This window comes from Lepidochelys kempii, chromosome 9 (genome assembly GCF_965140285.1).
Source record: "Lepidochelys kempii isolate rLepKem1 chromosome 9, rLepKem1.hap1, whole genome shotgun sequence".
In the NCBI taxonomy this organism is placed as follows: domain Eukaryota; kingdom Metazoa; phylum Chordata; order Testudines; family Cheloniidae; genus Lepidochelys; species Lepidochelys kempii.
The window spans coordinates 89422529-89563743 of record NC_136388.1 but is presented as its reverse complement, the minus strand read 5'-3'; the positions used below and the strand labels follow the sequence as shown (position 1 = coordinate 89563743).

Below are 141215 nucleotides of genomic sequence, written 5' to 3'. Positions count from 1 at the left end.
TATTTCACAACAAGTGCCTTCCCCCTGAGCACAGAAACTAAATGCTGGTTCCTCTTTGCAACATTTCTAAGGCAGACTCAGGAAGCTCTGCAGCCGGAAAGCTCTAGAGGGGAGCCTGGAGTCAGAGTCTCAACGGGACAGGGAACCACTTCTCCACACCCCAACAGCACAGAGAGCCTCAACCATGCCTTAAAGGGAGACGGATGTCTCGGGGGGAGCAGATCTTGGGGATGGTGAAGCCTGCAGGAGACCTCATGGCCAGGATGCAGAGGGAAGAGAGTCTGGAGGTACCAAAGGACACTGAGCCACATGTGTTGCCAGAGGCCTCCCTGTCTCAAGCAGAAGCACTTATTGACAGCCAGGCACCCAACCCCACAGTCCTGGCATTATCATCCTCCTCAGCAGCAGCAGGGAACGTGAATCTCCGCCCATCACACAAGAAGGACCTGATCAGGAACCTGGGCCGGAGTAATAGAGGTTCTGGTAACTGGGATGTGAGCTCTGATGCGGCCAGGCTCTCCATAGGCCGGGGCAGCATGCGGCGGAGAGGCCTGAAGGAGGTCCTGCTGCAGAGCAGTGGAGCCGAGGGAGCCATGTGGCTTGCAGCTGCTCAGAAGATAGCCAGCAGCAGCAGCCCTGCTGTGGGGATGCACCAAGAGCTGGAGCAGAGGTTGGAACAGAGCCCTGAGGACTTGTCCTTAGCCCTAGACCCCCTCGAGCATGAGTGGATGCTGACTGTGGCCCAGGGGGACCCTGAGAGCATCATGAGGTTGCTCGACGTGGATCCCAGCTTGCTGAACAGGAGAGATTTTGTGACAGGGTTCACTGCCCTCCACTGGCTGGCCAAGCATGGCCGCCATGAGGCCCTGATCGAGGTGATCACCTGTGCAGAGAAGAACGGCTACCATGCAGATGTCAACATTCCCACGGCCAGTGGTGGGCTGACCCCCCTGCATCTGGCTGCCCTGCAGGGACACGAGATGGTCATCAAGGTGTTGGTGGGAGCCTACGGTGCCAACACGAGCCTGCGGGACCACAGCGGCCACAAAGCCTGGCAGTACCTGAAAGCAGGTGCCTCCAGGGAGCTGAAGGAGCTGTCAGGGGCTTTAGAGGAAGACCTGGCCCAGCTTGGGGTGTGGAACACCAACAACAACTGCAAGTTGTCCAGAGGGGCTGGTGGCTCTGGTGCTGAACAGAGGACCCAGGTGTTCACCAGACTGCCATCCTTCAGGAGCATGTACAGACAGGCACTTTCATTCTTCCAAAACCTTTAAATTGTCCTTTGTGGCTAAGACTCAGCTTGATGTTGTCTGTGAACTAGTTTTAAAGAGCAGCTTGGTTGGGGCTGGGGAGCGGGGAAGGAGAGCAGGGGGCTGCAGTTGGGTGGCAAGGGTTGGTACAGGAGACTTGCTGAGCCCGGACTAACCAATGGCCGCTGGTGCACTGAGATTACTCAAGAGCCATTGGCTAAGGCTTCTGAAAACCTGCGCAGGCTTGGGTCTTGCCCATAGATATTTGTGCGCCACTCTCCTGGCAGGCCACTGTTTAGCAATTGTGCACGCATAGCTGGGGGGCAGGATTTGCCCTGCAGTAACTATTCTGCTTGTACAAGGGAAGTCTCTTACTGAAACATTTCTCCTGCTGCTGAACCTCTCCAGCATGGAGACCCAGAAGTGCAGCCTGCCAACCCCAGCCCTCACGCAAGTGCCCCGCACAGGCCCCTTTACTCAGGTTTTGCGTAGTTGGCCAGGGCACGGTCCTAGAAGCAGAGCATCGGGATAAGCAGGTTCCTCTGCTTCGTTTACATTGTTTCCCTGCCTGCTCCAGTGCTGTAACTGAGAACAGCAGTATGGCGAGAGGTGCTAGTTTACCTTTAGTTCTTCTGCTCTCGCTGCTTAGTGTCTCTCTACCCAAAGGCACAAGTCACAGGATGTAGTGACAGAGGAAGTGGAGCCTTGTGGTTAAAGCACAGGACTGGATGGAGAACTTGGAGTCTATTTCTGGCTATGCAAAAGGCTTTTCACATGACTTTGGTCAAGGCACTTCATCTCTCCGTGCCTGTTTTTTCTTTTCCAAATGAGGATAATGCCCCGTCCCTACCTCACAGTGAGGGTGTAAGATTAGAGTGATTGTTGTCTGCAGGGTTCTCGGAGGGCCTCGGACAGACAGCTAGCAGCGTGTCATTCCACATTCCACAGTGAGATGTCACAGAGGATTTGGACTTCAGGTGGGGAATAAGCAGCCGCTGAAACTCCAAAAACAAAAATCCTCTTTTCATTAAATGTCTCTGCTAAGGAAGAACACGGAGGAAAAAATACAGAAAACAGGTAATGCCACTAAACTACATGTGCCTTCAAAATGCCCTGGAAAGTATCATGCGCATTTCTTTTCCTAGAAGCTATTTGCTGGGTCAAATAAAAGCTTAAGTTCCCAATTTGACGTGGGTGGTGGAGCACGGAGAAAATGGTGGAGTGAGGAGGAGCAGCTTGTTTAAGCAGCTCTGGCACTTCCAAAGGACGGACAGAACGTGGAGAAAAGGTCAGGCGCTAGACATCTTCTCTGCACCTGGGTTAGAAGATTTTAAACTAATAAACGGAGCCCTGGATGGGAGGGAAAGGGGGCCAGATTAGGCGGAAGTTAGTGTAGGTGGGTTCCATGCAGAGGAAAGGAACTTAGATCAGATTCCTAAAGGAAGGAGGAGCTGGTGACACATTGTTCTGAGAAATGGAAAGAGTACATAGATAAGAACAACAAACAAACTAACGTACAGCGGCATGCGGTGAAGTCACACTCCAGAGAGACAAAGAAGGGAGTGGTTACTAATCCCTCTTTCTAATGTATCACTGCTCAGATTTGTAAGTATTAAAAAGGTAAATCCGATTCTACTCACCCGTCTGAAGTGTATGTTATTTATCAGAAAAATGGAACTTTGCCCAACTTGTTTTAAGTTTTGGGGTGGCCTCAGAGTGTCCTGAAATGAACAGCTGCCCCAGCCTCGGTTTCACACAGAATCAGATCTTTTTTAACTGTCCCATTTATTTATTGTGTGGGTCTGCTTTGAGAAATGACTGTAAAATGGCCTTCTGGAGTTTCATGCTCATCTTCTCTAGACTCCATTTATAAGGGAAAATGATGTTTTCCCTCTAACTACCAGCCCTGGAAATATAAGAGGGGCTCTGAGACTCAAGCTAGTTTCTTTCCTTGCTGCGCATCATCACCAGTAATAAAGATGCTGCAGGCCAAATGAGGCCCCCGGTGATACCTGGGCAATAGACTTCAGTGAGATTGCACCACTGTAACTGACCAGGACTATGTAAACAACAACTGATGATGTGAGATAGAATCCAGCTGACTCCTAGTTGACTTGGGACTGCAGGGTTAATAAACATAAAGACATAGTTCAGCAGTTAGGATACGTAACTGACACTGAAAATGGATTTATTTAAGTAAGGCCTGATCTATTCAGTGTTTTTTGTACTGCTTTAACTCCATTGGTTTAGAAACAAAGATATAGTACAGGGGAATAAATTATACCAGGAGAAAATGCCTTTATAGCAATATAACTGTGTCCACGCTGGGGGGCTGCACGGATCTAACTAGAACTGCTTCTAAACTGATCTAGTTAAATCAGTATGAATACTCTGTATACACCAGCCCTAAGAAGGCGCCACTTTTCCATAATCCCTTTTCACAGCAGAACTAGATTTTATTTATATTAAATCAGGGATCTCAAACTCAAATCCCCGCGAGGGCCACACGAGGACCAGTACATTGGCCCGAGGGCCGCATCACTGAAACCTTTTCATACAACGATACAAAAGTATAGTCAAAAACGAAAAAAATGAAGAGTAATATAGTATGCTACTAAAAGTCTCTGCTAAGGAAGACTTTAATTAATTAATATTAAAATGTATTAACTTTTTAAAAACTATAATGTGAAGAGGGGTTTTAATAAAATATAAACACCTGTAACTATTCCTTATGTGGTCAGAAAGGAGCTTGGCTCCTATGGTGGGCCACAGGACAGCCAGCGTGTTTGTGACCCCTGTATTAAATACTGAAACGCAAATGACAATGGAAAAAGTTAGTCCAAAACTGACTGAAAATCAAATTAAATGATTTCTAGCACAGGGTCTCTCTCCTGCAGCTAACAGAAAAACCTGAAGGCATGGGGTTTTCCCATTTTTTCATTGGTCTGAGCCTCGATTCTGCTCCCAGAGAGCTAGCCATTGACTTCAAAGGGAGCAAGAACATGGACCCATTTACTATCAGTGATATTACTACATGCCACCACAGTTGAGCCTTTAAACTGATGCTATAATTACAAGTTCCTGAGAAGAAGAAACTCGTTCAACTTACAAATACCCCCATTCCCATTGTTTACAGTGCAGAATCCCACGTCACAGCTAGCAATCCCATGCCCTCTCGCCTCAGCTGCACGTTTTTATACCTACAGAGGAAGAGTCACATTAAAAAATATTTATAAAACAAAATATCCCCATGTATTTTATCAACAGTGCCTTTGACTACTAAACCCGACTAGTCTAATTTACTCTGCATTTCACTCGGCACAGATAATGGGAACAGAGTGCTCAGTTCCTACTCCACTTAGGCAAAGACTTCCAAAGTTGCCTAGGGGACTTGGACACCTGATTTCCATTACAATTAGTGGGACTTAGGCATCCAAATTCCTTGAGCATCCTTGAAAACCTCAGCCCTGATTTCCTGGTTCTTGTGCATTAGCACATTTTTGCAAAGTCTGGGTTCCCAGGGCTGCGGAGGGACACTTATTTAACTGAGCTATGATTTATGTTGCTATATGCAGAAGAGCCTCAGTCCTGGACCAGAACCCCATTGGGTTAGAATCATAGAATATCAGGGTTGGAAGGGACCCCTGAAGGTCATCTAGTCCAACCCCCTGCTCGAAGCAGGACCAATTCCTAGTTAAATCATCCTTTGGTTAGGCTTGGTATAAACTGGCAGTCCCTGTCCCTAAGAGCTTTCAATCTAACTGAAAAGAGAAAAAAGCAAGCGGCCACTGAAATAATAATAATTTAAAATACAGAAATAGCCCTGTTAGCCAAGATTCTGTGCAAGCTTGTTTTCACCAAACCCCAGTTTGGACCTAAATATGTCTGGACATTGTCCCTTTAAGGTAGGGTTTGAATCAAAAGGAAGATTCGGTGGGGAAATGTTTTAAAAACAATTATAAGAGTTATTTTCCCAAGGAAAAAGCAGCTCCCTGCTGGAAGTTGCCACTGTCTGAATAAAATAGCACAATAACAGTAGTAGAATCATAGAATTGGAAGGGACCAGTCCAGTCCAGTCCCCCCACTGAGGGCAGGACTAAGTATTATCTAGACAATTATCTAATAATAGCTGTACAACAAAGCATCAGTTTAACCGATTGCCTGGACCAGCATTGCCACGAATACATTCTGAAAGGATTGACTAGTGACTGGTTTCATCCCAGCCCTGACCCTCATGATGGGGAGCAACTTTGTCAGCAGCCTATCCTGGTAGGTATAATTGCTTTGATCCCTCCTGACCAGGTTAAGGAAAGGAAGCAAACAAGAAAGGAGAGGGGTGAAACTGATGGATCTAACAGGGTTGGTTTTCAGCCTTCCTCAGTGCTGTATCTTCTAAACGCCTGCAGCCTCAAACAGCAGGTCTCTTCCTCAGTGGTTGTACTTGTGGAGAGAGAAAAAATTCAAGATTCACAAAAACTTTTGGATTAAAAAAACAAAACAAAACACAAGGAAAACTTATAAGAGATTCCGGTGGATCAAGCTTTCAGACACAGGGCTCCTGGAGGAGCATGAGAAAGCATGAGCATGAGAAAGCTCCTTTTAAAAAAATTGGAGTGAGACTACTTGCAGCATGTGGTCTCCAGTTAGATTTGAAGCATTTAAATCATCTTTATTAATGCTTTGTGCTCATCTTCTGTTGCAGACTTATCCTCCCCGCTCAATGATGCAGAAATTAGACTTCTATTACACATCCCCAGGAAGGGCTGCTGGAAGATCAGATATTACTGATGTGTCCTAACCCTGTTACTGAACACTTGCCCAAGGGGTCTCACTAGACATTTTTTGGTGGCCTCAGAGTGCAGCCACCAACTCTTGCCGGTGGCCACCCTGACAATTTTTCCTAAAATACTTAATTAACTTTAGGCAAAACAAATCAATATGTACACAGACACGTCCAAATCACTGTAATTTTTTATGTAGGCTTGTATTGCACTCAATACAAATAATGTACAATTTTGTCTCTATTTGTTACTAAATAATGCTCTTTGTATGTTGTGACAGGGTCGGGCCAGAGGGCTACAGGAGAGTAATAGAAGGCAGATATATTAGCCCCAGGTTAAGTAGGTCCCCTTTCCCTGGGTAAGGTAACAGGGAAGGTTCCAGAACCTTCTGGAGACAATTAAGATGACAGGCTGATTAGAACACCTGCAGCCGATCAAGAAGCTGCTAGAATCAATTAAGGCAGGCTAATCGGGCACCTGGGTTTAAAAAGGAGCTCATTTCAGTTTGTGGTGCATGTGTAAGGAGTTGGGAGCAAGAGGTGCTAGGAGCTGAGAGCGAGAACACGGACTGTTGGAGGACTGAGGAGTACAAGCATTATCAGACACAAGGAGGAAGGTCCTATGGTGAGTATAAAGAAGGTGTTGGGAGGAGGCCATGGGGAAGTAACCCAGGGAATTGTTAGTGTTGCACAGCTGCTCCAGGAGGCACTCTAAACAGCTGCATTCCACAAGGCCCTGGGCTGGAACCCGGAGTAGAGGGCAGGCCCGGGTTCCCCCCAAACCTCCCAACTCTTGGTCAGACACAGGAGGAGTTGACCTGGACTGTGCGTTCATGAAAACAGCCAAACTGAGGGCTGCTGTGAAGCTCCAAGGCGAGCAAATTCGCCAATAAGCGCAAGGTAGAGTAGGAACTTTGTCACAACGTTCTTGTCTTTTTTGTTGTTTCTTTGGCTTTTTTATTTTTTTAAAAAAAGATTTGCTAGCTAGTAAGTCTGTTTCTGTGAAAAGTGCTATTTGTATGTTTAACACTGCTTTGCCCCCCCAGTCACGGCCCAGGAGGCTGTGGCCACACAAAAAGCCCCAGGTGGCTGCATGCAACCATGGTGGCCACAATTGAGAAATGCTGCACTAGCCTCACTTGCCTTTGGTAACTAGGATTTCCAAAATGCCTTTGGAGAGAGAGGTAATTGTGCAAGGACCAACAAGCTGCCGTAAGTAAAGTATGTGATCTAGCTCAGCACATGCTGCACCTTCACTGCCTTACTATGAACGCCAGTAAAAAGATCAGCTCCACCTATTTATCTTCTTAAAAATTGACAGTCTCTCTGCTGGTCCCGCAGGGCCTGGTGATAAAGGCTTAGAGCTTCCCCAGGATGTGGTGTGCTGCCACCAGGGAACTGAGTTTCAACTAAACTCCCTTAGAAGGGACAGCAATTGCAGCTCACTCCTCTGCTCCATTCAGCACCAAGCTAGCTTGGTCTCCGCCACATCTGTGCACAGAAGTAAAACGAGTTATTTTCAGGTAACCAGAATGTATACACCAGACCCACCATGGTGGAGAGCAGGGGATCAAGACAGGGCTCAGTTCCCCCTGACACCCACTCAGTGTGATCTTGAGCAAATCACCTTGCTTTGGAACCGTGTTTCAGTCCCTCCCAGAAAGATCTTTGTACATCTTCCCTCTCTGCATGCAAGGTGCCATGTAATTGCATCATCATCTAGTTAAGGGTCACTACTGCAGAATGCATGTATTACTGATGACTCAACCAATTATATTCCCAAACTCTATTCCTCCCCACCTCCACAGAGCAATCTTTTTTTTACTATGTTGTAACTAGAAGCATTAATCATTCAATTGTGCTGATAACTGATCAGAAGTGGGAAGAGGAGATAGTCTTCAGTGTTTAGATGTCACTTAAAACCCTAGCTGGAAAGATTTTCACCTCCAGTCATCCCCAACATCTCTGACTTTTTATACCCCTTCAAAATCTTGTGTGGCTATCCAAATGCAAGTTTCCAAAATTAAATCTGGCTATTTGAGAATAATAAATTGACTGGGCAAGGTTTTCCTAATGCATCACTTTTGGATCTGCAACATAAAACGATTTGTGCACCACAGCTGAATGTGAAGAAGTGGCCAGTGCATGTGGATTGCGCTACACTTCATTTTCCCAATATACATTGCTTGTGATTTTGGAGAATATACAACATCCCAGTCACTGCAAAAGAACTTGAGGCCAGATTTTTAAAGATACTTAGGAATCTGAAGATGCAGACAGGTGCTTAAATATCTCTGAAAAATCTGGCCCTTGGTGTACAAAAGGGTTATCAGAATAAAGCAAACCGACTGGGCAGACTGTTAAATAGTAGCAAGATGTCATAGATAAGATGAATACAGCAATTTATGAGCACTAAGACAATACAGGATGGCATGTCCTGGTAACTTGGGATTTTCCAGGTTGCTTTAGAAGGGTTTGATTATTTTACTTATTCATGTAGAGTCCTTTGCACATTCTACATGAGTGTGACCCTCACTAGTTCAGCCACCTCTCTTTCTCAGTAGAGATTGACATTTTCTTTTAAGTAAGGGCAAGTTCATATTTCTAAATTGCATCCCAACTTCGGTTGTTAATGTGTAATTATGGCAAAAGGGTACAAAAGGGAGATACTAGTTTGGTCTACTTGTTTCAAATAGTACAGATAAGAGACTGGGATGGCAGGATCTTTTCTCACACACTGGTAAATGCTCACATTAATTTCAGTCTTTATTCTCCAGATTACCCACCCGTCTCAAGCAATGCATGTAATAAATTCAGCCAGAATCATTCATTCAAAGGATCAATAATGCTCATATTTATTAACAAACCTGCAAACTGGCAATACAAATTAAGTCAATATATTTGAGCACAGAAATAAAGAACACTAATTGAACAGAGTCTTCATTTTTCAGTTATAATATTCCAAAGAGTCTATTAAAGTTATCTTTCAAGACTACAGTTTGGTATGGTTTTGTTTTTAGGGGTGTGGGGCAAGAGAGGGAAGAACAACAAGATTCAACACTCCAAAATGGGTCAGTGATGGTTTTTGTAGCAATGTGTATTGCAGGACTTGGGGCAGGAGAGACGCATGTGTCATTAGAGTTCCCATGAGAGCAGCTCTTTACAAGCCCAGCTTGGTCCTTCTCCAATGTCTCCTTTTGGAGTTGTACCTAAAACAAAAGCAGCACCACTTAATAAGCAAGGCACACTTGACAGTCTGTAACACAGACCACAATAACAGTCAGAATGAACCCACTAGTAAGGAGCTGGAATCTCTTGTAAAGGTTTAGTTGGGAATTTGTCAATTAATTATGGTAAAAGAAAATTACTTCATATTCTTTTTTAAACTATTTTCCATAGGTACTTGCTTTCCTTTTTCACTAGGTATATGAACCCGTATTGGTGTAATAATATCAGCAGCTTTAAAAAAAGGTAAGTTCCCAGAAGCAAACTTACCTAGAGACAGCAGCACTGAGCATGGACATACACTGTGCCACTTTTAGAAGAGAAGACAGTCACCGATAGCCTAGAATTCATGAGTTCAAGTGCTGGCAGTAAAGAACTGGCTAGCTCTTAAAACATCACCACAAGTACCATTTTTACCAGAAGAAAACATTCACATTCCCAACAGAAGTGGAATCCGAGAACACAAGAGCAGTGCATTGCAGCATGGAAAAGCACTTTCCCAGGGAAATCCACTAAAGCATTCATTCAAAACCTGCATAATTGAAGATTATAAATGTCATACTTGTACGTGTTAATGATTAGTGGTTTCACCAATGCATAGGTGAAATCAAAGGCAATATTAACAGAGTTACTCTCAGCAGGAAAATGGCAGTACTCCCACAGAATGAAGCACTGTAATTGCAGCCTGCTTTATCAAATACTTTGGGCAGAAAACTCTTGCTTTTGGTGCATTAAGTGTTGGAAGACAAAAATAATTAAATTATGCACATTAGTAATACTAATGCTCAATATGCCTAGAACACAGCTAGATAGGTATCATCCCCCTTTTACAAATGGGTAAACCGAGGCACAGAGCAAAATGACTTTCCTAAAAACAGAGAGCAAATTAGCTGTAGTGACCACAATAGAACCTAGCAATCCTGACTCCCAGCCTCCTACTTTAACCACTAGCTACACTCACTCAGAGAAAAAAGGAGATCCAGCAGTGGAAAAAATAAAAGTACAATAATGAAATATACAAATGAACTGAAGGGAGTTTTTCCTGTAAGAGCTCTGTACTTCACCTGCAGCAGTTGACAATATAAATAAACCTAAGGCACTTTAAGAAATGCCCACCAAGTGTTGTTGTAGTTTAAGTTTTATTTATAATAAAGGTTAAGATTTTGTCACAGTTATTTTTAGTAAAAGTCATGGCGAGGTTATGGGCAATTTTAGGGGGGCCGCCCTTAATTCTGCGCTGCCTTCAGAGCTGGGTGGCCAGAGAGCGGCAGCGGGTGGCCAGGCGCCCAGCTCTGAAGGCAGCGCCCAGCCAGCAGCAGCGCAGAAGTAACGGTGGCAACACCATGCCATGCCACCCATCGGCACGGCTGCCTTCAGAGATGGGCGGCCAGAGAGTGGCGGTTGCTGACTGAGGCCCCAGGTCTGCAAGCAGCAGTACAGAAGTAAGGGTGGCAATGCCATGCCATACCACGCCATCCTTACTTCTGCATTGCTGCTGGCGCTGCTCTGCCTTCAACTGCCGCTCTCCAGCTGCCCAGCTCTGAAGACAGTGCCGCTACCAGCAACAGCGCAGAAGTAAGGGTAGCAGAACCGCAACCTCCCTTCCCCACAACTCCTTTTTGGATCAGGACCCCTACAATTACAACACTGTCAAATTTCAGATTTAAATAGCTGAAATCATGAAATTTATGATTTTTTAAATCCTATGACCGTGAATTTGAACAAAAATTCACAGGAGCCCATGACCTGTGACTTTACTAAAAAATAACTGGACGGGGGGGCTCCCCACAGGGCTGGGGGGCTCACAAACCTGGCTCCAGTGGCCACAGCCATTGGGGGAATCGGGGCAGCACACAGCCCCAGCTCCAGCTGCAGGGGGTGGTGGAGTGCGCATGGCCCCAGCCGAAGCTGCGGGGTGTGCACGTGCACACGCGTTCGCACAGTCCTGACTCCAACAGCAGCCATAGGAGAGGGACACACAATCCCGGCTCCAGCTGAAGAAGTCACAGATGTCTGGTGAAACTGGTAAATGTCATGGAATCTGTGACTGACGTGACCTCCATGACTAAACTGTATCCTTATTTATAATCTAGCACAAGCAAGTACCAACATGCAATAAACGTGGACAAAATCAAGTACAGTATTTCAGTCTACATATGCATTCTGGTAATGATTTGTGGTTACAAATCCTCCAAATGTTATGTATTAGCCCATCACCATACGCAGACCTTCAATGAAGGAAATTCTTTAGTAGTAAGATTCCCCAGACACTGTATTCCAGGATCAGGGGATGGATGCCGAGGGTAATCACAGATGGTTTTTCCTCACAACACATCCATGAGTACAAGACTCTTCGATCCACCTGCCACTACTCATAACGTAAATGGAGCTTGTATAACTAGGGGCTTTGGTCAGTACATCTGTGTCAGTAACGGATCTTCCCATTCCCAAGCAACACACAGCTATCTGTGCCAGCAGAAGTGTGTAATGCAGATATGGTCTATATATATTTTTTGATCAGGTGTGGCAGCAAGCTGTGAACTCTCAGAAAGCAATAGCTGTTTCTACCTGATCTTATTGCCAGTTTTCATGCGTATCCACTGTGGGATGGGCCGGTTCTGCTTTTGCTTCTTGGCAAGGAATCGCTTGATCTTGAAGGTCTTGTGGGACGACTGAGGGTGAAAAGATAAAGGGAAGACATTGGAGACACTCTCCTCTATCAGAAGTTGCATTCAGAGACCTCCCTACAGATGCCGCCTGAGCCTGTGAGTACTTGCCTACACACAGAAGTATCAGTGGTAACAAAACTAAAGGGGCAAGGTTAAACAGATTGAGATAAACTGGTGCAACTGTGTGCATAGGGGGACACTCTGCACCAGTTTCTCCCTATTCAAAGCTGCACCAGTTTAGTTAAACAGATTTAATCTCACACTTAAACTAGTGCAACCAAGCCTGACAAATATGGAGCTGACTGTGACCTCAGAGAGAGGGAGCAGCAGTACTTAAAGGGCTAAGTGGGACACAACAACCTGCATCCATTCCAGAGTTCAGTGGGCATCACAAACAGTAAAGACCACAAATCCTGTCTCCAACGCCAACGCTACCAAATGTCCCGGGGGGGGGGCCTCTGTACAGCACAGGGAGCGCTCAACCCCCCCTGCCTCCCAGGGATCAAGGCCACGCGTGTTAGCCTAGTGCTCCTCCACCAGCCAGCCTCCTTCCCCTACTGAGCTGGGGAGGGGGGGGGGCTCCGCATGGCCCAGCCCTGGGCCCCAATCCCCAGGCCCTATCCCCGCAGCAGCGGGTGCAGGAGGGCGCCCAGGACACGGTGTGACAGCTCCGGGCCCTGGGGCGCTGCGGGCGGGACAGTCCCTCCCCACGCCCACCGGGGGGGCCTCGCTCGCCGGCCTCAGCCTCCCGCCAGGAACCCGCTCGGGCGATCCGCGGCTGGCCCGGCTAGGAGCTGAGCCGGGAAGGGGGCGGCTCCTGTCCCAGACGCCCCCCCGCCCTCTGCGCCTGTCCCACCCCCCGATTCCACGCGGGGAGAGCCGCGGGGGGGGAGCCGGCAGACCCGGGCCCCGGGGCCGGGCGCGCAGCAGCCCGCGCAGCAGCGGATGGGGCTGGATTGTCTCACCATGGTGCGGAGCGACGAGCCGGTCACCACAATGGCGGCGCAGGGAAGGAACGGGCGGGGCGAGAGAGCAAGGGGTGATGGGGGGGGCGGCCGCAGGAACAGCGACACCCAGCGCCTCCCCGGCGCCGCTGCAGCCTCGGGCCTCGCCCTCTCGCTCACTCACGCCCCGCGCCTGCTGCGTGTTAAAGAGACAGCGCCTCAGGTGGAGGATGCCGAGCTCTCCGAGCGGCCAAAGCTGCTGGCCCGCCCGCTGTAACCCGCCCCAAAGACCGGGCCCATCAGACCGCCCCCCCCAAGCTGAGTACTCTCAGTGTTGTTGTGGTAGGACCTCCCAAACCCAAGGGGACAGGGCCTTAATGTATTCTGGTTGAGTAAATCTTTTGTTTTCTTAACATACAAGAGAATTCACCATCAAAAACCTGCCTTTTTGTGGAAATGAAAAAAGCGAGACATCCGCAGTTTTTAGAAAGTTCGCCTTACACAGTTGTCATTCCACTGTGAGCTTCTCAGGGCAGGGCCTGCGTCTTTGCTGCTGGCACAGGACTTGTGTGGGATCAGCGCTTCCCAGCTAGGCAAAGTCGGTCACACCAGTATTTGGATGGGCAGACTGAGGCCTTGTCTACACGAGCAAGTTGCAGCGCAGGGAAGCAGCTTTCTGCGCCGTAACTCCCGAGGCGTGCCCACTGCCAAGCCACGTAGTGCGCGGAAACTGCACACTTGCTGCGCTGCAGAGCTTTCTGCGCCGGGGCTACAGGGCCGCTGTGCCGGTGGAAAGAAAAGGAGGACTTGTGGCACCTTAGAGACTAACCAATTTATTTGAGCACCCGGGTCGATTACAGCGCTGCAATTGGCCCCTGGCAGGTGTCCCACAATGCCTGTTCTCGCCTCTCTGGTCATCGGTTTGAACTCTACTGCCCAGCCCTCAGGTGACCAAGCGTGAGCCCCACCCCTTAAATACCTTGGGAATTTTGAAAGTCCCCTTCCTGTTTGCTCGGTGACGGGTGCAATGGTCTCAGCGCATCTTTCCAGGTGACCAGGTCTGCTCCACGCACCAGGCGGTCCCCCGCTTGGAGCAATGCCGAGGTGCTGGACTTCAGCAGCATTTGGGGAGAGGAGGCTGTCCCGTGCCAGCTGCACTCCAGACGTAGAAATTATGATACCTACGGAGAGATTTTATGATGCATGACAGAAAGGGGCCATGACTGGGACACACTGTAGTGCAGGTCAAAGTGAAGGAGCTGCGGCAACGCCTACCACAAGGCGTGGGAGGCAAACCGCCGCTCCGGTGCTGCGCCCATGAGCTCCTGGTTCTATGAAGAGCTGAACTCGATACTCGATGGCGACCCCACCTCCACTGTGATACTAAGTGGCTTGCGTGCCAGTCGAGAGTGAACTGAGCCAGGAGGAAATCTTGGACAAGGATGGGGAGTAGGACCTAGAGGCAGAGAATGACTAGGAGGTCAGAGATGCATGCAGCCAGGAGCTTTTCTTTGTGCTGGAGGAGGCTAGCCCGTCACAGCTATCGGAGCTTGGCGAAGCACAAATAGGGGAGGAGGCCCCTGGTAAGTGGCTTTGATTTTGTGAATCGCTGAAGCGAATTGATGGGGGCAGGAGGGTTGCAGAAAGCAGGCTTGTGTCTGTATGATGCACGTACCACCCACATGCCTAGTCTGAGTGGCAGAACAGGGTGTTGATTGATTCCCTCACTTCTTGGGAATCTGCCTCAGAGGTCTCCACAGAACTCTCATGGAAATATTGGGGAATCTGAGACCACAGGTTCTTTGGCAGAGCTGCTTTGTTTCTTGCGCCATTAAGGATAACTTTCCTGCGCCACTCTGCTGTCACTGGGGTGTGTGTGTGAGTGGGGGGGAAATTCTGCACACAGGTGAGCTGCATAAGGGACAGGGCAGAAGCCCTTGGAGAAGACCCTCCCTTGATTCCCTGCTCACCCTCAGCAGCGAGGTATCTTCCCTAATGAACACAGCCTATGGAAAATGTGGGGACAGTAATGATTATAAGGCCCCCTACAGTGCTGGCTCTCCCCCAAGAGCCACGTGCCCAGTGTACAGTATGGTCCTGGAACACTGATTTCCCCTGCCCCTGTGGTTACTCTCCATTTTGGGGGGTCTTGTGGCTCATGTGTGCTTGCCTGGGGTCAGCCAGTTAGTGACAGGTATGTGAATAGTGGCTGTGTTTTAAATTACTGGATCAGTGGTCTGTGTGTTGCACACAATACTGCTTCCGTAAAATGTTGCATTTTGGCTTCACAGATATGACCTTGGGAGCCCAGCCTCCCTCTTTGTTATTGCTGGCTGAACGGCTGCGCAGAATTAGAAAGCGGCCACGAAGAACTAAAGAGGACGTTCTGTGTGATGTCACAATGCACTCTGCGGCCGAAAAACAAGAATTGAAGGAGTGGCAGGACAGCAAGAAGAGGGACCGAAAGGAGAACATGGCGCGCCAGAAGCCACGGAACAACTCTTAAATGTTACGGAGCTCCAGGCAGACACACTCCAAGCACTGCAAACCCAGCAGCTCCGCGCCCGTCCACCCCTGCAGCCACCCTCACAAAACTCTTTCCCATGCGCCCCCCAGACACCGCCAGCACACCCTGATCAACCTCCTGGCTCCAGTCTGTGCCCGTCGCATTCCACTCCTGTCCCATCACAGTCCAGCCCTGTGGATTCCCGGTACCCACTGCACTCAACACTGCAGTTTAGCCTTGCTGAAGTACAGTACCCACTGCACTGGACTCCAAAGGACAAGGTTGCATATGATACCTGGACATACACAAATCTTTAACCGTCCCGGGACCACACCTCCTCCTGGGACCCTCCCTTCCCCTATCCGCCACAGTGCTGGGCAGCGGTGTAACTGCCAGCGATGTAACTCTGCCAGTGTAGACAGACCCCTAAAGGAGCACAAGGGGCATGAGCAGAAAAGCTATAATAGAGTCAGTAGCTCACACTCCCCCTCCTCTGAATCTGACTTAAACCATTTCCTACCACAAGAGTGGGGGGCAGTTTGCTGCTAGAAATGTCACCTTTATCTCAGCAGACATATAAAGCATATAAAGATCTGCAGTAATGAAATACCCCCCTACTACTTTTTGTAGGGGATTGCTGCAGCTAACCTTCCTGTTGGAGCCCAATCGCAACTCCAATAGTTAACTTTCTGCTTTCCTAACCTCCTGAACTTTTTTTTCCAAACAAACTACTGTGGAGTGTTGCTCTGAGCTTTGAAATAAGCTGATGTTGCACCCTTGAGCTAACTTCTTTGCAAGAAGTGATCTCTGTGTATTCAGTAATTTGGAGATCAGTTTGTAGAGTACATGAAGTGCTTTAGGATCATAGTGGACCAAAGGAGCTATGTAAATGTAAGATATACTTTGCTGCTGTCTTGGGTAACCTGTGCATTGCTATGTGTCATATATAATTTACTGAGAAATATCACCATCCTAATTGTGATTATGGAAAGGTGAACTTGTTACTACAACCTGTTTACAGCAGTAATCAAGTTACCGTCTACCGTTGTAGGGAACAGATCACTAATTACAACCTTAGCATGCCTATCGACATAGCATGTCTATTCGACATTGGTGAGGCCTCATCTGGAGTACTGTGTCCAGTTTTGGGCCCCACACTTCAAGAAGGATGTGGATAAATTGGAGAGAGTCCAGCGAAGGGCAACAAAAATGATTAGGGGACTGGAACACATGAGTTATGAGGAGAGGCTGAGGGAGCTGGGATTGTTTAGCCTGCAGAAGAGAAGAATGAGGGGGGATTTGATAGCTGCTTTCAACTACCTGAAAGGGGGTTTCAAAGAGGATGGCTCTAGACTGTTCTCAATGGTAGCAGATGACAGAACAAGGAGTAATGGTCTCAAGTTGCAGTGGGGGAGGTTTAGATTGGATATTAGGAAAAACTTTTTCACTAAGAGGGTGGTGAAACACTGGAATGCGTTACCTAGGGCGGTGGTAGAATCTCCTTCCTTAGAGGTTTTTAAGGTCAGGCTTGACAAAGCCCTGGCTGGGATGATTTAACTGGGAATTGGTCCTGCTTTGAGCAGGGGGTTGGACTAGATGACCTTCTGGGGTCCCTTCCAACCCTGATATTCTATGATTCATGCAAGGAGTCAAAAGGAATGGGATATATTTCAAGATGAACATTTAAAAGCTTAAAGGCAAACAACATCCCCCCGCCCCCCAAATCAGAATTTGGGGCCCATTCCAATCTTTTACCAATTATATAGCCACTCTGAAGTCAATGTTAAGAATATCAAAATCACAACAATCTATTTTGTTTAACAAAGAGAAGGTTAAGGGGTGACTTGATTACAGGCTATATGTATCTACATAGGGAACAAATATTTAACAGGGGTCTTCTGTCTAGCAGAAAGAGTTATAATATGATCCAATGGCTGGAAGCAGAAACTAGACAGACTAGAAATAAGGTATAATTTTCTGACAGTAATTAATCACTGGAACAGTTTACCAAGGGTCATGGAGGATTCTCCATCACATCCAATCTTGATTTGAAAATTGTGTACTTTTTCTAAAAGTTCTATGTCCTGGTATACAGGAGGTCATACTACATTATCACAATGTTCACTTTTTGCCTTGGAATCTAAGAAACCAGACCAGGTCAGATTAGTGGTCTAGCCAGTCCAGTTTCCTGTCTGCCAGTAACTGTACCAGATAGGAAGCTGAAAGGAAGTATGTAATGATCAATTATAGGATAGCCTGTTGAGTGGCTCTGCTAAAACATCTGGCTCTGGTAAAATGAGATTGAGCACAGCTAGTACAAGCAAGGAAAGGAAGTGTTACTAGTTACAGACATTTTATCTTCAATGGTTAAAAAATAATTCAAATACAATTTGCGATGAAACTTGGTTACCTTGAAAGATTCCAATTCTGACTGCATTATATGGTACCTCAGAAATAGAGAGCACTGCTTTTTCAAAGGGTTTTGGTAGGTAGTATTTAATTCAAAGATCTGTATATAACGGTCTGAAAGGAAATACCTACATTCAGTTTAAGAGAATAGCGTTTGGTTATTTGTGATTACAGAGGTGCAGCAAATGGAATTTGGAGATCAGACTTCTTCCAACCTTCTTATTCTCATGAACTAATGATTATGACAAATTACTCTGGACTCCGAGAAGAAAATATCATTAGGCCCACCTCTCTTGCTGTGTCATCTTTGAATAAGATCAGCCAGCCACCAAGGAAAGAGAGAAGACCATTGTGGCTATTCCCTTGCTGCTAACCGATGTGGAGTTTTGGTTTTTTTTAAATGTTAGATTGGCCTTTTAGGAGAAAAGTAGGGGAAAGGTGGAGTTTTTAATAGTAGTAAAGGAAAGACTCATTTCTGCATTTGGAAGGTTTCTCTCCACTAACAGTTTTATTTTTACAGGTTTGGGTTTTTTTTGTAAAGTAACATTATGCACTGTAATTTAGCTACAGTGATATATATTAGTTTAGTATTCTCGGTTGTTCTCCGCAGAGTACAGGGATTTTTTGTTATTGAGTTTGAAGCCATTTGACAATCTTAACTAATGTACAATATTAGTGTGAAAAGCTTTGATAAAGGATAAATACAGTTCATGAGATAAGGCTAGCTCTGTGTCATGCCCCTAAACAGAAAAGTCTCACTGAAGACAAATAAGTTAAAGTATCTTTGATTTTTGAGATATTTTATTGGTTTTAGTACAAAACAGCTAAGGCTAAAACTTGCTAGCTTCAAGAGGATCGTTATTGGTGAAGTTTCTTCTGGGCAGTGAAATAACACTCCAATGGATCAGGAAATATGAAGCAGAGATTGAAATGACACGTTTCCTACTTTTAAGACACTGAAAACAAGAGGGAATGCTTGAAAAGAATCAAACGCTTTACACAGCTATACTGAATTAAAAAAAAAATTGTTTCAGTGTAGGTAGACAGACATTACATGACAATTTATCGAAAAAAGAAATACCCAGTAATAAAATTATTCCTACACTGCAATCTTTTAGTTCAACTATTTCATTCAGTAACCCACTTCCTACATGGAAGATTCTTTATAAGGCCTCTCCCCACTTTCCAAACTTCCTACTGCTTCTATCTTGAAAAGGTTTGTTCTGCAGAAAACCAGGAAAGGCTTCTCCAGATCACTGATGACCCAGCTACCACAGTCTGAGAACTCTGTTTTAGTGCTAGGATTACAGTGTTTATTTGTAACTATTGTAGTCTCAGACCAAACACCTCGCAGCATAGCAATATAGGATGTTAGCTTTTGAGCAAAACTGCAGCTTTAACTTTGCTCCTCTTTTTAAGTGTAACACACACTGGTTCAGGACCACTTTACAAAAGAGCTCTGGTTTTAGATCCAGGTGTCATTCCTCCTGACCACATGACTCACATTTCTCATACTTAAGGCCACAAAAAGCTTTTCTACTTTGCAAACTGCAAACATTTTTTCTCCATTGTAGTCTGATGCTATGAAAATAAATTCCAATAACAATGAGAACACATTTCAAATTCTGAGGTTCTTTAACCAGAAACATCCAACAGCACAATATCCCCTTTTCTTCCTTTGTTCCTTCTCTTTGAAGGCACTTCTGGATTGCGTAGTACATGCTCTTTGGCTGCTTAGATAATCAGAACACATAAGGCCTGTGTGCTAATCACTCCTCTTCTTTTGTATTACTGGTCTCACTTTCCTGTTTTTTATCTGCTCCTTGGTCTGCAGACTTTGTAGCAATGTCTTCATAAGGACACAGTCTACTTCGACTTCGAACTCCTGGCTGGTATAGCTGCATTGCTGGACGATCCTGAAATAAATCAGAAGGTAGCAGACTGTCTTATAGCCAAAGCATCATACTAATTCCTATAATTTCTAAAGGGATGATACAAAAAAAAAAAAAAAACACACACACCACACAGACCACTTCAGACTTTCCCAAAATACTATTAATTATTCAGTGACACCCAACATTACAAGTTCAATGACAAAGAGTAACTGCCGAAATAGCACCGATGAGAATGCTGCTTTAGATTATGTACCCAAGTATTTTAAAGCATTCACAATGATAATATTTTAAGTAACAATTCAGTTTGTCCTCTTCAAGCACATGAGCAAATTTCAAAGCTTCTCCCAAGGAAAATTTTTTAACTAAACCATGAAAAGCATACACCGTAGGTGCTGCAAATGTAGAATTAATGCACATCTAAACTGGATGTATTCCTATCAATGGAAGGAATACATATTTTGGGGGTATTCTGCATACAGAACTATATGTACATTAACATGGGGTCTGTGCTATGACACTACATAGCAGTGTGCCTCTCTTATACCTGACGCAGCAGCCTCTGCAGTGTTTTGGAGAAGGTATAATACGGGTGGCTGCCTGCTATATCATTTTCTCTCGCTTACAGAGATGTACTTTCTGGCATTAACCCACACGCAGCATCTGCAAGAATCTGGTCCTACCATATCAGTTCTCTGGTGACACAAAAGTTAAAAAGCCAATGTTTATCTGCTGGCAAAACCAGGACAGACATTTATTCACTTTTGTTCAGAACTTGCCAGTAACAGCTGGATTTGTGCATAATTCCTATAAAGGCAATAAGAAATTTGCCAAGACTAAGTTTATCTTAGCAGCAGCAAAGCTTACAAGATCGGTCTATTTTTCCCTCATACATGACAGCAAAGTTTACAGCTGAATTATTATATGAGGGAGAAAAAAAATTCCAAAAGGTAAGAAATAGCATGACCCTCCCCTTAATTAACATTTACCATAAAACCAAAAACGAGGCCTTATAGAGCGGGTGTGAATTTAAAGAGAGCCAGCAGCACCTTGTTTCTGATGCGATCTCTCTTAGCTGCATCCTCTTTTTTGTCATCTTTGGTTATTTTCTCAGCTTTTTCTGTGTTGCCTGTAAAGTCTGGAAGATCACTTTTCCTTCCTCTCTCTCTGAGTGAGTTTATCTCCTTTTTCACCTCTTCCTCTTTTCTTCTAAAAACTTTTTCTTTCTCAAAGCGTTCCTTCTGCCTACGACGCTCTTCGTCTTGGCGTCTCTGTTTTTCCCGCTGCAGTCTCTCATATTCTCTCTCTCTTTCAAAGTCTCTCTCCCGGTCCCTGTAATCTTTTCCATATTCATCTTCAGATCTGTATGAAACACACAGCGAGAAATTAAGCTTAAAAGATTGGATAATCAAAATCACAGATCTGTGTAATCAATACCACAGCTCCAAATTTGCGTCAATGTTATGAGACACGGATTTGTAGATTTTAGACAAGAGTTAAAATATCCTAGAAGCCTTTATCCTAGAAGCCAGTCATATTTTACTACAAATACAGAAATAACTGCAGTGAGGATGTAATCCTACCTGTAGTGTTCTCGCTCATTATCAAGGAAGTTTCACAGTTCTAGCCACATAGCTGACTAAGTCCCTCTGTGGCCTTGGAAATTACTTAAATCTCTTTCTCATTCCTCTGACACATGGGGGAAACCCACACCTGTATACATCACATGGATGTTGTGAGGATTAGTAATTGCAGCACATGGTTGTCATTCTGGGCTGCATTCTGGCATAAGAACAGCCATATTTTTCCTTCCTGCCAAGGCCTCTAAAGAGATATGCATTATGAGTATTGTGGACTTAAAGTGGCCCCTGTGCTCCCAGAAGCTGCTATAAGTGCAATCTATGGAGCTGTTCTCATTTATGCTAGAGACTGTGGAACCCCAAAGCCAGCCCCAGAATTTGGAGAGCACAGAGGTGGCTTAAAGCCATCTTTGCCAAAGGGCTGTGCCTCCTGAATTGGGCTCCAGCTCCTGAGCTGGGCTCCATTTGTAAATATCTTCAATTGAAAGGCCAAGTATTATTGATAAAACACTAAAATTTGTTTATTAAATGAACAGATATGAAATAGTTCAAGTCCAGACGGACCTCCCCCCACCCCTGATCATGAGTACACTCTCCTAGACAATTCAGATCAGAGACATTACTTCATTTGAATTTAAAAGCTGTTCCAGAACAGCGCACCGTAAGTTTTAAATTACTAGTCTAGAAGGGTTGGGTTTTTCTGGTAAGTCATATATACAGTACAGACCTGTTTACGCGCAAACCCGCTTAACACGTGGTTGCGCCATGCCTCCCAGTGCTACCTATTTAACATGGGAGACTCGTTAACACACAGTACAGGAACTTGCTATGTAGCACTACAGATTTGCTCACTAACTCGCTGACATAGAAACTGACAGGAAGTGCGGAGCGGAAACATGTTGTACATCTTTACCGATATTGGTAAAGATGTATCATGCACACTTAGTCATGCTAGAGAGTTATATAGTAATATGTATACTACATTACAAAATTTTAACCGTAGGCCTAATATAATAGCAGAGGGCAAGTGTCAGCATTCCTACACTGTAGAAGAAAAGCTAGTGGCAATAGATCGAGTAAATAGTGGAGAAACCCAGGCCAACGTATCGAAAGATATTGGACTTGCCGAATCTACTCTCTGAGGACGGCTAAAAAATGAACCTAAACTGAATGGCTTTGTACAAAATATTGATTCTGCCGTGAGGCCCAAGTGAAAACGTGTGCGCTAGTCAGCAAACCCCACAACAGACAAAGCCATGCCCACGGGGTTTGCTCAGGAAAGGCTGAAAGGAATGCCGCTAAGTGGGTCAATTCTTCATGCCCAAGCAACAACATTTGGAAATTTAACGGGGGATGAATCATTCCAAGCCAGCAAGGGGCTTATAAGTAGTTTTAAAAAGCGTCATGGCATAGCGCAGGTATCAATTTTTGGAGAAAGCCGATCAGCCGATGAATTGGCCACCAACGCGTTTCATCTGCGGCAAATGACAGACTTCATAAGAAAAAAAATGTGAGCCAGAAAGAGCAAAAAACAACAGCGTTTTTTTCTAAGTGAATCATAGACACTTTTTTCAGCATGGCCCTCTTAACCCACGGTCTGTTAACATGCCGTCATACGGTTGGACTCCCGACATCCGCATGTAAAAGGGGTCCATATTGTACTAAGTACTGGAATACTAACTAACTTTTTTCCCTTCTCTTCTTTAGTCTCTCCATCGGATCGTTTGGCTGACACACTGCTTAGTGTGCCAGCAGCTTTTTCCTCCCTCACATTTTCTTTTTCCAGTTTCTTGAACTTTTCCTTTTTCTCCAAGTCTCTTTCATCTTTCTCTGGTTTCTTAAGTAGCTGTGAAGAAAACACATGTTCTTTTTAATCAAAGGCTCATTCTAATTCTACTCTGTAGCACAGTATAATTCAGCTACTCGGTTGAAGTGACTTCTGCTTAACATGAGAAATATTCAAATATGTAACTAGTTAATTCCATACTCACTATGCTCAGAGGTAATAACGTCTACAACTAAAATAATGATCCCAATCCCAGAATAGGATTCATTTCCCCCGTACAATATGAGAACAAGATCAAATATATCCAGTTACCCAGATTATATTAAATTCATATGTTCTGAGGAACAAAAGCATAGACACACGTATTCAAATGAAAATTTCTTATTAGAGATAAAGAAATTAACAACATACAAATCCTTACTGTACTTTAACAAAAGCATGAACATTATGAAATAACTAATCTACACCTACAAGATCATGAATTACTCTTGGTTACGTATTCAGTGAACACATTTTGTATGCAACTTTTACAGGGAAGGGGGAGGAAAAGTCTATAACAATGACATGTTCTGTACTTTAATCTTTGGTTCATCCTTTGATTTATCCCTTTCTTTCTCTGGGCATTTGTCAACTTTCTTCAGTTTTTCTGCTTCCTTTCTCTTCCTTCTTTCTTCTTCTTTCCATTTCCTCCTTTCTTCTTCTCTTTGTCTTTTTCTTTCCAGTTCCCTTCTTCTCCTCTCCTCTCTTTTTTCTTCTCTCAGTCTCTGGAAGGGGGAGGGGGGGGAAATTACATTTCCCACATTAGAAAAAGTTACTCTTAAAAGTTCCATAAGATACCATGTCCTGAAATGACACAAAATTCTCTAAAATATACTGCTTTATAAAACATTGCGTCTCCCTTTGTACCCTTCTTTTAAGCAACTTATTGAAAGCTTCAAAATTCACTGGAGCAGCATTACTATGTATATTTCAGAAATCATTAACTCCATATTTTAATGGAAGTTCAAATGAAAACACCCACACATCAGAACCCACCCTAAAAAGTTACACACACCTGGAAGAAAAATAGGTTCATAAGAGAGAAATCACCAAGAGGGCATTAATTTGAGTCCTGGTAGCTACAAACAGTATTTTAAACAGAATATGGCTTGCCAATCACACAGCTGCAGCTCACATGACTCAGTGTTCCACTGAGACAAGGACTGTTATTAAGCCACCATATTAACCAAAATATAGCTTGATATCAATACTCTGGGAGCCAGTATCAATCCCCCGCTAAACAGTTTGTTAAGCATGAACCCAGGTTATACCAAGTATTTGGGATAAAGAGTACAAGAAAACCCCATCCCATTTTAAACATGATTATAATCATTAGACTAAGGCCCTGTACACACTACATTTTTCCTCTGCAAGCATGTCCAGCTTCCCTGCTGGATCTGCTCCACTACACTTACCTACGCTGAGCAACATGGATTCAGTCCTGTAGCATAAAAAACAGTTGTAGGACATTTCCTCCCCCTCCCACTCTTTTTAAAAAAATGTTTCACAACTTTCTTCTGAGGAGAAAAGGAAGCGCTCCCACCTACCTGAACAATTCTGTAGCTCTGGGAGAATTATTTAAAACAAGGTCTTTAGATCCATTTATCACAAAAAAAAAAAAATCTTGCTATACAGACATCACTGTACATACACAAAGTTTTAAGAGCAAATTATCAAAAACTGTAACCAAAAAAGACTCTACATAGATTCTACATAGATTACACAGAGAAATCATACCTGTTTGTTTTTCAAGAAGTTCAGAAGGGGAGTTGTCTTTTTAGCTAAATAAACATTAAGAATATAAATATTTTTGCCTTTACAAATATCAAGATATGTTTTCATAAGTTAGATGGGAAAGACTTATCTCAGTCTATATTAGGTTTTGCTCAGTTTCAGTCTTATTGTACCGCAACTTCTCTCTCTCTCTTCTTGAAATGTATACCCCTCATTTGCTTATAAATGGCTACGTCTCCTCGTGTAATATTTTAGCTAAACTAAATGAGTCGTAACTTACATTCATGTATCACTTCCCATCCCACAGTACTAATATTAAAGGAGCCAATGCACCCCTTACTGGAATTTAACAGCACATAACACAAGTGTTTAGTATACATAGCGGAGAAGATTACAATATCCAATTTAAACTAAAAAGAGGGACTGGAGCAAAGATGAATAAAAGTAGATCTTCACTTGTAGTATTACTCTAAGGACTTAATGATACTAAATGATCTAAAAAGGAATGTCCCCAAAGTTCAAAAGTCGTAAACCTACAAAAGATTGTACGTCATATGTTTTCCTATATTGCGAGAAGAGGTTCACATTTAAGATATCAGTTTTCATACCTATTAACTCTTTGTTTCTTGCCTCTATTTCCTCTAGTAGTGTTTCAGGAGTTGATGTTAACTTTTCATCATCTGCACTGTAACTTTCCAAAAACTTCTTATACTCTGGGTCTGGAGAGAAAGATCGGTTTGTGCTACAAAATACACATACTAACCCCTCTTCTGGGAGTTTCAATAGTCACTCTGCATTTTCAAACTTATGAACAAACAAGAATGGGTCATATAGTCTTATGAGCTGCTGCTCGATATTTGTCTTTAGCCAAGTTAAATCAAACTCTGAGGCAGGGACTATGTCGGGTTACGTTTTGTAAAGTACATAATTAATAGTAATAATGCAAGATTTTAACAACGTTATTCCATAGTGTGCTTATTAAGACATTTTACTGGTTTTGCAGTTGTCTGTTTTTCTTTTAGTGTACCAAGCCTGCAAAAGCTAACTGAGACAGGGACCATCTTTTCATTACATGTGTGGGCGTTACCTAGTACAACAGGACCCTATACCTTGCCGGGGGCCCACTAGGTACTATCATAATATCAATAATACCATAAGTACTTTTGTTATAGTACAATAGACAAGTTATTTTGAAAAAAAAAAAAGAAATGTAATTGTTGCATGTTAAGTGTTTAGTATCAAACATTATTTTGTTACACTAGGACACCACACAGTCAAAATAAATTCAAATTTCTGTTATCAGATACCATGCACCACATAAATCTCCACATATTCATGCATGCAACAAACAATTCTAGTAGTTGTACCATCATCAATAGTCCCAGTTTTGGCATCCTTTTTCTTATTCTTCTTTTTTGCAGATTTTTGGAAAGGTGCAAATTCGACTATGGCAGCATACTCCTGACCTGTTAATAGTAAAATGTTAAAACTGTTTAATCACCAAGGTAAAAAAACAAAAACAAAACAAAAACACTAAAATCTTGACAGTGTATTATATTGGAGGAGGGACACTGGGGCATGTTTATAAGAAACAATACTAGAACAGATAAATTGATAGTAGCTATGAAATTTGTCATGTGATTAGATATATAAACACATTATTTATAACCCTTTCATCGCAAGAGGGTCTCAAAGCACTTTCCAGACTATACACAAAATACATACAAAATTACATTAAAAGAAAGTTAAAGTTGCAAAATGTAATACTCAAAAGTTAAGAAATGCCAGAGGTAAGGTTGCTCAGGTAGCCTTAATTCAACATCCTGATATTTATGCATTATGATGACATACTGTTCCCTCCTCCCCCCACAATTCCTGCTTCATTCACTGGGCGGGGGGAGAACACTGTGTGTTCAACTGGGAACATGGAGAAAGGGGAAATGTCTGTTCTTGACAAAATCCAATATGATTGACAAAACGTCCATGCAGAACAGAGAAGAACTTGATTTTCAAGGGTGTCTTTCAGAAGAAAGATAATAAAAGTTGCATGGATTCAATGTATCTACCACGTAAGGTATATATATAGTGAATTACCATGTCTAAGGGGGGGGGGGGGGAGTAGTTTCAGAGAATCTAGGTAATTTAAATGCCTTCTGAATAACTGAGGCTTCAATTGTCATAGCTCCATTTCACAAAAAGCAACTGGTTGGTGGAAGATGAAAAATAAAAAAATTAAAAGTAAAATCTCTCTTAAAAAAATACACCTATAAAAATATCCAAATAAAACAAGAGTTTAAGGGTGAAATTCTGGCCCCACGGAAGTCAATTGGAAACAGTGGCAAGACTCCCGTGGAGCCAGAATTTCACCCAGAATATACATGTTAGAGGATATCAGCAAAAACACCAATAAGCTTTAGTATTAGATGCTGAATGCTCCCAACAAACCACATAAGTGTCAGTTCAGTATATTGTTAACTAAACTTAGATTATATACATGTAAATTACTAATGGGCTAGAATTCCCCTTAAGCAGTTTGTTTAAAAAATTTAGCACTAATACTGCTTTAAAAAGGGGGATTTATTGTTATTATTTTAAGCTATATTTAAAATCTACTACACAAAGCGTGATGAAGTTTATCAAAAAGACTACATGCAGACACCATATATTTAATCACAATATATGGTGCCCAAGTATAATTATGGCACTAAAAGAAAGCATACAATAAGAAAAAATCTGGGAATAAACTACTTGACAATCGCCTAAATGTCATCTAATATATCTGATATACAAACATTTTAGTATATAACCAAGTTTTATGTTTACTTGCCTTTGTGATCAACAAAAACATAACCATCAAAACGATCCCTGAACAGTACTATGTCTTCTTGGTTTTTAAAGTTGATGTATGCTCTGGAAAACATGTGAGGATACAAACTGCAAAAGGACAAAAAATAGTAATGTGTAAAGAAATGAAGTTGGCTAGTTGCTCATGATTTTAACTATACACACTATAGACAAGTGTAAATTAATTGACATACTAGAGTTACATGAAAAAATTGAAACTTGAAGTGTTGTACCTGGAATCGTTCGCAAAGAATTCAAAATAGTCATGTTCAGGCAAAGGCTGAAGATGTTCTTCAAGTTGTTCCTTGGTCAAACTGGGAGGCAAGCGTCGAATTACCACCTTAACACAAGAATTTTAAGAGAGTGTAAATTAGTGTCTGCCCCTGACTTTATTTCAGATTTGTTATTTGAAAGATGCTGTAGGATAACAGAGCTAAGTCGACAACTGTGGCTCATGAGGAGATGGGTGAAATTTCACCCAGCATAACTTCAATGCCATTTTTATATCCAAAGTACTGAGTGACCTAGAAACATCACAATTCTTCAAGGAAGCACAGAAAGACTGGGGGCCTGATCCAGCTCCCACTTAAGTCAAAGAAAAGACTCCTACTCATTTCCCAAAGGGAGCAGTCTCAGGCCCCAAGTAAGGAAACGTGGTTCAGTGATTAGAGCAAGAAATTCAAAGGAAAGATTCCTGAGCTCCGTTCCCTAGTCTACCACTAACCGCCTGTGCTGCTCCGAGCAGGTGACTTGGGCCAAACAGTTCCCAAGTGGTGGCGAGTGGGTCCGGCTGCCACCCAGGCCCTGCTGACAACACTCACAACGCCACGCGAGCGCCAAGGGGGCTCAGACCTCGGTATCCCAGGCTGGGCCCCGGAAAACGAAACGCCGCCAGGCACCCGCCGCGTTTGTAAGGGGTTACCCCGGGCGCCCTGCCCCGGCATGGCCCCGTCCGGGCGCTGAGGCGCTGGGGTCCGCGGCGCTCGGCACGGGGCTCGACTGAAACCTCCGCGGGGCCCAGCCAGGGGCTGAAGCCGCTCCCCCAACGACGCGGGACGGCCCCGCCCCCAGCCTCACCTTGCTGAGCGTCTCCTTCTTGTCCTTGGGCCGCTCGGGCTCCCCGCCCCCCCGGAGATCCAGGGGGGCCCCGGGCGCCCGCTTCTCCTTAGGCCTAGTGTTCTCCTTATCCTCCTTCATCCCGTCCTCCGGCCCACCGAGCCACGCCCCCTCTCGCCCATTGGCCGCGGCGCCTCTCGCGGGATCACAGCCTTAAAGGGCCACGAACCACCACCTCGCTCCGGAGGCGCCTCCTCAAGGACACAGCCCCGGGGGGATGGGAGCTCCCGGCATGCACTGGGGCTAACGGGGGCGACCGCCCCCGGCTAGCTCCCAGCAGGCCGGTCATGGGGGCCATGGGAACTTCCCTGCGCCCGTAGCACGCCTAGTGGGACGCTGTCACTGAGGGGAACCTAGCCCCGCCCTATCGCTGTTGTGCTCGTGACACTTCCAGCGGTCTTTGCCTCGGCACAATGGCGGCGGCACGCCGCCGTGATGCATGCTGGGTAGGCGGCGCCGTGGGGCGGGGCTAATGCGCCTGCGAAGTGGTACTGCCTGCGCGTGCGCGTGCGCCGAGCTTGGGGAGCCTCGCTCTAGTGGCGCGGTCGGTGGCGGCGGAGCGGCTCGAGCGGGCGCCGGGATGTGGTACGAGATCCTGCCCGGCGCGGCCGTCATGTGCCTGTGCCTGACCATCCCCGGCGTGTCGCTCACCCACATCCACAGATACCTCAACGGGGGCAAGGTCAGGGCGGAGCCAGGAGGGGCTGGGCCGGCTCCGCACGGCAACGGGGGGTGTCGTTGGGAGGGGGGGAGCGGGCGCGGGGGGTGTCGTTGGGAGGGGGGGAGCGGGCGCGGGGGGTGTCGTTGGGAGGGGGGGAGCGGGCGCGGGGGGTGACGTTGGGAGGGGGGGAGCGGGCGCGGGGGGTGACGTTGGGAGGGGGGGGAGCGGGCGCGGGGGGTGACGTTGGGAGGGGGGGAGCGGGCGCGGGGGGTGACGTTGGGAGGGGGGGAGCGGGCGCGGGGGGTGACGTTGGGAGGGGGGGAGCGGGCGCGGGGGGTGACGTTGGGAGGGGGGGGAGCGGGCGCGGGGGGTGACGTTGGGAGGGGGGGAGCGGGCGCGGGGGGTGACGTTGGGAGGGGGGGAGCGGGCGCGGGGGGTGACGTTGGGAGGGGGGGAGCGGGCGCGGGGGGTGACGTTGGGAGGGGGGGAGCGGGCGCGGGGGGTGACGTTGGGAGGGGGGGAGCGGGCGCGGGGGGTGACGTTGGGAGGGGGGGGAGCGGGCGCGGGGGGTGACGTTGGGAGGGGGGGGAGCGGGCGCGGGGGGTGACGTTGGGAGGGGGGGGAGCGGGCGCGGGGGGTGACGTTGGGAGGGGGGGGAGCGGGCGCGGGGGGTGACGTTGGGAGGGGGGGGAGCGGGCGCGGGGGGTGACGTTGGGAGGGGGGGGAGCGGGCGCGGGGGGTGACGTTGGGAGGGGGGGAGCGGGCGCGGGGGGTGACGTTGGGAGGGGGGGAGCGGGCGCGGGGGGTGACGTTGGGGGGGGGAGCGGGCGCGGGGGGTGACGTTGGGAGGGGGGGAGCGGGCGGTGACGTTGGGAGGGGGGAGCGGGCGGTGACGTTGGGGGGGGAGCTGACGTGGGCGGGCGCTGGCGGGGGGGACACCCCTTGCCCGGTGCTTGTGCCGAGTGAGCCGCTGGAAACCAGCAGAGGGCGCCGCTCCCCTTCCCCCACCCCGGGAACTACTCGGGGCCGTGTCCGAGCCCGGGGTCGGTGGCCTGGCCTGGCCTGGCCCGGCGGCAGCCTCCTGCTCCCCGCGCCGTCTCCCAGTGCGGTGACACGTTGCTCTTCGTGCGCAGGAAAAGAGAATTGCTCGCCAGCCCTACCAGTGGCACCTGATGGAGAGAGACCGGCGACTGTCGGGGGTTAATGAATACCATCGGTCCAAGGTAAATCCCTTCCAACGGAAAAGGAAGCTGATCTGTAACTACAAGGCAGCTGAACTCTGCAAAATCCAAACGCCTCAAAATTCAACTAACCAGGAGTTGAAAACTCGAGTTGTAGGTCTCTGCAGTGAGCACTTGCTATTGTTTGAGTTGAGTTAGACCCTTGACTGGGTTCTGCTCTCTGATACTTCAGTATAAAGGCACCAGTCTTGACGGTACCCGAGGGTAGAACTTAGCCTGCTAACTGGAGCAGACAAGAAGTGCTTATTTTTAATATATTGTCTTACAGTTAATCAATGGACTTTGATGGGTTCAAATCTAGACCAATCTTTACAAACTGTAGGCCTGACTCTCTTAGCATTAGTGTCTTTTCATTCTCCCTTGATACCTTCAGTGCAGACTTGCTACTGCTAGTACTTAAAGGTGACCTGTAAAGAGCTTTTTTAAGTGCCCGTATTTGTTGCTTTATAACATACAAAGAAAGCCTGTAATATTTTATTAGAAATGGCCTGGTCAGTTTTTTCTAGGAGTCTGTGTGATGTTTTTAAGCATGTATATTATGAGCTGTCACATTAGTGGAAGGGGTTGGAATGTTAAATTTGTTACGTCCTTTTCCCAAGCCTTATTTAGTCATTGAAGTGAAATAGGGGTTAACAAAAACAAGTTTTAAACAGTGACAAAATTCCCTTCCTTTCCTGCTGAATTGCTCAACTTTTCACTCTCCCCTAAAGTGATGTAATTTCACTGGTTCTGCAGTTAGCATAGAATGTTCCTGAGCAGACAAGACCTAAATGTCTAATGTAAAGAACAAGGGGTGTGTCGTACATTCCTTTGAAAAACCTTTTCAGGGCACCTTTAGTCATACTAAGTAGGGATGGTATAATTTGCATGGGGTAGCCTTGATGGGGTGGGTCTCTTCCCTTCATAATTTCTGTGATGCTATCACTGTAGTTTGCCTAGTGCTACCACCCCACCCTTTTAATTGTACTTTAGTGATTCTCTTCCCCCCTATTTTTTAAAAAATTGTATCTTCCAAAAAACATGCAAACTTCTTATTCTGCTGAGGAATTTATGGTTAAAAAAAGAGTAGTAAGTTGATGTGTGTACGTTTCTGAGAAACGTAAACAAGGCAGTGAGATTGGTGTAAATTCTATATGGATAGTTAAGAGTGTTTCACTTTGTTTTTCAGGGATTGGAGAACATTGACTAAGAAGCAACTTGTTGAGTGAAGAGTCCTAATTCCTGTACAAAGCAGTTTAGCTCCAGTAAACATGCATTTATATTTGATGCAATGTGTTATATGGTGCACATAAATCTTGAAAATGAAAGTGGGTTTCTGAATTTTTTATTGGTATAACTTTAAAAGGTGTATATTGAAAATAATACAGCCAACAATAAACATTCTGTAGTCAAACATACAAAAAGGAATACACAGCAGAGGTAGACAATTACCCTAAAGTTATAGATGTGCTTCCAGCTAAGAAACTTGCAGCAAAAGTTAGTGGAGTGCCAGGGAGAGTTAAATCTATTTTATTTATATGCCTGTTACTTTCAGTAACCTTTAGAACTCTCTGCAGATACACTAATAGACTACTAAGTTGATGTAAATAGCAAAAATAACCATTTATTGAGGTTGTGTCCCCCCTCATGAAATGGGCATGCAATGAGCAATGCTAAGCCTTAACTTTGTATTCATTACAAAGCTGTTAAAGCATCAACTTCTGCTGTCACATGATCAATTGTAGGTTACCCTTCTCAAAAAGGAGAGGTTGCCAAGAATAGTAGCAATACAGTCATTACTTAATGAAATGACCAGCCTTTTAAGAAATTAGTTCTGGAGTGTACAACTGCTGTTAATGTGCCATTAGCGAATACAATGCCTATCTAGTTAGGGTAAAATAACAGGTTTAATTATATTATTGCAGCAGGCTATTGTCTGTTAATTCTGAAAGATGTTTTGTACAATTGATGTATAATGAAAAGGTATACAGATATTGTCGTGATATCCTGATGTGTACCATTCCTTATACAAATCAAAGTTGCTGATCTTATATAGGTTCTAATTTAGAATGGAGTTGAAGTCATGGCATTAATTGTGTTTCTCAGGTCTGTTCTAGCTATGGCTTTGTACTACTCAACTTTAACCTTAGTCCTAGTCTACATACAGATAATTTAATATTAAAACGGCATTGGTTAGGGTTGAGAGGGCATTGTTATACTTGTCTAACATGCCTGTAGGGAATAAGCTGTACCAGTAATAACTGCACTGTAGAGGGTTGTATTACTTTAACGCTATTGGTACAGTTTAAAAACAGTATAACGTGTGTAGACGTAGGCCTGAGGCTTCCAGAATCCACTTCATGGCAGAAGCAAATGTAGTGATTGTATACAGGGTCTGTATTTGTTAGCCATTGAAGAGATCCTCTGAAACTCCAGCACTTACTGCTTTTTGCCTGGCTACTTATATTAAGTGGAAAGACATCATTGTCACAACAGTAACTGTCCATGTAAACTTCTCAGCACCACATGTAGCTTTAGACTCTGTAGTTTGGAAAACAAAATGGATGTTATCTTTAATTTAGAATTAGTTTTCATTACACAGTTGAGGCAACACTGATATTAGTGTGATCATCAGTTTTTCCCTCCTTCAACCCTGTTTTAACGACTGAGAAAAAGCAATGAATAGTTGTCACTTGTTCACTTCCCATTCACAATCAGTAGTAATACCTAGTACTCACTCTGGTTTCTCAGGCAACCAACATCTATGGATTAACACAGTCTAAACACAGCTATTGTGGGAGCAATGAACAGGGCATTAATTAACTTCTAAGAAACTTTTCAAACTACTTTGCGTTTACCGTATGTTTTATACAGAGATTGAGATGTATGTATTGCACCTAGATTAGATGGGAAAACCAAAGCACAGAGAGGTTGTGTGACGTGCCCCAACTCCCACAGTAAGTCAGTTGCAAAGTGGGAAATGGAGCACAGTGTAACAAGTGCCTAGTCTCCTGCTCTAGCCATTTTATACTACTACCCTGATGTGTTTAAGCATTAATAACCTGATTATTAATCTGACAACCATATAAAATGACTTGCTTCCTCATGCCTTGTCTGTTCTGTGTAGTTGCAGGTTTTCAAAGGGTGTACAGTTAACTTGTGTCCTTACTTGTCTCTTGCTTTTGAATATCTTTCTGACTGATAGGATTGGCTCTATCATTTATTATGTTGGTTTTAACATATAATGTTCCTGTCTCAGGGAAGTCATTCCATCAGTCAGACTAAAATGGATTAATTACATTTCAAAAGTGTTCTTGCCATTAAAACAAGCATCTACAGAAGAAATGAATACCAATAAAGACAGCTGATTTTTGGATGAGACACACTCAGTGTAAAATTTAGATTCTACCTATGATGTTTGTGTCAAAGCACATCAACTAGATAGTGCTTTTCTGGTGAATTACCTAGGCTTAATGCTTAGCTAGCTCAGCGGAGATAGTCCCAAATCCCCTTCACTCTAGGCATTTGAATTAAAGTATGATTTGTGGTTTCAGAGCTTAAGTCTTTTCCAATTAAAATGAGACCTCATACCATCCCTCAGAATCTTATGGAATTTCCCCATACAGTCAGCATTTAAGACCTGAAGGAACCATTAGATCATCTAGTGTGACCTCCTCTATATCACAGGCTAGCACCTGTAGGTTAAACCCAAATTAATGAACTATGCAGAGTTTTTTAATCATGGATTTTTTCCTAAAATAAGCCCATTATTATGTTAAGCTCACACAATAGACTTAGTATTGTATAGCAAACCAGACAAGATGCTGTGTGTGCCCCTACAACGTGACTTGCATAGGGGACCCCAAAGGAAGGTTCTGTCTTAATGCATTTTCTTTCTCCTTGTTTTGAATAATGGCTGGTTGATGGCATTTTCACTATACTGTGTTAATACTTGTGGGCCTCATGGCAGATATATATTAGGAAGAGAAGTGGAGAAGGAATTACAGGGCTAGAGAGCAATATTGACAAAACCAATGATGATGGGAGCGAGAAGGTAGGTAAGATTCATTGTGGGACCAACCAAGGAAGAGATGAGAAATGAGGGCTGGGCAGATAAGTAATTATTACTGTTTCTCTTACATAAGACAAGAACAATACTTAACTGCACACTAAAGCCCAGGAATAATGATCCATAAGCAAAGGGTAGTGACAATCTCTTAAATAATTGCCTTTAAATTGTTCTAACGAGCAATCAGCTTAAATATGATCTTTTGTTTTAGTATTGAAGAGGAGGTGACAGTATCTTACTTCCTTTTATTATTTACTCAGTAACTCAGAGCACATTACAAACAATGAATTAAGCCCCAGTATCTGTGTGAGGGGGGCATTGCCTATCCTTGTTTTACTGATGGTGAAACTGAGGCACAGTTTACATGAATTATCCATGATCACAGAATATAGGAGGCCTGACTTCCACTCCCTGCCTCAAATGTGTTATAAGTAGCTACATAATTTACAAAGTTGGAGCTGCCTAATAACTACATTGGAGCCACTTTAGCAGACAACCGTTTCTGCATAGTTTGGATCACTACTGCTAGTAACTGAACAGTCTTTGAGACTAGCATGCTATATGCCAGGGTTGGCCAAATTTACTGAGCCACCTACAACAACCTTCAGAAGTTCAAGACCCAGGATGCACCTGCTAGGGCTCGGGGCTTCAGCCCCACTGCAGCTGAAGTCCTGAGCCCCTGCAAGTGCACCCCGAGATTTGAGCAACTGTAGATAGTAAGTCTTCATATAATTAACACTGAAAGAGATATAGTGGCTCAGTTTTTTTTTCAATAGGCTGTGCAACAGCATGCATGACAACCTTTACAGTAGGGTTACATTGGTATGCATCATTTGGCACTCAGCATAAAGGTTTTCTTTATTAGCTGAACTGAGAGGAAAATAGTCATTCCCTAGAAGAACCAGAAACAAAACCAGCTCTCTACCCTTCTGATGACTTGGATATTTGCATACACAAATTCCTGTTGGTGCAAGTTACTCTTCTACCCCGTTCCAGATGGAGGAGAGAGTCAGCTCTTACAGTAACTAGTCTATTTTTTCTTCTCTGTGCAAGACTCCCATTAGCTTAGCAGCAGTGGCTGACAGTTTAATCCATAACATGAATCATATCTTCATAGGAGACCTGGAATATTTCATTTAGTTACATGCACCATGTTCACAGAACTATATTATCAGACTGGAAGGAGTTCAGAGAAGATTATTAGGGGGCTGGAGTGAATGATTTAGGAGGAGAGACTAAGAGCTATATATGTAAATTCCAGCTTAGTGAACTGAACTCTTGTATGGTGAAGAAAAATAATTTCAAAGCAAACTGCACACAGACTAGCATCTTCTGCATTTCTGATACACCAGTGGCTTTTCTTCTGATGCATCTTTAACTCCTATTTGCATTAATGGCGGTTAGATACACAATCCACTGCCTTAAATTGGAATGATACATTCACTAAATTACTCACCTCTCCAGATTACTTTGGATTGGACACCGAGCCAATAAATTTCACGAGACTGTGCTACAGTTGCCCTGTACAAGAGGAAAAAGAATAGTGTAACATGGTTATAAAATAGGAAGAATTCCCCCTACCTCCCGCCAGCGATATTCCAGTAACTCATTGTAGCCGTTCTGTGATGGTGTTGCTGCTTTGCTCATAAATTCATTAGCAAATGGTAATGTAAGCCTAACCTCATGGGAAAGTGAATCCACCCTTTCTTGCACGCAGGAAAGTGAGCTGCGGCTGACCGTTTCAGATGGCTTCCCAACTGAAGATCCTTCCATTCCCAGAAAGGATCAAAATACTATTCCTGCAGTATAGCAACATTCTTCTGCTTTAATATCTTTTGTAATCCGAATGGTGTGAATCAGCGCTCATTAGTTATGTGCAGCTTTCGCTTGTTTGGGGAGACCCTGCTGCTGATTGAGCCCCTAAATTTTCAAAAGCACCTAAGTGGCTAAGGAGCACAAGACCTGAAAGTCAATGGGGCTTATGCTCTAGAATCACTCTGGTGCGTTTGAAAATCCTGCCCTATATGAAACAACAGAACGTTTTATGACTGTATTAACGTATAGGGAGAGAAAAGAGAAGAAAACATGTTTGAGATGTCCGTTGGAGAGGGAGGGGATTTCATTTAAAAGGGAACTCTGTCATGAAGCTGCTTACATGAATGTAATAATGGCAGGGCAGCCAGAGGTTGGGGGCAGCCAGGTATAAGTGGTCAGGCTTGTTTTTAACTCGGTGTTAGAATGAGTAATCGCACCTTTTGGGTTTCCAGAGCACTGCAAAGAAAAGAATATCAATCCATGTATTACTTGTTTAATTACAATGAATAGTGTACCTGTCACACACACTAGGTCAGTGGTCCCCAAACTGTGGAGAGCGCTCCCCTGAGGTGGCACGGAAGGAAAATTTTGGGGGGGAGGGCCCTGGGACCAGCCTCCTTTAGGGGTGGGGAGGGAACACCATCCAGCCCCATTCTGCCCCCAGCTGCAGCCCCAGCACTGCCATCTGCCAAGGTCCCAGCTTTGACTCCTGGCAGTGGCTCCCGCTTCCAGCCCCATGGGACAGATTGCATTACAGATGAGGGAGGGTCACAACAGGAAAAGTTTGGGGACGACTGCACTAGGTGCATGTACAATCAATTTGTAAACAAACAAACAAATCCTGTTTCCTTAGAAACGATAACATCCCCCTCCCCTCACCAAAAGCCTGGGTAATAGACATTGCATACAACCTGCCCTGATCAATCCAAATGCTCCCACCCAGCTGCCTTTGCTGTTATATGTTGTTTCTCTCGCTATATTTAATTTCACAGTATTTATTAAGCCACGATGCCCCATAAGGCTAGAAATGAGAAGCTCCCATCTTACCTGTAAGAACTTAGTGTTATTGGCAGGATTCTGCCAAGTGCCAAGTGCAGCCGTGGAGCCAAAGGTGCGAGCTTCCAGCAACAGGCCTCTGTATCCCGGCCCTACAATCTGAACTGGAAGATAGTATATGCATCTATCACATGTTAGTCACCCATAGCTGGGACTGGCTTCTCAAAATGGTCACCACCATTAATAATGCCAAAGATACATCTTTGCACATCAGCTGTGTCTGCAAAAATAGCCCAGTGATTAGCGTGCCAGCCTGGGACTTAGGAGACACTGGCTCAACTTCCTCTTTGCCACTGACTTCCTGTGGCACCCTGGGCTGGTCACTTAGTCTATCTGTGCCTTGATTTCCCCATCTGCAAAACAGGGATGATAGTAGCTCTCTGTCTCACAGGGGTTTGCAAGGAGGGTGAGGTGCTCCTTTACTATGGGCCTGGGGCAATATAAATACCACGGAGACGGACTGTGAAAAAGGCTTTAGATAAAATTCTGCCCTTGGGTAACTGGGTGCAGCTCCCATTGAGATTAGAAGCAGGACTAGGGACAAGGAGCAAGTTTTCCTCTTTAGCTTGTTCTCCCAGCTCCTAAATGCTGCTCCTGGGGCTTCTGAGAAGGCACCTAAGGCCTCCTCCTTTCCTGGCCTTGAACAGCAGCACATTCCACCTCCAGGAGGCAGCCAGGGTGTACGAGGAGACCGAAACTGAATGCTGCAGGTCGTTATGGTCACCCCTTCTCAAAAAAAGAAAAGGAGTACTTGTGGCACCTTAGAGACTAACCAATTTATTTGAGCATAAGCTTTTGTGAGCTACAGCTCACTTCATTGGATGCAAGCTCACGAAAGCTTATGCTCAAATAAATTGGTTAGTCTCTAAGGTGCCACAAGTACTCCTTTTCTTTTTGCGAATACAGACTAACACGGCTGTTACTCTGAAACCTTCTCAAAAAAGATACATTAGAATTGGAAATGGTACAGAGAAGGGCAATGAAAATTATTAAAGGTACAGAACAGCTTCCAGATGAGGAGCAACTAAAAAGACTGGGATTGTTCGGCTTAGAAAAGAGACAACTAAGGAGAACTGGGGGGATATGACAGAGGTCTATAAAATCATGACGGGTGCGGAGAAAGTGAATTGGGAAGTGTTATTTACCCCTTCACATGACACAAGAACCAGGGGTCACTCAGTGAAATTAATAGGCAGCAGGTTTAAAAAACAAACAAAAGGAAATATTTCTTCACACGGTCAACCTGTGGAACTCGTTGCCAGGGACTGTTGTGAAGGCTGAAAGTATAACTTGGTTCAGAAAAATAATTAGATAAGTTCCTGAAGGACAGGTCCATCAATGGCTAAGATGGTCAGGGACACTGTCACATGCTCTGGGTGTCCCTAAACCTCTGATTACCAGAAGCTGGGACTGAATGAAACTGCATAGATCACTCAAAATTGCCCTGTTCTGTTCATTCCCTCTGACACATCTGGCACTGGCCAGATACTGGGTTAGATGGACCATTGGTCTGACCCAGTATGGCTATTCTTTCGTTCTAGGACCAAGGGTTACAAAGAACCAGAAGAGGAATAGATTAGGGGGAGAAGTGAAGAGAGGGAGTCTGGGCCCTTGGAAAAGGAGGGCAGAGAGGGTCAGATGGTAGCCATAGAGAGAGGTGAAGAAGAAAGACATCAGAGACATATTGGGACAGAAAGGAAATGAAGAAGACACTGCACCCTAGGCTAAGCAAGTAACCGGGCATGAGTCAGCGGGGAGGAAGGATGACCTTGTTACTAGTATACAGGACAGGGAGTCAGGACTCCCAGCTTCCATTCACAACTCTGCCACTGACTCTCTATGGGACATGGGAAAGTCACATCTCTAGCCTCAGTTACGCATCTGATCACCAACTCATTTCACATGGGCTACCAAAGAGCTAGCAGATGTTAATTTCTCCTTACTGCGTTGGTACAGAAACAAATCACTGACCTATCGGTGATAGCCCTGCACCAGTTAAGAACTCCCTTAGCTATCTGGCACCAGGTAAAAATCATCCACTGATTTCATGGCATTGGCCCAATCCTGCCAGATCCTGGATTCATCCTATGAGGGGCTAACCTTTGTCTGATTCATCACTAGATTATCAGCATCACTATAATAGAATGCAGCCATATCATGATTACTTGCTTGGCACCCAGACCTGGCAGACTTTAAAATAACTTGCATAGTGTTTGTAATGTCAACGTCTCGTCTCCATGTAGTTCTCAGTTTGTTTCTCTTGGTCCTCTCCTGCTGATCTGCTCACAGTTGTTTTAATTCATTTCACTAAACAGAAGTTTACTAAACACATTTTAGGGAGAAAACATGATGAAGAAGAGAAGCTCCCTAATAATACTGATCCATTTACACAGAAAGCATGCCAAATGCAAACAACCATGAAGAAATCATGGATTTTAAGTAAATCTTACCCATCCAGTTAAGAAGTGGGAACTTAATTACCATTAATCGGCTGCCTGTTCACAAAGGAAGATGCATCAATCTGGATCTCATAGGGGGCTGGACTTGGCTGGGGCTGGACCCCCATATGCACAGGCATCATATTCTCACAGGCTGATGCTGGGGCTCCTGTTGGAAAAGCAACACATGGACAAATAATGTTCCAAAAGACGATGTAGCCAAGGTGAAGTGAAGGACTCCAGTGAGCCATGACTGAGGGACAAGAGGTTGCCTCTCCTTTGAATCAACAATAAATCCTCTCTGACTGCAGACTCGTTTAAGATAGAGGAAAGAGGAGCAGGGCTCTGCTGAGTCACTTACCCTCAACAAATTCATTTTCTAGCCTTGGGTTTTGAATGCTTTTTGTGCACATGACCTCTGAATGAGGGCTGTGTTCAGTGATTTCTAGCTATTAGCTATCTGCATAAGGGATCTTTCAGAATAACTAAGGATATTTTGCTTTCACTTCCCTCTAAGTAACCACTTCTTTCTCCTGCTTGCTTATGTTAATCGCCATGCCAAGAGGTCTCCAATCCTCCCTGTGCTGGAGTCCTTCCTGGTTTTCTATTGGTCTGAGTTAGACAGTAAGCAGCTCAGGGCAGGAACCTTGTCCTTCAAGTGTTGAGTAGAGACCAAGACGACTCATGATGCTGTAGGGATCAATAACAAGGCGAGCTTTCTGCTTTTTGCTGGAGATGGGTCTGAACCAAACTTCTAGATCTGAGCCCCCCGAATCCAAACTTCACACAGTTGGCCCCTCTCTATATACTGAGCATTAGTTGCAAAATGAGGGCAGTTCCCCTATTACAGTAGTACTGGTTCTCTACAGGAAGGCAAATTAAAAACATAACCCATCGTTCTCTGCTGCCTTTGTCCTCCCTACCCACTCCCTATTCATGCATTCAGGACTGCTGGGCTCTCAGACTAACCCCCATGTCGTTCCTCCAGTTCTTTGGTATTTTTGATGTAAAAGGTCACTAAGCAGCTATCAGAGTGTAGTAATTTTTGGCCACTACCAGCTTGGACTGTAAACAAATCTGTTTTAGGGATTAAAGACTCTATATCCTTATTGTCAATCCCCGAGCATCCATTCCCTGCATTCTGTGTCCTAACAGCTCGCTCTTTGGCATTAATCTTTCATGAGTAAGTGATGCCAGAACAAACCCATGACCTGGAGATGTGAAGGGTCCATGACTTTCTTTTTACATAATCACAATGAAATTACCTACAACTGAGAGAAAATGCACTGATCACAATTTACACCTTTAGAAGTGACATTTTCCACTGAATTGCTATTACTCTGGTTAGACTCACTTACCGAAAAAAAATTGCTTTCCAGCCAAATAGGAGTTAGTACGAGAAAAATGCAAGGGAGCTGCTGAAGAAGCATGAGTCAGAATTCCTGAACATTATCATAAGAAAGATTAAAGGGCTTTTCAACTTTCCCTTCAAAGCCTCTGCTTGTATGGCAAATGCCAAGGCTGGCCAGGTGCTCTCTGTACCCTGACAAGAACAAATGGACATTTGTTCACATTGCTGGTGAGAAATTTATAGCGGCCTTCACAAGACTAAGAGAGGAGAGATTAAAAGAAGATTAAAGAACCACAGAAAGGGAAGGGAGTTTGTTGTAGGCAGAGCCAAGCAGGGAAGGAAAGAGAAAAACAACCCTGACCCCTTTGTGGGGCATCAAGAGTGCAAAACAGGGAACAAAAGCCATTAAATAACAGAAGATTTGATCTACTCTGCTCACACTGGGGGAAATCAGGAGGAGCTCAACTGGGATAGAGCCAGTGTGAGTGGAGAATCAGGCCCTCCCTAGACACATTCTTCACGAAGGGACAGGACGGATTTTCTGAAATACTAACACTTCAAGACCCCACTGAAGTCAATGGTAGTTACGGGTGCTCAGCACTTCTGAAAATCAGGTTCTTTACGGTTAACATATGCATGCTGGGGAAGCTGCCTTGCCCTCTGACGTTATAGTGACTCTATTCCATCCTATTGATGGCTTGGTAATAAAACTGCCTCAAAATTCGGTTTCATGTAGATATTTTAAAAAAAGTACATGTACTAAAGTAAATGGAACTCCCCCGGCTCCACTGCAATATAAAAGGGAACTTTGGCCCAAATTAGACCCAACATTTAGATCTGAATTTCCCCACATTTGGAGGGGGCTCTGATTGGACCCATCCCTTGTCTTGAGTCTTAAAATATTGTTTGTATTGCTAAGCCCTGAGACCCCAATACTTTTCTAAGGACACCCGGAGCGGTAGCTATAAGGACACGGTGTTCTAGGTAAGCTGGCGTGGAGGCTAACTCAGATCACGTGGCTTTGTTTTCAGTCCATGACGAACTCATCATGCTTCCTGCCTCAGCCTATCTTTTGAAAGATGGAGGCAGCTTGGGAATCAATTAAACACAAAGCCCAAAGATCCTGTCACAAGCCAGTCAGCTACAACACTGGAGAGAGAGTGGGAAGGGAGGAGATAGGACAGATGATGAAAAAAAGGGACTGTGTGTGTGTGAAGATCAGGGAGAGAAAACTGAGTAGGAGGGCACAAGGGAGAGAAGGAAAGGATGCCAAGTCTTCTGCTGATGATGATGTGGAGCTCCTTGCCATCCCAGCTAAACCGTGCAGCTGGTGAAAGGCCAGACAAGGCCACTTTGGATCCTTTTACCCTTAGTCTTCCTGAAAATCAACATGCCAGCTGTTTGGCACCCATAGACTTCCCTCCTGCCCCCACCACAAGTATTGGGACTTTAGATGCTAGGAGATGGAGTGAAAAGAAATAGATAACAGGGTCTTACCAGAGAGAATTTCTCTGCTTGGACCATGCCTATCGCCAGGTGCCCTTGCACTCAGCACATTGGTGCTGCTCTGCTTTGCACTGGGAGAGAGACACTTCCACTCAGGTAGTGCTCTGTCCCTGAGTGTTTGCAAAGATCCTTTTAGTTCCCTGTCACAGATCTGACCTAGTACCCTCTCTTGGCCACGCACAAGATTGCTGAGAGAGGAATCCAAGCCTCTCGGAATCCCCGCTGTTATAAGCCTCCCTGGGGGCTCCGTTGGCTGTAGCATATTTCCTGGGCACCAGCTGTCACAGTCAGTTACCCCTTCACTGAAATGGAGCCCCTCAGCCCACCCACCCCAGGCCCCCAGCTCCATCACGGACCCCCAAGATACCTCAGTAGTTTAAACACACCCTCTCCCAGAAGCCCACTGAAGGTGCGAGGCTTCTGCGTTACAGTTTAACTCTCTCAGGAGGCACATGGGAAGGGTGGCCCATAACATGCACAGTCCCTTTGCACAGGGCTCTATGCTGCAGTTGCTCTTTACTTAATCACATAATAGCTCATCTTAACTAATTAGCCTCTCACAGTTTGTATGCTAATTTCCAACTTATCTGTACATATGATCCATTCTATGCAGCCGATGAAGTGAGCTGTAGCTCACGAAAGCTTATGCGCTAATAAATTTGTTAGTCTCTAAGGTGCCACAAGTACTCCTTTTCTTTTTGTGGATACAGACTAACACGGCTGCTATTCTGAAACCTGAAAAGAGATATATACAGATCCACACAAAAATAATAAAAACCTACATGATCTTCCCCTCACTGTAGCTCAGCCTTTCCTTGGGACTCCTTGGAAAACCATCCGTGTTGAGGTCGGCAGGGTTCCCTCTACCTCATCTAGCCCCTGCAGCAGCTTCCCCTACCTTAAACAGGTGAAAGATGGCTGGAGAGAGAATGACTGTGCGCAAACAGCAGCTTTGGCCCTTCATATTCTTCCAGCCCCTTAACAGGTGACCACAGAGTCCTACCAGAGGATTTCATTGTTAGGCAACTTCTCCCCAACAAACTAGGTCTCTTGGCTGGCAGCCAGTCTTTGGTCTAGAGCTATTACATTTCAATGGTCAAGCACTTAAGTTAATAACCCTCTTCTGTTATCCTTTTGCCAGCCACCTTTGGAATTCCAGTCTAACAGGGAGACAAAGAGATTGCAGACTGTTGCATGTTAAAAATGGAGTTTGCAGCTTGGTAAAGATATATACAGAGAGTTCATAATCTCACATCATTCATAAATTCGACAGACAGATTCCCCATGTCAACACAGCATGCCTGAGAGGGCAGATTTGGAACCAGTGTCCAGACTCTGCCCAGACCCATGAAGCTTGGAAGCATATGGGATCCAAAGGTTGGGTCCAATACAGCAGCTGGGTGACTGTTCACATGGGGGAACCCAGCCACACAGATAAGGTTGCCACCTCTGAAGTTTTAAAAAAAAAAAAAAAAAAAAAGGGACTTCTGAGATTATCCTGAGTCCATAAAACTGGGAGCTGGCAGTGTGTACTGAGCACTTGTACAGATTTTCCAGGACAGCTACCTCTTAAAAAAAGAAAAGAAAAAGGGATGATCATGGGAATAGCTGGACAGGTGGCAACGATATCCATGGACAATATTCTCACTTGGGCCCAGTGGGGCTCTTTATAATGGAAATCCAATGGCAGGACTCTTCTCACCTTATAGAACATGACTTGATGGAGAACTGGAAGAGATTCCCTCTCTGATGATTACCCTGGATATACTAGAGCATATGTCTGGACAGCCGGATCAACAAGGTCTGCCTCTTCCCAGAGGGACAGTAAGTTTTTTTGGGTTGTCTGTCACAAGCCCTATCCCCCCTCTTTGGGTCTGGTGTAATCGATCCTGCAGCTTTTGGGCAGTTCTGCAACATATGTCAACACAGCACCTTGCACCTGGTTCCATTTGTTCCTGCTTCTGCATTTCTTGCTCACAACACTTGTCTTTTCAGAATCTCTCTCCCCCGCTTTCTGTGAAGGACTCCCTGCTCTGGCACTCCCCCTGCCCAGTGTTTTGAAGGGGCTAGAATTCTCTTCATTGGTGACTCAAAAAAAAAAGTCACTCAAGCTTCACAAAGTCACACTCAAGCTTCACTGGCTGGGGTCTGGCCTGAATCAGGGTTCAGGGTCTGGTTCAGGGTCTCTAGTTGCCTCCAGAGGGCTGCCTAGCATCAAGCTTTGGGAAATCAGGGTCATCCACCTGGCCTTATAATCCAAGGAGCTCTAAAGAGGGTTAGATGATGTCATGGTAAAGCTGCTTAAATTCAATGGGCCCCTTATCTATGCTACAGATCTGCTGTTGCTAGTGCGGGAATTGGGGGTCCCATTTTTGCAGCCTTAGGAGAACTATTAGTCTGTTGGAATGGATCAATTTCTGCAGTTCAGCTGGGACCCTTAAATCCAATTTCCCACTAAAGAACACAGCCGGGGCTGTTACATTCCTGAACAATCTACACAAAGAAACAAGGATTATTGCAAAGTATTGGGTACAGACCTGTGTGATTAATCAGGTGTATTAAATGAGGGGCAGGAGGCAAAACACCTCTTAAGAACACAGAGGCAGAGATTGCTAATGATCAAAGCAGGGTTTCATTGACTGCTTTCTGGTGTTTAGCTTTCATTTAATTTTCTTGTCTCCCAGAAGTAAACTAGGCTCCACTGGGTCCCTCTTACTCACAACTCCAAGGAATAGTCTCTAGTGTATCTTGGCTTATGGACTGTACAATCTACAGGGCATGGTCTCTAGGTTTCCACATGCTTCCATTGCTGAGCTATACTTCCTGTTTTCCCACATCCCTGCCTACTTCCACACTGCTTTAGGGGCACCCTGCTTTCTCTGTGCCTCTGGCACGTTTCATTGTAATGATAATAGCATTTCCATAACACCTTCCGTCTGAAGAGAGCTGTGTCACAAGCATCAATCTATACACCCTGCAACATCCCTGTGCAACAGGTATTGTTATTATCCTCAGAGGATCTGGGACTGAGACACAAAAAGGAGTTAGGCTCACATTTTCAGAAGTGGCCTCTAATTTGGGTACCTCATTGCCGCCAACCCCAAGAGTTACAAAATCTGAATCAGTTCCTCCCCCCGGCTGAATCATAAGATCTTTTTTGTAAATCTATTGTGGAGTTTAGCTTCTCTTTTTGATTTTGAACCCTCTTCCTTTGCCAGGCACATGTACCAATTAGCATTGCCAACTCTCCCACACACAGTGGGTGAGGTGAGTCTCACACTCGTTGAAGGAGCTCTGGTTGCTGTCCGACTGATTGGATGGAGCTTCCAGGTTCTCCCCAAGCCCACAATTCTAATGAGTGAACTCTGGCTCTCCCCAGCCCCACACTCCCCAGCAATCAGTTTTGTCCCTTCAACTCCAAGTCAGTGTTGACTCCCAGCCTCACTGCTGTTCCCCCAGGGGTTCTTCATCCCCCTTACCTGGCCTGGTATTTCTAGGATGGAGGGGGGAGCAGACTGACCCATTTTTCACAGGAAAGGAGGGATTGGAGCCACATTGTGCAGCTGGGCTCTGCCTGCTCCCTCTTTCAGGAGGGCAAGTGGAGAAGGCAGCCAATCAAAGAGGGTTTTCCAGGCAGAGGGGGCAGCAGAGCTGAAATTTGTGAGAAGGCTGCAGCTTCTCATGTCACCATTGGCTCCAGCCCCCGCCAAACTGCATCACTGACAAGGAAATAGCACATTGGCAACACTGGTTTAGACACCAAGAGCCAGATCCACCAAGATATTCAGGCACCTAATCCTATTGATTTTAATGCGAGTTAGGTGCCTAAATGCTTTTGAGGATCTGGGCCCAAGAGGCTGATCTTCAGAGGTGCTGAGCACCTGAGATTCCAGGTGCTGAGATTCCAAGTGGAACGATGGGGCCTCCACACCTCTGAAGAGCAGGTCCTACGTATCTGAAGTTGGACATCCCACAAACTGCTCCACCCAAACACAAAGTGCATTTTTCAAAAGTTGGCCTTTGGTCCTTGTCCAAGGACACACACTGAATCAACGTCAGAGCCAGAACTGCAACACGCTCTCCTGGTGCCCAATCCCGTGGTCTGATCACTAAACCATGCTGTAGCCCACTTCATTATTACTTCTCTTTCTCTTCCCCTTCATACTTTCCGTCCCGAGCAACATTTCTCATTCAGACATACTTGCTAACTACTTTGGTTTGTCACACAGCCACAGTCCTTTCCCCCAGTGCCAGGTCTCGGAGGCAAGCCTTGACTTTTTCAAACTTATTTTGCTCGCACCATGGTGAATTCACAGGGAAACATGGACAAACCCAATAGGACTGTCATGTGTTTCCATGTGAAGCCAGCCAACCAGTGAAAACGGAACGAAGAGCAAAGTTTCTGGGCTTAGAAATTGTATGGGATGAAATTATGAATTTGTTTTGTAGTGAAAGTTTGCCAAAAAGCAAATTGCCAGTCCCCGCAAATTTGCCCAGTTTCCCCCACCCCACTGAGTTAGCACCACTAAGCACAGCTCAGGCCTAGCCTGAATGATGCAGAGGACACAGTACACACAGTCAGAGCAGCCTGTGCATAGGGCATTTTGTGGCTGGAGGCAGGTACAAGATAATGGAAACACGACTGCAGCGTTGTCCCACTGTGCCATCACCCTGGGATGCTCATGACAGGGCAGAGCATCGGAGCTAATAAGTGGTAAAGAATTCAAGCAAGTCCCTTTCCTGTCACCAGTGGACACCCATGCAAGATTTGACCCCCTGCAGTCTTCCTCCCCTGACTTCAGACTAAGGCTGTGCACAAGGAATCTAGGAAATCCTGCACAGGCTAACCAGGGATTGAACAATCTCTCCTTACCCATTGCAGGGGCTGTAAGTCACACAGCCATAGAAGGCAGTGATGACAAAAGCTTGCTGGATCCTGAAATCCATATCCCTGCTAATGCTGGCCACCTGTTCCCTAGCAGGACTCTTCCATGAAGATTGGCCAATGAACTGCTGCTAGTTAGGATTATTATTGCATACTCGCAGCACAAGCAGAAAGGAAGACAGAGTTTGCTCCATGGAGCTCCAGTCCAAGGGCCTGATCCTGCTCAGTGGGAGCAGAACGGGAACCCCCCCCTTGACACTGACAATATCTGCACAGCCATGATGCCGGTGCTGAATAGCTAAACTTTAAGCAATTATTTTTCTTGTTTTAAAACACAATGGAATGCCTGTACATCGACTCTGATTTTCTATTGGCTGCCAGCAGTGTTGCCTGGTGACGGCTGTGTGCAAACACTCTTTTAAGGAACCCAGAGAGCCAGCTGCTTAATGAGCCCTGGGAATCTGCAGGCTACAGGGGATAGAGCAGATCCCAGCACTAAGGAAAAAACCTGTAAGGTGCATTCAGACAGGTAGGCATGAGAGCAATTCCACTCTTTCCCCCTGAAATCTGAAGAATCTAGTGCCACATTTGAGGCTCAGGCCTGATGCCCCAGGAATATCACCACTCTCTTGTCAGTGGGACCTGCCAGCTAAATCCCTGAACTTCCCTCTGCATATTACTGCAGCAAAGAGCTCAGCCCAATGCACTAAACCTATCTGGTTTATGAGAGTAGGAGAGGCTGCTTTCTAATATTGGAAGGGAGATATTTTAGGACCAGACTTTGGTGTGGGTATATACAGGGAATGAGGGGTCAGAGGCTATAAGAGAATTAACCAATGAAAGCAGCTGCTGTTTTGCTATCTCTTTCCAGATCAGCTGAAGGTCTGTTGGGGGTAGACAAGGTAAGAAAGCCCAGCTCTACCCAAGTTTCATGTATTGACCTTCTCGTAGTGAACTTGTCCATTTCTCTCTCTCTAAAGCTGATGATAATGGGTGTGGGAGATGAAGATGCTGTCATCAAGGAAAAAGCACAGATTTTAATTGAGGATGTAATCAGGGATGCAAAAGAGCATCTTCGAGATTTGCAAGAAAAAGAGAGAGGTATTGAAATACAGAGCCTGCTCCATTGAAAGTCCTTTAGCGTGTCAGAGCCCCATCAAGCAGCTTAAGCAGTATATTGTCTGTTTGCAGAAGCTGAGTACATCATCCAAAACATTCAATGGACCTCATGCAAGGACTTTACAGTGGAGAGGGGACAGCAGCAAATTGAGGAATACATGTCAGTAAGTTACAGAGCCATTCTTTCATTCAGTATAGCTGTAAATGCACCGAGCCAACATGGCCTGCTCCCTCTGAAGTTGATGAGCGAAGTTACGATCTATTATTTATTGCTGGTAGTACTTACAGTCTACTTTCCAAATGGAGGCCCAGCACCCTTTGTCCAGATGTGTTTGTAGAGCAGTCTACCTTTACAGTGCCCCATAAGTGTGGGGGGGACGGGAGGGGGTTTGAACTTCTCCACCTGACTCAATGGTGGCAGCCTAACAACTTGAGAGCTTTGAACACCCACTGAGATGTCACTTGAGTCATGCAGAGAAGGTGCTTGGACATTTTCTGGAGCTTGGTTCTGTTCCCTGATCGCTCCGAATACTCCTTTTGTACTTCTGAAACCCTTCTCACTGTTTTGGGCATCCTGCCCCCAATTCGCTTCCTCAGCAGGCCTTTTAACTACTCAATGGCACCCTTGGGTGGCTTTCCAATTGGTCGGAATGCCCTCTCTCCTCATGTGCTTGGGTGCTCTCCATTTCCTTATTGTTCCTATCTGCAAAACTCAGTGTCCTAATGGCCTTTGGATGAGACTCAGGTACGCCCATGCAGTGAAATTGCCTTTGGAAGCTTAGGCTCAGCTCCTCACAGATATTTATTTGCAGTCAATGGGAGTTAGGCACCTAAGCCCTTCTGAGGACCTGGGTTTAGACTATCTAATAGGTTCTTTTTCACTGTCACCTTCACTAGACAGCTTTTCACAAATATTACATGAAAAATCCAAGAACCTTAATAGAGCTTAAAGTACAGCTGAGGGTCTAATGCCCTATGAATACAGGAAATGCCAAAGCAGAAGACAGCACTGTTTCCTCTGGTGTAGTGGATTGCTTGCCTCCAGTGAAAAGAAAAGGAGTACTTGTGGCACCTTAGAGCCTAACCAATTTATTTGAGCATAAGCTTTCGTGAGCTACGGCTCACTTCATTGGATGTATACTGTGGAAAGTGTAGAAGATCTTGTTATATACACACAAAAAGCATGAAAAAATACTTCCTCCCACCCCCCTCTCCTGCTGGTAATAGCTTATCTAAAGTGATCACTCTCCTTACAATGTGTATGATAATCAAGTTGGGCTATTTCCAGCACAAATCCAGGTTTTCTCCCCCCCCCCCCCAACTCACTCTCCTGCTGGTAATATATATCCAAAGTGACCACTCTCCTTACATTGTGTATGATAATCAAGGTGGGCCATTTCCAGCACAAATCCAGGGTTTAACAAGAACATCTGGGGGAGGGGGGTAGGAAAAAGCAAGGGGAAATTGGCGACCTTGCATAATGACTAAGCCACTCCCAGTCTCTATTCAAGCCTAAGTTAATTGTATCCAATTTGCAAATGAATTCCAATTCAGCAGTTTCTCACTGGAGTCTGGATTTGAAGGTTTTTTGTTGTAAAATAGCGACTTTCATGTCTGTAATCGCGTGACCAGAGAGATTGAAGTGTTCTCCGACTGGTTTATGAATGTTATAATTCTTGACATCTGATTTGTGTCCATTTATTCTTTTACGTAGAGACTGTCCAGTTTGACCAATGTACATGGCGGAGGGGCATTGCTGGCACATGATGGCATATATCACATTGGTGGATGTGCAGGTATACGAGCCTCTGATAGTGTGGCTGATGTGATTAGGCCCTGTGATGGTGTCCCCTGAATAGATATGTGGGCACAGTTGGCAACAGGCTTTGTTGCAAGGATAGGTTCCTGGGTTAGTGGTTCTGTTGTGTGGTATGTAGTTGCTGGTGAGTATTTGCTTCAGGTTGGGGGGGCTGTCTGTAGGCAAGGACTGGCCTGTCTCCCAAGATTTGTGAGAGTGTTGGGTCATCCTTCAGGATAGGTTGTAGATCCTTAATAATGCGTTGGAGGGGTTTTAGTTGGGGGCTGAAGGTGACGGCTAGTGGCGTTCTGTTATTTTCTTCGTTAGGCCTGTCCTGTTTTAGGTGACTTCTGGGAACTCTTCTGGCTCTATCAATCTGTTTCTTCACTTCCACAGGTGGGTATTGTAGTTGTAAAAATGCTTGATAGAGATCTTGTAGGTGTTTGTCTCTGTCTGAGGGGTTGGAGCAAATGCGGTTGTATTGCAGAGCTTGGCTGTAGACAATGGATCGTGTGGTGTGGTCAGGGTGAGAGCTGGAGGCATGTAGGTAGGAATAGCGGTCAGTAGGTTTCCGGTATAGGGTGGTGTTTATGTGACCATTGTTTATTAGCACTGTAGTGTCCAGGAAGTGGATCTCTTGTGTGGACTGGACCAGGCTGAGGTTGATGGTGGGATGGAAATTGTTGAAATCATGGTGGAATTCCTCAAGGGCTTCTTTTCCATGGGTCCAGATGATGATGTCATCAATATAGCGCAAGTAGAGTAGGGGCTTTAGGGGATGAGAGCTGAGGAAGCGTTGTTCTAAATCAGCCATAAAAATGTTGGCATACTGTGGGGCCATGCGGGTACCCATAGCAGTGCCGCTGATCTGAAGGTATACATTGTCCCCAAATGTAAGATAGTTATGGGTAAGGACAAAGTCACAAAATTCAGCCACCAGGTTAGCCGTGACATTATCGGGGATAGTGTTCTTGACGGCTTGTAGTCCATCTTTGTGTGGAATGTTGGTGTAGAGGGCTTCTACATCCATAGTAGCCAGGATGGTGTTATCAGGAAGATCACCGATGGATTGTAGTTTCCTCAGGAAGTCAGTGGTGTCTCGAAGGTAGCTGGGAGTGCTGGTAGCGTGGGGTCTGAGGAGTGCCACAAATTAGAAATGCACCAGATCAACTACGGTAGGCAAAATTGAATGAAGAAACATCCTTCTGAATTCTACAGCCTTTTTGCTTGGAAGCATTAGGATGACAACCCAGCTAACTTTAACTTGCCTTCTGTTATTACAAACGCTGCTCTGTGTACATTGAATCTTCTAGGAATCTTGTTAAACTATTTGCCTCAGTAATATGCTGTAGAAATAAGTTCTTGAGGTGACTGTGATTAGACAGTTTTTAAAAGTAGCATTTCCTTTTTACCATGTCCCCTCAATCTTGATGTGTGTGGCAGAGTTAAACAAGAGCAACTCAATCTCTTTTTTTCCCCACTTCCCTTAAGTCATCTGTACTAGAGAGTGGAAGACTTATAGTGTGGTGTATGTTCAGCAGACGTGGGAGTTTCATGGGAGCTGGCTTCACTGGTCAGACTACCTCCAGGAACAAGAATTGACGTACAGCAAGAGGTACCACTACCGGGTTCGCTGGAGCATCCCAACATGCAGGAAGCCCATCCCACGAACAACAGCATGCATCTATTTCATCATTGAGATCTCCAAAATTAAACCACCTGTACGTATTTAAAGTGTTACTCAACCATCTCATTTTCCCCTTTGAAATGTGAAAGTAAAAAAATTTCACTTTACTCCCTCTGTGGAATGAGAAAGCAGTAAATTAAATTATTACAGTATGTAAGGTGGGAGGGCTGTCAAAATTTGTCCGAGTAAGTGATACTGCACAAGTGATTAGATCAATACTTGATCCCTGTCAAGATTCTGGTTTGAATCGGTCTCTCTGCAAAATGAGAAAACATCCTATAATGTGCTGTGACTAATATTCCAGGAAGGGGCCTGTGATATGAATGCTACAACCTGAGAGACCCTCACTAAAACTGATAGTTCTTTGGCCTTCCCTCCCCTTCGCTGCTAAAATGTAACCTTAGAGTGCGTGCTACTGTGGTCCTTTCATTCATTTTATATTGTTTGCAAATGTGCTGTAATACTATGAAGAACTATCACAAAACTAAATGTCAAAATAATTGAAGTTTTCACTGACCCATCTGACTTCCTTTGATGGTTTTTGCTTACTCACTCAGTTGCAATTCTGTGGTTTGTCCAGTAGAGCTCCCACTCTGTAATACGACTTGGTAAAGTCTAGCTGTCTGGCTCGAGGAAGACTTAGATTTGTGTGTAAGCAAATACCTTCTGCTCTTAGAATAAGATAACGGATGACATTGTTCTAGCCACGCAACCTTTTACAAAAGAGAATTGTAATGGATAAAAACGCCTACTTTAACTGTACTCTCGGAAATGTCTGAACTGTACCCCCACTTTCATCTATTGCAGACCTTGCCAGTTGAGGTATTCTTCATTTTGGAATCAAATAGGTTCATTCACAGGTATATTTTTTTCTGTAGCTTTTTTTAAAGCAATGAACCAGTGTAGAAGGGCCCTAGCAACGGTGCATAAACCATGGTTAATTTCAGGTATGTCCAGCTATATTAGAAATGGGTACAGATAGGCCCCACCCCACCATAGCTGAGTGTGTCAGGGAATCAGCGCCAGCAGGCTGATGCTGTCTGGCCCTGCCCTGCTATTGGCTGCTCTAACTTACACCAGCTGAGGATCTTGTGTTTTGGCCATACTCTCCACCAGGGCTCAGTGGTTGTGACATAAGTCAACTATGGTGACACTACAAATTCTGGGGCCTCCCCCCAGGGAAAATTCCAGGCTGTTTCTGGCATTTGTGGCACCATACGGGTGAAGCGGGGCTAGGAGTCTAATCCATGAGGTGTATGTGGAATGCTAATAACAACTCACAGCCTTATACAAACTGGGAGCCCAACCTAGCTCCACTAGCATTCGAACAAGATCTACGTAAATTTATCTTTTTATATCCCAAGCAAGTTGTAGGACAGCGCTTCAGCAGAGGCAGGAAAGTGAGCTGGCTATAGCCGAGTTCTTAAAAAAAAATCCTGTCTATGCGACTCAGGGAAACCACACTAAAATCCCACCAGCAAAAAAACACTCAAACCCCACCGAGCTAGCATAGTTCTTTATCCCAGCATGTACATGTTCCATGGGTGTCTATTTCCTGCGTACTGAATTAGTGATGGATTTACACAGGCCTAAAAAGCCTCATTCTTCCAGGGGATAGGCTTGCCCACTTCAAAGGGCCTCCTTCCAGCTGCCAGAACTCTGATTTGCAGCTGACTGCTACCATTATTCTTACACTGGTTTGTTCTGTTTTTTCTAGACCAGGACAGTGTCGGTTTAGGGAAAAGTGGCTCAAAGACATCATTGAAAGCAAGAAAATTCTCATGGACAGCATAACTTTCTAAATAAACATTTGCTTCAGATTAAATCCAATTCAAAAGGGCACCTACAATATGTTGGTGTTATATGGAAATAAACTAAGGGCACTGGAACAGGCTTTTTTGTTTTGCCTTTCCTTCTCTTTTACTAGCTCTTCTGAATTAGATCGTACAAGAATGGTACCTGGCTACTAAATCATGAACACATGTTTTAAATTAGTGTGACAATAACATCGACAGCTTAAGGACCTGATCTTGCAACTGGCTCTGCACGGACACATAGGAAACACCAGCAGAAGAGAGTTCCAAGATCAGGATATACATAGTTTAAAATGATGAGAGGTAGGTTAAGCCTAATGTTATGTTAAAACAAGGTTTATAAATCGAACAGAAGTGGATAACAGGATTTCTAAAGTTTTTATGGAAACCTACTACAGGGTGTAAGTATTTCTACCCCTCAGAACTAGAAACCAGGGATTTTAAAAGTACATTCAGACGCTATTTTACTTTTTTTTTTTTTTTTTTTTAAAAAGTATATAAGAAAGAATAAGTCAAAGGATATACAGGATACTCATTTTGGAAATATGATGACCAGATGGCAATGGGGGAATACTGGATAAGAATTGATCAGGAGTAGGCCTCTAACCGCAAATCTTAAGAGATTAATACTACTGAAAAAAGAAAATTAAAATACAAGGAGTTAAAATCGTAAGGGTTTAATCTAGAAGATTTCCAAGAGGAAAGAAATTCAGAACTGGAATTAAAATCCATCTTCTGTTACTACTTATATATTTCCAGGACTTCTAAACACTGGTTACTACTGCCCCGCACCTGAGAGATATATCTATGTACAGCAGTTAAGCAGAGAAGGAGACAAGCTTTTAGTTCTTTCATTCAGTGTCCTGGGATTTTGGAGGTTCTAGGCCAGACCCTTAAAGTTACTACTTCTATAATATACACTGCTTGTGATCTTTTTTAAAATAGTTGAAACCAAGATCTATTAAATTACAAATATATTTCTATTTACAAATGGAATCTGAACCACAAGCCATGAAGTGAGTTTTCTTCCTCAAAACAACTAAAAGGAAACCATAAATGTACAGTGTGTAAAGAACTTTTCGCAATTGCATCATAAATGAACAATCATCAAATCTAAATGGCTATTTAGGAATTCCTTATTTTTTGCTACTAATAGTAGTCTGTTCATGGTGGTGAAGTCTAGTCTGATTTTGTCCATGATGATTAACCAAAATAAATGGAAGATAGTTATGTTTCATTTCACCAGCAGCAGCCCAGCTGATGATGGTATCCTGTTGTGTCCATATCCAGGTCTAATACAGTGCATTACCATCTTGTAGAATCATGAATCTCCCTGAGTACTCCTCAGTCTCATTCAGGATTCTGTACTTCCCCTAATGGCAGTTGCCTACAGCTGGTGAACGAGTTGTCCAAGAAAGCCTGCTAAGGGTGATTATTTCTTGATACAAATGATCCAGTCCTGAGAAATGCATCCCATCGGGTGGAAGGCACTGCAGTACTTTACAGCTGTTTCCAAGTCACAAGAAGGTGATAGCCACTGTTTACTACAATCCGTGCTGTACAATTGGGGGGAAAAAAAGTGGGGGTGGAGTTATTTGTCTTCTTTGCCCTTAGTCTTTCTGTAGACCATCTCCCGGAAGCTAGCCAGGATCTTGTTCTCTCGCTTCCGTCTCTCCTCCTGGTTGAAAGATGCCAGAGCTCTCTTCTCATCGGCACTGTAGATCTGGTTCTCTTTACGCAGACGCACAGCTTCCATTCGGCGATGCCTGAGGAGAACATTGCATTTGTCAGGAGGCAAAAAACCATTTATCCGTACCCTCTTTGGGAGACTATTTCCCCACCCCGCATTGCACAGCCTACACTGCCTGTCCTATTATCCAATATGCTATCTGGAACTCACCAACACTGCCGTCTCTATTATCTAACCATCAGGCTTCCAGTGATCTGAACTCAGACTATATTTACATTCTAGTGCGATTATAATACCTAGCTCTTATATCGTGATTTTTCATCTGTAGACCTCGAAGAAGTTTCCAAAGGAGGTCTGAATCAGTATTCCCATTTTACAGAGGGGAAACTACTGCAAAGTATATTTGTCCTTGGGAAAACATACCTGTAACAAACTTACTGTAGATCAGCAGAGATGAACAAGTATGTTTGTAGTCGCAGACTGTTTAACCTTTTTGATTGTTGCATAATATACACACGTAGCAACTTTTCTTTGGTGCTTTCAACTGGGTCTCCTACGCAGTCGTAAATCTCACCCTAAGTATCATCATCAAAAAAACCCCTACCTGCTACCACTCATCACATAACCAGAGCTCTCGAACGATGCGATCTCTTCACTGGTCAGGCCAATTTCACCTCTTCGAGGGATGCGTTTTCCAGCCTTTACGTACTCTGCCATAGCTGCACCTTCACCAGGCAGCAAAGCGTGGCCATAGCTTTAATTAAAAAAAAAAAAAGTCATCAGTTTCAAACTGAAGCAGTCACAAGAGTAATTAAATCCATGAGCGAACGCAGAGGAGCCCTGATAAATCTAGCACTGAGAACTCAACAAAGTGATATGTATTTCATGCAACCAGAGCAGCAACAGAATTAAGTTTGTTCAAACTCTTGGACATGACATACTGGAACACTTGCTCCCATGCTGGATTTCCAGACTCACTGAAGCAAGGAAGTTTGTAACAAAAGGTTCCATTTACTGCAGGACGGCCTTCCTCTGGGCGGACACGTTACTGAAACATTACTGGTGCTCTGGGACAGCTGAAGCGGAAGGGTCACTAAAAGTAACTCACTTGACATCTCGCTATTCATCACCCTATATAGCCATTTCTCCAGTTAATGTCTGTGCTTCCTTTATTCTGGCAGTTTCCATCAATGAGAGAGATTGTAAGTCATGAGCTGAATCAAAAATTAATTAATTATAATGGAGAATTTGATTTAATGGTAAACTGGAATAAAGTCACCACATTGCAGAAAGTATTTGAAAAAATAATACTGTAACATGGCCACTCTATTGAAAACAATGTAACAAACTGCCTAACAAAAGTTACCAGGTACACATACTGCAAGTTCTAGCTGATTTCAGTAGGTTTTCAGTTTAAGAATAAAACACAGATTTAGTGCCTCTAACAAATGAAAGTCTGCGAGAAAACATCACCTTCTCTCCTGGCTACAGGTACTATCTGGCATGGCAACCTTCATGTTTATTTTCCTTGATTTGATCTGTTTGTGTAAATCATATATGACTACTTACTTCAAAGGCCTATCATCTTGAGATGCATGCATTTTTGGAGCTTCTGGTCCAATTAAATTATCAGCGTCTGTATTTTCTGCAATACAAATAATCACAAATATTATTACTTTACCCTCTGCTTTGCACAAATCTGTCACACACCTGATTAAGTCAGGTCAGTTACACAGGACATCAACATATCATCAACTGATATGACTGAACACAATACCTAGGAGTTTAACACAAGTGTTAAATAGAAAGAACCTACTTGATCTCTCAATCCAGAGATCATCCCCTTGAAGAGCTTCATCATCAGAATCTTCACTACTTGAATCACTGGATTTTTTCCTACTCCTCTTACTCTTCTTTTTCTTAGACTTCTTTCTGTAACGAAGTTAAAGATGAGACAGACAGACATTTATATGCCTAACAGGGAAAAGGGAATAGTGCTAGAGGCCAGGCTTACTTGATCAATTTTTCAAGCAGCATCCCAGTGGAGGGTTCAATTGGTATCTATCTGTTCAGTAAGTCACAAAAAACATTTCATTCTACAGATCCAGCAAGTACCATTGTGGGTCTTCCACACACCATTCTTTGGCAGATTCGTCTTTAAAGTTTGGACTGGGTCCTTCATTAGCCAGAATTCAGTTGGTCTGAGGTAGAGTCATGAAGATTCTGAAGTGAGGCTATTACATGATACCATGGGCCTCTTAACTACAGGAGACACAGAAGTGTTGGCCCTTCCTTACTCATCAGCTAGGGAAACAGTATCATAATACCGCTGTTCTCTCATGGAAGACACATACAGATTTAAAAGCAATATTTTAAGAGACTGCTCTTACTTTCTATGTTTCTTTTTCTTCTTTGTTTTCTTTTTATCTTCATCTGAAAAATCAAACATACAATCACCAAAAAAGCCCACGGTAATAAAATGAAGAAAGTACCGCACTTTATTGGAAATATAACCCGCCCCACACAACAGCAGCTAAAGTAAGGTGGAGAGAACTGGTCTTGCAACATTGAGCTACTCACCTGGGATAAAAGTAGAAATGCCTCTGAATTCCTCAGTTCACCCTACACCAGAATGGCTTAGTGATTAGCTACTACTCATGGGGGAATTCTGCACCACTGTGCATATGCAGAATTCATATCCAGTGCAGAATTTTTTCGCCCATAGAAAATACATTCTGCTGAGAAGTGCTGCAGTTACGTCTTTCACCCATCATAGGCCGCTGTGGCGCCAGAACAGGCTGCTGCATTCATCGCAGCACCCTGTCAGTGGCGCCAGTTTAGGATAGAGTGGGGCACATCAAGCTGCTGGGGGGGGGGGTTGTGTCACAGACTGGGGTTCAAAAGGGCTAGTGTGGTATGTGCAGGGAATTGACTGGGCACAGGCTCAGGAACTACTGGGGTGACAGCACTGAGCCAGGGGCTGAATGTGAGAGGTGCTGCAGGGATACATGGGGACAGGGGCAAATGTGCCTGACTGAATGGGAGAGGCTTGGAGTGGGCCAGGGTCTGCATGGGGGAGACTCCCCAACTCTGTAACAATCCCCACCCTTGAAAGCCCCATGCCCATGTTTCATACTTCTCCCATCCACACCCAACCCTCCAGGTTCACTCCCAGGCTCCTCTCCCTGAGCTCCTCCATTACCCAACTCCCCCAAGGCTTTGCACTGCTTCTGAGGGGTGTGGGAAATATGTTTCTGTATTGTAGTTTAAATGAATTACTTGAAGTTCTGTATTAATATGCCTAGTAAGGAATCTATTTGTCAAAAAAACATTACCTGAATCTTTTTTTTTTGGTCTGTATTGTTACAGACATACTTACTGACAGGTATTTTGAAATAAATTACCAAAATAATTGAAACTGGCGTGATTGTATTGTGTTATTTTGACAAATAAAATACGGAGAATTTGCAGAATTCTAAAATATTGAGCACAGAATTCCCGCAGGAGTAACCGTGCATTAGAGGGGAGGGTCTCAATTCCAGGTCATTTACAATATCCAAACACAGTCAAAACAATATTATTCAATGTACTCATATACTATCACCACCTGAACGGAAATGCCTGATGGATTAAATTCAGGATACCATTCCCTGATGGCCAAACCCCATGTACAGGAACAAGAGACACTGCAAACTCAACAGAACAATGAAAGAATTTAAAATAAAGGATTAGTGATTAATTTCTATTGGAATGGCTACTGAAGTCAAGCAACAGAGGCTGTATGTTGCCTCTGGTCTAGAATGTTGTGACTTCACATCCTGCACAAAGTGGATTAGGGCTGAGAGACTTCACAGAGGATGTGTTTTGAGGAGACATTTGAGTAGAGAGGGTGGTTATTTGGTGCACAGGAACAGAGGCTATTCTAAATAAAAGAGGTAGCACTGAGATGAGAATGAGAAAAGGGCACAAAGGGAAACCGTTCAACCTTAGTCTTGAATAGAGCCAGAAAAAATTAGAGCTTAACACAGGTACAAGTAGAATTAAAAAAAGCTTCACTACAATTTATATGGATCTTGGGACAAGAGAAAAATTTGTCTTCAGAACGTATTCTGTAGGTCAACAGATTTTTTTTCCCATAATGAGCAACTAATGTATGAAATCCCAGAATGTCACGAGGATGCCAGCACAACAGATGCAATATTCCACATGATTATAAAGAACACATACAATAGGTTTCAGACCATATAGTTTAATAGAAGCCTTTTTTCTTACCACTGGTGTTTAGCTCAGACTCAGACTCGCTGTCACTGTCCCCAGAATGCTTTCTGTGTTTTCTTTTGGATCTCTTTCTTTTCTTTTCCTTTTTCTTCTTCTTCTTCTTCTTTCTCTCTTCTGTAAAGATTTAAAAAGAGAATGTTACCTGCAAGATGATTATAGTCTGGCACTCCATTAATATTTTTGGATCCTAGTATGCTAGCATCCCCCTCTCATAGAACTCTATCGTGCCGGCTTTGCTGAGTCCTACTGAAGTCAGTAGAGTTCTTTGTAAGTAAGGTGAATAGATTCTAACCCTCAATCTTCTGTTAGTGTGCAAACAACTTCTATGGTCAAAACGAAATACCTTCTGAACTGGAATCTGAAGAGCTACTCTTCTTAGATTTCGCCTCCTCATCTTCTACTGGGGTATGCTCATCAGAACTGAACAGAAACAAAAATATCTTAATTATGCAATATGATTTGAAGTGCAGATTATTTATCCAAAATCAAACACACATATAATTGTTTGAAGATTCAGAGCCTGTGTTAGTAATGAATGAAACCATTAAATAGCTAATATTTGAGTCACTCTCTGAACCACAAGACAACATTATTTGATCTACAACTGCTGAAACCTCATGTAATTGATCTGTTGGGATTATATGAAAAATCGTATCCAGCTATGACTGTTTAGTGATTTAACTTTGGAGACGCATAATATGAAATATAAAAAAAGCAGAACAAGAACATTTCTGTAAAGTAATAGTAACATTTAATAACAATACTATTTTAACATAAGACTCCAGACCAGAGTTCCTGAAGGAGAAAAACCCGCAAGAGAAATTACTTACTCTGGGTCAGGAACCTTTGGTGACAGTCCCCAGACTTCAGGTGCTCCCAGTTCACCAATCCTCTCTCTCTCATTTAGTCTCCTGTAAAGGCAGATACTGCATTAAAACCTAATGTGCTAATATTCGAAACCTGAGTAGTTTGTGTTTAGCAGCATTTCTAGTCTCTGAAATTAGATTTCGTGAAAGGATATTTTCTTCACTTTAGTATTTAAAATTTGTTTATTCCCTCCAAAACCAAGACTTAATTCAATGTTAGTTTTCTCAGTCACCAAGGAGACGGGAACCAATGCAGGTCTGAGAAATCTTAAAGTGGACCTCTGCAAGTTTCAGTTAACCCTCAGACTTTGTAGCCTAGTAAAACAGGATTTTTGGCCACATATGTAATGTTCCAAATGAATTGTCTTAGGAAGTGGATGTAATCATCACAGATAGACACATTATTTGTTATTATGAAAACTAAAAGGCAAATGTAACTAGTCTGTGGCAAATTATTGCACGAGACATCCCTCTGGCTGCCCTGATCTATAAAATGGAAAATATAATCTGTAGAGACAACAAATTCCAATATGTGATGGTTTGCTTTTGAGCAGAACCATCCATTGCATGTTCACACTTGTCATCGCTGTAGGCTGTATTATTTCCAAGCTTGTCACCGCTGCAGGCTATCCAAGATAGCTTAATGAGCTGGGCCCTATCATACCTGTGGGGCTACACCATTACATTAATACAGATGACTCAAATCTACTTCATTTCATGTCCTTTGGAGCTCCTAATTACCTCCCCCACAGTTTCTTTAATGGATAAAATTAAGGCAAAACTGACAAAGTCTCCCAAAAACGAAGGTGGAACAAGCAATGAATCTGGTCGCTAAGTGGTGAGCAGCCATGGGTCATTTAAAACAAGACTGGAGAAGGCACTTAAAAATATTCTGCAGGGAACACTCCTCCACTTGGAAAAAGGGAGGGTCTCTCATGTCTGTGGGACCAAGGATAGTGGACAGAGAGAGGAGGCTGCAGGGACCAGATAGCCAGAGCGTGGGTGGGATGGACCCTGGGTGCGTTGCCAGGGTTGGGGGTCTGGTTCTTGGCGTGGGGGCCAGGGCAGGGTGTCCGACGATCAGGGATGAGAGGACGGTGCTGTTTCGAGATGGCTGAGGCTGGTTCTTGCCCCTGCCTCTCCTCACAACACCCTGGCTCGGGTCGGGGGGCGACTCGGGGGCCCGGGGTTAGGGGCTCGCCTCAACCGCAGGATCTCCTCCTTCTCCTTCTCGTAGTAGTCCGGCCACTGCTTCCCGCCGCCGCCGTGGTGATGGTGCCCGTGGTGAGCGGAGGAGGAGCGCGGCCCGCCCGGCGTGCGCTCCCGGGAGCGGGACCAGCTGCGGCTCCGCCGGTGGCCCAAGTGCTTCACGCCGTTGCGCTCCCGGGACCGCGACCTCCTGCCCCGCTTCTCGGGAGACGCAGGTCGGTGGGGGCGGCTGGGTCTCGGGGGTGAGGGGCTCGCCGAGGAGCTGCTGCTGCTGCCGCCCTTCCGCCGGGAGCCTGGGGAGCCTTGGGGGCTTCGAGACCGGGACACCGGGGCCATCACGGCCTCCCCGGGCCGGGACCAGGAGAAGCCTCCCGGGTTGCTATCCTAGCGCCAGCAGCGACCGCGGGGTACTTCCGGGTGGCGCACTAGTGAACCACCCCGTGCACCACCACTTCCGGTCGCTGCACTCGTCCCTCGTAACTAAGAAAGTACTTCCGGGTACCTCCATTGACATCCGCCCCCAGGGAAACAACTTCCGAGTGCTACCGCCAAACCCTTCCGGTGCTCGTGCCAAGAGGAAAGGAACATCCGAGTGCACACACACTAGCTCACCGCACGGCAACGAGGCTGTGTGGTTTGGTTCCTAGGCCAGGTTTCGTTGCGGGATGCACGAGAAGGGGCAGGGGGCCGAAGGGCCCGGTAAGGAGACGGACGCGGTGCGGGGAACGAGGGGAGGAGCGCAGCCGGGGCAGCGCCCCGCGGGCCCCATCTGGCAGCCGGGCAGCCTGGCCCCCCACGCGCGGGAGCCGAGGTGGGAGGGCACAGGAGCGACCCCCCACGCGGGTGCAGGGGAAACAGCCCGCCCTGTGGCGAGGGGGCAGGACGGGAGCTCAACACCCCCACCCACCACACCCCGCCCCCTGCTGGGGATGGGGTCCCCCCCCCGGTTCCGGGGAGGGGGCGGGCCTGAGCCCCTGTGGAGGAGCAAGAGCCAGTGACCCTGCCCGCAGTGGGAGCCTGATTCGCCCCCAGGGAACCGGCCTGCGGCCAGTATCTGCACTGGCGCAGCTCACGGCCCAGCCATCAGATGGTAGCAGCTTTTAGTCCCTACTTGAGGCAGCCAAGCAGCAGCGAGAGGTCTCTGGATCCCATCCCAACCCCTAGTTCCCTCCGCTTCCATTGCTGCCGTGAGGTGTCACTGGGTCATGTAATCAGGGGCTCTACAAAGGTGCCAGTAAATAAGGAGGAGGCAGAAGCCTGCCGGAGATGGAAGTGCACAAAGAGAACAGGAGTAACTGCAGCCAAAACCGGTGTCGTGCAGCTGTGTTGGCATTGTCATCGGCACCCCGTCCTGTGCAAGCTCTGAGATGCACAGTGATAACCTGGCAAGCTGCTCACAGTGCTTCAGTCAAAGGGATGAATAGGTTTGAGTAGGTTTGAGTGAAATAAAAGTACTGTCATAAAAAGACTTTGCCTCACTGATCCATGCTCTATTGTGCCTACTCTTGATAATTACAGTGCCCTCTACATGGGAATGAGTATGCAAGTTCTGGAAAAGCCTCGCAATACAGCAGCCCATATTATTGGCCAACATCAAAAGGCAGATGTGCATCTCTGCAATCTCGTGCCGTCAGCAACTACACAGACTAAGCTTTGAATGCCAGATAGACACTTCAAAGTCACAGTACTAATCTCCAAAGTTCTCTCTTCAAATGGGATGTGTCTCATCTGCCTGAATTAACATCCATGACACTTGCACTTCTCAGGAATGATGCAGCCAGTTGCACTTCTCAGGAATGATGGAGCTGTCCACAACAAGGACAATATTTAGAATGAGTAGAAACAGCACTTTTTCAGTGGACAGCTCATGCTTATGGAATTCCCTTCCCCAAGAAATTAGAATGACAGACTCTTCCTGCTTTCATGTGTAAGTGCAAGATCCAACATTTCCCCCTTAGTTTTCCTGCAACAGTTAAACCCCCCCCCCCCCACATCAAACAATCCTCTCCCCCAACCAAAGAGCTGGTGCCACAAAACCCCTCTCTGTAAGTGTATATAGGGGAGAGAGAGAATCTGCAATTTGCTATCTGCTTCCATTTGCTTGCAATGGACTAAGATGCATTGTGGTTATTGTGGTAAAAATATATGGATAGAAGATTATTAAAAGTAGGTGGTTTTAAATAACAAATGTAATTTTTTAAAAGTGCTCATGTTTGAAAACTGACTTCAGGGGCTGGATGGCTGAGGGCATATATAAGTGGTATGGAGTCTTTCACATATAGGTCAACACTATGAGTCAAACCCTAGTTGGTAGAAACTAAAAACTATTTCCATCCGATGGTTGTTATGGTGGCTTTGATCCAGTTCTCAAGGGACAGGTCTACAAAAACAGTATCTCAGTTTACATTAATAATATTGTTGGCATTTACATCAGAAAGGCTTTACTCTTTTTGGTGAACAGTTACTTACAGTAGTAGTGCCATTAGCTTCAGTGTGATTATCACGTGAGTGACTGCTCACCAATGTGAATAAGGTCTCCACAATCTGTGACCAAGTTTTTAGTGGGTTGTGGAAACTGATTTTCACTGGCACTCTAAAACTGGTCTCTCCAGCACAGGGTTGAGAGCAGGGACACCTGCATTGCTGTTATCAGTGTTGTAAATATTATTTGGATAAATAGAGGGCGTCAGTCTGTCAATGTAGAACATTTCATCAGCACTGAAGGAATAAGCAAACATGAAAAACAAAGAAAAAAAAACATTATGTTTTCATTAGTCCTTAGAACATGAGACTTAGTGTTTGGATGGAAAACATGTTCTTTTTAACTTTCTTTTAAAAAATCCTTAAACAACAGGTGCACCTTAGAATCATAATAAGCAACACAGTAATAATCCAGAGAGTTATGAAAGTTATGTAATAAAAGTAAACAGCCCTTTGCTTTCTAGGATGGTGCCAGGGGAGGAAATCTTTATCAAGGATGTTTTCTTTAATTAAAAAAAAAAAAAAGCCCGTTTGGAGGTAACAGTTTTTCTTTTGCGTGGGGAAGTACAGTATAATATTGTCCTGACATCAAGTCAGCTTGCCATAAATACCCAAAGAAGCATTTCATAATATTATCACATACTGTAAGGCCTATGCCATCTTATGTAGGCCAAAATCAAATCAAATCAAATAGAAGGATATATCTGAATTTTGTTTATAGTTGGACAGCCATTTCAGTTACCAGGTCTATAATGTGTGGTATGAGCAGCATCTGGAAGCAGCAAGAAATCTGTTTAAATTGTATATTGAAATTGGTAAACATACAGCCTTACATGAGATGTGCTTGTACAAAGAGAGTTACTAGAGACCTGCACAATGCATTGTATTCTTATATTATGTCTCTATGCAGTTAGGTTGGGATACCTCTTCCATTGCCGTAAGTACTGTGGGGATCATGACAGTGACAACATCAGAGGACATCACTTGCCTTATGCTTTTGAGTAATCTCTAGTGAACTTAGATAAGGATACCTTTTTTTAAAAGGACACTACGTATGTTAGTGGTAGGGCTCACTGAATGAGTCCAGGGAAAATCTAACCCAGCTGCACTGTTGTCTGCTGAACCTGGACTTCATGAGGTAAGGCTCAGTGGTACCAGGAAGCTGAAGGCAGTCAGAGTGGAAGACCCTGAAATAATGTAGTGGAAGCACTGCCCAAGTTAGCACAGCAAGTGTGGAAGCAAACAACTTTCATTCTAATTCTGAGAGTGGGAGAAGAGAGGTGAATTGAGTACAGGTCAGCGAGCCTGAGTTCTAATCCCAGCTCTGACACAATCTGTCTGTGGAACTAGACTAACTTGAAGTCAGAATTTCAAATCAGTTGAGCACCTCCTGCCCCCAGTGAAGTCACTCAGCTTTCAGTTGCACTGAAGGCAGCTGTGGTTGCTCATCACCTCTAAAACTAAGACCATGAATCTCTCCTTTAGTTTTTCTGTTGGTAAAATAGTGATTAAAATACTCACCTACCTCTCAGGAGTCTTCTGTGCATTAATTAGTTAATAGTTGTAAAACAGCATGTGGGCCTGTTAACAGAAAGTCTTCCACAGACTTTCATGGGAATTGAATCAGGCTTTATAACCATATTAAAAGCCGACCAACACATAAAATACTGCAATGCAAAACAAAAAATAGACATGGAAATTAGTGTTTTACAGTCCTTCTGGCATCAGCAGTGTTTCCGGCATCAAAATATTGCCCTTTGTGTAGAATATCATTTCTGTCCCTGGAGGTAGTCCAGGCTAAAATGACTCATATTTTAATTGTTACTGAAAATTCAACCTAGATCTTCAGTGTAGGTATTTCTGGCTCCTGACATGTTCATGAAAGGTTGGTTCTGTTATTTAGTGCCTGTTTATCAAATTTTATTTATTCTATTAAAATAAATTAAGTATAAATCTTTATCATGACTGAAGATTTCCCCCCATCTCCCAGAATTAAGTCTTTAAAAAAAGCTCTCTGTCCCTAAGTATTTCTGCCTTGAACAGGTTTTTTTGAAAAAGAAAACTACTCTTAAGATGGTTTAATTTCAAACTTCCTGAGTATTGCTGAACTGTAACTATTATTTCTTTTTCCTGCAACAACTTATAAATTGATTCCTTGAATTTGTACTTTACAATCACACTTTCAGCCTCTCTTCCCAAGATGAAAAATACTTTCAGCAGGATCATTTATTTACATATAAACTAGCTGTTCCGGGGTATTTAACATTTTTCTTTTCAATTCCAACAATACCATCTGACTCCCAGGACTGTACTTTTGACCCAAGACTGTTCTTCCCCATCAAATACCCTAACAAAATTGTGCACAGGATCTAATACATATGGTTCATCTAATGCACTATAGAACTACATTCTTTTATACGGTTCTTCATATATGAACTACATCCCAAAATGCTTTTTAGATTTAAATAAAAAATAATGGTGGAAAAGCAAGATTAAGAGACGTAGGCAAGAAAAAAAGAGCGAGACCTTTCTAATTTGGAACTCTGCAAACAGATGGTGAATGGGTGAGGTGGATAGATATATTAAAGCTTTTCCAGATGGCAAGAGCTTCAGAGTCTCTGTCCCAACCATGGCAATTATAAATAGGGTCCTACCAAATTCACAGTCATGAAAAATGCATCATGGACCATGAAATCTGGTCTCTTCCATGAAATCTGGTCTTTTGTGTACTTTTGCCCTATACTATACAGATTTCACAGAGGAGACCAGCTTTTCTCAAACTGGGGGTCCTGGCCCAAAAGGGAGAGTCACAAGGTTATTGTAATATTGCCACCCTTAATTCTGCACTGCCTTCAGAACAGGGTGGCCAGAGAACAGCAACTGCTGGCCAGGTGCCCAGCTCTGAAGGCAGCGCCTTGCCAGCAGAAGCACAGAAGTAAGGGTGTGCTGCTGCCCTCCAAGCTGGATGGTCAGAGACTGGCAGTTGCCGGCCGAGGGCCCAGCTCCGCAGGCAGCAGCACAGAAGGAAGGGTAGCAACACCCTGCCATCCTTATGTCTGCGCTGCTTCTGGCACTGCTCTGCCTTCAGAGCTCAGCTCCCAACCAGCCGCCACCACTCTCTGGCTGCCCAGCTCTGAAGACGGCGCCGCTGCCAGCAGCAGTGCGGAAGTGAGGGCGGGGGGAGGGGGGGTGCAATACTGCAACCTCCCTACAATAACTTTGCAACCCCCACCAAACTCCCTTTTAGGTCAGGACCCCTAGAGTTACGACACTGAAATTTCAGATTTAAATATCTGAAATAATGAAAGGTATAGTTTTTAAAATCCTGTGACCGTTAAATTGACCAAAATGGATGATGAATTTGATAGGGCCCTAATTATAAAGGGGATCAGAGAGGCAGCTAGTGCTTCTGTGATGCAGACTTCATTGTGTGAAATCAGAAGGTATCACAACAAACCTTCTACACAACTTGAAAAAGGAGAAAATGATGCTGGCTTGGAAGAAAAAGTGACTTCAGAGCTAGACAATAGATTTAGATCTCCATTTTTTTTAGACTGGCCAGTGATTTTGGGTGCCTAACAACTGGAACCTGATTTTCAGGAGCTCTGGGTGCTCAGCACTTTTTGAAATTGAGGCCCAAAGGGGCAAGCTCCTCAAAGGTATTTAGTTGCCTAACTCCTACTGATTTCAGTGGGAGTTAGGTGTCTAATATCTTTGAGGATCTGGTCCAGGCAGCTCAAGTAGGGCTCCCAAAAACAGGCCCACCCAAATCAGTGACCATTTTATTTTTGAAATGTTGGCTGTTAAGGCTTACGACTGAAAACAGGTGCGAAAGAAAAGAGATTATCTCATTAAGGGAGAAAGCTGAAAGGCAGGAAAATGATTTGGTTTTGACCATCAGTAGTTCTTTTGACAAGAAAGCAATGGTGAGTATACTTAAAGTAATCCCGTCATGTAATAAGTAAATCAGAAGAATCTTTCACAGAGAGAAAACTGAATGAAAAGCACCATTTTAAGATACATGCTAAGAAGGAGGCTGTTTTTTCCCCACTTTATCATTAACTCTGTTAAGACATCAGGGTTACAGATAGGACAGGTTAATTGGGTCCAGTACAGTTCTTTGTTGATGTATATAGTTCCCATGTTGCTATCATTGACAATAAAAATGTGAACAACAAAAACATACATCTAAACTGACAACACATCAAGGATAATCCTAAAAGAACTCTTCCCCCCACACCCCCTGTAAGGGACTGTGGAAGACTTTGTTACGGCCTAGCTAGGGAACTTCCACTTTCTCGAGGCCGCCTGGTCGCTGTAGGACATGGAGAACCAACTCTAACCGGTTTCGGCCCGTTCTATCTGCCCTGCAGGGCCCTGTGCAGGTCGCGGAAAGCCCCTGTTGGGAAGTACCTTATTATATATTCATGAGCTAAGTTTGTGTACTGCTTATTAGGGCTCGCTGTTTACCCCTTTGTTGGACTCCGTCCCAGGCAAAGCTCCGGTGTGCTGGGTTCTCCGCCTCCGTGACAGCAACGCTTGGAGTCCCTGTTGCAGGTGTGTCACTAACCTTCAATAAAGCCAATAACTCGCTGCTTAGCTGCGTGTGGGTCTCGTTTTCCAGAGTACCTCTGCCGGCCTGCGGTGCTTCGAACACCTTGGCCCAGAACACCCCCAAATCAAGACCCTCCTCACTCAACCCACTCTCAGGAACTGCCTGAGTAAACAAATAACACAACTGCTCTGTCACACCAACCTGAGGAAGCAAATTTCTGAGTTGAGTGCCCTCCACACAGAACACTCTGTCATCAGATAAACAAACATAGGGGTTGTCAACACACGTATTCCGGACAATTTCACCAGCCGGGCAGGATCCAGTTTACCACTGGTGCATGCAGTGGTGGAGTTGCACTGATGTATGCCAGTGACTACCTTGGCCCACTGTGAATTTCATGGAACAACATTTGATTTTATATTGCATTTTTCAGTCTTTAGATAACAACAAAAGCCAGGATCTTTGTGGCAAAATCCACGTCTGAGAGGAAAAGGCACAGCCTCTTGGGCAACTGAAGATGAATAAAACATATTTAGCCCCTGCTACTTTCTGGATGTCTCTGAACAATGATGAGTCCAGAGGGACTCTGAGGTTGTGCCTCACTTAACTGGAGAGCAAGCATCCTGTACTGATGGCAAAATCATAATTCCTCCGGGATCCTCAAAATGCTTCTCTTGATCCCCCTCGTCACCTTCATTTTTCCTGGATTCAGCTTAAGCCAGCTAATTTTTATCCAGTTCTCTTTATCCCTTTTAGCCACTAAGCCCTGGTCTACACTAGGACTTTAGGTCGAATTTAGCAACGTTAAATCGATTTAAACCTGCACCCGTCCACACAGTGAAGCCCTTTATTTCGACTTAAAGGGCTCTTAAAATCGATTTCCTTACTCCACCCCTGACAAGTGGATTAGCGCTTAAATCGACGTTCCCAGCTCGAATTTGGGGTACTGTGGACACAATTCGATGGTATTGGCCTCCGGGAGCTATCCCAGAGTGCTCCATTCTGACCGCTCTGGACAGCACTCTCAACTCAGATGCACTGGCCAGGTAGACAGGAAAAGAACCGCGAACTTTTGAATCTCATTTCCTGTTTGGCCAGCGTGGCAAGCTGCAGGTGACCATGCAGAGCTCATCAGCACAGGTGACCATGATGGAGTCCCAGAATCGCAAAAGAGCTCCAGCATGGACCGAACGGGAGGTACGGGATCTGATCGCTGTTTGGGGAGAGGAATCCGTGCTATCAGAACTCCGTTCCAGTTTTCGAAATGCCAAAACCTTTGTGAAAATCTCCCAGGGCATGAAGGACAGAGGCCATAACAGGGACCCGAAGCAGTGCCGCGTGAAACTGAAGGAGCTGAGGCAAGCCTACCAGAAAACCAGAGAGGCGAACAGCCGCTCTGGGTCAGAGCCCCAAACATGCCGCTTCTATGATGAGCTGCATGCCATTTTAGGGGGTTCAGCCACCACTACCCCAGCCGTGTTGTTTGACTCCTTCAATGGAGATGGAGGCAATACGGAAGCAGGTTTTGGGGACGAAGAAGATGAGGAGGAGGTTGTAGATAGCTCACAGCAAGCAAGCGGAGAAACCGGTTTTCCCGACAGCCAGGAACTGTTTCTCACCCTAGACCTGGAGCCAGTACCCCCCGAACCCACCCAAGGCTGCCTCCTGGACCCAGCAGGCGGAGAAGGGACCTCCGGTGAGTGTACCTTTTAAAATGCTATACATGGTTTAAAAGCAAGCATGTGAAAGGATTACTTTGCCCTGGCATTTGCGGTTCTCCTAGATGTAGTCCTAAAGCCTTTGCAAAAGGTTTCTGGGGAGGGCAGCCTTATTTCGTCCTTCATGGTAGGACACTTTATCACTCCAGGCCAGTAACACATACTCGGGAATCACTGTAGAACAAAGCATTGCAGTGTATGTTTGCTGGCATTCAACCAAAATCCGTTCTTTCTCTCTCTGTGTTATCCTCAGGAGAGTGAGATATAATTCATGGTCACCTGGTTGAAATAGGGTGCTTTTCTTCAGGGACACTCAGTATAGCCCATTCCTGCTGGGCTGTTTGCCTGTGGCTGAACAGAAATGTTCCCCGCTGTTAGCCACAGGGAGGGGGGAAGGTTGAGGGGGTAGTCACGCGGTGGGAGGAGGCAAAATGCGACCTTGTAACGAAAGCACATGTGCTATGTATGTAATGTTAACAGCAAGGTTTACCCTGAAAGAGTGTAGCGACTGTTTTATAAAATGTGTCTTTTTAAATACCGCTGTCCCTTTTTTTTTCTCCACCAGCTGCATGTGTTTCAATGATCACAGGATCTTCTCCTTCCCAGAGGCTAGTGAAGCTTAGAAAGAAAAAAAAACGCACTCGCGATGAAATGTTCTCCGAGCTCATGCTGTCCTCCCACACTGACAGAGCACAGACGAATGCGTGGAGGCAAATAATGTCAGAGTGCAGGAAAGCACAAAATGACCGGGAGGAGAGGTGGAGGGCTGAAGAGAGTAAGTGGCGGGCTGAAGACAGGGCTGAAGCTCAAATGTGGCGGCAGCGTGATGAGAGGAGGCAGGATTCAATGCTGAGGCTGCTGCAGGACCAAACCAGAATGCTCCAGTGTATGGTTGAGCTGCAGCAAAGGCAGCTGGAGCACAGACTGCCACTGCTGCCCCTCTGTAACCAACCGCCCTCCTCCCCAAGTTCCATAGCCTCCACACCCAGACGCCCAAGAACGCGGTGGGGGGGCCTCCGGCCAACCAGCCACTCCACAACAGAGGATTGCCCCAAAAAAAGAAGGCTGTCATTCAATAAATTTTAAAGTTGTAAACTTTTAAAGTGCTGTGCTTAAAGTGCTGTGTGGCATTTTCCTTCCCTCCTCCACCACCCCTCCTGGGATACCTTGGTAGTCATCTCCCTATTTGTGTGATGAATGAATAACGAATGCATGACTGTGAAGCAGCAATGACTTTATTGCCTCTGCAAGCGGTGATTAAAGGGAGGAGGGGAGGGTGGTTAGCTTACAGGGAAGTAGAGTGAACCAAGGGGCGGGGGGTTTCATCAAGGAGAAACAAACAGAACTTTCACACTGTAGCCTGGCCAGTCATGAAACTGGTTTTCAAAGCTTCTCTGATGCGTACCGCGCCCTCCTGAGCTCTTCTAACCGCCCTGGTGTCTGGCTGCGCGTAACCAGTAGCTAGGCGATTTGCCTCAGCCTCCCACCCCGCCATAAACGTCTCCCCCTTACTCTCACAGATATTGTGGAGCACACAGCAAGCAGTAATAACAGTGGGAATATTGGTTTCGCTGAGGTCTAAGTGAGTCAGTAAACTGCGCCAGCGCGCCTTTAAACGTCCAAATGCACATTCTACCACCATTCTGCACTTGCTCAGCCTGTAGTTGAACAGCTCCTGACCACTGTCCAGGCTGCCTGTGTACGGCTTCATGAGCCATGGCATTAAGGAGTAGGCTGGGTCCCCAAGGATACATATAGGCATTTCAACATCCCCAACAGTTATTTTCTGGTCTGGGAAGAAAGTCCCTTCCTGCAGCTTTTGAAACAGACCAGAGTTCCTGAAGATGCGAGCATCATGCACCTTTCCCGGCCATCCCACGTTGATGTTGGTGAAACGTCTCTTGTGATCCACCAGAGCTTGCAGCACTATCGAAAAGTACCCCTTGCGGTTTATGTACTCGCCGGCTTGGTGCTCCGGTGCCAAGATAGGGATATGGGTTCCGTCTATAGCCCCACCACAGTTAGGGAATCCCATTGCAGCAAAGCCATCCACTATGACCTGCACATTTCCCAGGGTCACTACCCTTGATTTCAGCAGATCTTTGATTGCGTGAGCTACTTGCATCACAGCAGCCCCCACTGGTATGGGTCTATAGCCATTAGATCAGTGCAAACAGTAACATCTCTGGTCTGCAATCAGGACAGTAACTGAGAAGTTGTGGGAGATAAGCTGCTGCTGCTATAGCTGGTCTATGAGCACTTTCTCAGCAGGCTTACACAGGAAGATTAGAGACAATTTATTGGGGAAGTGGTTAGAATCAAATAGTTTCCATTTTCACTCTGTTTTAACATGCTTAGAACTTTCTGAAATCTCTGGGGCTATAATTGTCCTTGCTTGATTTCTGCCTGAAAGTATTAACAACTCCCCTCGCCTAGTTTTTGTGTTAGGAGTGTGCATACCAACTCCAGCAGGGTTTCCAGGATGCGGAAGAATGCGTAGAAGTGTAGGACAGGAAGGGCCCTCAATAGATCCTGTAGTCCAGTCCCCTGCTCTCAAGGCAGAACTAAGTAACAACTAGACCATTCCTGACAGGTGTTTGTCTAACCTGGTCTTAAAAACCTCCAATGATGGGGACGCCACAACCTCCCTCGGCAATTTGTTCCAGTGCTTAACTGCCTCGACAGTTAAGAAGTTTTTCCTAATGTCCAACCTAAACTTCCCGTGGTGCAATTTAAGCCCATTGCTTCTTTTCCTATCCTCAGAGGTTAAGAACAATTTTTCACCCTCCTCCTTGGAGCAATCTTTCATGTATTTGAAAACTGTTATCATGTCCGCCTCAGTCTTCTCTTCTCCAGACTAAACAAACCCAATTTTTTCAGTCTTTTCTCAAAGGTCATGTTTTGTAAACCTTTAATCATTTTTGTTACTTTCCTCTGGACTTTCTGCAATTTGTCCATATCTTTCCTGAAACGTGGCACTCAGAACTGGACACAATACTCCAGTTGAGGCCTTATCAGTGCAGAGTAGAATGGAAGAATTACTTCTCACGTCTTCAGTGTTCTAACACTGTGGCTCATCACTATCTGAGGTTTTAAAGTGTTAGTTCAAGCCTCTAGCAGGATTAGCTCACCACAAAATCACTGATTCTTCACAGGATAAGTTATAGTCTCTAAATAATGTAAACTGAGAACGCCCAGTTAACCATTGCACTGCATCTCTTGTAGTCATTCCCACACTGCAAAGCAGGTACGTGACCACACAAAGTACAGGGCAATGGTGAATCTCATCACTTGGTCCCATCCATCACTCTGTTCAGCCAAGACAAAATGTTTCTTCATCGCAAGAAGACATCTCCAGGTGCTCTAGCCTTTCCATTTGAAGATGGCCTGCAAAGGGAAAAAGCTGAGGCTATTGCCCCATTGCTTCTTTACGATGTATAAAGACCTGAAGTTATTTAAAAAGAAAATGGGCTTGTTGGGTTTTGACTTTAGCAGGTTCTGTTGAAGATGAAAGACTGTGATGGTTGAGGAGTTAGTAATGGTGATGTCACCAGAGATTACAAAGTGACAGTAGAGCTAAGAGGGGAATGGATTTTTATCAGACTGTTTAAAACTCCTTCATTTGTTGATAAAACCTATTTAGGTGACTAACATTTTCAGTAGAAAGAACAGGAGGACTCGTGGCACCTTAGAGACGAACACATTTATTTGAGCATGAGCTTTCCTGAGCTACAGCTCAATGCATCCGACGAAGTGAGCTGTAGCTCACGAAAGCTTACGCTCAAATAAATTGGTTAGTCTCTAAGGTGCCACAAGTCCTCCTGTTCTTTTTAATTAAAGATTAATCTTTAATTCTCAGAGATGCCAGGCCACTCCTGGAGGGTTGGCAACCTTAGGGTCACCCCAATCAATGAAATGAAGGACAGTCCCTTAAGATAAGGCCCCGGCGGCCACCCTATGCCTGATGGGGCTGTGGCTCCCAGAGGCAGAAAGCCCCATCCCAGGCCTCCTTACAGGGTTACCAGCAGCAGAGGTTACCAGACATCCCAATTAGGGGCTTTGTCTTATATAGGCAACTACCGCCCCCCCCGAAAAAAGTCCCGATTTCCCACTCCGGCGAGCTGGTCCCGCCAGGGCAGGGCCCGGCGCCAGCAGGCCCTGGCGGGCGCTGCCCCAGCGGGCAGGGCTGGGGGCGGCCCACGTGCGAGCGACGCCCTGGCACCCGCGCCGGGGCCCAGCCAGGCCGGGCACGCCAAGGCCCGGCCCGCCCCCGAGGCGCGGGCGCTCCGGGAGCAGCCGAGCGGGGCCGAGGGCGCTGGGGGCGCGCTCCGAAGGGAGCCGAGCGCGCTCGGGGCGGGCAGGGAGCGCGGCGGCCGGCGGGGCAGCGCCCCCTGGCGGCCGCGTGGCGGGGGTGGCGCGGCGGCGGGCGGGGCCGCGGCGGCTGCTGGCGAGCTGGTGCCCGTTGTCTGCTGGCGGAAGGAGCGCGGCTCTCGGAGCGCAGGTACCCGGGACCCTCCCCCACGCCGCGGCCTGGGCCCGCCGGCCCCCGGGGGGGGCCCCTCTCCCCGGCGGCTCCGGCTCCGGCTCCGCTCCCCTCGCAGGAAGCAGGAAGCGGCGGCGGCTCCCCGCTTTGTGTGGGCAGATTCTGCCCCTCCCCCCGGCCAGCGGCTCGCGCCCCCCCCCCCCGCTCGGCCGGCCCGGGCCCCCCCCCGCTGCCCCTTAGGCCGGGGGGGCGGGAGAGGAGCAGCCAGAGCCGCCCCCCCCGCCCCGGGCGGAAAGCGCCCCAGTCCCCCCCCCCCCCGCTTTCACCTACCCCAGCCCCCCCGATCCCATTTCACTGCTCTTCCCAGCCCCCCACGTGCCTGCCCCAGCCCCCTCATCCCATCTCACCCGGCCCCCCACGTGCCTGCCCCAGCCCCCTCATCCCATGTCACCCCTCTCACCCGGCCCCCCACGTGCCTGCCCCACAGATCCCCCCTCACTGCTCTTCCCAGCCCCCCACAGATCTCCCTTCACCCAGCCTCACATGTCCCTCAGCCCCCCACAGATCCCATCTCACCGCTCTTCCCAGCCCCCCACGTGCCTGCCCCAGCCCCCTCATCCCATCTCACCCGGCCCCCCACGTGCCTGCCCCAGCCCCCTCATCCCATGTCACCCCTCTCACCCGGCCCCCCACGTGCCTGCCCCACAGATCCCCCCCTCACTGCTCTTCCCAGCCCCCCACAGATCCCCCTTCACCCAGCCTCACATGTCCCCCAGCCCTCCACAGATCCCCCCTCACTGCTCTTCCCAGCCCCCCACAAATCCCCCTTCACCCAGCCTCACATGTCCCTCAGCCCCCCACAGATCCCATCTCACTGCTCTTCCCAGCCCCCCACAGATCCCATCTCACCCTTCTTGTCCGGCCCCCCACGTGTCTGACCTAGCCCCCCCATCTTCCACCTACCCCAGCGCCCCACAGATCCCATCTCACCCAACTTACCCAGCCCCCCGCATGCCAGCCCCAGCCCCCCCCAGCTTTACATGTCCCCTAGCCCCCCACAGATCACCCCCTCACTGCTCTTCCCAGTGCCCCACAGATCCCACCTCACCCCCCCTTACCCAGCCTCCCAGCTTCCACTGACCACAGCCCCTCACAGATCCCGCCTCACCGCTCTTACCCAGCCCCCCACACCCGCCTAGATCCCTGCCCTTCCCCCCCACAGATGCCCCCCTGCTCTTACCCAGCCCCCCATGCCTGCCTAGATCCCACACCCCTGCCCTCCCCCATATCGCCCCTCACATGTTCCCTAGCGCCTCACAGATCCCATCTAACGGCTCTTTCCAGCCTCCCCCTCCCCCCCGGCCTAGAGCCCACCTCCCTGTCCTCCCCTCCCACAGATCCCCCCTCACCACTCTTACTCAGCCTCATGTGCCTGCCCCAGTCCCCCACAGATCCCACCTCGCATGTCCCCCAGCCCCCACAGTTCCCACCTCATTGCTCTTACCCAGCCTCCCACAGATCCCCACTCATTGCTCTTACCCAGCCTCATGTGCCTGCTCCAGCCCCCCATGCCCTACCTAGATCTCACCTCCCTGCCCTCCCCTCCTCTCCCCCAGTCTCCAGCTCCCCAGGCCCCATCTAGATCCCCCTCCCTGTCCTCACCCGCCCCCCCCCATTTCCTTTCCCCAGCCCCCACCTAAAGCCCATCTGTCTGCCCTCACCCATATGCCACCTTACTGTTCTCACATGCCCCACCCCCAGCCCTCCACCTAGAACCCACGTCACCACCCCATCCAGTGCTCTGTGTCCCACCTAAATCCCACCTCACGCCTCCCTACCCAGCCCCTAATATCCCCCCTATTGTGTCCCCAACTAGCCCCCTATACACTCCCTACTCAGCCCCCCAGTAGCCCAGCTCATTGCCCCTTTCTTACCCAGCCCTATACACACCCCATGGTCTAGTACCTACTACCCAAACTTCTAGCCTCCAATACTCTCCTCACAGTATCTCACCTGGCTCCCAATATCTGGCCTACAGCCTTATATAAACACCCCATGCACAGCTCCCTCAATTACCAGCTTCCCCACATACTCCCTATACCCGCGATATCCAGCCTCCAATATCTAACCCCCAACGCTCTTACCCAAGGCTTAATATTGAAGTCAGAAATGGGGTTGCATATTGGAACAGTGGTTGTGGGGAAATGCATCCTCAAATTGCCCCACTAATGAAGCCACAATCCTCAGACTCTCAATCCCCTTGTATCATAGCAGTTCTCCTGTATCCAGCCCTATACTTAGTCCGACAATATGGCACCCAGAATTCCCCAAGCTCAGCCTTCTAGTCTTCTGTAATTAAAGTGTACACACTTTCCCCTTTGAAAAGTGACAACAGTGCAGCTCTCCTTATATGCTCTGCCTTACCTCCCCTCTACAGTTCCTGTATAAATACAAGTCCCCCTTAATCCTCTATACACAGCATTCCCACCCGTCTTGCTATAAGGAACAAAAGTTCAACCCCCTGTTTAATCTTCTAGTTAATATTCACAGAGGTCCGTCTTCCCAGCTAAAGCAGTTCACCTCCACAATCTGCTAGTTTGAGGTGCCTTTTTATTTCCCTATACTGCTTCCAGGCACAACAGTCCCCACCCCATCCCATGCAGCTGCTCCCCCGCCCCCATCTGCCACCATTACCATGCATTGTTGTCCTCACCCTCTTCATGCTGCTGCCTGCAACCTCTGCATTCCCTCTTTGCTCACACACCTGCAGGACCCTATCTGAGAGTTTTACTAATCTCCTTCTGTGTCCTGTCCTCCCATGCTGCCACTCCTGCAAGGCATAACAATGCAATCAAACACGCACACTCCTGCATGTGGAGGTCTAGCAAGCTGCTCCAGTATTAATCATCTGCTCCTTAACCTTGAAGTCTTTCCTCTCCTCCATGATACTTGCATCACCTGTATTTTAAGATTATCTTATATTATAAAGACTTACTGGCAAGGCATTGTTAATATTTCTTGATGGAACTGTTGAAAAGGGGGTTTCAGTTGATACATAGGCTAATCCCCCATGTTTGTTTCCTACTGGGTTTTTTCCCCCGTCCAGTCCTCTTTCAAAATGGTTGTGTTGCAGCCCTTGGTTCTTCCCCAGGGCTGATTCTTGTTGCAGATCCTCAGTAGCTATCTAGACAGACATACCACAGTGTATTTGATTCTTTCTGTTTGTGTTGCTTAAATTGCCCTCTGAGCAGGCAGGAGGCAACTGAACCTTTCTCTCCATTGACATGTAGAGATTTTTATTTAAAACACAAGTGTTTGAATTCCCACAATTAAGAGGCTGAGGTTGTTGGCAGGGTGCTCAGAGTTTACCCATTTGTAAGGGTTAGTATCTTTTGTGTTCTTTTGAAATTGCTTGACACCATAAAGGGAAATAATTGATATTTAATTAGTATTGGTTTTAAACCAAAAAGTTCATATTTCTTTTTGCAATAAAAACAAGATGTCATAATGATGGTCCTGATAATGCTACAATATTACTTGCAAGCCAAGTAACTTTTGGAAAGCCAAGTTATATTTAGTAGCTTTGAAGTAAAGTTGTTTGATACCTACATTTTCCTCTCCAAAGAAGCAGCATTCTAAAGTTACAGTACTTACTACTTGTGCTAATTCTTTTGAAAAAGAAATGACTATGTAATTGGCTGCAATGACCTACAGTGAGGAAGGAACATGAAATTTGCTTAATATCGGGTCAGTAATTATCAACATTTTATAGTGATAAACAGTCGGTCACCTCCCATTTTAAGTAGTTTGACATTTGTAATTAATATCTAATATTTTATCTGTTGCTACCAACCCAAGTCTAAAATGACATTCTCTCTATGTAAAGGGACCTGTCAGGGTAAAAATTGACATTAAATTTGTTTCCTTGCCAGCTGTGTTTTTAATTTATAAAATCCTTTAAAAAATCTTTCCTTTTCACTGTACTGATGGTTTTGCATTGTTCTGAAATATTGTACTGGGAGATGAAAATAGACCTGTTGATTTCACTTTCTGGCTCTTCTTCCTTAGCATAATGCTGCAGTAGTTGGGTTGCAAACATGTAGGGTAGGCTTGCAAATTTCTGCTCCCATGGGGCAAGTAAATTTTTTGTTTTGTTTTTTGTATTTTTTTGGACAGGGAGTAAAATATCCATAGCTTTTTTATTAGCATCAGTCACTGTGGTAAAGAGCACATACATAATTTTGTTAGCTGCGCTTGTAATTAACTCAGGACAATTTTGCATGGTTGCTTATATTTACATGTGAAACTTTTTTGTTTTTTAAATATTTCTATTTTTAATTTTTTTTAAAAAACTGTAGCTTTACAGAGCCTAAATCTTGATTATGTTGATGTGATATTGACCTTAAGTTAATGGTGTCTCCAGCTAACGCTTTGTTGGTTATTACTCAGTTGAGTTTCTCATTTTAGTGAACACAGACCTTTGGATATATTTACAGCTATGGAGAACAAGTAGCAGCAATCATGAAACTTACGAGCAATACAGTATATGGACTGTTTACCAGTGGGAATCAGACTTTGTCTGCGCTGCTAAACCTATACTGGCATGTAGCTATGAGTAGCTCTCTAATGTAGTGGCAGAATACTCTGACAGAGTTTTTCTGCCAGTGTAGGAACACCACCTCCCCAGATGACATTAGCTGTGCCTACACTGGGGTTTTGTCAACATAGGTATGTTGGTTGGGGTGTGGTTTTTTTCACCCCTTCAACTGACATAGCTATGCTGGTATAAATATTAGGTGTAGACAAGGCCTCATTAATAAGACTTAGTTTGGGCAGGGGAAAAACAAAAAATTCTGAATGGGAGGATTCTGTACTGCATCTGAAAATGTTATAAATTCTGTAAACTAACATGGTTCCTTTTACTTTTCTTTCTGAAGGAATGGAGGGAAAAAAACTGATTTCTGCAACAGACACCCAGTACTCTGGAATGCTACTCCAGTCTTTGAATGAACAACGTGACCATGGACTTTTTTGTGATGTTACGGTCATCGTGGAGGACCGGAAATTTCGAGCCCACAGAAATGTCCTTTCTGCTTCTAGCACGTATTTTCACCAGCTTTTCTCAGTTGCTGGGCAAGTGGTGGAACTGAGCTTTATAAGAGCAGAGATTTTTGCAGAAATACTCAACTATATATATAGCTCAAAAATAATCCGAGTTCGATCAGACTTACTTGATGAGTTGATTAAATCAGGGCAATTATTGGGAGTTAAATTTATAGCAGAACTGGGTGTACCTCTGTCACAAGTAAAAAGCCTATCTGGTGGCATCCAGGATGGTACTTCAGAAACTTTACCTTCTAGCTCAGATCAAGAGAGTCTTGAAACACAAATATGCCCAACAAAACATTTGAGTCAACATGTAATTGGTGGGATGCCTGTTATAACAGAATCATTTTCCTTACATGGTGAAGAATATGAAACTACAAAAATTACAGTGAGTGATTCAGATGATGATGATGATGTCATCTTTTGCTCTGAAATTGTGCCTGCGAAGGAGCGTTCTCCAGAGACCAGTGCAGTGGCACAGAGCCAACCTTGCCCAAATCCTGCTGTGGTTTCTGACCAAACGTCCTGTAGCACTGGTGGATCTCCCCCTCTAACTAGTATTGCAGCAACTCAAAAACTCACTTCCTCTGCCAACCAACCCAATCCAAACCAAACGCAAACTAGTGCTGAATCACTTGAATCCTCAACTCCAAAGCATTTGACCCCCAACATCATTTTGCTAAATCAGTCTCAACTTAATTCATCACTAAGTGTCAGTTCCTCACATCAACAACACGTGTCTCCTACAGTTAATTTGCTTGGGGAGAATCAACAGCCATCTAATAATGAGTCTTTAGCTGAAATGGAAACAAATGCTGTTGAGGAGGAGGAGGAAGAAGAGGAGGAGGAAGATGTGGAAGATGATGATATCATTAGCTCATCTAGTCCAGGTTCAGTCAGTAGCAGTTCTTTGGTTCAGCAATCTTCTCCCCCCAAAGTAGCAGCATTTGAAGGATCAGGTGTACAGAAAAAACAGGTTGTTACTTTTCCACAGGAACCATCTTCCAAACCTGGAGAGTTTAAAATAAAAATCTCAGATGTTCTTACTGGAAGCAACAAGGATTCTTCTGTGGGTGTAGCATCAAAACATGTGATGGAAGGTCAGAAGATCATAACTTTAGATACAGCTACTGAAATAGAAGGCTTGTCAACAGGTTGTAAGGTTTATGCAAATATTGGTGAAGATACATATGACATAGTAATTCCTGTAAAAGATGACCCAGATGAAGGAGAAGTCAAACTTGACGAGATGCCGAGAACATCTGGTGATGATCCTGCAAACAGAAAACGCATGAAGCTAAAGCATGATGATCACTATGAGCTCATAGTGGATGGAAGGGTCTACTACATTTGTATTGTATGCAAGAGATCCTATGTGTGTCTGACAAGTTTGCGGAGACACTTCAACGTTCATTCCTGGGAGAAGAAGTATCCGTGTCGATACTGTGAAAAAGTTTTCCCTCTTGCAGAATACCGTACAAAACATGAAATTCACCACACTGGTGAGCGAAGGTACCAGTGTTTGACATGTGGGAAATCTTTCATCAATTATCAGGTTATGGCTTCACATATAAGATCAGTTCATAGTCAAGACCCTTCTGGAGATACCAAGCTTTATCGTTTGCATCCTTGCAGGTCTTTACAGATCAGACAATATGCATATATTACTGATCGTTCAAGCAGTATACCTGTAATAAACGAGGATGGACTTGTTTATCGTGTTGGTGCAGGAAAAGATGATGCTGAAGGAACAACTTCTAATCCTCCAACCAAGCCAATGACCTGGGATGATATTTTCATTCAGCAGGGAAGTGAATCACTTTTTAAACAAAATCTATCAGAGGGTAGTACTGAATTTGAGTTTGTAATACCAGAGTCTTACTGAAATGCTTTAAGTGCTGAAAAAGCTTCAGTATAGAAAAGGTGCAACTGTTTCAAATGAACTGCTAAAAATATTGTAAAACAAACTGTTAAAGTGAAACCAAGTTTACTTGTTCTACCAACTCATCAAAGGGTAGTATTTAGATGGATTATTTGTAGCTGCAAGTCATTTGTAGTAGCAATTCATCTGAAAGTTTACTTGAATACAGAATAAGATATTTCCAAGGAGCTGTCAGTGTTTTTTCTAGTTTGTTAATTTTCATTTAAAAAAAAAAAAAAAGGAAAGTTATAGCTTGACAAGGTACAGTTTCCTTAAATAATTTGAAACATTGTTTTTCTTCTAAAATAACTGGGGTATTTTCCCATACCTTGAAACATTTATTACAGAAACTTTTTCTTTCATGTTAGCACTTTAATGCTGAATTCTCTTTAGATGTTAACACCGAGACCACAATAAGATGTTCAGCATAGCCTCTTGGATATGGCATGATTTTAAAAAATCCCACTGCTCATACATTAACTCTGAATAGTGTATTACTGCAAGGGTCCAAACTAACTGATCCATTTGTTTGGAGCAGTGTATTTTTGAACCAGCATCTTAGTTTTGTTTTTCTGGTCAAAATGAACCAATTCTCTTTGTGAAAATGTTCATACCGATAAGAAAAGTTCAGTTTGGGCTGAACTGAACACACTTTATTTATATTTGTCAGTACAGTAAGCAGAGTATTCAGTGGCTGGACCATTATATTTTATTCTTTTTTGCAATGGGGAAAAATATCAAGCTACAATATCGACAAAAAAGAACATTGAAGAGAAAGATTGAGCTTTGCAGCATGTTTTTAAAATCCTGAGGAATAATGTCAGACCTTATTATTATTAAAGAGTATGCTGATTATTTAGAATGAGTTGCTGCTTTTCTGTTTTGTTCATTTTGTCAAAAGGCTTTGATCAGATATTTTGAACATTTTTAAAATACTTTTCCTAGCAGAAGACTGCAGAATATGCTTCCTGAAACGGAGAAGTAATGTAAATGATGCCTCAGCTCTGCAGCTGAGACTACTACAGATTTTACAGGCCTGTTTAGCTAGATTTTTAATGAAGTACTGAAAACTTTTCCCAATGGGAAGTGTTGCTGTCAGGAGGACTAAATCAATAATCAAGTTGGTTTTTTTTGTTTTTGTTTTTTAATGCGTTTATATAGGTTCCATGGCATAGGCATATCAATATTCATTTTCAGTTTTAATAATATCCTTCCTTTCCCATGCAGTTGGTACATATTTAGGCACTTGGAAAATAGTTTAGTAAAAGTTCAACTAGAACAAGAAATGCTAGTTTACTTTCAGTACTATCAGCACAGTCACATAGTCTAGCATTTCTGATTTAGGAACTTGTTGAATTTTTGTAAATGGTAATATGAAAATTAAACAGAGGTTTATAGAGGACTGAAAAGAATTGTTGTGCATAGTGTTAGTTATCAGTAACCTTTCATTAAATCTCTTACCTAAATCACACTTTAGGATTTTTCTTCTCATATTCATGTTTTAAAAAAAAACATTTCATGTTCAGACCAACATTTCTTCACCTTATGACCTGCAATCTTAAATTTCCAGAAAGATAAGTTATATTTCAAGGTAAATGGTTCAAATATAATTAAAGCTATAATTAACGGGTACCAGAAATCAGTATTTGTAATAATGGGAAGAGGAAAAGAGAATTTGTTTAGCTACTAGGTATAGAATGCAGCACTTCTGTTTTCTAGGCTAAGAATACAATATGTATAAATGTTTTTATATTGTAAATTTACCCTTTTAAAATTAGGAACTAGGATTTAATTCAAAACTATGTGCATTGTCAAATCATAAAGTAGGTTGATTTTGTGTAGATGTTGATAAAAATTGCTCTTTGGGCATCGGGAATATTTTAAAATGTGATAGATTGAATGTTGTTTGAGTTTCATTGATGGCATTTCAGCAGTTACACATAATCCTTTCAAAGAAATAAATATTGATTGCCTATAATAGCACAGGTTGTACTCACTTACCTCACTGTGTGCTAGATAAAAGCTTCATGGCCTCATGTCATGAAAAACATTGAGGGTATATTGTAAATTAACCTAGTGTGAAACATCTGGAATTAAGCTTGCCTTGCAGAATATATATCCAGTAATAATGGCTATCAATATTTGCTGCTGATAAGGTTTAAACCTTAAGTTGAACTGTGCCTACTAAGGTGTCTCTTTAGAAAAAAAAACTGGAAAATTGGTGGTTCAAAAGGTGTAGTTTTGCCAGAAGACTCGGGCCTGCATGTGTGTCTCAGTCTTCAGTTTTCCTTGGAAGTGAGCTTCAGTATCCAAAGTCCAGAGGTCATGTAAAATAAACTTTTTTTAAACTTCACTTCCAGTATTTATTGGATTGGAAACATGTTAGATCCCTTCTTTTAAACTCTTTATGGGGCAATAGACTTTTATATTTAGATTTCTGGCTATTGTACTTAGGGTGGGTTTTGGTTTTGTTTTGTGTTTTTTAAATCTTTATCATTACCTTCTGGTTTGACTTAATCCAAAACATTTTGTAAATATTAAGAAATTGGCTCTGGAAAAAAAATTGGATTTACACTAATTGAATCTGAAAATGCATTTATATAAATATTATTACAACATTCAGCAGAGATCCCATAGCAAACCTAAAAATCATTTTACAAATATAAAAGTTAACTCTGATCTGCTACAAAATGTAATAATGATGGCTAAGAGTCCTCACTGTGTGGCTTCTATGGGAATTCATACCACAGCATTCCAATATATAAATAAAACAAATATGGAGATAACAAAATTGATAGGTTGCTTATTTATTTTGTACTGCTAAGGCATGCAGTTTATACAAAGATGCAAAAGCTGACAACTGTATACATTGAACATTGGGTTCTACAGCTGTTACCTATCAACTGTTCTGTGTGAAACATTGTTCATTTTTACCAATACTGTAATGTATATACTTGTACAGTCTTTTCCTTAACATAGTTTTTAAAGTTGTGTTCTACTTTTCATTAACCAATACTTGATATTAGTTCTTAGAGCTTTCTATGGCAAAAATAAAAAGTTTTAATTCTAGAGATGTGCAGAATGTTTTTTTCCCCCAAGGGCAATCCACTTTTCTGAGACATTTTGTGTTTCTCAGCAACTGGTTTGTGGACCAGCGCCTGCCCCTGAGGTCTTCCTGACAATTTAGGAAGGCAGCAAGCCAATTCCTGGGATCAAAAAGGTTGAGAAACACAGCTTTCGATGAGTTAATGTTTATAATTGGCTCCTGTAGGACTTTTTAAGGTAGCAGTGAATTCTCAAAAAAAATTATGCAATTTAGAGGTTTCTTTTAATAAGCTGAATTAGTTGAACAATGGTGCATATTGTAAACTGCACAATCTAAAAGTATTTTGAGCCAGTATGTGTTCTACTTGACTTCTAATTGGGTTGCACTGGTCTAGAAACTTATACTTGTGGTTGTCTTATTCAGCTGATGTATTTAGTTAACTCATGGTGCAGCAACTTCATATTTAATGAAGCTGCAAATAAGTTAATCTCTAATTGGTTATAGTTTGGAATTTTTCCATCTGCAGTTCTTAACCATAGTGTTGAGATAATTGATACTTTGGTTGACTAATAATTATTATTGAAATGGGGTCTAATTCTGCAACCCTTAATAAGTAATACTTACTTACCAGAGTAGACCCAATCAACTCAATGGGACTATTTGCTTGAGTAAGTGCTAATCAGCATAGTAAAACCGATGTGGGGAAAGGATTTGACAAGAAAAACATAGCTACTCAGAAACGTGTCAAAAACAGTTTGGGGAGAATATCAGGAACATTAGTAAAACATCTCATTTACATGGGGATTGGACTTGCTCCTGCTGGGGTCAACAGCAAAACTCCCACTGACATGAGTGGTGCAGGATCAAGCCCAGCATAATCTATTGAACTTAATATAAAAATAAGTGAATGGGATACTGTACTGATTACATTATTCACTTCTGTTTGAAATACAGCCTTCCATTTTAATGTTCTTCAGCAGACTTTCTCTGTGTGTAGCAGGCAACAGAGGATACAGACTGGTTGCAGGATTTAAGTCCAGTGACTACACTGGGCCTTACGCATCCTGGGTAGCACTTATAAGTGTAACCCCCCTGAAATCAATGGAACTACTCGGGAATAAGGATTGCAGAATTGTAGTTACTACAGCTATAAAATGCGTAGGATACATTTGTTCTTTCAACACACAATTTACAAAATAAGAGCTCAGTGATTTCAGTGGGACTCCTAAGGGTAGTAAGCACCATGCCCAGTAAGGTTGGCAGTTCTGGGCCCTAAAATAGCAAATGCTGTCTTGGCTTTTTCTGTAGTTCCTAGTTACATACAAGGAAGGTCAGTGCAATGGTGGCAATGTTAATACTCAGAAAAGCTGCTAAAATGTAAACTGCAACTTTGTGAACATTTTTAAAAAGTCACAGAGTTTTATTTTACTTTTGTGAAGTAATAAAAGATACATACGAGTCATGTCATTTTTACATTCTCATAAGACATTATGGATACAGTGCATAATATTGCATGTATGTTCAGTGTTTATACTGTTGAAGCAGAAGGAAAACAGATAGCTGAACAGAAAATCCTAATGATGCTTTTTAATGTTAATATTGAGTTGTCTTTTTATAATGAATTTAAAGCAGCAATGCAGCTTTTGCTTAAATATACTAGCATATAACAATTAATATAAAGCTCAAAGGTTTGGAAAAAAGAGCTTTGACAATTTCTTAGGTTTTCTGCTTAGGTTAGCAAAGGTGCTAACAATACACTTGCTTCCAAAGATCCTTTTTTCTGGCACTGAGTTATTTTTCTCCCCTCATGACTGTGCAATGCGCCTTAGTTCTGACCTGCAATATATCCCCTATGCCTTGCAACCCTATTTAATAGAGATAGGCACAAATGGTATACTATTTTCCAGGTGAGGTTAGGACTGTAACTTTTATTTCAAAGCTCTAGAAGTAAAATAATATTTTTTAAAAACATTTATGCAATATACTTCTCACAGGGAGTTGTACCCCGGGTGCTGTCACTTTTTTTTTTTAATTGCATGCAAAATCTCTTAAAGATGTGATTGAGTTGAACAGCTGTGAGGTTAATTTAGAACAGAAGGGGTATTAGTGTGCTAATTTATTTCTGGTGCCCAAACTTATGGGAGCTGTATTTTAAACCATATATGATGGGGGGAGGAAGTCTACTGGAACATGTTCGGCATACACTACTGTTTTAAATCCAGTGAGTATCTTGCATGTATTTCTCCTCCCACCATTTTCTAAGAAAAAATATTTTCTTGTCAAGATAGAAGTTCTACATTTGCTTCTGGTTGAACAATTCTCTTTTCAGTTTGAGGTTAGATGGACTTGTATCTGACAGGGAAATGAGTTTAAAAATGCTTTGCAAATGTGTAGGATTAAAAGCAGCACGTTAAAGTGTGGTTGTACTCTGAACGTGACATCATGGGTCCCACATGTATCTTCCTTTTTTACACCATCTCACATTTGCTTAGGTTGCAAGTAGAAAGATGCTGCAATCTGAAGTCCAACTGTATTTGTTGTGGCTCACATAACAGCATAAACCTCTACAAGCCGAATTTTGCTCTCCATGACATTTTGTCTGGATTGAGGTGACACAGCGGTAAATGGGTGTAGCCTTACGGTTTACACTTCTTTAGATGCAGGAGCTGAAATAGAATCCAGCCTTTTTGGTATAACAAGTAAAAAGCAGATACCTTATTTTTATCCCCAAAGTAAACAGATGAAATGCTCAGAGTGAGTGGTTCTGAACAGGAAGTTGCCAAATGAAATCACTTCTTGGGCAAGAACCACACTTTAAAGGAGCATTGTGCCACTTAATAAGGTTGATCTTTTTTGTTATGCAAGACGCATACAAAACCTGCATGAAATCTAGATCAGCACAATTATCATTTGAAGATTAAAAGAAAGTCACAACAATAACAGCAAATTCTAATCAACTTTGTCCTAGGCTATTATTTATGTGGTGTTGAATTTTATCCACAAGAGACTTACATCTTGAGAGCAAATAGTGGAAATTCATTACATGCAGCCTGTAATACAGCCATTAAAAAAGTTATTATACAGGGTGCTGGCTCAAAACAATCTATAAAAATTTCCCAACCAAAAGAAGGAAAACACATGGTTTTGCTGAAATGACTTGTGGACAGTGTCGGATGCCTTTTCTTAGCAGAACACAGAAAACTGCATCTTTCTATTTAGGAGGTATCTACAATCCAATCGCTGATACACAATCACCCAAACTGTGTGATTTTTATATTATTTACACATACCAGAACTAACAATACTCAGTTCAGTATTACACCTCCTACCTTATGATGCATCCTGAAACAAGCCAGCCTGGCTCGTGCAGTTCTCTCTTTCAGCAGGCTCTATTCCAGTTGTAGGCCTGCTACAGGACATCATATCCTACAGAATTATTTTTCCATCTGTTTGTATTATGATTTAAGAAACTCATGCTCTTCTTTGGATTTTCCTTTGATAAGGATGTAGACCATAAGCAATGAAAGATGTGAACTACATTCCACAGCCCAGCAATGTCCTGACAGTAGGAAGCAAAAGGCCAAACAAAATTAACATCCGAGCTGATTTTCAAGCACCCTCACCTTTAGAGCAAAAGAGTAGGCTGGCGCAACTACTGGTTCTGGCTAACCCCACTCCATTTTTATCCACGTGACTGCTCAGCTCAAGATGAAGCATGGCAGACTGCGATCAATAGTCTGACCAGGTAGCACCTCTTAAAAATCAAGGACTACTGTGAATCAATTGTAAAACAGGCCTGAATTTAGGTCACCCGCTCGTCACTGACGCTAGTAAGCTTCAATGAAATTATCCTTGCTCTACACACAGTTGTTAAACCTCTACATAAGTCTTGCAAGAATGACCAGAATCCAGTATCTGATAGTGTCCTCTGTAATGTTCTCTCCCTCCCACCCCAATAAAATATAAATACAAAATGTTCACACTTATTTCAAGAGCACATTTTTTCTTTACGGTGTATACGGGGGTGGTTTTTCAAAAGGAGGAAAATATGGCGGGGAATAGCGAGGAGGAGCACTGGAGGACCACATGTAGCTTGGAGATGGTGACATTGACTGGGGATCGTCTGAAAGTCCAGAAGGAGTGGAAGCTGGAAACACACTGGAATGCTGCACAGAAGAGACACACATACGTTCGTCAATAGCAAGCTTGAAAAGACTACAAGGTAAATAAGCATTTCTTAAGCTCCTACACTGAAAGGGACAGTGGCCAGTTAAAAAAAATAAATGTTTTTACCAAACAATATGATGTTACTAATATTTTACACCTTGATCCTGCAAACGCTTGTTAAAGTTAAACATGTGTATATTCAAATGAATAGCCCCACTGAAGTCAAGTTAAGCAGATGAGTAACCGTTTGCAAGATAAGAGCTTAAAATGGTTGAAATTTAGAGTTAAATTTGATTTCCCTTTCATCATTTCTGCTGTTTACTTAACACATTTCACTAAGCTTTCACAGTTAACACAGACTAGTCAATTTCATCCTTTGTTTTTCATACATTAGACCACTGCTGTAACGTTTACGTTGCAAATGCTGCCCGAGAATCAAATCTTTCTGTATATTTGTTTGGCTTTTACATTAATGTGGGGGGCACGGACTTCAATTTTGTAAAACCAAATTTGTCACACAAAACTTACATATTTCTCCAAGGCTACTCAGTAGTATCCCTTTAAATTGATAAAGGCAGCATAGCTTACTCCTATTTTAGTCAGCATTTTAGTTGGAAAAACAAAACTGGCACATGGCCAAAATAAGTTCCACTCCTAAAATTGTCTTCATATAAATCACAAACGATGGGTTTAAAGCATTCCACCAAGAAATACTGACACTGTTAGAAAATTGTTAACATGTATCCATCTGTCTAGAAACAGGTCAAACAAAGGAGTTAGGAAAAGGTGATGAGACACAATGAAGCAAGCCTCAACACTTCATTCAGTCATTCATTCCTCCCACAAGATTCCCCACGGTTCCATCCATGACCACCATTTCCTGGGCTGATCTGGGCGCTCCCCTCTTTGCAGTCGAAGCCATCCCAAAGACCCACTTCTACTGCGGTAGCTGTAAGACACTGGTCCTGGCTGATCAATAATGGCGAGGTTGTGAAGGATTGGGGATAATCTAGACATTTTAGCATTTAACGAACCATACAATTGAATTATATGCCAAGATAAAACAAATTACCAGTTGGACCTATCCCCCTTTTTTTGGTTTGTCTTTTATACCGTGAATGTTTTGGGGCAGCCTGGAAAGCACCTCGTATACTGGTGAGGTTACTTGGTACCTTGCAATAATCTGACATCTAAGTGACTTAGGGCGAGGACAAAATCTTTGCATTGTGCTGCAAAGGCAGATACTGAGAGCACATGTGTCCTGATTGTGTGTCAGAGAAGAGCATTTATAGCTTTGTGGGACTCAAGTGTAAGCAGCAATAGGGTGTGAAGATAGAGTTTAGCCTTTTGGGGCAGGTTGCCTGTGTGAAAATTGCTTTAAATTAAAAAAAATTATATTGGAGGTCATATATATATATACACACACACACACACGGAGTATCTCATTTCCCTATTACAAACTGCTACAGCTTATTGTGCCAATATGGTGCCACCAGCTAAAGGCAGGCTTGGAGCCCTGGGGAGCAGATTGTGGGCCAAAGGCTTCTGTTTTTGATTACACGTTTTGATGGCAAAACGGCTTTCCCTCACCTCTCAGTTAGGGCCAAGCCCCTCCTCCCTGTCAAGTTTCAGCCACTTGAATCCCCCAAAACTCTCAGGTCTGAAATATGGGGTGACTTAGCTGCGGCGGGTGCTGCTGCGGTATTGGCTAGAGAACACAACCTTGGGTTTTAAACATTACAAAGCACCCATGTGTTGCTGCCTAGCAACAGCCATGAGCCTCTGAGGAGAGCCGGCTTTGTTGCAGCTGTAGAGTAGGCCTGGCTTATTTTGGCTCCAGCCAGCAGTCAGATTTTATTAATGAAGCAGGCCACTGAAAGGGCTGCACTTTTGATTCCTCCCTGTCTAAAAGGAACAAAAGGCGGAATGAGCCGCCAGTGAGATGAAACAACCTACTCTTTCTTTTCAGCGCCAAACGTGGCTTTCTACCTGCAGAAGTCAAAGCACTGTAGGAATGACCCTTTCCTAGCTGATCATTCCCTGCCCCTCCTCAACACACAAGGTGATTGCCTAGCATAATGCTATTTTCATGCAGAGGGTGACAGTTTCCTGCCTGCTTCATTTGTGCTAGGCATGTTCCAATGGGATGAGAGAGGCAAGGGTCTGCCACTGGAAATGGCTTGTTCAAAGTGACTGGACTGTCATGGACCACAAGAAGCCTGTCTAGGCTCACACCTGGCATGAAACAATCTCAACCCAACCCCTAGAAGTTTGTGTGCCTAAAAACTGACAAAGAGTCAGCTCAGCCACTCTGATGACACGTGCACAAAGTTGGAGAGAGTTTGCCGGCGGTTAGGGAAGGCGATGGAGTCAGGAGACCTGGGTTCTAGACCAGGCTCTATTAGAAATGTGGACTTCTTTGTTTTCTGTCAAAGTGATAGAGTGACTGTGCAGAAGGGTTAATTGGCTAGCTCCTTGTAGCAGAAGACATGCAGTCCTTCAGAAGGGACTGAACGAGGAGAGGGGAGTGGCCTCACATTCCACGCAAGAGGGAGCAGTGTGGAAGAAGGTGCAGAGACATTGCATGGAACATGCAGACAAATGGGGCACTGAGGCTACTACTAGGGGAGAAGGGGACTGAGAGACAGAGATGGGTAAGGAGGGAGGGGCAAAGTTATGCAGGGCCTAGAAAGGGAGGATAGGAAACTGGAACAGTCTGATGGAACAATTTCCAAGGCCCTTAGTGACTTAGGAGCTCAAGTCTCATTGAAAGTCAATGGGACCGAGGCTCCCTGGTGTCCAAGTCACTTCTGAAAATAGGGCTCAAGTGTTTCTGAAAACGTTCCCTTTGGTCAGCACACAGGTTTTGTACCCATTAAACTGTCCCCTTTTAGGAATAGCACATTCAGCAGCACAGCGCCTTGGAAAGGGGCTTGTCAGTATAGTTCAATTTGGTAAATGTGTAGGAATAAGCTATCCCAAGGTAGCCCTTTCATAGTGATGTAAGTCCACAGTCTGGGGGGTGGCACTGATCTAGTGAAATTGGTACAGAATGTGTGTATGACAAGCCTTAAAAATCCTGAGCTGAGGAATACTCAACGCTTTACAATCTTCCCGATGTCAGTGTTACATGGTAGCATCAGAGGGGCTACAGACGGCTACTGTTAAACAGAGAAGACTGAGGACAAGGGACAGTTTGAAACGTACATTGCAGCTTCTTTCTTAAACAATCCAAAAAAAGCCACCAAAGTACTAATCATAAATAAGGATCCACTTGTTAAATCCAACAGCACAAATGTTCCTAGTCCTGGCACAGCTCCCAGAGGATACTCCGGCCATAGGGAAGGGACGTAGAGGACCATGCAGGATCATCTTATGAAGATCTAATACAACCTATTCTGAGGGACCTCTCGGCTTGGCCCTTAACAGCACGTGACACACTTCCCAGGGGTACCCAGCACTGGGATGCACCTCACTGCCACCTGGCCTTAGCATGAGGAAGGTGGCAGCTCAGACAGACATACTGGAGCTAGCTTTAATCTCGTGAAGCTGTGGCAGGGTGCACTTGAGCCTGGGGTGTACAAGCCCGTCTGGAACCCTGGGTAATTACTTGTGGGGCCAGGTGAAAGCTAGCTCGGGTACGTCTACTCGAGCGGCAGTCGCACCCTGTGACTGCCGTCTGGACATGCAACTTAGTGAAACTTAAATACCGGCCTCAAGAACAAGGTGCAGGTTTGCAGGGAAGTTCTAGCACCCTCGGTAGGAGGGGGGATTGCCTTCGGTAGACCTCGGGGGAAGAGACACCTTCGTGGTCCCAAGGCTAGGGTACTCTTATCTACCAAGGGAAGGTCATGCCTGACTAATCTAATCGCCTTTTATGATGAGATTACTGGTTCTGTGGATGAAGGGAAAGCAGTGGATGTATTGTTTCTTGACTTTAGCAAAGCTTTTGACACGGTCTCCCATAGTATTCTTGTCAGCAAGTTAAGGAAGTATGGGCTGGATGAATGCACTATAAGGTGGGTAGAAAGCTGGCTAGATTGTCGGGCTCAACGGGTAGTGATCAATGGCTTCATGTCTAGTTGGCAGCCGGTATCAAGTGGAGTGCCCCAAGGGTCGGTCCTGGGGCCGGTTTTATTCAATATCTTCATAAATGATCTGGAGGATGGTGTGGATTGCACTCTCAGCAAATTTGCGGATGATACTAAACTGGGAGGAGTGGTAGATACGCTGGAGGGGAGGGATAGGATACAGAAGGACCTAGACCAATTGGAAGATTGGGCCAAAAGGAATCTGATGAGGTTCAATAAGGATAAGTGCAGGGTCCTGCACTTAGGACGGAAGAACCCAATGCACAGCTACAGACTAGGGACCGAATGGCTAGGCAGCAGTTCTGCGGAAAAGGACCTAGGGGTGACAGTGGACGAGAAGCTGGATATGAGTCAGCAGTGTGCCCTTGTTGCCAAGAAGGCCAATGGCATTTTGGGATGTATAAGTAGGGGCATAGCGAGCAGATCGAGGGACGTGATCGTTCCCCTCTATTCGACATTGGTGAGGCCTCATCTGGAGTACTGTGTCCAGTTTTGGGCCCCACACTACAAGAAGGATGTGGATAAATTGGAGAGAGTCCAGCGAAGGGCAACAAAAATGATTAGGGGACTGGAACACATGAGTTATGAGGAGAGGCTGAGGGAGCTGGGATTGTTTAGCCTGCAGAAGAGAAGAATGAGGGGGGATTTGGTAGCTGCTTTCAACTACCTGAAAGGGGGTTCCAAAGAGGATGGCTCTAGACTGTTCTCAATGGTAGCAGATGACAGAACGAGGAGTAATGGTCTCAAGTTGCAGTGGGGGAGGTTTAGATTGGATATTAGGAAAAACTTTTTCACTAAGAGGGTGGTGAAACACTGGAATGCGTTACCTAGGGAGGTGGTAGAATCTCCTTCCTTAGAGGTTTTTAAGGTCAGGCTTGACAAAGCCCTGGCTGGGATGATTTAACTGGGAATTGGTCCTGCTTTGAGCAGGGGGTTGGACTAGATGACCTTCTGGGGTCCCTTCCAACCCTGATATTCTATGATTCTATGATTTAACGCCACTGTCTGTTGTGCCGTACCTGGAAGTCATATGCTGAGTATGGTGGCAGATGAGGAGTGCTGTGGTAGTAAGTGTTGTAAGAAGTCACCTGTGGCCTTGAGTAATAGGACACTGAGGGATGTGCGTTTTCAACTGTACAGTTCAGTGTAGGCAGGGAGGGAGTCTGTGGAAACAAAGACACACACAGTCTGACACAAAGGTTAACCTGCACTTGACCCACACTCACAGATAACTGACACCTGCATGACTGCAGAAGTGATTTAAAGGAACAGTGACTGATTTCAGAGCCCAGTTCTGGTGAATGAACAACTTGCAGCTCAGTCTGATTGCTCTGAAGTCAATTCATTCTTTAGCTATTCAGTGTGTTTCCTTTAAGAACGAAGAGAACAGGCTGGCCAAAGCCCATCCCACGCTAGTGCACAAATGAAGTGGATTTTCAGAATGGCTTCACAAATGCCTTACATTCCACGACCCAGTACTGGGTCGCACCCGCAGATTGAAAACCAATGGCATAGCACATGCCCTATTCAAGCCTACTGAAGTCCCACTTATTGTCAGACCAGTATTTCCATCTTCTTCCAACACACAAATTATCTTATTTGGTTTCCCCCAAAAAATCAGCTTCAGCTGTTTTACACAATGAGGAAACCAGGTGAATAAATTTGGATGAACTGAATGGTAAGTATTCTGTAAAATTCAGAATTTTTACCGTCATGATTATATTAAACAATTCATAAACCTAAGTGCCACCGAAACATGTTTCTTCTTAAAAGGGACATCAGGCAAAATATTCATTTTAAAAGGGAATTCCTCCACAGTGGAATTAATGTCTGAGATTATTATCACTGACTTAATCTTACATTTCTTCATGTGCTTATTTGTTAATCGTTTGCAATTCCCTATGCTTAGACAGTCTTGTTGGATCTGCCAATTTAGTCAATTTCACTTTCTGCTTATAGTTATTCCAGTTCCTTCTTCACAGCACAAGCACAATGGTGCATGATCTGGATTCAAACACAGTAAAGGATATTTAAACAACCACTACCTGTATGTACTGTAATATCACTGCCAGTGAGGTTTTTAAGAAATGTGTATGTCTAAACTTGTCTGATCATGTGCCTTTAATTTCTCTAGTAGCGTGCATCATCTTACCATGTCTTTAAAGCCTCCAAGGATTGCAGCTGTGATGATCCCTAGAAACAATCCAACTATGTTCAAAATTGTCGCTGACCAGAGCAAGTGGTAAAGGTGAATGATATCCTGGCAGCTGCTGACATCAATATATTCATAGTACCCACCAGAAATTTCCACTCTGCTGGATTAGAAAAGAATTAAACAACAGTATAATAAAATCCAAAAAAGCCCACCTGGACCACAGAATGCATTCCTGCAATGGACCAGGGGTCCGAACATCAGTGGGATGTTTCCACAGGTAAAGCCTGCTGGAGTAGGCCCATCATGTTGTGACCTGAATATTGACATCTCCCCACATGATTATGGCTGTGGAGAATACTCATCTTGAATACACAGTGATGCAAACATATCCCGCAAGCCCCCCTGAATGTCACTGAAGTCAGTGAGTTATGGGTGGGTGAAGCTGCAGTCTCGGAGTTGCCTCTTACATTTCTACCTCATGTCCTACAGTTACACTGGGCTTATTGCCAGAATAATAGATAATTAACCAAATGTTCTGTCCTAATACAGCACCATTGACTTCACAGCTCTTTCCACACTTTAAATTTCTCACCCCTCCCGGAGAGGCTGGTAAGCATTACCATAGCCATTTTATAGAGGGACAATTTAAAGACATAGAGGACACATAGCTTGACCAAGTCGACACAGTAGCAGACTTGGGAACTGAACCCTGGAGTCCCTTAAGTGAAGTTTGGTAAAAAGCTGATATTCAATATATAGGTCATCAGATGTTTACATAGAGCCTTTCAATCCAAACGTTCCCAAGTGCATTACAGCCTGATAACCTCTGCACACACACCAGCCCAGTCCTCCACTGAAATGCAACACAGCTGCTACCGCCGGTGAAGGACTGGCAGCTCTCTTACAACACCCGGCAATGTTACATAACGATGACGCCAGGACGTAAAGAATACAGTCGTAGGATCATGACCCGAAGCCCTCGGGACCCTGGATTTAGATTTCATCTAAGACACATCTCATCTTACCCATTTAAGCTTCCCCTCCCCGTAAACTATCAAATAAAAAAAATCCACATTATTTGGATATGGCAGGAGGAGTGCCATTGTCAACACAACGGCCCTGAATCCTAAATGTTGGGTTCTTCCATAATCACTCCTTTCTGATTGCCGCTCCAGGAAGTAAATCAGATGAATCTATAGTGGAGCCTAATGAATCCTGGTTAAGACACTGTAAGTATTTGGAACATGACAGTCTCAGAACTCACAAATTACTTTGATTCGTATGGTCACACACAAATTCACATAATGTGGCAAAGTCCAAACCCCGCAGGAGCTTTGGCGAATTGGTATATTTTTCTGCCAAATCAATGTTTTCATAAAAAATGTATTTTTGGGGGGTGCTATGAAATTATTTGTGAATTCAGGTCAAACGTGGCCAAGATTTTTTTTTTTTGAAAAGTCAAAATGTTTCATTTTAAAACATTCAGTTCCAAACTTGAAATTTGGCCAATTAAAAAATAACAAACAAACCCAAAACAGCCAAATTGAAACAACAATAATAAATTACCCAAAATGTTTTGATGGAGTTGAAACAAACTATTTTTGATTTGATGAAAAAAATTGGAAAAAAAAAAAGAATACATTTTGTTTTGGTTCTAATCTAAATGGATCTTTTTTTTTTTTGGTTCAGTCTCAAACCCCAAAAAATCCATTATTCGCTCAGCTCCGAAATAGGTGCAAAAATCTTGTAATAAAAGCTTAGATCTCCAGTCTCCCAGCCCGGAGTTCTATGCCCAGATCTGCTGCAGACTCTCTCTATCATCTGCGGCAACTCAGCGTGGCCAATGTTTGCAAAGTGCCTTCTAATTTTAGGGGCTCGATTTGAGGCACCTTGGGAGATTGATTTTTAGAGGCCCTAAGCACCCACAACTCCATTTTAGATCCATGGGACCTGCAGGAGCTCAGCACTTCTGAAAATCACCCCCCCAAGTTTGTCTTAAGTTGGGGGATCCAAAGCTAGAAACACCTAAAACCAGAGACCACAGCTGAAAATTTTGACTTTATAGGGACATTGTCAACTTACACATTACAATTCTGTCTGAAAAACATTCCTTGACTATTTTTATGTGTGCCTAAGATTACAGTAGCTGGAAGAGATTAGAGACAAAACTGTTCTCTCTTTTCACTGCTGACTCTGTGCATTTGACAGCACTTTGAATAGAGTCAGTTTCACCATTTCCTGTACCTCTCTCCCACTTTATAATCAGTTTGTGCTGTTTTTTGTTTTCTGCTGTTTCATACAGCACCAGGGAGAGAACACACACATTTAAAAAAACAGGTAAAGTCACAACATGTGGCAGGGGATATGGGTGTCAGGTATAGTACCTGAAATGATTTTTAAGCTTAAAAAACCCAACTGAATAGTTTACAAGTTGACCAGATCCCTTAAGCCTCAGTTTCTCCATTTTGTAAAGTGGGGATAATACTTGCCATCCTCATTGCGAAGGATTTACATTTATGTAGCACATTGAGATCATCAGATAAAAGGTACCATAGGGGAGTAGCTTGGTAATTTAACCTTTTGAACACACTGAAAGACTAGATTTCAGAGTAGCAGCCGTGTTAGTCTGTATTCGCAAAAAGAAAAGGAGGACTTGTGGCACCTTAGAGACTAACAAATTTATTTGAGCATAAGCTTTCGTGAGCTCACGAAAGCTTATGCTCAAATAAATTTGTTAGTCTCTAAGGTGCCACAAGTCCTCCTTTTCTTTTTGAAAGACTAGACTGTCTTATGGCAGCATTACGTGATCCAACTTCCATTATAATACGGTAGGGTTGCTACCTGAAGTAATAATGCAATATCTATTTCTATAATAGCTATAATTAACCAATCCTATATATAGCTCCTACCATATCCTGTAGGAGTCCCTAACCTCTTTAAACAAGAGCAAAGCAATGTATCCCATATTTGCTCTTGGCATGGATGCTGAATGCTATTTTTAGTTTACTCACTTTCCACAGTTGTATAGGTCACAGCAGAAGCAGGTGTTGGTTTTTATTTTAGGTGTGCAAGGTCCCCGGCGCTGTGGATTACAGATCCCCTGCGTGAACACAAAGAGAAGGGGGATACAAGGAACCCAGGAAAAGACGAGCAATGGCCTTCGGTCCTGTTTCTCTGAGGCTTGGTCTATGCACAGATTTTGTACCAGTATAACTATGTTGGCTGAGGGGGTGACTTTTTACTGATATAGTTCTACTGGTACAACCCCTAGGCCAAGACCATGACATGGTGGCGAACGCTGGATGGTTACTGGATACACGTGCGTGTGTCCATCCAATCTCGGTTATTGCCAGGCTTACTCTGGAGATGTCACCTCTCTGGGGCCAGCGAGATTCGATCTTCTCCCTGTCACTGCTCCAGCACTGACCACTGCCCATCCTGCACCCCAGACAAGTGCTGGGGGGACATTGCAGTTGGGGAGGGGGAGCCAGGGAAGAAAAATGGATTTTGCTGGCAGGCTGATTGTTTTTATTCAGCAGCTCCTGAAAGCGGCTCAGCTATTTGGAAGGAAAGTCCCAGGGGATGCAGAGCAGCGCGCAATACACTTGATTTATCACACAGGTTTCACCCACTCCATGTGATTGTAGATGTTCCCCCCTTTTTAGGGAACACATTTCTCTGTCAGAAGGTGTCCCAGTTTGGGATGGGGAGCTGCTTATCTTACAGCTGGGCAGAGCTGTCCTTCACTTTCCCCTCGTCAGTGTTCGCCATGGAAATGCTGGCACAGTTGCTTCTGCCTCAGATGTTGACCCTGCTGAGGGCCGAAAAGGCTACACAAATGGACACGTGTGTCCTTCACCTCCTCTCTGCTGGTCTCCTCTGTCAGGCTGGCAGTCCCACAAAGGACTCCAGGCTCGCTCGCTCTGGTCCCCAACCCTAGTTCCAGCATGCCCCACTCCTAAATGCCCTCTCTAATCCCCGCTGTATTCCAGCGTACCCTTCTCCACCGCTGTGCTCCCCGACAATCACTGGTGCCTCACGCTCCTCCCTCTCCAAGACCCCAATGCTGAGCCCTTCCCAAAGTCCTGCTCTCCTGTGCATGCAGGGAACGAATGAATCCATCCTGGGGGGGCTCTGTCCCTGACTGGTCCGCAGGGCATACACCTCCACGCCACTGCCAGCCCTGTTAGAAAGCGATGCCACCAAAACCGCTCTCACCTCGGGTGGAGTCGTACTTTTGGAATAATACTGACATCGGCCTGCGTACAGGGGCCTAAGATCCTGCAGAAGAAAACAAGCAGTTTAGCATATCATTCAAAGCCAAGCCAAGGTTCAAATCTAGCACACTGCCACATAATCTGAGCAGGGAGGACGGGCCAGGCTGGGCGGGATTTTCAAAAGAGCACCGTGCCCCCACAGGCAAAGGAGTGAAGGGGCCAGCTTTGCAGAAGCGCTTAGCACCCAGCAGCTCCTGTGGAAAACTGTTTGAAAATCTGGCCACGGAGGCGGGTATGTCTTCACTGCAGAGTCAACCCAAGTGAGCAGCACGCAGGCCTAGGTTAGCCTAGCCCAGGTGTGAGCAGCCACGCTGTAAAGCCATACCTGAGTTCCTGTGTCCTCACTCGGGGCTGCACTCAGCCCTGTGCATCATGTGACATCAAACTGACACCCACATGGATCATCGGCAGGGTTAGAACCTTTAAATCCCACCGCACGCACCACTGCCTCTTGAGCTAAGGGAGTCAACGACAGCAGTAGTAGGTTCTTCTTTGAGTGATTGCTCGTATCGCACCAATTAGGTGCGTGTGCCGTGTGCATGGTCGCCAGAAAGTTTTCCCCCAGCAGCTCCCATTGGGTCAGCTGTGGAGCTACCTGGAGTGGCTCAATATACAACCCTGCCGACCCAGCGCCTCCTCAGGTCCTTCTTACTGCCAGTGATGGTCATTGGAACTGTGGTGACTTGCTTAGCAAGCTCTCCTCGTTTTCCCTAGCTTTCAGTTAGTTTAGTTCAGTTATGCCAAGCCTCGTTATGTTTAGTTTTAGTGTTTTCGGTTGTTACAGCAGATAGCTGTTGGGAGTGGGGGGGTCTTCCCCTTCACCCAGACCGCGTTCCCCATGGTGACTTGGGGTATGCCTAAGTCCCAAGGGTTCAAACCCTGCAAGTCCTGTAACAAGCCCATGCCAACAGGTGACCCCCACGATGCTTGCTTGAAGTGTCTGGGGGAAGCATACCAAGCGGACAAGTACGGGATTTGTAAAGCGTTTTGCCCCGGAACAAAAAAGGAGCGAGACTTTCGCCTCAAACAGCTCCTTATGGGGGCAGCACTTAGACCGTAACCTACATCGGCGCGGCAAGACTCGGCACCGAGCTCATCAGTGCACAGCGCCCCGGTGGCTGGGCTAGAAGCGGCACCGTGGGAGGACTCTGGGAGAGACCCGCAGCATCACCGCTTCCCAGTGCCAAAACCGGTGGGATCGACCCGGCACCGGTCCCATTCCCTGACGCAGAAGCGGCACTGGAAGCACGGGGGGAGTGGATCTCCGACTCTGAGACCCACCCCTTTGGAACGAGCTAATGGGGACTGCCAGGGGACTGTCGAGCCCGGTGCTGTTGGACTCCCCGAGCTAGGTCATTGAGGAGGTGGAACTGCCATCCACTCCGGGCACGTTAGATGCCACGAGGGACCTCATTACCATGACGGCACCACGGTCCTTCGAGCCAAACCTTCGTGGCAACGTCTAGAGGCCAACCGGCGATGCTTCGTCCCTCAGCACAGCCGGTGGAATGATGGCACCGCTTTGAGTCCTGGCAATCGCGGCACTGGTCACGCTCGTGGCACCAGTCCAGGTCATGCCAGCGCTCCCGATCATGACGCTGATGCTCACACCGATCCCCATCATGCAGCAGGTCCCACTCCCAGCACCGGTCATCCCGGCACTGGTCAGTGTCCCCGCACAGACCCCGAATCTCAGTACCGCTCCCCAGCCTCGCGGCACCGCTCTCCAGTCCAGCTCTGCTCAGCACTGCCCTGGCCATCGTGGTCCAGTCTAGATACTCAGAGCAGGGCCGGCACCGGTCAGGGCATGGAAGGCACCCTGACATGGGGCCAGCACCATGGCCTGCACAGTGGCCATTCTGGACCCCATGGGCACACCAGGCTCAGGGCACCCACTCCAAGGGTTCCTGTTTGGCGGCCTCTGAACCGCTGGTACTGGAGGCATCAGCCAGTCACTCCACCCGTAGGGGTGCCAAGGAGATACCGGTTGTACTACCTCCCCTGGAACCAACCCCAGTTTCTGAGCCTGATCCAGGTGTGGTTGGCCCCGACAGAGAGGAGGGACAGGAGGCCTTTGGAGACCAAGAGGGTCAGGAGGACCCTGTTCCCCCATTAGCCTCCTCCTCATCCTCCCTGGACGAGGTGGTTGCAGGGACCTCCGTCTCTGGACCGCCTCCCATAGACAGCCGTGCCCACCAGGACCCCCTTCGCAGGGTGGCGCGAAATATAGGCCTGCAGGCCGAGGAGATGGTGGAGTCGGAGGGCCCGATGGTCGACCTCCTGGCCCAGGAAGGCCCGTCGAGGGTGGCTCTACCCCTCATCAAGACTATACAGGTCAATGCTAAGACCATTTGGCAGACCCCGGTCTCCATCCCTCCCACCGCAAAGGGTGTGGAGAGGAAGTATTTCGTCCCATCTAAGGGGTACAAGTACCTCTTCACACACCCGCAGCCTGGCTCATTGGTGGTGGCTGCAGTAAATGAAAAGGAGAGGCAGGAGCACCAAGCACCTAGACTTATATGGGCACAAAGTGTATTCCTCGTGTGGGTTACAACTCAGGATTCCCAGCCAGCAGGCAATTCTGAGAAGATACAGCTTCAGCTCCTGGAACTTGATGCTCAAGTTTAAGGAGCAAGTGCCAACAGAGTCCAGGGAGCAGTTTGGAGTGATAGTGGAGGAGGGCAAGGCGGTGACGCAGGCCTCACCAGACGCTGCAGACTCAGCGGAGCGCACCTCGTCCTCACCATGAGATCTATCTCATGCCTGCAGGCATCGGGCCTTCCGCCCGAGGTTCAACAGACCATGCAGGATCTGCCTTTTGATGGAGCGGGCCTGTTCGTGGAGCAGACTGACTCTAGGCTGCATAGCCTAAAAGACTCCAGGGCTACCATGAAACCCTTGGGTAGGCACACGCTGGCAACCCAACACAAACATTTCAAGCCTCAGCAGCAGCAGTGCTCCTATCCTCTTCAGCCGAGGAGGACTTTTCTGGGAGATGGGACAGGAATGGCAGACACAAGCCTTCCCGCCCCCAGCCCGGGCAGGGGCAGGGCCCGACTAAACCAACGTCAGGTTTAAAGCAGGCCTTTTGAAGGTTCACCTGAGGACAGTGCATCAGCCACAATTCCGGATCCTTCCCCGTCTTTCTTGAATCATCTGTCCCACTTCTACCGTGCCTGGTCCCAAATAACTTTGGACCGCTGGGTTCTCTGTACGGTAGAAGTGAGATATTCTCTCCAATTCTGCTCCTACCTCCCCACCACCCCCCTTCCCCGTCCCTCTTCAGAGACCCCTCTCACAAGCAACTCCTTATCCAGGAGGTGCAGGGGCTCCTCGCTATGGGAGCGGTGGAGGAGATTCCTCAGGAGCTCAGGGGCAAGGGCTTCTATTCTCGATACTTCCTAATCCCCAAGGCCAAGGGGGGTCTGAGACCCATTCTAGATCTGCAAGGACTCAACAAGTTCCTGGTAAAGTTGAAGTTCCCCATGGTCTCCCTGGGTACAATTATCCCTTCTCTGGATCCGGGAGACTGGTACGCTGCCCTCGACATGAAAGATGCGTACTTTCACATAACCATTCGGCCTGCACACAGATGATTCCTATGGTTCCTGATTGACCACAAACATCATTCATTTACGGTCCTTCCATTCGACCTTTCTACAGCCCCCCACATGTTCACCAAGTGCATGTTGGTTGTGGCCACTTTCCTCCGTTGGAGGTAGGTGCAGGTATACCCCTACCTCGATGACTGGCTGCTCAGAGGCCACACCAGGGGGCAGGTGGAGTCTCAGGTCAAATTGGTCAGATCCACATTCGAGAGACTGGGTCTCTTCCTCAACTTGAACAAGTCAACCTTGTCACCGACCCAAAGAACAGAATTCTTCGGGGTGCTGTTGGACTTGGTTCAGGCTAGAGCACTTTTGCCAGAGTCCCAATTCCAAGCCATGACGGACATCATTCAAGGCCTCAGGCAATATCCCACCACTGCAGCAAGGGGATGCCTGAGTCTCCTTGTCCACATGGCAGCCTGCACTTACGTGACCCAGCATGCCAGACTGAAGCTCAGGCCACTCCAGGTGTGTCTCACTTCAACCTATCACCTGGGACACAACAGCCTGAATTCAGTGGTCATGGTGCCGGGGCAGGTGCTCGAGTCCCTTCATTGGTGGCTCGACACTTGGTCAGTATGCGAAGGAGTCCCCTTCAACAGCCCTCAGCCCTCCTTGTCCCTGGTAATGGACGCGACGGCTCTGGGATTGGAGGCACATCTGGGAGACTGCCAAACACAGGGCCTGTGGTCACAGGACGAGCTGTCCCTCCATGTCAACATCAAGGAGCTGAGGGCAGTGTGACTAACATGTCAGACCTTTCAAGCCCAACTACAAGGCCCGTGTGTAGCAGTTCTGACAGACAACACCACTGCCATGTTTTACATCAACAAGTAGGGTAAAGCCCGTTCCTCTCCTTTATGTCGGGAAGCCTCTAGCTGTGGGAGTTCTGCGTAGCCCACTCCATCCACCTGGAAGAATCCTTTCTACCAGAAGTTCAGAACGCACTGGCAGACCACCTCAGCAGGTCCTTCTGCAATCACAAGTGGTCCATCCGGCCAGATGTCATACACTCCATCTTCCAAAGGTGGGGGTTTCCCCAGGTCGATCTGTTCGCCACCTGGAGCAACAGAAAGTGCCCAATGTTCTGCTCCTTCTAGAGACACAGCCCAGGATCAATTACGGATGCACTCCTGCTACCCTGGGGAGGCCGCCTGCTCTACGTCTTTCCCCCGTTCCTTCTCATGTACAAGGTCCTCCTCAAGGTCTGCAGGGATGAGGCAGAGATAATTCTGGTGGCACCAGCGTGGCCTCGACAACATTGGTACACCACACTCCTGGAACTGTCAGTGGACGCCCCTGTCACGTTGCCTCTCCACCCCAACCTGATCACTCAGGACCTTGGTTGTCTTCATCACACCGACCTGCAGTCTCTCCACCTCACAGCTTGGAAGCTTCATGGCTGAACTCCGTGGAGCTTCTGTGCTCAGAACAAGTAAGGGAGGTCTACTCAGTAGCAGGAAGCCCTCCACTAGAGCCATGTATCTGGGAAAGTGGAAAAGATTTACTTGTTGGTGCGACCAGCGTCATACACCCCTCTCCAGACACCTGTACCTCTCATCCTAGAGTACCTTCTGCACCTGAAACAGCAAGGCCTGGCAGCGTCCTCCATAAGGGTTCACCTCACTGCTATCTCGGCCTTCCACACAGGAGCGTCTGGATGCTCCATCTTCGCCAACCCTATGGATGGTCGGTTCCTTGAGGGTCTGGAACAGCTACATCCCCAGATCAGGCAGCCTGTCCCCGCATGGGACCTTAACCTGGTCCTCTCCAAGCTAATGAGGCCTCCATTCGAACTGCTGGCAACTTGCTCTCTTCTCTATCTGTCGTGGAAGGTAGCCTTTCTGGTCGCCATTACATCTGCAAGCAGTATGTCTAAGTTAAAGGCCCTTACCTCAGACCCACCTTATATGGTTTTCCACAGGGATAAGGTGCAACTCAGACCTCTTTACAGGCCTTTCTTCTGAAGGCTGTGTCACACTTCCACACTAGTCAGGACATTTTCCTGCCTGTTTTTTAACCTAAGCCTCATGCCAGGGCAGCAACTTGGTCCTCGGTGCATACATTCACCTCTCATTACGCCATCATCCAGCATGCCAGAGATGATGCAGCTTTCGGCAGAGCGGTACTCCAATCAGTGATTCCATAACTCCGACCCTGCCGCCTAGGTAAGGCTTGGGAGTCACTTAACTGGAACTGATATGAGCAATCACTCGAAGAAGGAAGAATGGTTACTCACCTTCTTGTAACTGTTGTTCTTTGAGACGTATTGCTCATATCCATTCCAAACCCACCAGCCTTCCCCTCTGTCGGAGTAACCGGCAAGAAGGAACTGAGGAGGCGCTAGGTCGGCAGGGTCATATATCGAGCGCCATCAAGGCACCACTCCAGGGGGCTCCACAGCCAACCCGACAGGTGCTTCTAGGGGAAAAACTTTCCGACGACACCTAATTGGAATGGACATGAGCAACACGTCTCGAAGAACAACAGTTACGAGAAGGTGAGTAACCGTTTTTTATCATCCTCTATGTGGGTGTATGTGGGAACCGTGGAAAGGCACTGGAGGACTATCAGCATAGTAGTGGTTTATCCTGCATCCTCATTGCAAAGCAGGTGGGTTACCAGTCTGAGTGAAAGGCTCACTCCAACTTAGCCTAGATGCCAGGATGAGCCAGCTAGCTAGCCTGGGCCGAAAGCACCGCTGCACTAGGGAGAGGGATTTTTGTATATGGACGGAGGGGGGGAGGGACTAGGAGCAACTCTCAACTAAGAGCCCAGGCAAGAGCAGGGAAGACATCTCTTTATTTAGGGAGCTGTTGGAAGCTGGGCTCTCTGAAAGATCTGGCCCAATGCTTATAACAGTGTGTTGGGGTAGGGGAATGGCAGCAGAAAGAACATGACGTACTCAGAGGTACATTAACACTTGAAAAAGGTGATTTTCTTGGACAGGTACAAGGGGAAGCAAAGCCAAAACCAGGTTCATTAATCAAGATACAGAAACCAGAGCCTGGCACTCTTGTTGTTCCAACTGATCTGCTCTCGCCATCGCATACAAACATTGGGGGGTTGGCAAAGACGAATCTCAGACTTACATCATTGTGCAGCAGGTAAAATCAGCTACTGTGATCCTTAAACAGCAGTGCTGAGATCAGATCCAGAGCACCCCACATGGCCAGGATCAGCCAGAAATTAAAAACAGCTTGATATTTTTACCTAAGCTAATACTTTACGTTGCACAGAAACATGGAAGTCAGAGATGGAAAAGAAACCTACTCATCAGAGCCAGACAGACAAGCAGAGAAATGTCATTTCTATTGTTGAGGGTTGGACTGCTTTGTTGTGGTTTGAGGCATTCTAGGGGTTCACTCTCTAAAATATGGCCCAGGAGTAACTAAGGTTGTATGGCCTTAATAACCTAATTATACGCCAATATAGCTAATGCATCTAAGATCTCAGCTGGTGCACTGTGCCCACTGGCTACCGTACAGACCAATACTGTCGTATTGTTTCCTTATGCTCCCCCATTTGTCTGTATCCATTTGTTGTCTCTTGTCTTATACTTAGATTGTAAACTCCTTGGAGCAGGAACAGTGAAATCACCAGCATCTATTTGATGGTATGTGTTACACAAAGTTCCAGGTCACTAAACTCTTCCCACTATATCTCACTGCTACCCATCCAGCTGCTACACCAGAACAGTAACACATACAGAGAGCCTTTCACACTGATGTACTTTATCAGCTGAACCTATCACTTCATCCCCCACTGAAATGTAACTACTGCTCAAGTTAGGTGGCTGTTGAACTCTGCAGAGAAAATGAAGATCACACATTGGACAGTAACTGAAGAGGAATATTGTATCTGAGACCATGGCTACAGAAACACAGTACAGAGAAGACAGAAAAGCTTTGCTGAGTTGTCTTTTAGAAGGTATTTTCCCTTCATTTCAGACATGGGATTGATCCACTACGGTGTGGAATGCGGAGAGTGTAGGTATAGCAGCATGCATGTTCCTTTGGAAATACTTACTATGTGTCTGGCAGCAAAGACACCATCAACTATGGCACAGCAGAACGCAGCAATGACTCCAAAACTGATGAAGACAATGGATGCAACTAGCTGTGGAAGGAAAACAAAGCAAAAGTATCATCTGCTTCTACAAAACATTTACTACTTCACACTTACATAAGGAGATTTATAAACCTATCTATCCCAATCAATAAACGTCCAGATGATCAAAGGTCCAAACACTGCCCTAGGCTGCACACATGCAGTTCTCACTGAAATCAATCAATCGGATGCACATCAAAAGGCAAGAGTTTGTCGCTAAAGAAAGTTTTTGTGAATGCATCGCAACCCATGTGGCAAAACAGCACTTGACTCTCTGCTGGAGAAGTGTATTGGGGATTTTCTGTTGTAACATAAGGGTAATCAAGACTTACAAGTGCTACACTAAGCGTTGTAGCAATTGATTTGCTCAACAAGTCAAATGTGTTGCTATTTTAAAATTTGCTGTCACACAGTAACACGTATTCCAGTTGTTAAATTAACAGAAATACTTGGGCTGTTTCCAAAGAGTTTGTTATTGACTGAACATGCTTGTCAGCAAATGACAGATTTTTCACTCTTCTTGGTTTCTAGATCAAGGTCATCATTTGCTGAGATTATATAATTTTTATGGGAATCCCTACAATGGGCTAGATATTCAAGAAAGGATGCTTCCTATATAAAACCCTGGAACCAGAACACACGTGACTAGCCTAGGCCGTCCGTACTACAAGACCATGTCACGTCTCTCTTTGACCCATCTGTATATGGTCTAACAGAGCTTGACACTGGAAGTTCTCTGCATGCAGGGTTCTGTTTGTCTTCAGTGGCTATTCCGGGCATGGAGGATTTGCAAGAATGGACCTTTATGCTGTAAAGTCATCAGGGAAGGGACCATGTGCCTGATTCTCCTCGCAAACCAGCTCTACACCCGTGTGACACCACTGCCTTCAGCAGAGTTCTCACTTAGGTCCGATCCTGCCACCAAATCCACAGAAAGACCCTTATCACCATGGCGACTCCCTCTGAAGTCAGCAGAGCTCTACGCAGGCACAAGTCTGCCTGCAAGGATCCAATTGTAAGATCAGTGCCTAGCTCCTGACTGCAAGTATAAGACAAGAGCGAGGCCCATTGAGAAATGACAAATTGTTTTACTGCCTGGTATTCAGTAGAGCTGAGTGAAGGATTAACGACAGGATTCCAGGCCACCCAGCTTTAGACTTTGCTACACCACAAGCCAGACTCATTGAAAGATTCACTGAGAGTTGCCAACCTTTTGAGCAAGCTCAGAGCTGATTTCTGGGCAAGTGCCAAATCCCAAGCCAAATTCCTGGTTTCCCTTGATTTTGAGCTGAAACTCGACCCTTGCAAATGAATTTTGCTTTAATTTTCCAGTTCCATTTGGAGCCCAACTATCACAGTTAAAGTCAGGAGGTCTGGATCCACACGAGCTGGATCTCCATGAAGCTAGACCATGGTGTTTTGCAAGGCTCCAACTTTCAGGAACAAGAAAACAGGGAGACGTGCAGTCAGTGCGAGTTCCTCTCTAGACAGGATCTGGCCAACTGTGTATTGCACCCTGCCCACACGGGGACAAAGCCCTGAGGCCAGAGGGTTGATACTTCATCCCAGTGGCCATCCAGGTTGGATGGCAGAACCGTAGCACCGTGTGTCCCCACGAAAACGTGTCCATGTCTCAGGAGGTTGATTCACTGAGCTGCATCATCAAGTACTCTAGGATTGAACATCTCCCTCCGCTTGAGAGGAAAGGGCTCAGGTTACCCAGCCCTCCCCTCCAACTTGCTGTGGGGAGGAGTTTCTTGCCTCCCTCTTCTGGCAGCTGTTCTTTCGCCCACTCTCTTTCTTCCTCTACTGGGGGGAGGGCTAATCTCACTTGTGGGATTTCTCCCCCACATTCAACATCAGGCAAATAGTCCCATCTCCAATGTGGAGAAGAACTGCACAGTGACAGATGCAGCTGTCCACACACACACAGTGGGAGAGCTGGCTGGCTACCAGCCCAATCCCAGCAAGGGCTGCGGTGCCTCCAGGCTGGCCCCTTGGTCCCTTGAAGGCAGTGACTTGGCTGCAGCAGCTGAGCATGAGACTTCTAAATTATATTATGTAACAACAACAAACCCAAAAAGCCAGGAAATTCACTGTTGACAATGATCTGCTGCGGGGGAAAATAATGGGTTTGTGCCCTTTTTTCGCACTTCTTCCCAATGTCTAAATAAAAGACCTTGTTCTGCCTGTCTTCTACATGAGAAACTCAGGGCTCCTCTACCGTGTTTCTCCTGGAAGTCTCCATGGACAACTGGAGAATGGGTAGAATGAGGACATTACTAGTGACAGTGAAAGCAGAGCCAAGGAGAAAGGATATTCAGTCAGGCTGTGGGTTTTTTTTCCTTTTTGCTACCACCCGTTTCACTCAGACACCTGACAGACTTTTAGGAGAAAAACTCTCTTGGCTAACAAGTCATCCCCCCTCCACACTTTCAATTAGGGGCTGAGGAGCACATTCTAGCTCTCTGGTCCTCCATGGAAGCCTGCAGCCCTAAAAAGGGTGGTCAAGACGGGCTAATCTGCATATTGCGAAGGGTTTATTTATTAAATAGCAGAATTAAAAATGTTTAAAATACAACAAAGAAATGGGGCACGGGGGGGGGAGGGGGAGAAGGGCCAGACACCCAATCTACCCTGCTTTAAAGATTATCTTTAAGGGTATGTCTGTCTTCTCTGGGGAAAAAAAAAAGAAAGAAAAGAAAAAAGCAAGGTGTATTCTTAACTCACATTAGCGAACTCAGGTTAAAAGAGCAGCAGACACAGCAGCTAAGCCATGATCAGCTCAAGTTCAACCCCACGCTCTCCTACAGGCTTTAGCCAGTGCTGCGAGCCCAAGTTAAAAGCCAAGCTGCTGTGTTATTCTTACTGCTATTTTAACCATGTTAGGTAACCTGAATTAAGAACACTCCTCCCCCTCTTCCCAGCGAAGACATGCCCTAAGGAAGGGCTGGCCTTCTGTTGAAGGGGCTAAGAACGAATGCCATGCCTGCTCTTCCTAATGAACTGTCTTGGTTGGATATTGCGGCCCGAACCTGCCTGCCAAAGTGCCTATAGAAAACAATTGTTTGATCATCCCCTTGCCAAAATCCACTTGACTTGGCTAATAAGCATGGGGAGGGGAGAGAGCGCCTTGCTATAATATGAATCCTTCCAAGCCTTTTCTGCCCTCCTTTCCACTTGGTTTCACTTTCCTGCATTCCAGGAGAATGAGTCTTCCCTTTGGAAAGGTTGCTGGTGTATTCCACACACTTCTCTGCCACAGGCTTGAAATACTGCGATTTTCTTTCTCTCTAAATTATCCTTGTCTCTTCAGAAGCCAGTTCAGTGTGTGTTGAGAGATGGGGAGGCGGGGAGGCACATCTATATGTGAAGGACTAAAAGCTGTTCGTTTTGTCAAGGTTTTGTTTTCACCCTTAAGAAAAGGCAGCCCTGTAGCCGGATTTATGGGCTACTTCAGAAGACACCGCTTGGGGGGAACTGGCATATTTCCCCTGCAGAACAGAGAAATGCTCTAACGGTTGTTTCCTATGCTTTTTCCATTCTCTGATGTTGAGGAAATCGGTCACTCGTTTACTGGCAGGAATGGAAAGTTGCTGTTGCCCATGTGAATGGGCTGCTTTGGTAGAAGGTAGAATAGGGGTAGCATGGCATTGCCAACACTTGCAAATTTACTGCAAGTTTTTTGGTATTGGGTGTTTGTCTTGAAGTCCCAGCTCCTGGAGTCACATGACTACTTAAGACTCTCAAAATGTAAGTTTCTAACCTGCCTCGTTATGGAGAGCAACTGAAAAATGTGAACCCCGGTCCTCAAAAACTAGAAGCCCCAAAACAACCCCAAATTATTATCTTTAAAATCTCATGATTTTTAAGCCAGCCTCACTATTTTCAGCCAGAAATCCCTCCCCTGTGAGAGAAAAAGTCGTTTTACAGAGCTGGGATCATATATCCACCTCATTACTGACTTGATCATATCCAGTTTGCTGCTACGGAGGAACTGAGGAGGTTAGCAGGAAGCTTAAGGAAGTCCTGAGATCAGGTTACTGCCTGCCAAAGTTACCTGGAAAAGGCTGGCGTATTTCTTTATCTGAAACACTTCCTGCTGTGTCTGTCACAGCTCCACAAAACCAGCTTAGCCACTGAGGTGCCTCTCAGGGAGAGCAGAAAAATGCTAAGGGCCCGACAGGAAAGTGCTCATGCAAGAGAGACAGCACCGGAGGGGGGTTTCTTTAGCCTTCTGTGATCAAGAGACAAATCAGCATCAGTCCCAGAGGTCTCCTTCCCATGTGAGGCAGGGATCAGCACAGAAAGCAGGAAAATCCAGGTTGGGGACTGGACGTATTTGAGCCTGTCAGAGTGAATGAGGACAAAGAACCCAGAATATGCCCTGTCTTGACCAAGCCACAGAATAGCACTTGTCAGTGAGGGTATTCACGAGGATCCAGTTACTTTAAATAACTTAAAAAGTAGAGGGCAAAGGCAACTGGTTGCTGGGAGCAAGCAAGACAATCAGACAATCTCCTCTATTGCCAGGCTAGTGATGCAAGTACACAAATGTTCCTCTAAGCAGGCTGCATTATCAAAGTGATGATGGGAAGCTGGACAAATAAATATACACATTCACATGGAGGATGTTCACAAGTAGGGAGTGGCACATAGCCCATTTGCTTGCAGGGACACAAGTTCTCCAGAACTTGACTGGGGAAATTGACTGGGATAGCTATAGTGGAGTAATTACTGCAGAATAAAGTCACTTTTATTCCAGAATAGATTGTCTACACAGGGGAGTGGTACCAGCATAACTATAGCAGAATAATTATTCCGCTATAGCTATGCCGGTCAATTTCGCAGTGTAGATAAACCCTTAGAAAAACCTTGCAGGTTGGCCAAATGTGCAATTGAGGCAGCTTAATGCAAGCCTGAAATCTCCGTAAGAGGAACATTAGCAAGGCTTGGAGCTGTTACTGGCTTAGGCTGTTAACTCACATTGAAATGACTCAAGCAGATCTGAAAGGAAAGTGGTCCAGAAGGCGGGAGATAAGGAGAGTAATGGGGAGCAGAGGCAACATGGGATGGAAAAGACAGGAAGGAGAGGGAAAAAGGAAGAGGAGGAGAATGAGAGAATAGAAAGGGAGTGAGGGGAAGAAGTGGAGGGAGAGGAGAAGAGAGGCTGGGGCTGTAAGAGGGAATGACACCGAGACAACATACGGTTACATTTCTTCTACAGGGAGTGCATCAGAGAGACGCTCTCCCCAGGAAATGCTCTCCACACTTTCCCCATGAAAGCCAGAAGGTGGATTCTCTCACAGTGGCTCTCAGGATGAACCATGGCCAGGTCCTCAGTGACAGGCCCCAAAGTGCCAAGCAAGACATCGCACTGTGCAAACACTACATTGGTGTTTTTAGCAATCTGCACTGGCTGCCCAGCTGGAGTCTGAGATGTAGCTGGTGGCCTACACAAAGCTATGTGTAGCTGCAGGTTGACGTTAGCAATTATCTAGGACAGCAGATTTAGGGCAGTGGAAGGGAGAGAAGGAAGATGGCACCTGCACAATTAGGTCAGTCAATTGTTTATTTTCTCCCTTCTTTAAAAGAACTTTCGAAATGGAGCATAATGCCTGAGACTCTCTCTTGTCCCATAGCTAATAAACATGTCTGTTGGCAGCGTGCTAGCAGCATACTGTAGTGTTAATCTGAATAAGCCACCGTGATTACTGAAGGGTTCCTTCTGCAAATATGTACTGAGTGTCTCTCTGACTCCCAGCGGAACTACAGCGAGTAATAGATGTTTGCAGGATCAGGTCCTAAGTTAGTAAACCGTTGTATTTTATTAGCCTCTCATGTAAACATTACAGAGTTTCATCTCTTCTGGTAGGAGTTCCACGGCCACTGCACAATCATAGTTAAAATAGGTACCCTGATCCAATTACAAGTTTTTATCTGGCAAGCGTAACTGACTACAGTTCCTGTGCATACAGACACAGGAAGGTATCTTCATGGCAATTTAATTTCTATTCTGATACTGGAGAAGCTACCCAGGATATGACTATAGAAGCACCATTAGCAGTTCTACAATGAAGGTTGTGCTGAGTTCTAGTCTATGCAGGGAAGAAAGCCCTTCTATTTGCCGTGACAAATATGTACTCTACACTATAATATGTGGGAACAAGGGGAAGAGAGGCAATGGGTCAAATGCTTTTCCTCATTGTTGAACAATTCTGCCGGAGGCTTTTACCAAGCTAATGCACCGCAGCAGGTCATGGAGAAAACAGTATTTTTAAACCCTCACCCAGGCCCTAAACAATTCAGTGAATATTATGTTAACATGCAACATACGAACCATCCTTGTAAAACCAGGGGTGTCTGACAGGAATAAAGGGCCAGGAGTGGACACACTCAAAACACAGACAGGAACTGTGTTCCAAGCACTAGCTGCTGCCATGGCAAAGTTGCATTCACCAGCCAACCTAAGGTCATGGTGTGGTCCTTGCTGGGGTCACAGATACCTTTTTGGACAGGCCCCAAGGGCGATGTCCTGATCAGGTAACAAACCAGGCCTAGTTTACAGGTGAACATGAGATCGACCTCGCTACACTGCTTAGGGTACTGAAAAATGTTACACCTATATTGCCATAGTTAGGTCAAACTAACCCCCAGCGTAGATGCAGCCAGGTCGATGGAAGGATTCTTTTCTTCCGTCAACATAGCTGCCGTGAGTTGGAGAGATGGATTAACTACATCGACGGGAAAAACCCCGTCCATCGATGTAGGAAGCGTCGAGGCTGCTGCTGTAGCATAGACGTGCCCTGATAGGCTGCTCAGGGCTTCGAAAAAATGCAACAAAGCCAACTTCAAGTCACTCTCTTATTTTATAGGCAGCCCCATAAAGAATGCAGGGCAGGCGTAATCTGAGAATGCAGGGCAGGCGTGGTTACTCAGCCAGCGCCTGAATATCCTAGTGCTGCAGCACCATGAGCCAGCTGCAAGCAGCAGACAACCCTGCTGGGGGAATGACCACATCACAAGGGAACGTGTTGCTGTTGCAACAAACGTGGATTGCAATAAACATGGGTTGGGCTAAGTGAAACAAACACCTTCATACCACATCAGACACACAGGGTCGGGTTCTCTGCTACAAGCTAGCTCTGCAACATTTGCTATGCACCTACTGCGGCAGGACATCTTGTTAAGGTGTGTGAGCCACTTTCATGTATGGGACTATCCCTGTGCTCTGCAGTGAACAGAGCACTCACAAAATGGAGGGCTGGACAGCACTGGCTAGCACTAGGATCAGCGATGGCAGGTGCTTCTCCAGCTTTGCAAACTCACATTGGCCCTGGCCAGCAGCAACCTTATTCCTGGACTTCTCCTGCAGGGGCGGCCAACCAATGTTCCCTCTAATTTTTGACAGGCCATGTGCACAAAAAATTTCTTCTGCGCAAATTGTTGTGCTTCTGTGCAAATTTTTGTGCGTGTGGTGTTTTGCCGTGCGCGCGGGGTTTAGGATCCGTGTGCGCGCGGACACGCGGACAGCTTAGAGGGAACAGTGCGGCCAACCGTGCCAAACTGTATTACTGGTTGTGATGAATGTGGAGGTGCTCGACAATGAACATTCATCTGCACTCCCAAAATGCGCAGGATTTCTGAGCGTAGGATGGCCACTCACGCATTCCTGGAATACTAGACATTCCAGTACTTCCAGAGACGGCGTGACCCCCACCCCACCTGTGTGACCTCACATAGTGCATGCAAGGTCATCACGCTAACGGGGATGGAGCAGCGCGCTCTTCGAAAAGGCATCCAATCCTGGACAAAACCACGTTTGGTTTTGTCTCAGTACTGGATGGGGGACAAATCACCCAAAAAGAGAGGGCTGTCTTGTTTAAAATTGGATGAGTGGCCTCCGGTTTGTTGGAATGTCAGAGAGAGCAGACAGTTTAATCACACAGACGGCAAGCCACTATGGCTGAAGGCGTCTAGCTGCCAAACAACGGAGCAACCATCCCTGGAGTAGTATCTTAGGCCTGGTCTACACTGCAGGGTTAGGCTGACCTAAGCTGCCTGGCATCGACCTTGCTGTGGAAGTGTCTTCACTTAAATTTGGCTCCTGCCGACTTAAGTGCTTCCCTCTGCCGATATAGTAACTCCACCTCCTCGTGCGGTTGATGTAATTAGGTCGATGTGGTGTCATTTTAGACACTGCGTTGCTTACATCGACTGTTACTGGCTTTCAGGAGCCATCTCACTATACCCCATGCTGAGAACACAATCAATACAAGCCCGTGTGGTTAGGACACACACTGTTGACACAAGGAGCCAAGTGTGTGCACACGCAAGCGATTTAATAATTGCAGAAGCTGGTATGCCAATGTAAGTTAGATCGACATAATTTTGTGGTGTACACATGGCCTTAGATGCTCTGGCTGGGCCACTGGGAAAACCAGTCTGAAGCTAAGGGAAGTCTTCACACCTGGGCCCTGTAACAAAAGCCGTTGAGCAATAGAATAATTGGATTCATCCACAGCCAAGGCAGGTGGGGCTTTGAGAAAAGGGTGTTCCCTGAAGGGAAAAACGTAGTCCAGGAGACAGTGACACACACTGACTCTCTGGAATCAAATCAATGACCAGGCTGGGGCCCACAACTCCTGGGCTTCCTCAAGTCATGAGCGTTACAGGACCAGAGCAAGCCCAGTTTAAGAAGGAACCCATCTAACGTACCTAGTAGTGAAGTGTAAGATTGGGTGACTAAACATGCATGCCAGCTGTTTGCTGTTTTGAAATCCTTTTCTTTAATGCTTTTTTCCATTCTCTAAGAAACCTGCTTGTTTTATGAAGGCTGTCAATCATATTTCCCAAGGGAAGAAATGCAGGTGTCTAGTCAGGCCTGCATGGCAATAAGTGGGTGGTACCAGCGGGGTGTCGTACCCAGATTCCAGTCTAACAGTGGGAAATTCTCCTCCCCGAGACAGATAAGGGCATGAGGCCAACCACCTGGGTACACTCAGAAACACCAGCAACCCCATAACTGTGACACAAATTTTGCAGCACAGAGAGAGATCCACATTATAGTTCTGACTAAACCAGTCTCTACAAGTCAGGAGTGGTGGCAGTAACTTCCTTTGTACTCTTGAGTGAGGAAATGGGCCAAACCGACTAGCATCCTTTGGAGAGGATCACGTCCTAGAGGCTGGGTTCAGTTTTGCATTTAGTTTGAAGGAAGACTTCTAAGCAATGAGTGGGATTCACAAACTGCTATAGTTCCTACAGAGCAGTGGCTTCCAAATTGCTCTAAGGACCAATTTTTGGTGGTCTGCAAAGAGCTGGCTGTTCCCACAAAGCTAACCCTCTTTGTGTCATACACTCAATCACGTTAAAAAGACAGCATAGGATACTTTAAATGCCTTTCCGCAGCTTAGTTTTCAGTGTAAGCGATTATTGTAATTGCCACGGGGCTGCGACACAGTTGTGGATGGGAGGGGAGTTGTGCATGAGACAGTCCTCCTGTGAAGAGATGGTCTACAGTATGCTACGAAAAAGTGTGAGAACCTGCTCGCCAGCCCCAGCAGCATGAGAGCATCCTGGAAAAGGCTTAAAGTGAATGTTCGGCAAGGTCCATGTTAGCCAAGGCACAAACCTCTATATCAGAGCTGGGATACTGAACTAATAGTTTCTCTTCTCATTTTAGCGGATATTAGGGGAACGTTGATGTATCTTGTTTCCCTGTCATTTACAGCTTCTCATATCTGTGGTTTGGATCCTTTTGTTACTGGATGAAAAATAAATCTCATTTTATGCTACCCCGTTGGAGAGGTGCTTGAAAATAAAGCCATAAGGAATAAAGAGCGTGATCGACCCCACCCTCAGATACACTGCATTAAAATACTTTTGCGTATGAAGCCTGAGAAGTTGATCATGTTTCAATTACAATCTGCCGCCCCACTTCCACCACCTACATTACTCAGTGACACTTCTCTATAAATATCTGATGGACATTTCACCTATCTTTTTTTTTTTTTCTCCTCTAAAGCATACCATTGTTTCCAGAAGGTTTTTCGGTTTTAATCACTCTTGGGCTGTCTGTTGGATTGGCATTCCCACTAGCCCCCCATATAAATCATGCCACATCATTTGGCTTTAAAATAAATATTTAATCTGATTTTAGATTGATTGATAAATACAGTAAGGCCAAAAAAGAATTGTGCATCACCCCTCAGAAAAGTGACTTATTAAAAATGATTTCAAATACAGTATGATATGAGCACAGGAAAGACATGGGGCTTGATCGTACAGCGTTCTGAGTACCCTGGCTCAGTCCAACAAAGTACTCAAACATGCGCTTAACTTTAAGCACTTGAAGAAAAGGAGTACTTGTGGCACCTTAGAGACTAACCAATTTATTTGAGCATGAGCTTTCGTGAGCTACGAAAGCTCATGCTCAAATAAATTGGTTAGTCTCTAAGGTGCCACAAGTACTCCTTTTCTTTTTGCGAATACAGACTAACACGGCTGTTCCTCTGAAACCTGTCTTTAAGCACTTGAGTATTCCACTGAGTTTAAGGGGACAGTGCACATGCTTAAAGTTAAGCCTGTGCTTAAATATTTTCCTGGATTGGGCCAGAGTGCTCCCATGTGCTAATTTTTGCTTCTTAAAGACAGCCCAAAAGGGTTGTTTACATTTTTCTTTCTTGCTTGTTTTTTTTACCTTATAAATATCAGGGCTGACAACACTGGTTTCCCTTGGTTTTGCTGGAGGACTTGCTGGGGTTCTCCAAGGATGTACATTGTTATCTCTCAAACCTCAGCTGACAGGATGGGAGAGGGAAGATGTTCATTCTTTAACAAAGGCTTCCTTTCTCCAAAGCATTAGTCAGGCATTGGAGTTAAATGGATATAAGCAAAAGGAAAACATAATTTTGAAAAGCCTGATTAAAAATACCTTCCCTGCCCAACTTTCCCCTCTCATTGCTCTTGTGATATCATTTCACTATTTCTCCAAATACTGCAGTCTTTCAGGCTTCATAGGACCTGAATTTACAAGCAAGAAGTAACTTTTTGTGAAAATAATTATTTCAGGCCTTTCCTATATGACAAACAAGAAGGAAGAAAAAAAAAAGGCAGGGCACAAGCTCATTTCCCCCCTTTTTTGCAGGTGTCACCTGAGGTGCATAAAGTGCTTTGATATGTTGGAATATGAGGTGCTACAGGGAAATCTCTTGGCCATTACCCTGGTACCCTGCTTTCCTGAACATTAAGGGAGGAGGAGGAGGAAGATGGCAGGGAGTTAACGTGTAGGTAGGTACAGGTATGTTGCGAATAGGTACAGTTATGGGCTCAGGAAGTTCCCACGTAAATACAGTTCTGTTCCAAGTTCCATCCTGACCTCTGACACCTTTTCACTTGCTCAAAACTTAAACTTTCTCAAAACCGCTCCTGTGGGGCTCATGTCTTCCATGCTTCAACTTAGCTTACTTTTTTTTTTTTTTTTTAAATTTCAAGAAGTTCAGTACGGCAGATTGGAGTTATTCAGTGAAAGGAGTGGTCATTTCCCAAACATTCCTCAGATAAGCTGCATGCACACTGCTAACAACAGAAGAAACAACAGTGTTTCAAGTTCTGAGCATGGCAAGTGTGGAACATTCATGACAAACTTCTCTACGTTTTATCATGCATAATCACTCCTCATGCAAATCTAAACAGCGAAGGCAAAAATGAGTTACACCCAGCAAGGGACATAAAAGGGACTAAGACGACATTCTATAAATATATTCAGATAAAAAGGAAGACAAGGAAAGTGTAGGTCCTCTAGTTAGCAAGGAAAGACTGCTAATAACTGATGACATCATGGAGGCTGAGGTGTTTAATGCTTATTTTGCTTCAGTCTTCACTAAAAAGGTAAATTGTGACCAAATACATAGCACAATTAATATTAACAACAGAGGGGAAGGAATACAAGTCAAAGTAGGGAAAGAACAGGTTAAAAATATTTAGATAAGTTAGATGTATTCAAGTTGGCAGGACCTGATGAAATTCACCCTAGGGTACATAAGGAACTAGCTGAAGCAATCTCAGAACCGTTAGTGATTATCTTTGAGAACTCATGGAGGATGGATGAAGTCCCAGAGAAGGGCAAGTCATACCTATCTTTAAAAAGGGGAACAAACAGGACACAGGAAATTACAGACCAGTCAGCCTAACTGGAAAGATGCTGGAACAAATTATTATAAAATCAATGTGTAAGCACCTAGAGGATAATAGGGTTATTAGTAATAACCAACATGGATTTGTCAAGAACTAATCATTACAAACCAACCTAATTTTCTTCGTTGACTGGGTTACTGGCCTAGTGGATAGGGGGATAACTGCAGACATCCTATAGCTTGATTTTACTAAAGCTTTTGACATAGTTTCACTTGACATTCTCATAGGCAAACTAGGGAAATGGGTACTAGACAAAATTACTATAAGGTGAGTGCACAAGTGTTTGAAAGACCATACTCAAAGAGTACTTATCAATGGTTTACTGCCAAACTGGGAGGGTGTATCAAGTGGGCTCCTGCAGCGATCAAGTCCTGGGTCTTGTACTATTCAATATTTTCATTAAGGACTTGGATAATGGAGTGGAAAATACACTTATAAAATCTGCGGGTGACACCAAGCTGGGAGGGGTTGCAATCACTTTGGAGAACAGGATGAGAATTCAAAATGACCTTGACAAATTAAAGAACTGGTTTGAAATCAACAGGATGAAATTCAATAAGGACAAGTGTGTAGTATTTTATTTGGGAAGGAAAAACAAACAAATGTACAGCCACAAAATGGGGAATAACTGGCTAGGCAGTAATAGTGCTGAAAAGGATGGGGGGGGTTATAGTGGGTAACAAACTAAATATGAGTCAACAATGTGATTCAGTTGAAAAGACGGCTAATATTCTGGCGTCCTGTAACAGGGTTGGCTGCCTCCTGAGCTGCCCCTTGTGGCCAGAGGTCAGTCTGCAGTGCCCTGCCCTTTCTCCTCTTTCTTCAGTCCCCGGGTAATTCAAAGAATCCCCTCAAGGGGTCCCATTTATTTAGTCTCTAAGTGCACACTGGCCCTCCAGGCCCTCCCCTAGTTCAGTCTTTCTCTCCCGGTTGTCCAAAATAACACAAAGTCTTTGAAAACAGAACTCAAACTCTCACAGGCTTCATCCCAGTTTCAGCTGGGCACAGCCCTTCCTCTCTGAGGGTCGGTCGGTCTGTCTGCTTCCCAGTACCTCCTGCCTGGAGTTTGCCCTTTTCCACAAAAAGAAAAGGAGTACTTGTGGCACCTTAGAGCCTAACCAATTTATTTGAAGCTTTCGTGAGCTACAGCTCACTTCATCGGATGTGTTAGTCTCTAAGGTGCCACAAGTACTCCTTTTCTTTTTGCGAATACAGAGTAACACGGCTGTTACTCTGAAACCCTTCTCCACAGGCTTTCGCAGCTGATGTCTTCCACTTGGTGACTCAGGGCCCTGCAGGAGCCTTCGACTACTCCCTTAAGTGTCTAAAGGCGTAGTTGCAGTTTCCTAAGCTTCTCCCCCTTCGCTGCAACTTCCTGATCCTTTTATACTGGAATCACCTGATTCCACTCACCTGGCTCATTCTGTAAAGACTTAGGCCCAGGCTCTCCAGTCCATGGACAAGCCACCCTGTTAATACATGTAACAGGAGTGTCATATGTAAGGCACCAGCAGAGCAGAAGTTTTGCCTAAGGAAGGACTGTGGGTTCCAGACTTAAAGAGTATTTTCGGGTTGTCAGTAATACCATTGTGCTGGCTCTTTTTATTCAGGGTTTTTGGGCCAGATCCTCAGCTGGTAAGGTCAGGGCAGCTCTAATGACCTTAATGGAGCTACAGTGAATTACAGCAGTGGAATAGCTGGCCCTTTAAACTTAACTACAAATGAGACAAAGACATGGAAGTTCATTCGTTACTGTTCAACAAGTCTACAAAAATGTAAGGCTGACAAAGGCGGTACTTTAGTGCTAGGCAAACACATTCTAGCACTTTAAAAAGAAGGTTTATTACTATTGTTTTGGTAATTTTTAAAATAAATTAGCTATACAGATACTGAACTTACCATTTGTCTTTTGTTTTCTATCAAGTTTGATCCAATTATTCCAAGAAATGACCCAAAACCAAGCTGAAAAGCAACATATTGCAAATGTTTACATATGGAAGATACCCACCATAGTTAGCATACACACAGAGTAGGGTTAGACCCAGAAGCAACAAAAAAATGTATTTCAAACATTTAACCTTTCCTCTTTTTACAAGAGGCCCAAATTTAAAATCTCATGCAGCTGAAGACAACAAATGCTGGAATCATGTTCGTGGTGTGATGCCTCTAATTCTTCCTACCTGAATTGCTGAGTACACAATTTACACGGCAATAAAAATTACCTCAAGTATATAAAAATTAAAAAAAATATAGAAACGTGAAAAATATAAAAACTAAAAATAAAAAATTAAAAATAAAAAAAACATTGGAAAACGGATGCAAGATGAGGATTTGTATTGCTGGTCTTCTTGGAAAAAAGTTGGCCCATGCACGCCCCCTCCAGCAAACATTTACGCACGCAAATAACTTTATGTATGTGGAGCAGACCCATGGAAATCAACGGGACAATGCAATAAATGTTTGCAAGACCTGGGCCTAAGACTGTGCCAAGGATCACCAAAATCTTAAATTAAACAATGAGATTGTTAGTCATTAGAAGTACATTTTTGTATTTATTGCACTGACATTCATACTAGCACTCATTTAACTTCTTCCATTCCTGCCTCATTTAAAGGGGTGTCACGAGATGCTTTTGAGGACAATTAACAATAATCCTAAAGCAAACTATTAGAAAATAATCTCACTGCCCTTAGTCAGCATAATGTCTCAGTACAATAGACCCTGCTGTGCCTGTTTTATATAGTTTGTTTATTAACCTAATGATTGAATGCTATTGATCCTCTTATTAAATCTGAAAACCCAATTGATCAGCTGCTGTAGGTTTTGAGGATTTTGGTCTAGATGCTGGTAGCAGCTACCCAAGAAATAAAACAGGGAAGAGTGTCCCTGAATGACCACATTAGAATGATTCAAGGAACAGAGACAAGTAGCTTGTGATCCACATTTGGGTTCTGGAAAAGGAAAATTTGTTTTCTACAACCTATATTAATCGAAACGTCCATGAAATTTAGCCAACACAAAGTGAATGAAAACAGACGTTTGGATTTAAGTCCTTCCCTGCTTTGTTTGCAACCCAAATACTTCAGTATTATTGTGTAATGCAAAAGAAGCAGAAAGTGAAACTGACTGGTCTATTTTCATTGTCCAAACTGAGCAAAAAGGAGTCAAACAGCAAAACTCACAAATATCAAATTACACTTTTCAAATTATTTCAACATAGGAATCTACAGCACTATTAGCAATAAAGCCATAGACAGCACTTTTCACCTGACAGCGTTTAAGCAGCCGGGCAAGGTGGTTTAGCAGGTATCTAGAGCAGATATTTAAGAAAACTTGCATGTGTCTGTACACAATTGATCTGACATACATTTAAAGAGAAATGTGCACTTGGCTGTAGAGAATAGCCACAGACCAAAAGGTGAAATGCAATAATAACTGAAATGGAAAAGTATGAATGAAACTTGTGCAGATGCAGCAGTAACAGTGTCCATGGGTCTGTCCACCCAGTATAGCAGGGGTAGACAGAAAAATACTGTATTGGTATTTACCAGACTTCATTCGTCACCAAAGGGAAAGAGAACTCAGTGAGCCTGAGTTGTCATGTTATACACCGGTGGCTACATTCAGAGAGGAAAAGAACAAAACAACCAAAGCTGTGTTAGTACTGTAAGAAAGAGATGGCATTTAGGGTGGCATTGGAATCTGCTGTCACACCAAAAGAGTACATAGCTTCCCGGAATGGCCTTTTACACTTACATTTGGATGTAATATGAAGACATCTCAGTAAGCATTGTGTGGCCTCCACAAAAACAGTCACATTTCCAAACCCAGCTGTCTTACAGATCAAGTCTCATGATATTTGGTGGTGCTTTTTCTTTTTAAACTCCCAGCTCCTGGACTCGTGTGATTACACGAGAATTTCAGCTTGCCTTTAAACCAAACAAAAAGGTTTCTAGCCCTCAGTTGTGGAGAAAAGCTTGCAATTATGAAATCTGAAGTCTCTAAAACCCAAAGATAAATTTATAACTTTTGTTGTAAAAAATCTCATTGTTTTTAAGCAAAGCTTGTAATTTTTTGGGCCTGGTTCATGATTTCCGAACACATGGGGATGGCAATCTTGCCTACACCCACCAAATACTCCCTTAAATATCTTTCACTCCAATTCTCCGCTCACATGTTAACTCAAACTTAAGGTACAAGAAGAAAAAACACACCAACAAAAAGTCTTATCCCCAAAACGTCATCATAAGAATCTGCTATCCAGAGCAATGTCATGCACAAGGTACATTGGCCAAAACAGGCAGGGTCCCTAGGAGGCATAATGGATCATGTAAAAAGGCAACTACTTAGCTAGTTTTGCTAAACAATAAAATTAACCCCAGATATCTTGATGTTGATTTATGCATTTTATGAATAACTAATGGCACGAAAAGAATAAAGTGTCAAGTAATAATTTCTGTGATTTCCCATTTTGATGGTTTTCTTCTGGGGCAGGGGTATCGGAAATGTAACCACCTGATCAGTGGGAGGATGGTTTTGAAAAGGAAATTTGGAAGCCTGCTCACTAAAATGCATTACAGGAAGGATAGTCCAGGACTTAAGGCACTCGCCTGGGACATAGGAGATCTGGATTCCATTCCTTGCTCCGCCACAGACCTTCTATGTGACCTTGGGCATTTCACTTAGCCTCCCCGTGCCTCAGTTCTCCATCTGTAAAATAGTTCCCTGCCTCACAGGGGTGTTGTGAGGATAAATACATTAAAAGATTGTAAGGTGCTCAGACACTGTAGTGATGGGGGTCAGATAAGGTGCTACAGTAGCAATAATGAGTATGATAGATTAGAGATTTGCTCTCAGTTTGTGCACCTATCTTATCCACCTGCCATGATTTAACTTCTCTTAGCACAAATAATTCGTATTTTATTAGAGTAGCAAGAAATAACTGCAAGCGCCAGGTATTTTTTTATTGTTTGGTTTTGTTTCTCAGAATTGGTCATACAACTTTTTACAGACATGCAACTTTTTGCGGGGGGTGAAGGGGTGTGAGGGCTCTGGTTGGGGGTGCAGGCCCGGGGGTGAGGCCCAGGATGAGGGGCTCAGGGCTGGAGTAGAGGGTTGGGATGCAGGGGTGTGAGGGCTCTGGCTGGTGGGGGGGGGGCAGGCCGGGAATGAGGAGCTCAGGGCTGGAGCAGAGAACTGGGGTGCTGGGGGTAAGGGCTCTGGGATGGGGCCGGGGATGAGGGGCTCAGGGCCAGAGTAGAGGGTTGAAGGGAAGGGGTGTAAGAGCTCCAGCTGGGGATGTGGGCTCTGGGATGGGGCCGGGGATGAGGGGCTCAGGGCTGGAGCAGAGGACTGGGGTGCAGGGGGTGAGGGCTCTGGGATGGGGCCGGGGATGAGGGGTTTGGGGTGCAGGAGGGTGCTCAGGGGCTACAGCGGGGAGAGAGGACTCCCCCCAGCTCTCTCTCCTCACAGCAGCAGCACCTGGGCTGGTCTCTCCCCGCCATGGCAGCTCTGGGGTTGGGGCTGCAGGATAGGCACCCCTACTCCAGCCCCAGAAAGTCTGGGCTGGGGGAGGGCTCCCCGGCCGTGGTGGGGGCCAGGCCAGTCTGGTTGTGGCTGAGGCAACATCACCGCAGCAGGTCTGGACGACCTGTCCACGGCTGGGTCTGGGCCACTCCGGCCACGCTTGGGGCCAGCCCTGGCCACACTGCAGCAGAGTTGGGGTTGGGGGAGGGGTGCCCCATGGCCCAGCAGGTTGGGATCCGGCAGCAGGGGCATCCCTCCCCCGGCTGTGGCAGGTCCCAGGGTGGGTTTCTTGAGCACCTGCACAGCCACGCAGCTCACAGGGATCTTAGGGGGCAACTGCAGATAGTTTTAAACACGACAGACGGAATCGGTCTTAGAAGGAGCCAGCATGGACCTTCTTGCCACACATGCCAATGTTATCTCAAAAATTAGGGCCTATGTGAACCCAGAAGCAATGGAAGAACTGCTGGTCAGCAAGAAGCAAGCAGGAGAAAAGGCCTCAGGGAAAAAGGGTGTTGTGAATCTTATCTAGATTAAGACTGAACATAAGGGTGAGCTGTCTCAAAGTGTTTTTTTTAGCTGAAGTCAGTAATTGGCCGTGACATCATACATTTGCAAAAAGAGTTATGAATTTGAGGGTTCTTTGTCAGACCCTACCTGATCATGCTGGAGCCTGCCAGAATGAGACGGTTTTCCCTGGGTCTGGCTGATTTGTAAGCATACTGATCATATGCTTATGAATACTTTGTTACTGTGTTCGGGGGAGAGCAATTGTATAAAATAACCATTTGGCCTTTGGACTTAAGAAAGGAATTTATCTCCCATATTAATATTTCCACTATTAAAAATTCCAACAAGGGGTCCCCCCTTCAGACACCTGACCATGATAAGGAGAAGAAAGAAGAGGACATGGGAGGATACGTTTGGTGAGAGCCTGCAAGCCAGGGCTGCATCAGACCGGGAGCAGAGGGCCTGGAGGGTGAATATTGCAGAGAGAATGGACAGGGAAAGAGCAAACAGGAGAAAGCCCCAGAAGACACAGAGGGAGATGCACCAGGATATAATGGGGCTTCTCCGGCAGCATACACAGATGCTGTAGAGTCTTGATGACCTACAGGTCCAACAATCAAGGGCTCACCTCCCTTTGCAGTCGTTGGAGAACTCGATTTGAGCATCTACCTACACATCCACCCCCCAACATTTCACATGGCATCATGGGCTGTTTCACATACATTGACCTGTGAGAGCTACGATTGCTATATGTGTAGCCAATAAGAACTGAATTGGACAGGAGTGTTCGTTCCTCTTGTGAAGTTCTGTTAATTTAATTCAGAAGTTTTTATTGTATTTGCTTTTTAATTGCACGTTGGAATTTTGCACTGGTTTTGATATGCAATAAAATTTATTTTTTGGTAAATAATTCATTTTTATTACTTCACAGTATATGCTGCAGAATGCCAAGTGCTACTGAAAGCGCCCACTACTTGTTATTGTACAGGGCACCAGAACTCACAGGATCAGTGACAAACACCGAGTAATAATTATGAATATACAATAAGCACTGCAAAATTAATAGGTGCATTACCAGACAGGGTTATAGTCATAAATGTACACCAAGCACCACACAATTCCTAACAGCCCCCAGAACTGCAGGGCCAGACAGAGCACAGTTCACCGCAGCACATTACTGCAGCTGACTGTCAAAAAGCTCTTTCAAGGCCTCCTCAGCTGCATAGCTCCGCATTGAGCTCTAATAGCCCTGGTGTCTGGCTGTGCAAACTCAGTCTGGCCATGTGAACTCAGTCTGGCTGTGTGAATTCAGCTGCTCCACCTCGGCCCTCCACCCTGGCAGTAACTTTTACCCCTTTGCCTAACAGATAGTGGGCAGGATACAACATGAAGCTATAACCATTGGGATAGCTTTTTCATTGAGATCCAATCCAGTGAGTAAACAACGCCAGCACCCTTTCAATCTACCAAACATACATTCAACTGTCATTCTGCACCTGCTGAACTGGTAGGCGAATCTTTCCTTGGTGCTGTGAGGTGGCTGGTGTACGGCTTCATGTGCCAGGAGAGCAAGGGGTAGGCTGGGTTCCTCAGGATCACTATTGGCACTTCAACATCCCCAATGGTAATCTGCTGGTCAGGAAAGAATGTCCCTGCTCACAGCTTTCTGAACAGCCTTGTGCTCTTATAGATGCGAGTGTCTTCCCTGACCAGCCCACACTGATGTTGGTGAAGTATCCCTGATGATGAAGGCTAAGATTTTGTCACAAGCAAAAAAGAAAAATTCCCGGAAGCCGTGACCTGTCTGTGGCTTTTACTAAAAATATACCCAACAAAATGGGGATCTGCAGGTCCCCACACCACCTGAAGCAGGGCAGCTGCACAGGGGCTAGGAGTCGCATGCAGCCGCTGGGGGTGGGGGGACACCACTGCTGCCGGGAGCTGCGGGGGTTCCCCCTGCCACCTGCAGCTGCTGGGAACTGTGGGGCTCCCCCGCCACCCAGGTGCTCAAGATTCTGTGACCTCCGTGACTAACTCGTAGCCTTACCGATGACCCACCAACCCTTGCATAGCCACAGAAAAGTAGCCCTTCCTGTTGATGTACTCTGTGGCAAAGTGGGCTGGTGCTAAAACAGACGGCAAGCATATCCCTATTGCCTCACCGCAGTTCGGGAACCCCACTGCTGCAAATCCATCCACTATGTCCTGCAGTTTAATGGCCCCCCATACTCGCATGGCAACAGCCCCCATTGTGGATTTACCAACTCCAAAACAATTTCCCACTGACTAGTAGCAATCCAGCACTGCCAGCTTTCGCTGAGTTACCGTCACTCACTTCTTAACTGTCAGTGCAGCTGTCATTCTGGTGTCCCTGTGCTGGAGGGCTGGGGTGAGCTCGGCACACAGATCCAGGAATGTGGCCTTTTGCATCTGAAAGTTCTGCAGCTACAGTTTGTCATCCCGAACCTGCCTTACAATGCGATCCCACCAGTCAGTGCTTGTTTCTTGGGCACAGACACAACACTCAGCTGTCTGCAACTGCTCCATGAATGCCGCCAATAACCTTTAATTGTTTTTTTCTGTGTCCCACAGCAAACTGTCCCTCCACAAAATCATCATGTCCCCCACTGCTCCGCTTCTTCCTCTGGCTCTGCAAATATCAGGGGATCGTTTGTCCTGTTGATGACAGTAGTGCAGAGCTGTGGAGGCTCCATGAGTCTGTCAGAGATGGCAGACAGTGAGAAGTGCCATGCAGGTTTGTGAGATTTAAAAAAAAGGTGCAAAAATGATGGGATAAGGATGGCATTATGGAATGGAGAAAGTTGCACGATGGAAACATGACCCCTTGTTCCCAGTCACCTCTGTGCGAGTTGTTTTTTGTCCCACAATGCATCACCAACATTTCCCAAAAGACAGTGAACCAGATCATAGCAAGTTGCACACTGGGATGCCTACCCATGGTGCACTGCACTGTACATTCACACAAGCACTCCTGGTGAGTATGTGCAGTGTCCACTCAAGGAGCCAAGTGTGCGCATGCATGGGCAATATCCTAACTGCGGCAACCAGAGTTTGTAGTGTAGACACGTCCTCAGACTCTCCTCCCAAATTCTAATCCATTTTCAAACACTAATTGTAGTATGTAACTATAACGGTGGAGACACACCACCACGGAGCCTCCTGCTGGTCGTGCTGGGAATTAGCTCTCTTGGACCACCAGGGTGCCTTTTACTAGAGGTTTCTCACTCGCCTTTACTTCCACTTCCTCCACCACTTCCTGGACTTGCGTTGCTCCTGGACCGTGGCATCCTCTTTGGGACATGCTCCTCTGGCTGTGCCCCAGCCCACTGCCTCCCCCGTTTCAGGGGAGGGGCCGTCCTCGGTCCCTCTACTTGCCTCAGCAGCCAACTGCAGTTTCTAGTCTAGCCCCTGGCTTCAGGGGCAAACTGCAGTCTGGATTTAGGCCACTCTCCTCATTGGCAAGTAGGGAAAAAAGGGGAGGTGGGGACCCAATCCCACCCGGCCCAGGGACTCTATAGCTGGCAGCCACTTACTGCCCCTCCTCCTATTCCCTCTGCCTACTTTCCCTGGGCCACTTCCCCTATTGCCCTACCACCTTCCCTGCCCTTGCTTCAGTCTGGCCATGGTCAGCCAAGAGCATCCCTACTTCTCCAGTGCTCCTCTGCAGACACTTCTTCTGCCTTGCCCTCCAGGGAGAGACTGCCTTTGCTCTGTTGAGCAGCCCTTTATATATAGGCTGCTCCAGCAAGCCTTCTCTTGATTGGCTCTCCCAGTGAGCCCTTTCGTGACTGGCTGGGTTCTGTGCAGCCTCTCCAAAACTGCCTTAACCCTTCTCCTGCCTGTGTGGGGCACGCGCCCCACCACAGTAATCTATCATTTAAATCAGCTTCTGTACCAGATGACTGGAGGATAGCTAATGTGATGCCAATTTTTTAAAAAAGATTCCAGAGGCAGTCCCAGCAATTACAGGCCAGTAAGCCTGACTTCAGTTCCAGGCAAATTGGTTGAAACTATAGTAAAGAACGGATTTATCAGACACAGAGATGAACATGATTTGTTGGGAAAGAGTCAACATGGTTTTTGTAAAGGGAAATCATGCCTCACCAATCCACTAGAATTCTTTGAGAGGGTCAACAAGCATGTGGATACGGGGGATCCAAAGGATATTGTGTACTTAAATTTTCAGAAAGCCTTTACAAGGTCCCTCACCAAAGGCTCTTAAGCAAAGTAAGATGTCATGGAATAAGAGGGAAGGTTCTCTCATGGATCAGTAACTGGTTAAAAGATAGCAAACAAAGAATAGGAATAAACCATCATTTTTCAGAGTGGAGAGAGGTAAATAATGGCGTCCCCCAGGAGTCTGTACTGGGACCAGTATTGTTCAACATATTCATAAATGATCTGGAAAAAGGGGTAAACAGTGAGGTGGCAAAATTTTCAAATAATATAAAACTACTCAGGATAGTTAAGTTCAAAGCAGACTGCAAAAAGTTACAAAGGGATCTTACAAAACTGAGTGACTGGGTAACAAAATGGCAGCTGAAATTCAATGCTGATAAATGCAAAGTAATGCACATTGGAAACCATAATTCCAACTATACATATAAAATGATGGGGTCTAAATTAGCTGTTACTACTTAAGAAAGAGATCTTGGAGTCCCTGTGGATAGTTCTCTGAAAACATCCACTCAATGTGCAGCGGCAGTCAAAAAAGCGAACAGAATGTTGAGAATCATTAGGAAAGCGATAGATAATAAAACAGAAATTCATAGTTCCTCTATATAAATCAATGGTACGCCCACATATTGAATACTGTGTGCAAATCTAGTCACCTCATCTCATATATTGGATATATATTGGAATTGGAAATATATAATATATATATATTTATAATATAGTATAGATATATTGGAATTGGAAAAGGTCCAAAAAAGGGCAACAAAAATTATTAAGGGTATGGAACAGCTTTCATATAAGGAGAGATTAATAAGACTGGGACTTTTCAACTTGGGAAAGAGATGACTAAGGGGAGATATGATAGAGGTCTACAAAATCATGACAGGTGTGGAGAAAGTAAATAAGGAAGTGTTATTTACTCCTTCTCATAACACAGGAAGTAGGGGTCACCAAATAAAATTAATAATCAGAAGGTTTAAAACAAACAAAAGGAAGTATTTCTTCACACAACGCACAGCCAGAGGATTTTGTGAAGGCCAAGACTATAACAGCATTCAAAAAAGAACTAGATAATTTATGGAGGATGGGTCCATCAACGGCTATTAGCCAAGATGGGCAGGGATGCAAAACTATGCTCTGAAGTGTCCCTAACCTCGGTTTGCCAAAAACTGGGACTGGGTGACCGGGGATGGATCACTTGGTGATTATCTGTTCTGTTCATTCTCTCTGAAGCACCTGGCATTGGCCACTGTCGGAACAGGATACCGGGCTAGATGGACCATTAGTCTGACCCAGTATGGCCATTCTTATGTTCTTAATTTCAGACATACTGAAGTATCACTGAAGCCAATGAGGCTTAAGCACCATAAATGCTGTGTTGAACCAGGGCCTATAAACATAAACGCAGTTATAATGGGTGGCTGTGCTTTACTTTTCATATCTGAAGTTATGTCAATAATAGCACTTTTACCAGTAGATCTCCAAGTGTTTTACAAAGGAGTAGCATTATCCCCACTTTACACGTGGGAAAGCTGAGGCGCAGAGAGCAGAAGCGTCTTGTCCAAGGTCACCAAGCAGGCCAGTGGCAGAGCTGGGAACAGAGCCCAGGTTTGCTGAGTCCCAGGCCAGTGCTCCATCCAACAGGCCACACTGCCTTCTGTGAATGCACAAATTAGGCATTCCCAGCAAATAAACCACAGAGCCCTCAGTGTCACAAAGGTTAAGCATCCCACACTACAGCATGACTGTGTGTTGTGTTACCTATATCTCCAAGGCCGGATCCTCAGCTTGTGTAAACAGGCAGGGAAGTCAATGGAGCTATGCCGAGTTATGCCAGCTGAGGATCTGGCCCCAGTTCCTTCTGTTTCCCATGTTAACAGTAAAAAGCAACCCAGGGTACATTTTTATTGAAATTCCCACAAGAAGAACAAAAGCCCAAGGAAGTAATCACTTGATTCAGACAAACATCAATTTAACACAGTTCTTCATCAGCCACCTTGGTAAACTCTGTTTGCACAGAACAGACAAAATAAAGGAAAGAAATAAATTAGTACTAAGCCAATCAGTTATTAGAAACACTGTCAGCACTGTAGAATAGTGTAAAATCTATTATTACAAACTTCAAACAAAACGTAGGACTCCACACAAATTAACTAAGTAGGTGAGAGATAGCATATAAATGAGTTTTCTTTTAAACAAGACACTGCATTCAGGACACCTGGGTTCCTACTCAGAACTGTTACAGTTCTCCTGCATGACCTAAAACAAATCACTTAACCTCCTTATGCTTCCGTTGCCAATCTATAAAATGGGCATTACTTACTCATAGACTATAGAGCACTTTGAGATTACTGGATGAAAAGTGCTAAGTATTATTAATATGTCTGTGTTTAACGATGACTTCCTACAGAAACAATTCTACCTTTGATCTTTGCACAGATCTCCCAGGGAAATCAATGGGACTAAGAATAGAATGTGACCGAATGAGTCCCTTATGGAAAAAATATCCAAACAGAGCCAAAAACTCGCCTGTTTTCAGAAAAAAACTAATTGTTAACTCAATGGATTAGGGTTTTCGTCTTCTGCCATAACAAGGGCATTGAATAATCTGCACTTCGGCATGTTCTATTGCAATTCAAATGTGTGAACAAGACTTTCCCAGGGTGCTACAATCAGAACGAAGCCATTCCTCTGGAGCTATAGAAGCTAGCTTCTTTGGGAAATCTCATAGCATGTGCATACCTTCCAGCAGTCTCTTTGAAGGAGTAAAGAGAAACTCCAGAGCGTTGTGAAACACTGGCTATTTTAAGTATGTACTGGATAACGCAGCAACAGATTACAATGTTCTCATGTGCAGAAAGGTACGTGAGGTCACCGCACATTTCCATCCAGCTGATTAACAAACTAACAGGCAGGGATGCAATCTGAATAGTCAGGTGGCCCTGCCTGCTACGCTGAGTATGTTAATTAAATCAGTGCCCTCAAGAATCTGAGTGCCAATGGGAACAGTGAAGGGTTTTGGTTTTTTTGCTGATGGAGACACTTTTTCATTGGAGGTACAAACTCTATTGAGATTAACAACACTCCTCATATAGTCCAGACAGCTGTAAAAAGGTAACAACTTTCAATCGCTAGCAATCAGCTCTGGCTTCCAACCAGAGAACTTCAAAGTGTTTAGGCTCCAAAATCATATTCCCATCACTAAATAAATGTTTACGCTTTATGAATGACTTTCAAGAGGTCTGTGATAGGATCTTATTTTCCCATTTTAATTTTAAAATAGAAATTGGCATGCTAACAGTTTTGACATGGATCAATCCCTTGTCAGCTTGTAAAATGAAGAAATCTAGCACTAACTTCTTTCCGCTTCTTCAACTGTTCCTAGTTTTTTCCAGTCTGGGGCTGTGACCCTGTAAACAACTTTGAATGTAACTTTATACACGATTACACACATGAGCTCAGCGGAACTAATGTTTTGGGCCTTGATTTCCCAGCTGTTTTTGGCATCTCTCTCTTACCCCACACTGGATGAATCAGACTTATGCAAACTAAAAATGTTTTACAACAAACCATATGTCAGCCAAAAATCACATTTATCTGGAGGATTTGGAGCTGTGTAGATCAACATATCATTATTGCGCAAGCCTAGATTGGAGAAGACCGCAATTTGACTGGATGGGATTTTCACATGGACATGAGTTGGAATGTGCAAAACAATAATACATAATAAATGGCAATAAAGTAGCTGAGCAGACGTTAGTATTTAGGAGAGGGTCACCCTTTTATAACATTTGCAGCATTACAAACGACTTTGTAGGCAATAAGTTTTCTAGACCTACCTACGAGTTCTATACTTACAATAACCCCAGGGTAATAACCTCCAACAGTCACATTTTGGGTTCTTGTTGTAGCAGCTAGGCCCACCGTAAGAATTAATACTGACACAATGAGGAGAGTCACAGTTACGTAGAGGGAATTTCTTTTTCTTCTATTGAATGACCCTAAAAACACACATACACAATAGAATTCGCTAATTCCATCTGGGAACAGCAACCATTTCCCAAAGTCCCCCTCCCACCGCCTAGGGTGACCAGATAGCAAGTGTGAAAAATCAGGACGGGGGTGACAGGTAATAGGAGCCCATATAAAGCCCCAAATATCGGGACTGTCCCAATAAAATCGGGACATCTGGTCACCCTCCCACCACCACATGCTGTCAAAACTTGATTTTCTCTCTGACAATGTAATATTCAGCTCTTTTTTATTTCCGTCAGCCATTTCTCACTTTAGCTGAATATATGAACCACTGTAGGTCTGGAATTAAGTTATATCTCTCACTGTTTGGATATATAGCGATGGATCTCAGCTGGTGTAAATCTCCATAGCTCATTTGCCATCAGTGGATTTATGCTGATTTACACCAGATCTAGCCCTTAATGTCTGTGACAATTAATATTATTTTATTACTAGTACATGTATTAAATAAATTATTATTTAGTCTATTTGCTTTTGTTAAATTAAACAGCCACCATACACTTTAAAAGTGAAGTATTTAAAAGGTGATCTCATCACATGATAATAAATACAGGTATCCACAATCTTCTATGTAAATGGGCATTAATAACAACCATTTTTCCTCATCCCAGGTCATAAATATTAAACTATAACTAAGCTGCTGGTATTTTTAGATGCTGTTTGTAAAATGAATTTGTGGATTATTAAAATGTATATAAACTGCCTATAAATCCTTAGATTATGGACTAGATTTTTTAAAAATAAGTTTAAATATGTATAGGGTGCCTGAAAGAGTGTAAATATAAAGTAATGATTCCTTTGCCAGCAGGAAAACCAGTTGTGATGTTCAAACACTATTTTAACCCTACTTATTCAATGTATATTTTGCAAAGTTTAAATCACTTTGCTGATCAATTCTTCTAATTAAATTTTATAAATTATGTAAACATAGCTGAGTACAAGTCAAGTCCAGCCAGCAGGATAACATATTTCCAAAGGTTCCCCTGCCTGGCTTTCTAGATTGCAAGTGCTCTTGGGAGCTGTCGGGGTGATTCTAAATCCAAGTTATGTGAAGTCTGTGGTTCTTAGAATCACCCAAACAGCAACTTCTAAACATTCTAAGGGCTTCCCCAATAGTCTCCATCTGGTATTATAAAGAACCAGCCCAGAGGAACTGCTAAATCTGCTGGGAGAAGAAAGGACCAGCCTAACAGAGGAGAATCCCACACTCAAAGCTCCCTATACAGAGACAGAGAAGTGCTGGTCCAGACACGCCCCATTCCCCCCCCTCACTTTAAATACAGTGAAACCTATACAGCAATCAGCCTTATGAGACAGCCTTCTGTCTTGAGGCCATATTCCCCAGGCACACCAGATGTAATCCCAATTAGCTTTTCTTCATGGTTTATATAAAGATTTTGTATTGATATATAACAATGTAGGTTAGGGGTATGATTTGTTAGCTAAATAGTTACATTGGTACAACCCTTACTATGGATGCAGTTTTATCAATATAAAGGTGCCTTTTAACAGTACAGTTTATTCCCCTTCCCATACAGGAATACCAGTAAAAAACTCCCTTATACTAGGAAAACTGCATGCTCACAAGATGGATTGTACTGCTTTAACTCTACTTATACAGTGAAAGTGGAACACCTTGTGTTTGTAGACAAGCCCTTAAGAAGGCCACCTCCATTAAGAAACCAGTTTTCTGTAGATCTCTCAAATGGTCACTGACCAGTACATTGCATTTCACTGTGTATTACAGAAAGTCTTTAAGGTTCCCTCTTCCCTCCCTACACACAGTGACATCAGGGCAGCCTGATCAGCGTCCCATTGCATCAGATGACATCGCCGTACCACACACTTCAGCATCTTGTTGAACAGCCACTGGGATCACAATTTTGTCACCTCTACTTGTGCAAGTATTTCTGACTCCCACTGATTTCATTGGGACTGCATACGTAAATCAGGTTTACTCATGTGAGTAAGGGTTGCAGGATCAAGGAATAATACCTTGTTACCTAGGGAGGTGGTGGAATCTCCTTCCCTAGAAGTTTTTAAGGTCAGACTTGACAAAGCCCTGGCTGGGATGATTTAGTCGGGGATCGGTCCTGCTTTGAGCAGGGGGTTCGACTAGATGACCTCCTGAGGTCCCTTCCAACCCTGATATTCTATGATTCTATACCAGTAATATTCCGGTTCCAGGCTGATTGAATTAACTTTAGCTGCAGACGTCATGGTCAGTTATCATGCACAGCGACAGCCAGCCAGCTACAAATATTTGGCCCTTAGCTCTGCATACCACTGACCAGTTAACTTTTCCTGTAGTTTCACCATTCCACACACTGGCATCCCTCCCTCCCTCCCGCCCCCCCCCCCCCCGGAGCCATCAACTTCAGTGAAGTCCTTTAACTTTTTAAAAGCAGTCTGAAAGTGCCACCCACTAGGGAAAAAAGTTTCTACATACCGTACATTTCAGAACTAACACAATTTGTCACTGTGGTAGGGGGATGAGTTCCGCTCCAGGGTGGATGCTCATTCCTCCTTTGTTAACGTTATTGATTTGTTTAATATTTCTGATATCCTATGAAAAAAGGCCTTGAAAGATTGGCAAAAACTCAGGGGAACAATGCCTCATGAGATAACAGCATGAGACTGGGGAGAGCATCTCTAGTACAAGTGCTTACCCACGCTAACGTTAACGAACAAAGAACAGGTACAAAACTGCTTCAATAAAAAAAAAAATGATTTCAAACAGCTTCCCCTAAAGCCACTTCCTTCAAAGATAGTCAAAGTGGCTCCTAATATCCAGGCCAGATCTTATCACCAGGCCCTGGCTTTTATTGGCTACAGGATGAATTAGTGTGCATGTGTATAGATGGCTAAGTATTTTTCTGTTTTGTATTTTGCTAAATGTGTCAAATAAGTTAACAATGCAAAATATGCCCTGCTAAAGCATTTCAAATCTGTTGACTTTTAAGGAGAACATTTTCTTTGTATTTACTGCCTGACAAATACTAAAATTTAGCTTTCCCTAATGCTCCATTGTTTGTATTTTATTTATTAAATCCCAATTTAATTATTTTTATAAATTTACATTCCAGATGGATACCTCAAATTCTCAAAGACTTACAGGTTTAACTTAGCCAAATGGGTAGAGCTTGTGGAAAGAAAAGTAAAAAATGCCATCAACTCTTTTATAAAAGAATAACTTAAATTAGTCCTGCATTTTGTCTCATACAGAGTTGCTGTATTAACCAACTTTAATCAACGGTTAATACACAAGCTAGCTTGAATGTAAACTTAAAGTGGTTTAATATATAAAATAGCATGCAAATGGGTTTGAATGCATGCTTAATTGTTTTGGGAAGGAGAAAGGAGGAGATAGAGATCAGTGCTGTTTGTGTTGTACGTTTTGCTAACGTATTTAAAATACGTCTGTCCTTCAAAAAGATAATTCATTTTAAACCTTAGGAGTCCTGATATTCACAACTCTTTAATATATAACACATATCCCCACTGGAAGAAACAAGCTAACACCAGTTTCTTAGGTCACTTTTAAAAGTTTAGGGTAGTTTATCTTTATTTGTATTGTCATGTGTATATCATTCGACCATTGACTAAAAGATAAAATGATTATCAGAAGTGGAGAAGATGGCACACAATGAGCACATATTTAACACTTATTCCTTGGTCATTAAGCCTTTTTACCATTCATTTCCTTTATTTAGAATTGTACTAGTGGTTTTGTGCAATTATTTAATTGAACATACTTAGATTTGTGATCACCGCATTAAAGCATATCTTCCTCTAAAACAAGAAAGAGGCATGAAAAATATATTTATTTGTCATGATTCTCATAAGGATAAATTAAATAGATTTAAAAAATCTCTTTCAAAATAGCCAAACAGCCCCATGAAAGCATATGGCCAAAAGTGATACTTGGGGGGAGGCGGGACGTCTAGTGTGGGCCAGCTCACTGGACGAAAAGGGGACGGAAAAAGGAAGGGTATGCCATTTAAAGGTATTGTTATTATCTGGCTCAGGCTCACAATATCTCTAGCACAAGCTACTTTTACCGCTGTAAGACATTGTCACCCACCTTGTACCCTGAGCTGTGACTTCTGCACAAACACCCTTTCAAACAAACCTTGCACAAAACAAGACACTCTACATGTGTCTGACAAAGTGGGTATTCACCCACGAAAGCTTATGCCCCAATATGTCTGTTAGTCTATAAGGTGCCACAGGGCTCTTTGCCGCTTGCACAAAACAATCTTTATATATTCAGCGGCTCTCAAGAACAAGTCTACAGCATTCCCCATCACTGCAGAACCTGACCCAGAATTAGCGCTTCATTAAAGCATAGAGCAAGAGCAGGTAGTGTTCCTGATACATAAAAAGGCTGAAAAACACATTAGCTTCCTGCTCCGCACCAAATTAGGGAGATAAGGGGGAAAGCGCTTGGAGAGAGGCTATGAATTCTGCAACATTTCCTGAAACATGCTGCTCCAATTGCAAACGGGAAGCTACCTAACCATACAGTGTTTGTTGTAAACCTGCATTGTCCTGTGTTAGACACCATATTCAACGGAAAATGGATTTCAGAGCCATGCTCGAGAACCAAATGATTAAACTTGCTCTTAAAAATGTGCAGATTTTTAAAAAATCCTCTGTGGGCACTACCAATGGGCAGGAGGGAGGGACGGCCAGCGCCAGCGTAAAGAGAAGCCACTGCTCGCCAACGCTTTGCAAAATGTGGCCAGTAACAAGAAGTTTAGAAGCCCCACCGAGGCAAGCCTGGAGAAAAGGATGATTTGAACCACTTGCTGCCTGCTCATGCCGCCACTGGTGTGGCTGTGCAAGGGGCCGGGGGCTTGGGCCCCTGGACTGGCGCGTTCACAGAAGCGCCAGCCGCAGACGGAACCTCCGGTCCCAGGCCGGATCGCATCGCATCGCAAGGCGAGGGAGGGAACCCCGCCGACTGCCAGCGATTTGCACCGCGCAGCAGGCCCCACGCCTCTCTCTCGGCATCAACCCGATTCCCTGGCAGGAGCGGGGCCTTGCCGGTGTAAACGGGGGAGAGGGGGCCGCTGCGGGGAGCTGAGCGACCCGCCTTTCGCCCGGCTGCCATCGGACCTGCCCGCTTCCCCCAGAGCGCCAGGCGCCCGGGCAGAGCAACGAGGGCGCCGCCGGCCCGGCCAGGGGACCCGCCAGCCGGCCCCGGGGCAGGGGGAGCGGGGCTGGACGTGCCCTCCCCGGGGCGGGCAGCGGGCGAGGGGCAGGGGGCTGCCTGCAATCCCGCCGCGCCCCGAGCCCCCGGCACTGCCCGCTGCAGCGCCCGGCCCGGCGGGGGGCACTTACCCGCGGAGTCAGGCAGGGGGACGGCGCTGGAGCGCTGCGGAGTCAGGGACTGGCGCATGCTGCCGGCTGCCACTGCGCTGCCCAGCCGGGCCCCGGGGGCGAGCGAGCGCCTAGGAGGCAGGAGCGCGGCGCCTCCTCCCCGGCCCTCTGCGCCCAGCCGCGGCCGCGTCCCCCAGCGCAGCCCGCCTGGCCATGCCCGGGGCAGCTGCTCGGGAGGCGGCCGCTGGCGCCTGCGCAAGGCTTCCCCTGCCCAGCTCGGCGGGGATCCTGCGCCCCACCACAGGAGGAGGGCCCGGGGGTGCCAGCCCGGCGGGCAGCCAGTGTCTCTTCCCCCCCCCCCTCCCGGCCCCAGCAGCATCCGGGGGCTTGCGGGGCTTCAGCAAAGGTCCCGATCGGGTGGGCGAGTGCGGGAGAAGGGGGGCAGCCAGAGAACCATTAACAAGCCCAGTAACAGCAATGGCTAGTTCCTGCTAAATCAGTGCAGGGCCACCTGGCAGCGATGCCCAGTGGCCTCTGCACGGAGCCCGGCCGTCACAGATCCCATCCCGTTCGCTGGGACAGGTTGTTTCCAAAGCGTTCTTCCATTTGCAGGTCATCGTTGCACGGTTCAGCCCTGCTGATCCCCAGAGTTCTGGGGTGTTCCGTTCTGGCTCCAGCCAGCGCTGCGGACGGGCCAGTTGCAAAGCGGGGCTCCAGGGCTGGGTCACATGCTGCAGCTCACACCCATGTGGTTTAGGGGCATTGGCGAGATCTGAGGTTTTTTAAAACTCATTGCAGAGATGAGAGAAACATGTGGCGTTCAACTCCCAGTACTTTCTTCCCCAAAGTTCAGGGTACTTGCCCTGTTTCCCGTTTTTCTACATGTCTGGGCTCCTGGAGTTATGTGATTAGGTGAGACTCTGAGCTTTTATTTAAAAAATAAGTTGAGTTTCTAGCCCCCAATGCTGCAGAGAAAAGCTTGAGAGTGGGGAGGTAAAATCTCAAAATCCAGAAGTCAAGTAAAGATAACTTCAAATTTATTGTTAAATATCTTGGGATGACTCATGATTTGTGGGTTCTTGGGGTCGGTAACACTGTGTTTGGATCCAGAGTTTTTCATTTGGATCCCATCTTGAACCTCTAGAATTTAAAGTGGACTAGGACAGCTTTAAAGAGAAGAGGAAACATTCAGATTCAGCATATTCAACTAGTTCTGGGTAAAACTTGGGTGTTTCCTTTAGGAAGGGCTGGTGCAAAGTCTACCCAGGTTCTATCCATTTGTGATTACACCCACCAAATTCCACTCTGAGTTTCACTTTCAAACAAATCCCAAATCTCAAAGCAAATCTTTCTCTAAATCCAAGGCTTCTGCTGATTTTGTGTCAAAACCACGCAAGGAATCACTGGTGTCAATGTAAAACCATAAATCGTCCCAGTCTGGCTTGAGAAGTTTGGGAGCTTCAGCAAAGC

The 141215-nt window shown here is 45.1% G+C and overlaps 8 protein-coding genes and 2 non-coding genes across 21 annotated transcripts in view; 4 read left to right on the top strand and 6 right to left on the bottom strand.

The window, feature by feature from the left end:
- Window positions 1-2894, top strand: part of SOWAHD (sosondowah ankyrin repeat domain family member D) — a 3546-nt gene extending 652 nt beyond the window's left edge. The window contains exon 2 of the mRNA XM_073361328.1: window positions 72-2894. Within this exon, the coding sequence (XP_073217429.1) occupies window positions 204-1274 (1071 nt within the window). The 5' untranslated portion in view covers window positions 72-203 and the 3' untranslated portion in view covers window positions 1275-2894. The remainder of the gene's footprint in view (window positions 1-71) is intronic.
- Window positions 2895-8860: 5966 nt separating this feature from the next.
- On the bottom strand, window positions 8861-12996 carry RPL39 (ribosomal protein L39). The gene is made up of 3 exons (XM_073361327.1): window positions 12890-12996; window positions 11824-11927; window positions 8861-9239 (listed from the first exon to the last, which is right to left on the bottom strand). The coding sequence occupies exons 1-3, from the start codon at window positions 12890-12892 to the stop codon at window positions 9191-9193; spliced, it is 156 nt and encodes a 51-aa protein (XP_073217428.1). The 5' UTR covers window positions 12893-12996; the 3' UTR covers window positions 8861-9190.
- On the bottom strand, window positions 9816-9947 carry LOC140917814 (small nucleolar RNA SNORA69). The gene has a single exon (XR_012161005.1). It is a non-coding gene; the product is annotated as a small nucleolar RNA SNORA69 (small nucleolar RNA).
- A 5570-nt stretch (window positions 12997-18566) lies between the features above and the next one.
- UPF3B (UPF3B regulator of nonsense mediated mRNA decay) lies at window positions 18567-28903 on the bottom strand. 3 transcript variants are annotated; one of them, XR_012160990.2, is made up of 11 exons: window positions 28736-28902; window positions 27892-27998; window positions 27642-27748; window positions 26182-26280; window positions 25423-25533; window positions 24818-24861; window positions 23617-23805; window positions 22941-23101; window positions 20725-21037; window positions 20223-20370; window positions 19633-19699 (listed from the first exon to the last, which is right to left on the bottom strand). XR_012160990.2 is itself a non-coding variant. In XM_073361316.2 (10 exons), the coding sequence occupies exons 1-10, from the start codon at window positions 28853-28855 to the stop codon at window positions 19553-19555; spliced, it is 1398 nt and encodes a 465-aa protein (XP_073217417.1). In that variant the 5' UTR covers window positions 28856-28901; the 3' UTR covers window positions 18567-19552. The 3 variants fall into 3 exon arrangements, 2 of the variants coding, with proteins under 2 accessions (XP_073217417.1, XP_073217418.1); XM_073361316.2 differs by lacking the exon at window positions 20223-20370 and having other exon boundaries at window positions 18567-19699; window positions 28736-28901; XM_073361317.1 differs by lacking the exons at window positions 20223-20370; window positions 23617-23805 and having other exon boundaries at window positions 18567-19699; window positions 28736-28903.
- Window positions 28904-29258: 355 nt separating this feature from the next.
- On the top strand, window positions 29259-31983 carry NDUFA1 (NADH:ubiquinone oxidoreductase subunit A1). The gene is made up of 3 exons (XM_073361326.2): window positions 29259-29456; window positions 30569-30658; window positions 31845-31983. The coding sequence occupies exons 1-3, from the start codon at window positions 29355-29357 to the stop codon at window positions 31863-31865; spliced, it is 213 nt and encodes a 70-aa protein (XP_073217427.1). The 5' UTR covers window positions 29259-29354; the 3' UTR covers window positions 31866-31983.
- A 4197-nt stretch (window positions 31984-36180) lies between these two features.
- Window positions 36181-40277, bottom strand: LOC140917782 (uncharacterized). Its single transcript, XR_013636284.1, has 4 exons — window positions 40077-40277; window positions 37587-37699; window positions 36880-36995; window positions 36181-36245 (listed from the first exon to the last, which is right to left on the bottom strand). It is a non-coding gene; the product is annotated as an uncharacterized LOC140917782 (transcript).
- Window positions 40278-44397: 4120 nt separating this feature from the next.
- On the top strand, window positions 44398-59301 carry AKAP14 (A-kinase anchoring protein 14). Of its 6 annotated transcripts, XM_073361319.2 has the most exons (8): window positions 46782-48304; window positions 48647-48677; window positions 48756-48876; window positions 48967-49058; window positions 50609-50690; window positions 52184-52413; window positions 53187-53239; window positions 54097-59301. In XM_073361319.2, the coding sequence occupies exons 1-8, from the start codon at window positions 48222-48224 to the stop codon at window positions 54179-54181; spliced, it is 777 nt and encodes a 258-aa protein (XP_073217420.1). In that variant the 5' UTR covers window positions 46782-48221; the 3' UTR covers window positions 54182-59301. The 6 variants fall into 6 exon arrangements, with proteins under 6 accessions (XP_073217421.1, XP_073217420.1, XP_078710385.1 ...); XM_073361320.2 differs by lacking the exons at window positions 46782-48304; window positions 48647-48677 and adding an exon at window positions 44398-44714; XM_078854259.1 differs by lacking the exon at window positions 50609-50690 and having other exon boundaries at window positions 52234-52413.
- NKAP (NFKB activating protein) lies at window positions 54855-62687 on the bottom strand. Its single transcript, XM_073361318.2, has 9 exons — window positions 62229-62687; window positions 60992-61072; window positions 60505-60581; window positions 60156-60275; window positions 58274-58316; window positions 57700-57815; window positions 57453-57528; window positions 56488-56637; window positions 54855-55959 (listed from the first exon to the last, which is right to left on the bottom strand). The coding sequence occupies exons 1-9, from the start codon at window positions 62570-62572 to the stop codon at window positions 55785-55787; spliced, it is 1182 nt and encodes a 393-aa protein (XP_073217419.2). The 5' UTR covers window positions 62573-62687; the 3' UTR covers window positions 54855-55784.
- Window positions 62688-75398: 12711 nt separating this feature from the next.
- ZBTB33 (zinc finger and BTB domain containing 33) lies at window positions 75399-85569 on the top strand. The gene is made up of 2 exons (XM_073361311.1): window positions 75399-75491; window positions 80411-85569. The coding sequence occupies exon 2, from the start codon at window positions 80413-80415 to the stop codon at window positions 82462-82464; it is 2052 nt and encodes a 683-aa protein (XP_073217412.1). The 5' UTR covers window positions 75399-75491; window positions 80411-80412; the 3' UTR covers window positions 82465-85569.
- On the bottom strand, window positions 80880-140024 carry TMEM255A (transmembrane protein 255A). 5 transcript variants are annotated; one of them, XR_012160987.2, is made up of 11 exons: window positions 139767-140023; window positions 134244-134386; window positions 122052-122114; window positions 107874-107963; window positions 100178-100240; window positions 98971-99059; window positions 95957-96119; window positions 94824-94967; window positions 88876-89712; window positions 83962-84057; window positions 80880-81853 (listed from the first exon to the last, which is right to left on the bottom strand). XR_012160987.2 is itself a non-coding variant. In XM_073361313.2 (10 exons), exons 1-9 carry the CDS (start codon window positions 139822-139824, stop codon window positions 89554-89556), a joined length of 972 nt encoding a protein of 323 aa, XP_073217414.1. In that variant the 5' UTR covers window positions 139825-140024; the 3' UTR covers window positions 85095-89105; window positions 89530-89553. The 5 variants fall into 5 exon arrangements, 3 of the variants coding, with proteins under 3 accessions (XP_073217414.1, XP_073217415.1, XP_073217413.1); XR_012160988.2 differs by lacking the exon at window positions 83962-84057; XM_073361313.2 differs by lacking the exons at window positions 80880-81853; window positions 83962-84057 and having other exon boundaries at window positions 85095-89105; window positions 89530-89712; window positions 139767-140024.
- Window positions 140025-141215: the final 1191 nt, after the last annotated feature.

Coding starts and splice junctions, on each gene's coding strand:
- TMEM255A (XM_073361313.2), bottom strand. CDS start 139,824: ATGCGCCAGTCCCTGACTCCGCAGCGCTCCAGCGCCGTCCCCCTGCCT. Junction 100,241..107,873: donor TCTTTGCTGCCAGACACATA/GTAAGTATTTCC, acceptor TTTCTTCTGCAG/GATCTTAGGCCCCTGTACGC. Junction 89,713..94,823: donor ACTCAGCATATGACTTCCAG/GTACGGCACAAC, acceptor TCTTCTGTGCAG/CATTCCAGTGTGTTTCCAGC.
- ZBTB33 (XM_073361311.1), top strand. CDS start 80,413: ATGGAGGGAAAAAAACTGATTTCTGCAACAGACACCCAGTACTCTGGA.
- AKAP14 (XM_073361319.2), top strand. CDS start 48,222: ATGAGCCCTGGGAATCTGCAGGCTACAGGGGATAGAGCAGATCCCAGC. Junction 50,691..52,183: donor TCACATTGGTGGATGTGCAG/GTATACGAGCCT, acceptor ACTTCCCTTAAG/TCATCTGTACTAGAGAGTGG. Junction 52,414..53,186: donor TCTCCAAAATTAAACCACCT/GTACGTATTTAA, acceptor CATCTATTGCAG/ACCTTGCCAGTTGAGGTATT.
- NKAP (XM_073361318.2), bottom strand. CDS start 62,572: ATGGCCCCGGTGTCCCGGTCTCGAAGCCCCCAAGGCTCCCCAGGCTCC. Junction 57,816..58,273: donor AAGAAAAAGAAACATAGAAA/GTAAGAGCAGTC, acceptor ACTTCGTTACAG/AAAGAAGTCTAAGAAAAAGA. Junction 57,529..57,699: donor TCTCTGGATTGAGAGATCAA/GTAGGTTCTTTC, acceptor TTTGTATTGCAG/AAAATACAGACGCTGATAAT.
- UPF3B (XM_073361316.2), bottom strand. CDS start 28,855: ATGAAGGAGGATAAGGAGAACACTAGGCCTAAGGAGAAGCGGGCGCCC. Junction 23,102..23,616: donor AGGATGAACCAAAGATTAAA/GTACAGAACATG, acceptor TTTTCTTCACAG/CTACTTAAGAAACCAGAGAA. Junction 21,038..22,940: donor AAAGAAGAGAAGGGAAAAAA/GTTAGTTAGTAT, acceptor TGTTTCATACAG/ATCTGAAGATGAATATGGAA.
- RPL39 (XM_073361327.1), bottom strand. Junction 9,240..11,823: donor AAAACTGGCAATAAGATCAG/GTAGAAACAGCT, acceptor CTTTTGTTTTAG/GTACAACTCCAAAAGGAGAC.
- NDUFA1 (XM_073361326.2), top strand. CDS start 29,355: ATGTGGTACGAGATCCTGCCCGGCGCGGCCGTCATGTGCCTGTGCCTG. Junction 29,457..30,568: donor GATACCTCAACGGGGGCAAG/GTCAGGGCGGAG, acceptor CTTCGTGCGCAG/GAAAAGAGAATTGCTCGCCA. Junction 30,659..31,844: donor ATGAATACCATCGGTCCAAG/GTAAATCCCTTC, acceptor TTTGTTTTTCAG/GGATTGGAGAACATTGACTA.